The following is a 144,179-nucleotide window of genomic DNA, read 5'->3' on the forward strand; positions in this document are numbered from 1 at the left end:
TTCCACCTATGTTAATGGGGGGATATTGTTCTGTAGTTTTTTTTTTTCCCCTCATGATGGCCATGTCTGGCTTTGGTATTAGGGTAATCTGGTATCATATAATGAATTGAGAAGATTTCCTCCTCTTCTATTTTCGAAGATAGTTGTGTTTAATTGATACTATTTCTTTGTTCAAAGTTTGGTGGAATTCAACAGTAAAAATTTTTGGGCTTGGAGATTTCTTTGTGGAAAATTTTTAAAGTACAAATTAAATTTCTTTAATATATATTAGACTATCAGTTTATCTGTTTCTTCTTGAGCGAGCTTTAGTAATTTGTTTCTTTCAAGGAATCCATTTCATATAAATTATCAAATTTCTGGGTATAGAGCTGTTAATAATATACTCTTATAATCTTGTTAATATTTTAGGGGTCTATAATGATATCCCTTCTTTTGTCCCTGACATTGGTAATTTACATCTGTTCTCTTTTTTCCTTGGTCAGTTTGGCTAGAGGTTTATCAATTTTATCAGTCTTCTCAAAGAATCAGCTTTTGGTTTTATTAATGTTTCCCTATTGTTTTTCTGTTTTAATTTTACTGATTTCTGTTTTAATGTTTATTATTTTCTTTCCTTAGCTTATGTGTAACTTGAGTGTACTTTTCTTTTTCTAGTTTCTAAAGGTGGAGGCTTAGATAATTGTTTGGGAAACTTTTTTCTCTTCTAAGCATTTAATGCCTAAATTTCTCTCTCAGCACTACTTTAGCCGCATTGCACAAATTTTGATGTGTTGAATTTTTATTTTCTTTCAGTCAAAAATGTGCCTTAATTTCCCTTGAAACTTTCTCTTTAGGAGAGAGAGGGTTAGGAGATCATTAGATTCCTAACATTAGATCAGTGCAAAGCCCAATGCAGGACTCAAACCCATGAATTGTGAGATTGTGGCCTGAGCCAAAATCAGGAGTTGGATGCTCAACCAACTGAGCCACCCAGGCACCCCTTACTGAGAGATAATTGTGTATTTCTCCTTTTTGTTCTATTCCTTTTTGCCTCATGTCTATCGAAGCTCTGCTGTTAGTCGCATCCAAATTTGGTTGGTTATATTCTCTTAGAAAACTAAACCCTTTATCATTATGTATTATGCCTCTTTATCCTTAAAAAGTATCTTGTTTTGGGGCGCCTGGGTGGCTCAGTCAGTTAAGCATCTGACTTCGGCTCAGGTCATGATCTCGCGGTCCGTGGGTTCAGGCCCCGCGTCGGGCTCTGTGCTGATCGCTCAGAGCCTGGAGCCTGTTTCAGATTCTGTGTCTCCCTCTCTCTCTGACCCTCCCCCATTCATGCTCTGTCTCTCTCTGTCTCAAAAATAAATCAACGTTAAAAAAAAAAATTAAAAAAAAAAAGTATCTTGTTTTGAAGTGTACTTTGATAACCTAGCTACTCCAGTTTTTTTTTTCTTTCTTTTAGTGTTTGCATGGCATATTCTTTATCCTTTTATTTTTAACCATTCTGTCTTTATAAGTAAGGTGAGTTCACTTGTTCCATCTGTCTTTTGTTTCTTTTTTCTTTTCTTTTCCTGTGTTTTCTTGTGGTCATTGAGAATTTCTTACTGTTCCCTTTTATCTTCCCTATTGACTTATTATTCATCTGTCTTTTAAAAATATTTTTAGTAGTTTCTCTAGGGTTTACAAAACACATCTTTAATTAATCCGCGTCTGCCTTCAAATATCACACTTTTTCCTGTGTTGTATGAGGATCCAGCAACAGTGTATTCCCAGTTCCTCCCTTCCATCTTTGTGCTCTTGTTTTCAAATCTTTCACGTATACACTCACTATAAACACAGAGAGTACACTGCCACTATCCCTGTCTTCAACAGTGAAAAACTATCTTTTAGAGCAATTGTAAATAAGAAAAGAAATGAATTTTATTTATTTATTTATTATATTTATTATATTTACTTATTTATTTATTTATTTATTTATTTATTATATTTCCAAGGTCCTCATTTCTTTGTGTAGATCCAATTTTCCATCTGGTATCATATTCTTTCTGCATGAAAAACTTCCTTTAACATTTCTTATAGAGGGGATCCTCTGGTAAGAAATTCCCTCAGTTTTTGTCAGTCTGAAGAAGTCTTTTACTTCTTTTTCTTTTTGAATGATATTTTTTCTGGGTGTAGGATTCTGGGTTGGCAGGTTTTTTTCTCTTTCAGCACTTTAAAGGTATCATTTCACTGTCCTCTGGCTTACATTATTTCTGAGAAGTCTGTTCCCATTCTCCTTGTTCCATAGTAGGCAATTTCTTTATTCTCTGGCTGCCTTTAATGTTTTCTCTTTCTTATTGTTTTTCAGCTGATTTTGAATATGATGATATGCCTAGGAGTGTGTGTGTGTGTGTGTGTGTGTGTGTGTGTGTGTGTTATCATCCTACTTTGTGTTCTCCGAGCTCCTTGGATCTAACATTAAATTTAGGTAAGTCTTGGTCATTATTTCTTCAGATAATTCTTGTATTCCTCTCTTTATCTTCTAAGATTTTAATTATGTGTATGTTAGAATGTTTAATAATGTCCTGAAACTCTTGGGTGTTATGTTCTGTTTTTCCTCCCACTCTTTTTTTCCTTGGTATTTCAGTTTCGGTCATTTATATTGACCTACCTTCAAGTTCACTGATGCTCATCTTTCTAAGTCCATTGATGAAACTCTCGAAAGCATTCTTTGTCTCCATTATTGTGGTTTTCATTTCTAGCATTTTGATTTCTTTTTTTTAATAGATTTTTGTCTCTCTGTTGAAATTAGCCATATGATCTTACATATTGCCCACATTTTTTACGAGGGTCATTAACATATTAATCATACTTATTTAAAACTTCCTGTCAGGGGCACCTGGGTGGCTCAGTCCCTTAAGCAACATACTCTTGGTTTCAGCTCAGATCATGATCGTACGGTTTGTGGGTTCAAGCCCTGCGTTGGGCTCTGCACTCTTGGCACAGAACCTGCTCAGGATTCTCTCTCTCTCCCTTTCTCTCTCTTTGCCCCTCTGTCTCTCTTTCTCTCTCTCTCTCTCTCTCTCTCTCTGTCTCTCAAAATACATAAATAAACTTAAAAAAACTTCCTGTCAGTTCCAACATCTGTCTGTGTCTGGTTCTGATGATTACATGATCTCTTTGGAGTATATTTTATCTTGCCTTTTTATATGCCTTGTAATTTTCTGTTGAAAGCCAGTCATCTTGTATAGGCCAATAGAGACTGGAGTAAATAGTTTTTAGCCTTACTATGGAGTCACCTTTCCTTCTGCTAGGCCTTTAACGTAGTGGCATGAATTGATCTAGGTTTGAATTGCTATGCTTATCCTCAAGGCCTGAAATTACTACAGAGGTTATCTGATACCCTGCAAGATATATCTTGTGTTTTGGATGGATGGAAGTGAATTTACCAGAGCACTAGCTGTTTGATTCTGAATTTTAAGTCTTCTCTTTCCATTGTACCTCAGAGACTTTCTTTATGTGCTCTTGTTTCTCTTTCATCCCTCTCTTGGTGGTATTGTTATTTGTTATTCAAGGCTTATTAGCTTGACAGTGGGAGAGAAGTAGTGTGGGAGTTTATTCTTTGTGTTTTGAATTAGTCTCAGTTTTAGGCAGGTACTGTATCTCTGGATTAGGGAAAGGGTATGTCTCTCAGTTCTCTTGTCTCTACCCCAGCTGTATTGGGGTCCCAGTGTATAATCCTGTCCCTCCTTGATTTTTTTCCATTGGTTCCTTTCACCAGGTGCAGTGAGTTTTCACCAATGCCCTAGGGCAGTAGTGCTTGGTGGGCTCTCCCTCTACAGATTAGGCTTTTTTTTCCCTATTGGAGATGGGAGGGATGGATCCAGCTGGAGTTTCTTGCTCTCCCACAAAACTACTCTACCACTCTCCTAGGTCTGCAACATGATGGGCCCACCTAAGAGATCTTTCCAATCTCTTCTCTGAGCAATTGTTGGGGTTGTGGGAAAAGCCTGAAAGAAGTGCTGCCTCCCCAGACTATGGCCCCCAGGGGATTTCATACTTGCCTGTCATCCCACATTCGGTCTTCCACAATTTATCTGCTATTTTAGTCTAACTCTTCTTACTGGTGTCCAGTGGCATCCACCCTGAGTGAGTACTTTGTAGTCTCCTTTTCTCTGCAGACGTTATCTCTTCTTAGGTTTGGGACCGGTTGCTGGCTCTGCAACTCCAGCTCTCTGACAGTCTGTAACAGATTTAAAATGAATCCAGTTACTTGCCTTGTAAGATGAGAGTGATGCTCCTTCTAGCTCTCTACATCACAGAACCAAGCCCTTCCTTTCATTTGAATGGCCAAACTGCATTATATTGTATACTTTATTTAACTGATCTCAATCCTTTTTTATTTTCCTTTTAGGCAATTTTCCATTTTTTACTGTTATAAACAAGGTTGGATGATTCTTGCAGGTAAATCTATCTTTTATTATTTACTTTCTGAAAGTTTACAACCTAATTAAAAAGAATAGGCAGGTATGTCAGAAACAGTTAAGTGATAATGTGAGGTAGGAGATAATGAATGCCCCAAATAGCTTTGTAGGATGCAATCATAATAAAGAGGCATAATGGAATAATAATGGTACCTCACATCTGTGTAGAAATTAACAATATCTTCACACTTATTAAACCTTTTGATCTTAACCATAATTCTCCATGTCCGTATTAGGAAAATGAGAACTAGAGTACTTCTGTGGGTTAACCAAGGGTCACACAGCTATTAAGTGATGGAACTAGGACTTGACTCATTGTCCCAGGGAAAGTCTTCATAAAGGAGAAGATGGGCCTGAGTTGAACCTTGAACGATGGGTAGCTTTATGTCAGGCAAAGGCAAGAGAAGATGTTTCCTGATGGGCAGGCGCTGTAACTTGAGATACACCCATATAGAATTTACATACATGTGTGCAATCTACACAAGCACATGTTGAGACTGAAGAAGGCTTGGAGTAATGACTTCTGTCACAGATGTGCTTCTTGTTCTCATTTTAGAATGAATGACATCCATATCAGATTATCTAGGTGATTAGCACAATGGGACTGATTTGGAAAGGAGGAAGCCTTCAGCTCTGCTCTTCCCTGAAGCTGACTGATTAAGCCCACGGGCTCCACCCAGCCCAGGAAGGGAGCCAGCCTCTCCTTCACCCAACCGAGCAGTGTTCAGTGTTTGGGTGGAAAGGAAGATGCATTCCAGCTGTCCTCAAAAACAAAGACAAGCAGAAGATGGGTATTTTTCCTTTTCTTCGGTGAAATAAACCCGACCTTCTGGTAGGAGAGTCTGTCTTGAATCAGAAATGGTTTAACCGAATCACAACAGGAAACAACTCTGGTTACGGCCCAGCTTGCTCCAGGTCCTAATGGGTGAACAGAGCATCCCATCCCTACTTCCTACAGCTCTGGGTCTTGAAGATAGTTGCCCCAAGGAGCCCTGGCAAAAAGGGTAATGGACTTTGCCTTTGGGATTTCTGTTCTCCGAACAGCCTAGAGAAGAATGAATATTCGCGGAAGGAAGAAGCACTAATCCAGTAATCGGGAACCCTGTCTTTAAATGTAGTTAATTTTTATTTAATTGGCCAGTAACTACATTTAAAATAAACACCAGTTGGTAATCAAAAACAGGGGGATAACGGATGAGCAATTGTGTAAACAGGATTGAATTACTAGGCCAAAACAAAGTTGGGGGAAAGTGAGAGGCACGCTGCTTCAGGAGAGGAGGGATTGCCTGCAAGCAGCTGGTCCTTGCCGAGCTCATAAAAATTTATATCAGCCCTTCTTTGTGTTTGCTAGCCATCAATAAAACGATTTTTAATCACCAACTGGTCTTTCATTATAAAGTATTTATTCCTTTGTTAAATAAAAATTAAAAGCACATGTAAACAGTGATTTTAAAACTGTCAAACAGAGTAAGAGTTTGGCACGTCCTGGTACATCCTCAGCGACAGAGGTGCAGCTTGGACAGGCTTCCAGAAAACCCTTGGGCTCCCAAGGCACTTGGCGACCTCGGGGGCTGCTGGCAGTATGGGCTTGCAGGCACCTGGGGCTGCTACCCTGGGGGAAGAATGTGGAATCTGCAGGGCTGGGGCGAGGCACGTCGTCTGCCAACCCATCCCCTGTCTTTGTAATCCCTGCCTTTCTGCACCACCCAAGATGTACTAATGTGTCTTGTAAAGACTCATCCCTTGGCCTGTGCTATATTCCTCACTGGTAGTGGGGGGGGGGGGGGGGGAGGAGAGAAAGAGGGAGAGAGAGGAAATGAAGAAGGGGAAGGGAAAGGAGAGAGAAGAAATGAAAATGGCTTCAAACAAGAGCCCCAGGCTGTGAGCAAGCTTCAAAACGGCTTTTTCTTTTAGGCAGACATTTTCTAATTAAACTTTAAACCCAAACCCTTGTCCCATCTCTCTCCAAAATGCAGGCTATGTGTCTCCCTCCTCGTTACCAGGAAATTATTTCTTCTTTTTCCTTCATTAGAAACTGGAATTGATCTACTTTAAAGATAAAATTCACTTCCCTGCCTAATTTTCAATATGATTCATTTGGAACCGGTGCATATTCATCAGAGGGACTAAAAAGCCCTGTGAGAACCAGTTAAGAAGAAGCAACGTGCATGAGCCTCAAGATAAGTAGCACTTCTCATCAGACCTGCTGCCCGGGGATGTTAAAGTGCTTTTTAAAATGAGGACTAATAAGGCCACTCAGCATTTACTGCTTTCTAAGAGCCTTGGCTAAATTAATTAGGACAACAATAACCCTGTAAGGTAAAATAATAATAGCAATGATTCCTAGTATTTTGAAAGCAAATGCTGATCCACCAAGAGGGAGGTAACGTCCCACAGAACCAAGATTAAACTCCACTCCCTTCCTGTCATCAAAGGCCAGCTTGTTTGTATCCAGGCAGGGGCTTGGGAGAGCCAGGCACTCAGTGGAAGTGAGGAATGGGGGGCCACAGCACAACTGTAACAACTGTGGCTGTGGAAATGCAGGCACGGTGCGGGGTGCGGGGCGGGGGAGGGGGGTTGGGGGGGACTGTCGAAGTTTTGTTGACTAATTTTATATGCTCACCGTAAGTGGTCAGGCATCAGCAAGGGCCTCCTGCGCAGGGACTCAAACCCAGCCCGGCCTGCCCAGAAGGGGCTGGCTTTGCCCGGGGCCACCCACACACTGGCACGTCTGTGCGCCTGGAGGCCAGTTCCCTTTCTGCATTAGCTATGGCAGGGATTCCTAGTCACATCTGCACGATCAGAATGAAAGCCTGTAATTTCCATAGAATCCAGTCCTTTGAGTCAGGGCTGCAGATAGCTGCTTTATATTTCTTTTCAAGGTGATTACACATCGTTTGGTTGTGGGGAGAGCTGGGACTATCAGGAAAGGAAGAGGCTGGGTGAATTATTTGAAAAATGTGCAAGGAAGGCCTGTGAATCACTGCCGAGAAGCGGCTGCACGCCCCCCCCCCCTTCATCTGGGGGCCGAGAAAAAGCAAAGGGGACCCCAGGCTTCCTGGAAGGCAGTTTAATTCTGAAAATAAAGCACCACTTCACCTCCCGTGTGTTGGGTGGGGAATTGTAAACCGGGACACGGTCAAAACAGTCCTGAAGGCCAAGCCGAAGTCAGCCCAAAGCTAGGCGGGCGTCCCCAGGAGCCTGCTGGGAGGCGGCATTTGCATACATCAGCCTCCATTCTCCATTGTCTCCCCCCGGAAGGACTCGTTCCATTCCATTGAAGACGGGCTGAATATTTTATGGACTAAAAACTGGGGGATTGAGCTGGTTGGTAAACAAGTGTGGAGTGCTGTTTTTTAGCTGTGTTTATGTTTTATACATGGGATCGTTTTAAATACTTTTTTAATTCAAAACACTCCAGAAATTCTGCAACTTGATAGAACAACAGCTACAAAAGTTTCATAGCAACATTTGGACACTTGAAAGACTTTATTTCAGGGGCTTTAATGGTGATAAATGAGAGAAGGGGCGACTTTTATTAACGATAACGTTTTAGCAGCTGAAGACGGAGATCAAAACCAGGACTAGGCATTCCAAATTCATATTGTCAAGTGCCTGCAAAAACATTCTTCTGTCAGCTTTGAAATGCGGAGACTTCATCTTTTCATCTTATCAAGGAAAAATATGCTCAAATTCCCGAATAGGTACTCGGTTAGTAAAAAGGGGGAGGGGGATGTGTTCTCATTCCGCAAACACTCTGCAGATTTATCTGGTCAAAGATCCCCGTGGTCTAGGCCAGTGAGTGGAAGGGGTGCCCTCTGCCCGGCTGCAGCTTCGCAGGGATCAGCTTTCACAGATCCAAGCGGGAGAACAAAGGGCAGGCTTCATCCGCCTGCACCCCACAGGCCCCTGTGCAGGGGGGCTCCATTCCAATGCCCATCACATGGCCTCTGTGGCATAAAAGCCTTTTAATAATTCTGATTTTGAATATCAAATTGGAATGAAAAGTGCATTTAGGAAGGATGGGCTCTCTCCGCGCTGAAGAGCGTGCTCTATGCAAACAGGTTGGGCAGGCATTGGCTCTTGCAAGGTTGTGGTTCTCAAATTAGCTGCACATTGCATCACCTGCTCCAAAATGTACTGATGCCTGCCTCCCCCCCACCAGGAGAGTATGATTAATTGACCTGGGCATCAGGATTTTTTTAAAGTGCTGCAAGTGATTCTAATGTGCAAACTTGAGAACAGCTGCAGAGTGATTTAATACAGCATTCAAGGCCTCTCATAATCAAGCCCCAGCCAAGCCTTTTGACCTTTCCTTTCTTCATCCCCATCTCAGCCTGTACATGAGGCACAGAGACCTTTTCACTGTGCCCTGAATGTACTTGGCTCATTCATACTTCCATGCTTTCGTGCACATGTATTGTCTCACTCTGGGGACCAAAGAGAGCCCAGCTCAAATGTCCTCATCTGTGCAACTTTCCCTGTCACCCTACCTTCATCACCTTGCCCTTCAATCACAGTGATAGGGGGAAAAAAGGCAAGAAGGAAATTAAATTTCCTTATAACCTGCAGCCCATTGACAAATACTTGAGGCAAATACAGAGTATACCATTTCCCCAGGAACCCCCTACTGTCCTAATGTTAATGCCTGACTAGAGGGAAAACAACCTTAGCTTGACAATAGGTAGGACTCTGGTATCTCAGGAGTCCTCTTTAGCATATGAAAGTCCTTCTGGAGGCCTCTCTTTTGCCTTTACCTCCCCCAACTCCATAGTATATAACCAGCCACTCTTCACAACTCCAGAGCAACTCTTCCTGTCCACAGGTCCTGTCCCTGTGTTTCAGTAAAATCATCCTTTTGCGCCAGACATCTCAAGAATTCTTTCTCAGCTTCAGATCCCCACCGCCACCCCAAAACCCCATTAACAGGACACTTCGTGCCCAGTTTTATTAGAGCGTTTCTCACATTACATTAAAGACATCTGCCTATAGGTGCTCTCCCTCCCCAACAAAATATGGACTATAGTTTCAGCAATAAGCACAGGGCTTGGTAGGGTATAGGTTTCTGTAAATGCTTATTAAATGAGTAAATGAATGAATGAGGGAATGAATGCATGTCGATCTTGCACATAGGTGGGGTACCACATTGAACCCAATTCTCAAACCAGGGTCACCTGAGAGACCCCCTGAGTCAGTAATCTGGGGGTGGCAGATCTACATCTTTGTGTATCAAACTGAGGTTCATCAACCAGTAGCGGCTACATTATCTGAGAACTTGTTACAAATGTAGAATTTGCATTTTAACAAGATCCCAGGGCAATTCGTATGCATAGTACAGTTTGAACTGTATTTTTAAACAAGCTCCCAGGTGATTCCCATGTAACCAGTCTGCTGAGCAGCATTTGAGACCCAGAGCTCTAGACTTCCATTTACTGAATGTGGTAGATCTTGTGTGATTACCTAATGGTTCCTACTCTTAATCTCTTTTCCCTACCTAATAAAGCCCTGATTTTGTTCATGTATTAGTCCTTCACCGACGAAGCTTGTCCCTCAAGGGAGCTTGACCCCACTCCTCACCCCCCGCGCCAGAACTGGGCCTGATTGCCAGAGGAGCATACCATCTCCACTCTCCCCCTGTCCCCCACTCCCACCAGGAATTGGTTCAGGAATGGACATGTGACCAAACTCAGATCAATGAAATATGAAGGTAAGTATGTTGGGGAGCAATCTAGAAAGTTTTCTCTTTGCCAAGAGAAAGCCACAGGGCCAAAAAAAAAAAAACCCCTCTCCTGTTCAAGACATTGTTCTGCTTCCATGTCCTGCCTTGGAACCATTGCTGCCACCCCCTACCTGCCCAAAGAAGAAAACCAACACTGAGGGATCAGAACAGAGATGGGAAGGACCTGGGTCTTGTGACATTCTTGCGCTCTTCTGTCTCTGGATTTCTTCTTATATGTGAGAAAGAAGTCCACTGCCCCAATCAAAGGAGGGACATGGAGACTCAGAGCACAGTGAAGCGAGGCTTTAATCAATGTTCTTGCAGGAGCGGGTGTCTGATGGACAGGCACACTCCTGGTGGTTACAGCAGGCAATTTATCTCCTAGCGTGAAGTCCCTCCTGATTCCTCGTTGGCTGAGTACTAAGCAGTTACAGCCTTACTGGGAAGTCATCTATGCCCATGTAAGGCCAAAAAGTAATCTGATTAGAACAAATGTACATTCTTTGAGGTGATGCGGAGACCTAAGTTCTTTGCCACGTGCTCATTGCAAAGCCTGTGAAAAATAAGCCTGAGAAATGGAGAAGGGGGGCAAAAAGAACCAGGAAGTGAAGTGTCTAAGGGTTTGGGACTCCATTATGTTGGGGGGGGGGGTGGTTCATGCATATTTCCAATGGGTTGTAAACCTATTGTTCACTAGACAGCACAGCTTTTATTTGGTATTTCTGAAAATGAATCATCTCTCTTACTTCTCACATTATGGAAGTTAAGTTCGTTTGTTTACTGTTTAAGCCCTCTCTGTTCTTTGGAATATTGGAATACAGCAGAGTTTTTAAATGTATATTTCCCATTTCATCACCTAGAACATTAAAAGCACTCACTGATATACCGAACATCTTATTATATTCATTCAATATTTGAGTGCGTACTGTGAGGCACCATGCGAAGTACATTACAAGTGTTATTCTAATCCTCAAGCAATCTGTAAGTTCAGTATTATTATTCCCATTTTACAGATGCGAAAACTGAAACTTGGAGCAATCCAATGATTGGTTAAATCAAATAGCTAATAAATGGTAAAATCAGAATTTTAATCTGGGTCTGAATCCAAAGCACAGGTTCTATCCGCTCTACCATGTTTTCTAGTTTGAATGGCTTTTTTTATGTGAAGTTTCAGTACATCAACAGTTCTCAACTTTTTAGACTCAGAAGCCCTTTACATTCTTAAAAATGATTGAGGCCCATAAAGTGTTTTTATTTATTTAAATTATATCTATCAATATTTAACACATTAAAAATTAAAACAGAAATTTAAGGTGTCTAATTAATTTAAAACTAGCATTGATCAGCCCACGCTGACATAAATAATATATTCTCATGAAAAATAACTATATTTTCCCAAACAAAATAGTGAGAAGTGTGACATTGCTTTACATTTTTGCAAATCCCTTTAACATCTGGCCTAACAGAAGACAGTTGGATTCTATCTGTTTCTACATCCAATCTGTTGTGATGTGTTGTTTTGGTTGACGTACACAAAGAAAATCTGACTTGACACAGATATATCATTGGAAAAGAGAGAGGCATTTTATGAGCCTTTTCGTAATACTGTGCATATTCTTTGATACTATACCAAAAGTGCACAAGTAGTAGTTTATTAAAAGTTAGTACAATGTGGAACCTGAAACCAAATGAATAAAATTTTCATCTCAGTTGCATTGAAATCCGTTGATCTGTCTTACACTTTGAAGTGATCTTTACCCATGAGTAATTTTGTAATATCAGGCATTGGTCACTTGGAACATGTTGATTCACTGAGTTATGCAGACCTTCCTGATGTTGGGACATTAATATCCAGTATTAAAAATTGCATTTGTTAATATCACCACTGACATCACCAGTAAAGTCTTTAAGTATTGATAAAGCCGTGAAGCTCACGGTGGCTGAAAAGTTCTCATTTTTACTTGAAGTCTTCATTTCTACCGTTGGCAACAAATACTGGAAATCAGCTATTTTCTTTGAAGTGACAGGCTCACTTGCCAACTTTCAGGAAAATGTCTACCAAATATCGAAGTCTGAATAACTGCCATTTGTCTCTCAGCCATTCTTTCAGGTAGAAGTGGTGTTCCGTGAAAAGCAGCTAGTTGAGTCTGTAGCTCAAACAGTTGCACAAGTGTTTTTCCTTGAGACAAACATGATACTTTGGAATACAGATTTTTTTAAATGTGTATTTCCCATTGCATCACATAGAAAGTTAAAAACACAGGTACCTAAAGGCCGAGATTTAATAAAATGAGTATATTTTGTGGTTCGTCAAGGACATTCTTTAAGGTTTTTTTTAACATTTATTTAGTTTTGGGAGACAGAGACAGAGCGTGAGCAGGGAGGGGCAAGAGAGAGGGGGAGACACAGAATCAGAAGCAGGCTCCAAGCAATCAACACAGAGTCTGATGTGGGGCTCACACCCACAAACCTTGAGATCAAGACCTGAGCCAAAGTCCGATGCTCAACTGACTGAGCCACCCAGGCACCCCCACCAAGGACATTCTTTTTAAATTTCATTCATTCGTTCATTCATTCATTCATTCATTCCTTTTAGAGAGAGAGAGTAAGAGATCGGGGAGAGGGGCAGAGGGAAAGAGGGAGAAAATCTTTTTAAATTAAAAAATTTAACGTTTATTTATTTTTGAGAGAGAGACAGACAGACAGAGTGTGAGCCAAGAAGGGGCAGAAAGAGAGGGAGACACAGAATCCGACACAGGCTCCAGGCTCCAAGCTGAGATAGCACAGAGCCTGACGCAGGGCTTGAACCCATGAACCAGGAGATCCTGACCTGAGCAGAAGTCCAGCGTTTAACCAACTGAGCCACCCAGTCGTCCCCTGAGGACATTCTTAAATGAAACTAGCGGGGCTGTTTCGGGGTTGCAAGTGTGTGGCAGTGAAGAATGCAGCACCTACTGGAACACTTGGGTGCCATTGCCTTGATTAGTGCTAAGGCACTGGTGGTGCTTTTACATTACATTACCATTGCTTTTACATCATCAATGCAAATGTCAGTACAGTGAAAAAAGGTAAATAGCATCTTAATATGATCATGAAAATAGCTTTGACTAGCAGACCTCACTGGGAGAACTGCTACTGTAGGTGATTATGTGGCCACCGAAAGCTCTTCGGAGAAACTATGGATACGAAATGATTGTTGCAAGGCCCTGGCAGAGACTGAGTTCTGCGTCACACCATGGTCTGGCTCCTCCCACTGGGTCAAAGTCACTTTTGCCCGACTGACTGCCATGACAGGGGGTCTTTACAGAGGAGCCGTAGGAGAGAGAGTCCAGGTGCTGAGGTATTCATGAGGCCGGCGGGCATAGGAAGTTGGCTCACCCAGTCCATGTGCTGCCTGTTACAGACACACAACACTGCAAATCCACAACTAACCAGTTTCCTTATTTAGCCTGTTAGGCAGTTTAACTTGTACTTGGCTTAAAAATGCACTCTTTAACGTGATCTGATTTCTGCTTATAATTCTTAAAATACCCATATTAATGAAGTTATCTAAGCCTTTTTATTGGGATAAAATTTCTCTGATGCTGAGTAATTGTTAAATAATGAAGGTTTTGTGTCCTTCTCAGGGGCATCGAGACCCGTTCTCTCACGCAGCCTCTTTCTAAAGCTTGCCAGAACAGGCATCTTGGCAACACAGAGCACAACTCTGGGGGCATCTCACTGAGCCAGTCCCTGTTTGCAGGAAAGAAAACTCATGTCCTTGAGCCAGAACCAATGCTCTAAGGGCTGGGATTTTTCTTTGTCCTGCTAGAGAGGGAAGAATGACAATGGTTTGCTTGAATCCCCGTGGTGGGAAAAGCCATCCAGAAATTCCAGCCTGCCAGACATCTCCCTGCCAGAGATACTGTCCCTTGACTCGTGAATACACTGAGGAATTTGCCCGGGCACCATCTGAAGGGTTAAAAAAGGATCCTGTTCCTGATTAGAACTGATGCTTGGGGCTAACTCAAATCAGGGAAAAGGCCAGCCATGCTGCTGGCCTGCTATAGTTACCGAACAAATTTCTTAAAGCACAGAAGCAAGACAGACAACCCAAAAGATTGACCTGAATTTGTTCTGCAAATGGTAGTTTCTGCCTTGCTGCTGCGCTGCTGTGGAGAAAAAAAAAAAAAAAAAGTCACGATCTGAATATGGCAGGAAAGGAAGTTCCCAGATCATCAGAGGAATGGCTGAGTTTTAGCAAGTTTTTCCTCTTATTTGACCTAAAATGTTCTTTCCGCCATGGCCACACAAGCTTTTTTTGTTGTTGTTGTTGCCTTAAACACATGCAAAAAAACTACATCATACATTCCTACCTTCACTTCTGTGCTGGGAGCACAAGAGTTGTAATAATCTCCCTGGCCCCAGGTCTCTAAGGCTTCCCATTGAATTTACCTAACCTCATGCATCAGGACCAGCCCAAGCCTTGCAACGGAGGGCAGAGGAAGCGGAGGCTATAAACACACTCAGGGCAATGATTTCCCAGATCTGGATCAAATTAGTCTGATCTGTGTGACATTCCTGGCCTCTGTTTGCTTTCAAGTTTGCATACAAACAGTATTCCAAGTGATCTGCCTTGGACCTCCCCCTCCCCCACTGCCCCTTTTACTATTACCTTGAGCTTTTGCTTGGTAATTTAGCTCTTATTATGATGTCGGCAGAATACCTCCTCCACTCCTCCCCCAAGCACAGTTGTGGTACATTATTTCTGTGCTGCACTAGTAAGAAAAACTGGATTAATAATTCGGGGAAATGTATAGTCTAGTTCTGTCACTAAATAGTCACAGATGTTGGAAAAGTTACACACCTGTTCTGGGCTTCGCCTATAAACAGGGGATTGGAAGAGGGCTCAGTTTGCAGTGGTTCATAAACCTGGAGACCAGAAATACATTTTTTGCAAGTTCCCTCCCCTAGTTCCGCCGCTGCTATTAGTCACTTGAGACAGCGGTGTCTCCCTGTGCTGAGACAAGCTTTGGGGACTGCTGGGCTTGGTAGATTCTAGATTCTTTTCAACCCTAAAATTTGTGTTCTGTCTCTCCAAATGCCATGCTAGTGCACCACCAGCCTGCACTCAACTTGCCAAAGCTTCTGTGCCTTCTAGGTGGCCCACGTGGTTTCCGACCACTCCCTGTCTCTCCAGGCTGTAGCGTCTGGACCTTCCACAGCCTAAAACAGATGGGCAATTTGGTGATTTTTAAGACATCTCCTTTATTTACAAGAGTGAAATGGGGGCTCAGAGAAGTCAGGTGGTGGCAAGCACTCGCGGGTTGGGTCAAAGGACAGCAAACAGGCCAGACACCCACGTCCCTCAGATGACATGTCCCAGTAGCCACACAAAGAGGCTTCTGGAAAGAAAAGATTCCTACCAGTTTCTGAGGGAGCAGATGGCCTCGGAGTGCTGCCCAGAGTTGCCCCACACATAGGATCCAGGACTGACTTAGCTTCCTACTCCAGTAGGAAGCATGACAAGTTCCCACCTACACTGCTGGCCTGAACGTTGGAGAACCCAGAGCAGTCAGGAGCACCAAGGTTTACTCTCTGGAGGGGTTTTTTTGGTGCTGCTGTGACCAAGACAAAAATACAGTCTCCTGGGGCGCCTGGGTGGCTCAGTCGGTTAAGCGTCTGACTTTGGCTCAGGTCACGATCTCGCGGTCCATGAGTTCCAGCCCTGCGTCAGGCTCTGTGCTGATGGCTCAGAGCCTGGAGCCTGTTTCAGATTCTGTGTCTCCCTCTCTCTCTGCCCCTCCCCCGTTCATGCTCTCTCTCTGTTTCAAAAATAAATAAACGTTAAAAAAAAAAAATTAAAAAAAAAAATACAGTCTCCTGAATCCCCTGTTCCTACGATAGGGTACACACCACAGATTAAAGAAAAAGAAAAGAGCTGAGAAAAATAAACACGACAGAGCCAGTTGACTATGCATCTGTAGAAAAAGAGGGAAAAATCTAGGTGGCTTTAGGGAAAGCAGAGACAAGCAAACAGGAAAAGAATTTAAGAACATACAGACGAAGTGTTAATCATACAAGTGAAAACACAACATAAAAGAAAGTCCATTCCTATAGAAGATAAACATGGAGACAGGGATTCTGTGTGGTAAGTAACTTAAAATGTTTACTCCAGGAGGCTATTGGGGTCTCCCAGTTAAAACAGAAGCATTAGAAACATGATTTGCCAGTAAGATAAATGTTGAAACAAAACATTAAAAATTGAGGCAAAATTCCGACCACAATTTTGCTTACATATTTCCTTAAGTCACCATAAGAAAATCAAGATACTTCCGGTTAATGTACTTTTTAATTTAAACCTTCCCAAGAGAACTTAAAATAAAATAATAACATTGATCAAAGAGTTGACATCAAGAGCCACAGAAAAATATATCAGCGGGTCAGAAAGTCAACAGTGGTATAACTGCTTAAATATTTGGGAGAGCAAGATGACTTGAAATCTTCGGTTAGTCAGTGACTATCTAAACTTGGAGAAATTGTCCTAAGTTTCCATGCCTCAGTGTGATCGTACATAAAATGGGACAATACTGTTTTTGTGGTCCTGTTGTGAGAAAATGAACAATCTAAAATACCACCATAATTCTAATTAAAATGTAACCTTGAGTGCAGTGATGTGAAACTTGCTCATCTTCAAGAACCAATACAATTTGCAACAACGTGGATGGAACTGGAGGGTATTATGCTAAGAGAAATAAGTCAGTCAGGGAAAGACAAATATCATATGACTTCACTCATATGTGGAATTTAAGAGACAAAACAGATGAACATACGGGAAGGGAAGCAAAAATAATATAAAAACAGGGAGGGGGACAACACATAAGAGACTCTTAAGTACAGAGAACAAACTGAGGGTTGCTGGAGGGGTTGTAGGTGGGGGATGGGCTAAATGGGTAAGGGGCATTAAAGAAGACACTTGTTGGGGTGAGCAGTGGGTGTCATAGGGGATGAATCAGCTGAATCTACTCCTGAAATCATTATTGCACTATATGCTAACTTAGATGTAAATTAAAAATAAATAAATATTTTTTAAAGGAGAAAAAAAAAGAACCAGTACAGTATTTTTTTAGGAAGAAAGAAAGAAAGAAAGAAAGAAAGAAAGAAACTCTTCCAAAAGTTAGCCAAACAACAAGGGAAAAGCAATTCCGTTGAGAGGGAAAAAATGGCTGGCCAGGCTTTCAGCTCTATCTCCTCTTTCTAATAAAGAAACAGAGTAACCATGTTTTGTATCTTCTACTAAGAATTCATTTGGAATGTTTTCCCTATAGATGATAAATAACTTTCAGAATCCAGTGAGTTTAAAGAAACCACATTTCCTGGATAGGGTCTGTTGCTTATAGAGATCGTTCCTATTACCTATTGCTGCAGGAACGTTTGGCCTATTTAAAGGTCGCAGGTGTGTGAGAACAGATGGTATCGAGAGCAGGGACATATTCAGGCTGCAAAAAAGACTGCCAACAGTCAGCTTGAGGGCAATGCTTTAAGAGCAATGGTGTTTCTTCCTTTCTCTTACTCACGTGTGCGTGGGAGCAGGTACTCTATCAGAGCCATGTCCTGGAAATTTAATTTGTTTTGTTTGTTTGTTTGTTTGTTTGTTTGTTTTCCTCTTCTGTTCTTTAGGAGAGAAGTGCCAGATACTTCAAAATACAGGCTAGCTCTGAAAACCACCTTGGAATCAATGCAGTGAGCCTCCCTAAGAATGGTAGGTAGGAAGTGAGTTGTTCCTACTATTTTGAGTTTAAAAAAGAAAGGAAGGATAGAGAGAAAGAAATGGGAGGGGGAAAAGGCAGAGGAGCAGTTTCCTCCTGGGTGGGGTGGGGACAGGGTTCACTCTCCGGAACAGGATGGTGGTTTAGGTCAAGGGGAGGCAGAATGATGTCGGCACTGGTCCTGGGCCATCACCCCCCAGCCTCTAGGCCTCTGCAGAGTGTCTGTGTACAAGAACTGAGTGTGCAGGTCAGAAAGAAGGTCCACGGCTTGCTGTTCGGCCTGATAACATGGGCAGGCCGCTGGCAGACTGGCTGTGGTACCAGAGGAACATCCGCACCCAAAAAACAGTGTGAACTCACCAGCTCTGTCCAGCCTCCATAGCAGCAGCACCAGCAAAACACCCTGCTCCAGCCCTGCCCCCTAGACCTGTCCTTTAGACTTTGCTTCACCAAGGAGATTCAACCACCACTGGTTCCTAAGTCACCCTGCGACTGATCCCAGAGGATTAGATCATTTAGGCTGGGACATCCCCCACTGCCCACCTATGAGTCAACGGAGACTAGCAAAGAGCTTAGCCTTCCGTCCTGGGCCAGTAAGCTGGGGGCCCTCTGCCTGGCCTTGTAGGGGCTGAGCAGCCTCTGTCCAGCAAGAGGACACCAGAACAGAGGTGGCATTGCCCGAAAAGCCAGGAAGCTACTGCCCTCAGTGCTGGGCTCTCTGTCCAGCTTCTGAGAGTCGGCCACAACCCCCCAGGGCCAGCTCTGTCTACAGTCCTTCTGTTCACCTGGGACCACCAGGAAGTTCCATGCGATCCACACTTCCTGCTCAAGACAACCTAAAGCAAATAAAACAGAGAAGGGGGAGGGTAGAATAAGAGTTTCCCTGTTACTCTGGAACTGGCATTTAGAGTCTCAGCTGAAAAGAAGAGGTGCTAAATGCCTCACATTTAAGAGAGTTATTAGAAACCAGAAGCCAGATATGCTTCCTTCCCTGCCCTGCACTGCACCAGGTTTTCTAAAAGGCAGCATAGTAGGTTCCACAGTCAACCACAGCCACCCCATCACCTCATTGCCCCTTTTACAGGGGGGGGGGGGGGAAGCAGGAGGGGTCATCTAGGTGGACAACCTGGGGCAAGGTTCACAGTGAGAAGTGATTCCTTCCCTGTGCCCCACTGTCTACTCCTGCCCCGAGGCAAAGAAGTGGGGGGAAGAGGGGAGGGCTGCATCTCAGTCACCAGGGAGACATCTGCTTGGCCTCTGGACTTCCAGATTCTCCCCCTTGCCTACCGGAGCGGGAGGTGGTGGCAGTGGGTCTATACCGGGAGAAATAGCTGGGCTTGAGCGGTCTTGCCAGGATTCACCCAGAGGGTTGCCCACTGGCAAAGGCACCCGGCGCCAAGAGGCTGGTAGTATGTCACCAGAGCAGAACTGCGAGGCAGCAGTAGAGGCCTCACCAAGCTAGCTCGACCTCATCAGGGTACAGTGTGTCCCTTCTTCCCTGCCCCTTCCCACCCCAACAGCCTGGAGGATCTTAAACCTGAGCAAGAGAAGGAGGCTGACATAGAATTCTGAATTCAGTATGAGAATGAGGCTTTTAATTGCACTGAAAGTGACAAGAGAGTAATGGAATCTGCCCGAGATGTGCTGAGGGAGAAGCTTTTCATTCTTCATTTGTTAGTTTGTTTGTCCAGGAACAAGTCAGATTCGAAGGTAGTGATTAGAAAAATTAAAACCATTTCATGTTTTACCCCACGAAGTTGGGGCTGCTCAGTGAACGGCTATGTAATCATAAGCAGCGAGGGGCCTGTGGAAGCTTGGACTAGGTAAACTTCCAGATCCTCTCCCACCCTGAGATGCCAGATTTCACTGTTGCAGGGTATCCATTTGAAAGACGGCCACACCCATCGCTGGGATTCAGTTGTGCGTGGGCATGTCTGGAAGACGGTGGGATTAGTCAATCCTGGGCTCCTGTCTGAGTCCTCAGGGGAAGGTGGGAGGACGTACTGAAGGTAAAACTTGAAAGAGCCACTTCCATTAAAATTGGGTAAGACATTGGAGTTAAAGCATTGCTCTAAAGTCACATTTATCTTAGTGCAAGCTCTGTGCTCAAGATTAAAAGTTTATTGCTTGGCAACTGTTGCATCTAAAGCTGTGCTGTCCAATGTAGAAGCCACTAGTCATATGTGACTATTTAAATAAAATTAAAAATTCAATTCTTAGATCACACTAGCCACGTTTCAAGTGTGAAGTAAACACATGTAGCCAGAGGCTACTGTGTTGAATAGTGAACATATAGAACATTTCCATCATAGCAGAAAATTCTATTAGGCTGCTCTGCTTCAAAGACAAAGCTGTTTGTTCCAATTATGGAAGAGAAAATGGCCAAGCTGAACTTCTGAGCTATCTTCTGGTATGTTACAAATTCCAAACTTCAAGGGCAAGTCAAAAGTTAAAGTGACGTTAACAGAGAGAGGACAAGAAGCAGCCCCGTTACTGCAGAGGACACGATGAGCCCTGAACCCATAAGTGTCCCCGAAGCCTGAGTTCCACTTGAAGAATTTGAGGGAGGCCTTAGGGCCAGGGGACAGTCCAGTCACTTGGCAGAGGCACTGATGCCCAGGGAAGTGACAGTGGTACTCAGGGAAGGTGAGAGCACATGGTGGCAGGGATTCCACTATGACAATTACCTTCCTTCTGGGAACTCTCAAAACCTGAGTGAGATTTGAAAGACAAGAGCCTGGGATGTATGCATTACAGTATTTTGTTTTTCTCACCAGGAGATGAGAAGTAGTAGCAGAGGTCTGGTTGTTATCTAATGCTGTGTAGCTAAATACTCCAAAACTTACTGGCTTAAGACAACAATAATCATTTATTATCTCTCACAGTTTCCCACAATGAGCCAGGAATTTGGGATCAAAGTGGTAGGGTGATTCTAGCTTAGAGTCTCTCATGAGGTTGCAGTCAAAATACCAGCTTGGCCGTAGTCATCCGAAGGCTGGACTGGGGCGGGAGGTCCACTTCCAAGGGAGCTCACTTACACACTTGGCTAAATGGTGCTAGCTATTTATAGAAAGCCTTAGGGATCTCAGTGTGGACTTCTTCACATGAGCTTCCTGAGTGTTCCCACAACATGGCGGTTGGGTTCCCTCAGAATGAGAGATGAAAGTCTTTGAAGTCACGGACTATTACTTCTGCTGTATTCTGTAGTCACACAGACCAGCCCTAATTTGGTGTGGGAGGGAGTTCTACTCAAGGATACCTGAGTATCCTGTGGATACCAGGAAATAATAAGAGACAAAGTTCATTGGGGGCCATCTTGGAGGCTGGCTACCATGTGGTCACATAGAGCCACGTACTACAATTATCAGAATGTATGATCAGAAATCTGTCAGTTGCAAGTGACCAAAATCTACCTGAAATTGTCTCAAGAAAAATAAAAGACAATGTGTCTTCTACCACATATAACTGAAAAGTCTTGATATAGCTGTATAGAAGTGCTTAAATGATGTTCCCAGGGTTTTGTCTCATTCTCAGACCAGCTTTCCTCTTGTGGTAGCAAGATGGCTTGCACCCCCAGTTTAAAAGAAAGAGATTTCCTCTTTCCTGTTAACACTGACAAAAATCCAGTGGGCTTCTACTGGCTAGAATATATTTTTTAGTTTTTTAATGTTTATTTTTGAGAGACAGACACAGCAGGGGAGGAGCAGAGAGAGAGGGAGACAAGAATCCAAAACAGGCTCCAGGTTCCGAGCTGTCAGCCCAGAGCCCAATGTGGGGCTCAAACTCACGAACTGTGAGATCATGACCTGAACCGAAGTCAGACGCTTACCAGACTGAGCCACCCAGGGGCCCCAAGAATATTTATGCCTGAATCAATCACTGTGATCTCTTTTGAATATGGTACTGATTGGCCAGCCTTAAGTCACATGCTTATCCCTAGAGTAAGTGGCTATTATTAAAAAAAAAAAAAGGATTAATGATGCTGGCCTGGCAAAATTAACTGCAGTTCAGTACAGAAGCACATCCATACATGTCTGGTTTCATAATGGAAAATTATATCATGGGGTGCCTTGGTGGCTCAGTTGATTAAGCCTCTGACTCTTGGTTTCAGCTCAGGTCATGATCTCACCATTGGTGGGAGGGAGCCCCACCTCAGGCTCTGTGCTGTCAGTGCAGAGCTTGCTTGGGATTCTCTCTCTGCCCCCCTCCCCCACCCCACTCACATGTGCTCTCTCTCAAAATAAGTACATAAACATTAAAAAAGAAAAAGAAAATTATGTCACATTACTCTCATCCCCTTATGAAGACTGACGATGCCAAACTTCCAATCAAGAAACATATCACTGTTTTCCATTATCCTTCTCACCGAACCAGACGTGGACATCCCTCTACAATATCTATTTTGCACAGCCAAGGCTAGAGATTTCTCCTGGTTTAGTAAACCTCTGATGTGTCTCAATCTGGATGGGGCTTCAAGGAGCCATGGTCTTTGGTTTATATTGATCACAATACATCATTTTCAGTGTCCTCTAGTGTGTCCCTTCACCAGCAGGTGGACAGAGAGGAACTTCCCAGCAAGACCTTAAAGATGTGTGATTAAAACTACTTTATTAAGGAGAAATATGACCTTGTGTAAGTAGAGCATGGCAAATACAGTAACAGCTCACTTGTCTAGACTCTGGATGGCTGATTTACGATATATTCAACCTTTCAAAGTACAGACTGTGCTCCTGGGCGGGGAAAAGTTTCTACAGATCAGATAAAACACTGACACAGCTGTCCATTTAACTGCTTATTTGAGGGTGTATTGATTCTAACTGAGCATCTGACCATCTGGTTCTAGACGTGGTTGGTTTTTCTACTTCCCCAGTCCATGGTAGATAAGAAACAATAACCTAGGGTGTGGCGGGGAATCACTGTGTAGCCAGCAAAGAAGATATCTGATGGTTTGAGTTGCTAAGACTGCAGTGGGGTCCTGGTTCTTGCTGCTATTTATTTAATATTGACGGTGGGTGAAACACTTTGTCAGGTACTTTAGCACTTTACGTGTTATGTCTCATTCAATCCTGACAACCCTATAAGGTTGGGGCTATTGTTTTCCCATTTCATAGATGAGAAAACTGAAGTTTAAGGGTGATGTCAAGTTATTAAGGGAAGGTCGTTTGTTTGGTAACACCTATTTAATAAAACAGATTAGTAGATAGCGTCATTTAGAAATGCTTTTTTTTTTTTTTTTTTTTTTTAGAAATGCTTTTTTCAACAGTGACTTACTAGAGATTTCTTAGGGCATAAAAGGATAAGTGGAAATATTACTTTCAAGACCTCCCTTACCCCACGACCAGGCAAAATAAAGTGGCTCTGGGGTGTCTTTGAGGCCTGAGATCCTGTATTTTTGGAGGCCTTGGCTTCTAAGGTCAAAGAACTTTATAAACGGTTTCGAGGGGTTTGTCTGTTAGATCTGCCAGCGTTCCTACTGGATGCCTTCAGAGTTCCGTCAGGACCCAGAAGGGGGAAATCCGGGACAGCAGTTGACGATGCAGTCTCTTTTCAGAATGATTGCCAATAGCGGCCCCCGGCATCTCCATGGTGCATCTGACTCCTACAGCCGCATTTCTCTGGTCTCCTTGGCATCCTGGCTGGAAGGACACAAGGTCCACTCGTGCTCTGGGAACCCACAGGCCTCAGCTGCCCTCATCCCCTGTCCCAAGATTACACAGGACACAAAGAATTCTTTCTTTGAAGAAGGTCGTCGTCTTTGGACTTGAGAATTACCGAGTCTCCTGCTTTCATTTGCTCCCCTGCCCTTGGTTCAGCTGGTTGAGAGAAGAAGCCTTTGGCTTCAATGTTTTCTTAACCTTGACAAAGCAAACAAGAGGGGAAAAATCCACTGTGTGTTTTCTTCTCCCACAGGGCAAATTAAGAGGCCCTTCTGGATTCTTCTTAGTGGGGGTGGATTTGGTACTGGGAAGGGTAAACGTTTTTCAAGACTGTCAGGAGTCACTGAGATTATGTGGTTTTCGTGGATAGGGTGTGTGTGAGTGTGTGTGTGCGTTCCTTCCTGCAGATTTTCACAACCCAGTGAAGTCCCCAGAGGCCTAAAATGAAGCTGAACTCATCCATGCCTCTTTGAACGCCAGTATCTCCAAAGAGCTCGGGAATTTCACAGTTTCCTGGAACTCAGACCTATGATGTGAAACATTTCAGTTTCTGACCCTTGGCAATTCTAATATGCCCATTGTTCTTTCTGGCCTGGAACTGACCCTTGCATGCATTCAGAAACACTCATTGCACAGGACAAGGAGGAGGCATCGAGGAAGAAAATCCGAATATCCTAGTTCTCCTTTGAAAACTAGAATTGATTACTGGATTTTCAAACCCTCTGCAGTAACTAAGCACAATATACTCTTTCAAAGATATGTCTGTTACTTTTAGATTTTACAGTGCATAAAGATAAAATATATACCCGTAAGGCTGTTGGTGTTGGCTGGTGGGTAGATGAAATTATGAAGGAAAGGACGCTGAATTTCCCTACTTTCCTTTTTTATAAGCTTTAAGTGCCTCTTAATGACTCTCCTGCCCCAGATGTTCCTGCTGTTAGGACATTCTCTCCCCATAGGAAAAAAACAAGGTGATGTAACAAAACTAATTCAAAGAGAAAGAATTAGGAATGTGTTGTAATGTCTCATGCCACCATGAAACAATACTTTCAGAAACAATACATCTAAAGAGAGGGGCACTTTGTAGGAACAAATTCCTTTTTAGAGGCAGGGGAGAATGTCCTAAATTCTCTTCCTCATGAAAATCACCGGGGTGGAAGTGTGTGCATAAAACATGCCCTTCCCCAGGCTTACTCCTGACCTGGGGGCTCTAGGAGAAGAATCTAAAAAGTCTGGTCTTCTGGGCCATTTTTTGTGACTAGCTGAGGTTGGGAATCACTGCATTTTATACCCACACAAAGCTGAAGGGCTTGTGGAGTTGTAAAAAATTGTGCTTAGGGAAAGACAGATCTGTGTTCAATTTTTGACTCTGTTACTCGACAAGTGGCTTCAGCTAATCACTTAGCCTCCTTGAGTCTCTCCTGCAAATCGGATTAATTCTTCTGCTTTTGCTGTGTTGTGCGCGTGGAAATCATGCACATAAAGGCCTGGCACAAGATTCTCAGACCCAAGGCTAAGCGCTCGGTTACTGACTGTTCTCATTAGTGTTGAGTAAGAATTTGCACGTCAAATGTCTAAATGTCTTTGTATCACTTCAAAGGGGTGTTCAGAATCTTTTTAAAATTTTTACTTGAAAGCTTTCAAACATACATAAAAGTATAGAAAATAGTCTAACTTTTCCTGTACCTGTTACCTTGCCTTTATAAGGATCAGCATATGGCCCTGACCGCTTGCTGTTCTGTTCAATTTTTTAAGTGGTAAGAAATGTAATGGTCCTTATGGTAACCTAGGCTTGGTGTTTTTTAAACTTGCTGAGAACAGATGCTACAATGTGGGGGAAGGGGATAACATACACTAGAAAACATCAGCAGCCTGATGACAGATAAATTTTAGTGACTCTCCTCAGATACCAGTCCAACCACATGAAATTCATGATCACGATTCAGACCACTAGGTCCACAAGGTATATGCACAGAGGAGCGCATGTCCTGGACCACATTTAACGCTGTCAATCGTATTGTAGAGTTAACTCAAACGAAGACATAGATGTTTCCAAAAAGTGCCAAGTATCATAACTGAGAAAACCATAAAGTGGATTCATGTCCAGCCCATCCCTCCAGCCAGACTGCACGTTTTATGCAGAAAACTGTGTCAGAGCAGCTGCTCATCAGGGCGAAGAACCAAAGCACTGAGGAGGCTGGAATCCTGGGCCTGGTGTGCTGGGTAAAAGGTGTGCTATTCGAGAGTGTGAAGGACGTTGATGACTGCTTTCTTCTCGGCAACCTGTGACAGTCCTCACGTTTTCAAGGGGATGTGTAGCCCTTGTCATTCGTTTCTAAGGCTCATGGTCCTTGAACTCCTCAGCCTGATGTACTAACACACCCAGTGAGAACTCACAGCTCCTAATATTTATTTATTCACAAGTTAACTATTGGATGGGAAGCAGATCGGCCTAATAAACACGACTCTAAACCCAAACAAACCAAATATAAATAGGAAGGGGGAAAAAAATAGAGTAGCTCAGAACTCAGCTCTGGTAACTGTTCAGAGTAGAAATCAGAATTCATCATGGCCTAGTTCTTATTCTGTGAACCCAGGGCAGAAGAGGACTCCTCGGGGGGTCAGGCTGCAGGGAAGGATGCGTTGCAGCAGCTTCAAGGTGCCCACTAAAGCCACGGGAAGGGTGGGACGTGAGTTCCCTACACGTGCACTCAAAGTGTAGAAGCCATGTTTGGTCTGGTTATCTCATTCTTACACTGTTCACCTCAGGAATTCGCCAGGAGCCTCCAAGGAAATTTCACGCATGCAGTCAGACACCTGGTCCTAAGAAGGCTGTAAACCCCTGATCCCACCTCGTTCATCACCCATGCCTACCTAGTCTCTTAGAATTTCCATAGTGGGACTGTGGCTTATTGTGAACTTAACCCAGGGCGCCGTCTGTCACATAGTCACATTCCTGCCAGGTCACTTGCTTGCCTGCCCAGCTCCCTCCTGGACATTGATTATCTCCTGGCCCCCAACAATGCCCTGTGACTACAAAGTGATGAGACTTATCTCCCGAGCCAGATCTGGAACTCTGTCTTGTTACTTTTCAGTCACACCGGGCATGTGACGCACTTGGAACACCTCAGAGGACAGAGACGTCAAAAAGGTGTCATGGTTTACTTAAAGGAGTAAAACCTGTTAATTATGGCTAAGAGCAGGCAAGGGGGAAAGGGAAAGCAAAGAAAGGAAAGGGGGAAGGAAGGAAGGAAGGAAGGAAGGAAGGAAGGAAGGAAGGGTGGGCAGTTGGCCACAAGTTACAAATTATCAAGAAATCCAGCTCCTATTTTGTATTAGTTTAAACAGAAGTAATGTCCTCATCGGATAGGACAGTTTACTTTCCTTGGGATAAGCTTTTCGCTCATTCTGAGGTGAGGAGGAATAACAAGTTGGCTGAAAAAAGTTTTCCTTTAAATTGTGGGAAAGTCCTGGAGAGCGAATCCCTTAGCAAAGCTGTCTTGTTCTGACAATCTTTTAAGCTCTTCAACGTCTTAACTTCATACTGAGTTCACCTTTGCATTTTTTTGTTGCTGTAATGACAATAGGACTTCCTTTCATGTGTTCCATTTGAAAAAAAATTTTTTTAATGTCTATTTTTGAACGAGAGCGCGTGTGAGCGAGCATAAGTGGGGGAGGAGCAGAGAGAGGGAGACGCAATCAGAAGCAGGCTCCAGACTCTGACCTGACAGCACAGAGCCTGATGTGGGGCTCGAACCCACAAACTGGAGATCATGACCTGACCTAAAGTCGGACACTTAACAGAGCCACCCAGGTACCCCTCAGGTTGTTTTGGTCATTATAAACCATCTCATCATTCATTATAAATATTCTTACCCCCAAGTGAAGAAAAACACTGGACAAAACGGGGGATACAAATTTAACCCATAACTTCCACCCCTCCCACAACTCTGTCGGTGGCTACTGGACCAGCCCCACTCAGTGCATCTTCCATGCCCCACTCAGCACAGTGGCCATCACCTTATCAAAGAATTTGTTGGGGGTAAATCGGGTAATGGCAGCTTCCACCTGAAGTATCTGGACAAGCGCCCACAGCCACTGGCTGCCCAGGGCTTCTTGGAAAATAAACGCCTCTTAGGGGTAACCTTTTTTTCTCTTCTGTGTGAATGAAACTCACCAGTCCTGGAAACTGCTTGCCCACATTTGGTAGGTCATTCCTCCCTTGAAGGGATTTGAATAAGGAACCAGAGAAAAGGGCTCCTTATCTCCCAAAGTCTACCTGATTGTCTCTCTTGTGGGCCACCTGGCCTCCCTCAGCCTTGTGCCTTCGTGCAGCTGGTGGTGATGTCAGGTGAATCACACAGTCCTGCGTTTACACGTGGGTCTCCAGGAAGGCAGGTAGGACGTTAGCTGCGCAAAGCCAAGTTGCAAAGCTCATTGTGCATACTTGCCCTGATGCCTGAAAAGCAGTCTTTCTAAGGTGGGGGATTCACACACCTCCCTAGAACACAGGCAAGTGACATCACCTCCTCTTTGTCAATGAAGAAATGGGCAAAGGTAGTAGCTCCAAGGCTGAACTGCAAGCACGTGAGCCACAGAGCCACATAGGACCGGTGGGGCTAGGCACCTGTTCCTCTGCTCCCACTCGGGGCGGCTCCACCTCCTCTGAACTGCACGTATTCTTGGGTATCTCAGAATGTGGGCAGAGGGAGGAGTGCCTGGGTGGCTCAGCTGTTTAAGTGTCCAGCTTTGGCTCACGTCATGGTCTCACAGCTCATGGGTTCGAGCCCCCCATCCCTAGTTGGGCTCTGTGCTGACAGCTGGGTGCTTGGAGCCTGCTTTGATTCTGTGACTCCCCCACCGCCAGCTGCCTCTGCCCCTCCCCCGCTTGTGTGTGTTTTCTCTCTCTCTCTCTCTCTCTCTCTCGCAAAAATAAACATAGAAAAAAAAACTTGGACACATGGAAAAACACCAAACGGTGTACATTTAAAAAATGCTATACTGGGGGCACTTGGGTGGCTCAGTTGATTAAACGTCCAACTTCAGCTCAGGACATGATCTTGCGGACCATGAACTCGAGCCCCATGTCGGGCTCTGTGCTGACAGCTCAGAGCCTGGAGCCTGCTTCAGATTCTGTGTCTCCCTCTCTCTCTCTCTGCCCCTCTCCCACTCGTGCTCTGTCTCTCTCTCTCTCTCAAAAATAAATAAATATTAAAAAAAATTTTTTTAAATGCTACACTGGTTGAGTACTCACCTTAGCTTCCTAAAGCCTCTAGCTCTGTACCAGAATTATTGAGGGCCAGCCTTTTGGTGCAATATGTAAACGGAAAGTTCATGAGGGCCGGCAATGTTGATGTTTCCTTGGCTGCAGTATCCCGGACCTATGCCTGGCTCATGGTAGGGACTCAATAAATACTAGCTGAATGTTGGATGAATTTCAGCTGCATTCTGTTAGCCTTTAGTGCTAACAACTGGGTCTTACCTGGTTGGTGCCTTTGTGAGCCCTGCACTCCCTACCTACCCACCTCAGTGATGAAGACCATTTAAATAGGCTTTTAGTTGAGGTTCTCTGAAGAAGTCACGGAAGGTCACATCTAGAATGGCCTCTATGCTATGGATTGTCTTAGTCTATACAAGTATATAGAAATAAAATGGTTTGTTCAAGTTCCCTCTATGTTTAATTTTTTTTAATGTTTATTTATTTTTGAGACAGAAAGAGAGCGAGAGTGAGTGAGCCGAGGAGGGGCAGAGAGAGAGGGAGACACAGAATCCGAAGCAGGCTCCAGGCTTCAAGCTGTCAGCACAGAGCCCAACGCGGGGCTCGAACCCACAAACCATGAGATCATGACCTGAGCTGAAGTCGGACGCTTAACTGCTTAACTGACTGAGCCACCCAGGTGCCCCCAAGCTCCCTTCATTTTAATACCTGCCATAAACTGAAATGTGTCCCGTCCAAATTCATATATTGAAGCCCCTAACCCCCAACGTGATGGTATTTGGAGTGGGGCCTCTGGGTAGGGCCCTCACATTCTCTCTCCTCTCTCTCAAATCTCTCTCTCTCTGATGTGGTGATCAGATGGCCATCTGCAAACCAGGAAGAGGGTCCTCACCAGAGTCTGGGCATTTTGGCACCCCAATCTCAGACTTGCAGCCTCCAGAACAGTGAGAAAACACATTTCTGTTGTTTAAGCCACCCAAGCTATAGTAGTTTGTTATGACAGTCCAAGCTAAGACAATACCCCATCCTGGCTTCCTTCTTTCCTTCCTTCCTTCCTTCCTTCCTTCCTTCCTCCCTCCCTTCCTTCCTTCTTTAAGTTTATTTATTTTGAAAAAGAAAGAGCACACAAGTGAGGGAGGGGCGGAGAGAGAGGGAGAAAAAATCCTAAGCAGGCTCGATGCTATCAGCACAGAGCCTGACACGGGGCTCCGTCACACGAACCATGAGATCATGATCTGAGCCGAAATCAAGAGTCAGACGCTTAACCAACTGAGGCACCCAGGCGCCCCTCCACTGGCTTTTCTAATACAGCCTTGTCTCAGAGTTAGGCTATTGTCAACATCACGCTGGTCACCCTGTCCACAGGTCCTGGACAGGACAGTTACAGAGGATTTACAGAGAAAGCCATGTGCTCACTATTTTGCCCTCAGCTCTGTAAAACTGAATGGATACAGAGGTTCTTGTTAGGTATTCCTTTGAAGGGCAGACAGTGTAAAACTCTAAGCCAGCCTTGGCAAAATGAGCCTTTCTAAGGGTCAGCTCTCTTGATTAGAGGGCATTTTGTTTCAGGAACAATCTCAGTGGATCCTGTGAATGGGAATCATAACATCACTCCTCATTCCACCTGCAAGGAAGTATGTGTTTCTCTCCACCTTTCACTGCTAGGCAACTGAAGTTATTTGTGGGGAAACTCTTATTTCCTGGGCAGAAAATCTAAAGTAGGAAGATGGATGTTTGATAACCTATCAGGAAATACATTGGAGAGTCTTAAATGGGATGGAATTCTAGCATTACCTTTTTTAAAAATCTTGTACATTTTTTAAACACAAACATGTGGTTCATTTTTCTTTGAAGGGTATTTTACAGAGGTCTGGAAAATATATGCTATGGAAAAGAGGAGCATCTTGAGGCCTTCAGATCAATCTTGGTCATTACGTCTTAGAAATTATATGGCTCAGGGGCTCCTGGGTGGCTGGATCGGTTAAGTGTCCGACTTCGGCTCAGGTCATGATCTCACGGTCCGTGGGTTCGAGCCCCGCATCGGGCTCTGGGCTGACAGCTCAGAGCCTGGAGCCTGTTTCGGATTCTGTGTCTCCCTCTCTCTGTGACCCTCCCCCGTTCATGCTCTGTCTCTCTCTGTCTCAAAAATAAATAAACGTTAAAAAAAAAAATTAAAAAAAAAGAAATTATATGGCTCAAACTTTGAACGCCTCTAGTTCCCTCCAATTTGGCATTATACTTTCTTCCTGGCTTTAATGCCGAGTCTAGGGGAGGTCAGGGCTTTGCAGAGCCCATAGAGGGTCCCGTGTGACTACCAGGCCTTTTTGCTAGGTGTTACAGTACTTGGAGATTTGCACTTGTAGAGCCTGGGCCTGTAAAGAAACCACTTGGCTGACTTAGAAAAATTCTCCTCTGGTGCTGCTGGTTCTGCCTCACATGGGATGACCCAGTCCCACCACATTCTTCCACAGAGTCAGAAGTTCAGTAGGTCCCCGCGCCTGCTGAGATCAGAGCAGGGAATTCTATGAAAGGCTACCAAGAATGAATTCCCCGGAGGTGGTGTGTCTGACGAGGAGGGAACAGAGTGTGGACACATGAGGCTGTCTTCGGACAGACAGCCCTGGGGTGGCCACTTCTGGAATATCTACAGATCTGAAGGCCATGCCCAGGGGTGAATGGAGAATTCCTCGATGGGGGTGCTGACAGACAGCCATCTCGCTGGATGTGGGGGCCAGCTAGAAGACTTGTCTTTGAAATTGCACTTTCAGGGGTGCCTGGGTGGCTCAGTCGGTTAAGCGTCCGACTTCAGCTCAGGTCACGATCTCGCGGTCCGTGAGTTCGAGCCCCGCGTCAGGCTCTGGGCTGATGGCTCAGAGCCTGGAGCCTGCTTCCGATTCTGTGTCTCCCTCTCTCTCTGCCCCTCCCCCGTTCATGCTCTGTCTCTCTCTGTCTCAAAAATAAATAAACGTTAGAAAAAAAAAAAAAAGAAAGAAATTGCACTTTCATAGCACTTTAAGCTTGAAAAAACATTAATTGTTCACTTAAGGAATCGGAGATGGTGACTGGTATGGGGAGTAAGGGGCTCTAAACTTCCAGAGCCACCTGACCGGCATGGCGCTGATGCACCCAAGACGAGATTCAGTTTTATATAAGAAACTGAGTAGCAGACTTCTCTAAGAATCCTGAGAAATGCACATTCTTTGGCAATTAACATGAACCTACTTCATGCATTTAATTAATCAAGACTGAGAAATATTTTCCAGTGGGAAAATTCACATGCAATCCCTGTATCTCCCAGAATATATAACGTCTGGAAAGCTCAAATGACATTTTCATGCCTTCCTGGCACCCCTCCAGTGAGTGGGCTGCAAGAAATGTTTACACCAGCAGTCATTACTAAAGTTTTCCTCACGGCTGAATCTAATTAATTAGGCCTAGCCAAACCTGCCAGCCACACCCAGGACCCAGCAGAATAACCTTAGAGGATTTAGAAACACCCCTTTGACAAACATTCATTTATTACTCCCTGTGTTCAGTGAATCACCCTACAGCAGATATCACCTGGGAGAACTTCCTCCAGACAGAGGGCTTGATGAACCAGCAGTCAAAGCCCTCTGCTTTGTTATTCATTAGGGAATGTCTTTCTATTCTCTAATAGTCACAGCAAGAGTCCTTGACACTCTTCAAATACTTTACAAATGTTAATTTTTATCCCACTTCAACCCACAGTTTGCCCAGAACCAAGGACAATGTGATTAATTGCTTTCAGGCCCATATCAAAGGACTAGGTAGTTTCAACCAGGCCCACTGTTTTCCTTAAAATTGGTGTGGGCCTTATTTTTTTTTTTCTCCAAAGCCCGTGAAATACTCCAGAATGGGTAGAAACTCCTCTGAGCACCCTCCACCCCCTGCCTTTCTCAGAGGGCTCTGGAAAGCCGTTCCAGAGCAAACTCACGTCCCTCGGCAATAAGGGTACCTTTGGACCCAGTTTCTTTCAACACACACGTATGGAGTGCTGAGTCCATGCCAGGTAATGTTTAAAGTACTGGGTGAACAACAGAGACGATCACGTCTCCGGCTCTCCCAAGGTTCATCTGGTGGAGGGTGGCAGAGTAGGGGGGAAAAGATAAACACATAAACAGAGGAGTAATTTCGGATAGCGATAAGTGCTAGGAAGACAACACAAAGGCTTATGGAGAGTGATGGGCGATGTGTGTGCGGGGTGGCCCGGGAAGATTTGCTGAGCAAATAACAGTTTGGTTGAGACCCGAATGCTAATATTATGCTAATGGTGTCATGTTCGGTCAGATCTACTTCTCTATTTTTAAAGCAATTCCACAAAGACATATACTCAAAGAGAGCAAAGAGAGTAATTAGGAGAGCCCTGTCGTCTCATACTTTTTGTTTTCTGAGTGGGAGAAAATATGTGGGGAATGCTGGTGAATTGCTTGCCTCTAAGGACGTCAACATTGCAGTATCTAACCAAATGCACTGTCCTTTGACCCAACGACCACACTAGGAATTTCATCTATAGAAATAATGGCACATATGCAAGAAAAAAATACATGGATATGCGCCACGGCACAGCTTGTATTAGCAAAAGACTGCAAACCACCCAAAAGTTCATCACTAAAGGATTGGCAAAGTGAATTCTGATACAGCCATAGGAACGAATGCTTTGTAGTCATTAAAAAGATTGAGGTTGAGCTCCGAGATGAACTAAGGGAAGAAAAGCAACGTGCATGAACCACGTGTTCAATATGCTGTCATCTTTTAAAATATATACTCACCCCTACATATTATCTTTGGAAGGGGATATGAGAAACGGAGAGCGGTTTTTGCCTCAGCAGGGGTTAGAGGAGAATTAGGGAGACCCTCTATGTTCTTTTGCAACATTTGCATCTTTTATGTATTGCACGTCCTAGCAAATTAATAAACATGTTTTGACAATCAAAGCTTCACAGTATAAATAAGCACGTAGTTAATATTCATACATTATTTTCGTGTGTACTTCTGCATCACAGTTTCAGCCAGACTGAGTTTTGTTTATTTTTAAAAATGTTTAGGGGCGCCTGGGTGGCTCAGTCGGTTGGGCGTCCGACTTCAGCTCAGGTCACGATCTCGCGGTCCGCGAGTTCGAGCCCCGCGTCGGGCTCTGGCCTGATGGCTCAGAGCCTGGAGCCTGCTTCCGATTCTGTGCCTCCCTCTCTCTCTGCCCCTCCCCCGTTCATGCTCTGTCTCTCTCTGTCTCAAAAATAAATAAACGTTAAAAAAAAAAATTAAAAAAAAAAAATAAAAATGTTTATTTAGTTTGAGAGAGAGAGAGAGAGAGAGTAGGGAAGGTGAAGATAGAGAGGAAGGGAGGGAGAGACAAAGAGAGAATTCCAAGCAGGCTCCACGCTGTCAGCGCAGAGCCCCCCAGGTGGGGCTCGATCTCCCGAACCATAAGATCATGATCTGAGCCAAATCAAGAGTTGGACGCTTAACTGACTGAGCCACCCAGGTGTCCCAGAACAAATTTTAAATGCTAAAAGTACAAAAGCTCCTAAATTCAGTTGTGTCTTTGCCTTGTTGGCTGGCTCAACGACAGGGCATTTCACAGCCAGGGCTCAGGTAGAGTCTCTGTGAGAGTGAGTTGAAGAATTGTTTCAGGAAAGGCATTTTCCTTTACGATGAACATCCTTTTTGGGAGACAGTGCACTCATTTCGAATCCATTCAAATATCTGAACAACTAACCTGACCGGTGTTGAGAGAGAGAGCCAAAGAAAAAGATGATTTGTTTTAAAAAACATTTCCCAATGCATGTATGAGATTTTAATTTTCCTCCTTCTAAGTTAGAACAGGACTTGTTTTCTAAGAATGAACTTGTTCCAGCAAGAATGTTTTTCTTAGCTCTCACAGCTATTTCGTGTTCTGGTCCATTTATGATTATGGACTGATAAGAATCTTCAGCTACTAGTAAAATGTTAAGAAATACAGTGGAAATCAAATGTTTCTCAGATGTCTGCATTCTGAGCACAGTCTCTGTGGTTTCCTACAATGCTTTGCCAGGGAAATAACAGCAAGTAAGACGTATAACCTCTTCTCTGCTGGGGATAAAATCCACCCCATGTTAAATAAATCATCGATGCATATAAAAGTTTTCTTTAAAAAAAAATGTGCCATCAATAATCTGCAATAGCCATGGAAATGACATGCAGGATCTATTTTAAAAATGCATTAAATATGTATCTAGTAGAATCATGAGGAATTAACTTGCTTGTAGGCAAAATTTCCACCAGCTGCAAGGTGGATGTGAGAACCCATGCAGGGCCAGAGCCCGGGGAATTGGTAGAGTAGCCTGCGGTTTGAATCTCAGTGGGGCTGCAGGAAGGAGAAAGGGCTCATTAGAAAAAGCCCTGGGAACACCCCGGAGAACCGCTGCAGTGAGGCTGAGTCAGAGAGCACGACCTGGACCTGACCGAGGAGGGGCAAAGAGGACAGAACCTGCTCGCATCGACACGTGGACGGCAGCTTTGAAAGTTCCACTGAAACAGTGAATGTCATCAGTTCTTGGCAGAGTCTACCCACCCTCTGTGAAGTCAGGTCCAGATGAAAGGTGTTTCTGAGCACCGGCTCCCAGGCCGCCGGTCTGCACGGCAGCAGGAGCCCTGGGAGAGAAAGACAGACTCAGTATTGCAGGAGGCCTTTCCAGGCAGCAGCCCTGTTATCTGTGCTGGCAGAACCTGATTGCAGGGGAGGAAGTTATTAAAAAGTGGGTCACTGCAGAGGGCTGGCTAACTCCGGATCAGGGTCCCTCGTCCTCGTCCTCGTCCTCGGGATCAGGTTTCAGGGAAGGCTTTTGAGGCTCTTGAGGACACACATTCTCTGGTATTCTTGGAGGAGGGAGGGAAAGGGTTGTGGTGTGGGCACTGGCAAGTGGAGATGGAGAGAGAAACGCCAGAGAGAGAGAGAGAGAGAGAGAAAGAGGGAGAGAGAATAATTCAGACAGGACTCTAGACATGAACACTGAAAGGGGTTCTGTCCCAGGGAGGGGCTGCTCTATTATAGGCAGTCAATATGTCTGGCGATCAGAGTGACGAGTGTCAATAATCTTGGATTTCAACTTGGATTTCTCACCTTCCATTTTTGAGATGCTTCTATGGAGTCACTCAGCTTGGAATCTGATGATTTTCCTCGTGAAACATATTACATCTCTAAGGTCAAGGGATTAGTATTGGTGATTGAAGCTATACATTTATTATTTCTTAATTTGTCTTAGAATCATAGAGTTGGAAGGGGCAGTAGAGATCCAATCCACTCATGTTACAGATGAGGAAACTGAGGCCTAGAAGGGTTAAGTAGCTTGGATAAGGCTATCAGAAAAGGCGGGGCTAGAATTTGTTTTCTTTCTCTAAGCAGAGTTCTTTGCTACCGAAAAAGTAATGTTCTTCTTACACATTCTACTCACACCTCTATTCACTCTCTTTCAAACCGTGTGGTCCATTTCCCTGTCCCAAAGAGAAGTGACTATGTTGATTCAGCATAAAATTTCAGAAAGCTGAGCTGAGAGAGGAAGAGGGAGAAGAAGGGAAAGGGAGAGAGAAAGAGAGAGAGAGAGCAAGCAAACCTATACAAGGGCCTGCAAAGCTTAATGGTGACCAAAGGAATCTCAACTGACATATAATGTCCAGACTTAATGACACTTCAGACATAAACTGACACCAGCTCACATATATGAAATACAGAAGATAAGATTAACCTTTGTCTTCAGGGGAAGCCCTGCCTGTTTAAGACCATCACCTGGCTGATGGCTTGACCTGGTCTGGGATTCTGCACTTAATCATTGTGGCACTCATGCGGCACCAAGTGAGAAGGAATTTGGCATTTTCCAGTTGGGTGAGTCTAGAAAAACCACATAATTTGGCATGAGGTCGTTTGTGTTTTACCAGAATTTTTCCGTCCTGCAGTCTATATTGATCAAATCAACTAAATTATAGCCACCCTGTGAAAAGACCATTTAAAAACCTGCTGCGTCACCTTACATGTCCTCATGCGACACGTCTCCCGGAGATGGTGAAATATCCCATTCCGCTGAGTCACAGCAATGTCCTCCTTCCTGTTCTTGGGCTGGGTCTGTGATGCACAGTGACACTTTGGGAACATATTGTGCCTTATATTTTTACATGTCTGTCTTAGCTAATCTTAAATTAATCTTATTCCTTAAGAATGGGACCCAAATCTTGTGGTGCACGTCTGCATCCGCTCACTCACCAAACATTATTATTGATTGTCTATGACACCTGGTTTCTAAAAAAGGTACTGAAAATACAAAGATACACTCAAAGCACTCGAGTCTCGTCTACCTTTAAATAAATCATAACAATGTAGTGTGGTAAAGGCACGACAGACTTTGTCTGGATGGCGATCAGAAAGTCTCTCCAAAGGCCACAGGCCCTGTTCTGTTTCTTCTTCCCTTAGTCCAGTCTCTGGACTTCTTGACCTTCATCCTTGAAGGCAGCCTTCACATTGATGCCTTCCCCCATCTGAAAATTGGCTACTGTTGGAGCCAGGAAAGTTCCCACACGCCTTCTTCTTCATCGCATCTCCTGTTCTTATCCCAATGACCCGCTTTCACAAGTCGATGTGCAGAAGCTTTAACTCATCTCAAGAGTGGGATAACACAATGGTCAATTGAAATGAAGGACAAAAATATTGGAACACCTGTTTAAATTCATTTTGTCTAAATTTTTTTTTTACATTTTTTAATGTTTATTTATCTTGACACAGAGAGAGCAGGGGAGGGCCACAGAGAGAGGGAGGCACAGGATCCAAAGCAGGCTCCAGGCTCTGAGCTGTCAGCACAGAGCCCGACGTGGGGCTCAAACTCATGAACTGTGAGATCATGACCTGAGCCGAGGTGGGACACCCAACTGACTGAGCCACCCAGGCTTTTAAAAATTTTCTTAAAATTTTTAAGAAAAATCTTAAGTTTCTCTAACTTTTCACTTTTATAACATTGGCACCCCATGTAGGCCAGTCTGTTGGCTGGGCACGTATCATGTACAGTAGGCAAGGTACCCTCAGGAGAGAGTGAGGGGTTCCCTGAGCTGAGGGAGGCATCTGCTCCCTCTTCCCTTTCAGAGTATTGCAACCATCGCAGATTATCTGGGCTTGGTTGAGTGGGTTTAAAGATGATATCTTTATTGGTTAAGCGGCCGACTTGGGCTCAGGTCATGATCTCACGGTCCGTGAGTTCGAGCCCCGTGTCGGGCTCTGTGCTGACAGCTCAGAGCCTGGAGCCTGTTTCAGATTCTGTGTCTCCCTCTCTCTGATCCTCCCCCGTTCATGCTCTGTCTCAAAAATAAATAAACATTAAAAAAAAAAAAAAAAAAAGATGATATCACCCTAAATCTAGGGTTGGCAAACTATGGCCACAGCCAAATCCAGTCTGATGCCTCATTTTGTAAATACAATTTTATGTATACAGCCACGCTCATTGGCTTACAAATTGTCTCTTGCTGCTTTCAGATAACAAGGGAAGAGATGAGTAGTTGCAATAGACACTGCATGGCCTGCAAAACCTAAAATATCTGCTAGCAAGTGCTTTACAGAAAATATTTGCCAAAACCTGTCTGAAATAGTCCAACTTTGTTAAACTGTATAAGATGGGAGAGGTAGGGCTGTGGTCACAAAAATCGTTCTATCACAACTAGATTCACTAGCTATCTCATGACCACGTTCTTACAAGGTGAAATTAAAGATCAGTTATGCACTTTTATTTTACAAAAACACTAATGTTTCAAAGTTGCTGACCCTGTTTTCTGGTGACAAGTAGCTGATTCTAGTGACCTAGAAGATATTTTTGAAAAACAAACACAAAACCAACCCCTCCCCACATTTCAACTGTCTTTTCAAGTGAAATTGCCTTTCACTTTTAAAGGAGAGAGAAATGCTCACATATTTTACAAGAAACCTGCAGTAGACAGAGCATTTTGAAAAAGAATATTTTGATGTGTTTCCATTTTATATGCTTCTGCTTCTTTAAAAAGCTGTAAATATATCATAAAAATGTTCACATATGCTTTTTCAGAAACACAAGAAGCAGAATTTTCTTATTTAGATGCCATCAAAATGAAGTTTCAATGGAATTTGAAGCTGTATGTTAAAAAAATATAAAAATACAACATTTTTATATTAGTTTACAAGAATAACTGACGGACATCTGGAAATAGGAATATTTATTAGCTGAGTTCCAACAGGAGTCTTTGTCTAAGGGAGTTAAGAATACAAAAATGAGTATGAGTTAGTAAGCTTTGTCAGTAATGGACTTCAATTTGGATGTAAGTATCTTTGTGATATACTTTTTTCAAGCATGATTAGTAGTACTTTTTTAGGGAGAAAAAATATTTGTGTACATTTAATAAATATAAAACACATTTCTTGTTTTTACAATTTTTTGTCTTTTATTTTACATTATTTCCCTCATCTTTTTCTTGTTTTATTTCTATCTTCATGTGTGTTTAAAAAAAAAAAAAAATATATATATATATATAATTTATTAAAGTGGAGAAGAAGATATATATACTTTAGGAGTAAATAAATACACATACATTGGGATATGCCCCACCCCAAGATTTTATTTTATTTATTTATTTTTTTAATTTTTTTTAACGTTTATTTATTTTTGAGACAGAGACAGAGCATGAACGGGGGAGGGGCAGAGAGAGAGGGAGACACAGAATCGGAAGCAGGCTCCAGGCTCTGAGCCATCAGCCCAGAGCCCGACGCGGGGCTCGAACTCACGGACCGCGAGATCGTGACCTGAGCTGAAGTCGGACGCTTAACCGACTGAGCCACCCAGGCGGCCCAACCCCAAGATTTTAATGATAGGAATGTATCATCGCAATGTTTGGAGACCACTGATTTTGACTCTCAATTTGGAATTTAGCTGACAGGTTTAAATAGGGCTCTACCACTTACTGGCTACATTCTCTTCATCAAAATAATTTGTTACAGGCCTTATTTTCTCAACTGTAAATTGAGATAAGGCCCATCGGGCACTTAACAAAGAGCCTCGCAGATAGCAAATGTTCAACAATTATCAGTAAGTGTTCAATAAACATGAATAAATACTATTACTGTACCTCAGTATCTCCACGTTCTCCAGCCTTCTTTAATATCCCAGGAAAATAACTCAATTCCTCCCATGTCACTTACTTATGGGAAGGCCAGTACGTGCCCCCGACTTTCCAGAGAGGGGGCTTCAATTCTTTGGTAGTGACAACCAGTGGTGGTTGCCCAGTGTCTCTCTCCTGGCTCGGTTGTCGATCACTTGCAGGCTTCTGCCCTATTCCTTTTCTACGGGACTCAGAGAGCAGACGTGAGTTTCTTTTGAGTATTCCTTAAGACTCAAGGCTGTTGTAAGACTTTACTTAAGACTTGTGGAGAACACAAGGTAAATATAGTTCAGAACAGGAAACAACTTAAAATGTAAGTATCACACTACACCCTGCCTAAGTTCATGGACTGCTGCCCACTGCTGGGAATGTCTTACTGATTCTGTCCAGGCTTAGGCCTGGCCTATCTCTCTGTTGTTGGCACTATTCTTTCCTTTTCAAGAACTTTCTGGGGCACCTGGGTGGCTCAGTCAGTTGAGCGTCCAACTTTGGCCCAGGTCATGATCTCATGGTTCACGAGTTCGAGTTCTGCGTCAGGCTCTGTGCTGACAGCTCAGAGCCTGGAGCCTGCTTTGGATTCTGTGTCTCCCTCTCTCTCTGCCCCTCCCCTGTTCACATTCTGTCTCTCTCTATCTCTTAAGGATAAATAAACATAAAAAAAAAAAAGAAAAAAAAAAAAGAACTTTTTGCTTTCTTAGCTCTTCCTTGAATTTGGGGTCCAACCCCAGTTTCTCAGGCTGTTATGCCAAGGCCTAAGCATAGCTGCACTCTGGGCATTAAACTCCTCCAGGAGTACCAGTCACACTGATGAGTGAATGCTCCCTAGAGTTGTACAATAAGGCAGCCCTGATCCTTTCCATCAAGAGTGGAAGTAGATAAAAAACAAAAAAAAAACAAAAAAAAACAAAAAAAAAAACCAACAAAAAAAAAAAAACCCTTTATTTTCCAAATCAAGAAGCATTAACATATCTTTCTAAATAAAAAGTCATTCACCATATAGGTCTCTATCTTTTGCTAAACAATTCATAGAAGCTTGTGAGTTTACTGCTTTTCTTTCCTAACTCCAAATGATCAGACTGAGTTCTAAGGCAGGAATCAAGGTCAAAATTTGTATATTTCCCTTCTCCTATGAGTCTCTATAGTGGAGCTGTGCAATAGAAAATGTGTTACCCCCACTTTCTTTTCAGATCAGGTCCTAGAAGAGCAACAATATTATCATCACCATCACCACCATCCTGATCTACATGACCACCTTGACCATGAACATCACTATCCTCATTAGTACCATCACCATCACCATGTTCCTTCTCCATCACCACTGTATCACCATTGCTACCATCACCAACATCTCTTGCTTCCATACGGCCCAACTGCAGGCTCTGACATTGGCCTCTTCAGACTTGGGGCTGATCCTGAGTCTTATCAAACATATGGTTGTAGTTCTGTAATGTTATTCCTACCCTTTCCAACCTGTTGTCTTCCTGTGTCTCCGGAAAAACTCTCTGCTCTACTTCCTGGCCCTAGGGTGGGGGTGCTACCACAGTCCTGACACCTCTAACTTAAAAAAGAGAAATTATTAGTGACCCCTTGCCTTTAGGGGCTTCTTTAGGCCCTTGGTCATCCTAGGACAGAAAACCCTTAAGTCAGAAAAGTTTTCCATCCGCTTGGTGCCCCAGTCAGAGACTGACTATCTGCTACTCTAGGAGCCAGTTGGTTTCTTGTCTACTCTGCCCTCTGATGGGAAGTTTCTGTTAAACCAGAATAGCAAGGATGGGATGGCCTTTCAATTGGTGGGTGTATCAGTGCAATGGTGGAAGCCTTTTCATAGTGGCCTCATGATTTACCAATGCCCTTAGAGAAAATATAAGCCTTGCAGCATGCCTTCACAGATAATATCAACACAAAGGTATAGGCTTCCTAAAGGCTTTCAGTTTTCTTTTTGAGTTCAGTATAATCTAGTATAGGACAGGGAAGGAAAGGGCATCAGATTTTAAAAGGTAATAATAACGCTTTCCCTGTAGTTAGGAGCACAATTACAGTAGGAACTAGAAGCTAGTATTTGATACGGTACCTGGACATCCCAAGTAACAAATCAAATGAGCGAACTTTGGTTCAATTATTTAGATTGAATGAAAGTGCCATGTAGCATAGGTGGGTGGCAGGCTAGAAGTAAGGTTTTACTGGAATACAGCCATGCTTGTTCACTTATGCTAGGTCAGTCTATGGCTGCTTACGATGGCAGAGTTGAGTAGCTATGAGATTCTGTATGACCCACCAAGTCTACGATATTTACTGTCAGACTCTTTATACAAAAAGTTCATCAACGCTTGCTCTAAATAATGAATACTTTTCTTTTCCAGGAGCTGGCAGGAAAGTGAGTTGGACTGGTCTTTCTCTGCGCCATAGAAGCAAAACCTGATTAAAAGTAGGGAATAGTTGAGGCAGGGCTCCTACATACCCTGATGGATCTGAGAGCATTTAGTTCTAATTAGTAACAGACAAAGTAGCCTTCCAACCTTCAGTCTAGTGTACGATATTACAGATTGGAGCCAAGACCCCAAATAATGAGAAAGTTTATTTGCTTTGCTTCCTTTGGGCAAATACCTCCTCAGAGATGTTGTGGGAAGGTGAAGTGACTGCTCCAAGGCAGAACTGGGCATACCCAGAATTGGGTTTTCCCAGGTTTCTATCAGAATACCGCCTGGTGATGCCTTAATTCCATCAGATGTTTTTTTGCATTAGTGGAGGGAAGCTAGTTGAGTATGCTTGCTGGCAATGGTTTACATTTATCAGCTCCAAGTAGGCTACTCTCACCGTCACAACCTCAAGACCTGCGGTGTCCCAGCAAATCTGAAGGATGAGTCCATTTCTGATGCTGCCTGTTGTCAATTCCCCTCCCAAATTCTGAGAACCCCAGACTTTCACAGCAGTTCCAAAAACCTAGAGGGGGGGGGGGCGTGGCTTTGATGCTGAGAGAAGGTGGACAGTTAATTTATTATTTTCATTATATTCTGCTTACCTGTATTTTGTCTTTACATTTAAAAATATGTAAAAATGGTTTACATTAAAAAAATTTTTTTTTACTAGAAAGTAGGAGTTTTTGAGTCTAAAACTGAGGAAAATGGATGCTTTATCTTTGCAGGGGTTTATCCCTACTCCCAAATACAGATCTTCAATTTGGTCTCATTTGAGTCCTTGAACTTAAAAAGAAGTGAGCATTATTATTGCACTAAGTGTTCTACATGAAATCTCCTTTAATCTTTGTATAGACCATGAGGTTATTTATTATGAAGAAACGGAGTCTTAGAGATGCTAACCTGCTCAAGTCACCTCACATAGAGATAATGATTCGAGGATTCCAATCTAAGTAATCAGTTTTTGTTCTTGCCCCTCATGCTGCACAGGTCTTCTTAATGTCAGTCCATTAAGAAGGCCAAAGTTTCACATTAAAAATAGCTCCACTTAGAATCTGGAAGTTTCAAAGACCAACCAGTGGTAAATCCAGCTTTAAGTCAGTTTACAGGCTTTCTGAAACAATGTCTTTTCCTGCCATAACCATTGGGTCTTTAAGGAAATGGATACCTAGGGTCTTTGTGAAATAGATTGCACAACTTTCCTAAAGAGTGCCCTATAATGCAGTCCCTCAACTTAACCTGAAAAACAGTATGTGTGAAAGATACTTGTTGATTTTTCTCCCCAACAGCCATTTTCCTTTTTCCTAATAACATCTCAATCTTGCTCAGGTATGGGTGATAACTTGCTTAATGGATCCCTCTCCTGCCCTAAGGAGTGAATGTTGATTAGTCCAAATCATTCATAGTGATTCTGTCTTCTTTGCCAGGCATTGGGCTAGGCATGGACGCATGATACAACCTGGGACAGTAAGACAAAAATGGAAATCCACTGGGGTGCTTATGTAAGGTTTTTCTAACTTTTGAAATTAAAAAGAAAATAAAAAGGAACTACTTGAAGCTCATCCCTTCCTACTTTTGAATGTTGCAAATAAGATGCAGTCTTATCTGAGGCTAGAGTAGTCAGGAGTCATCTTGTAACCATGAGGGGAGAACCAAGGGAATTATACAGAATCCTCGGAAATGCTGCACTTTTTGAATTAATTAGTGTTGGAATAACCTGTTCTGGATTTGTTAGGATAAAGAATTCATTACATTCATTATGATTTAAGGCACCCTTATGCATTTTTACCAAAACAGTCTGATTACCCTGACCCTTCTGCAAGACTCTTTGGAAGAAGCTACTACAGAGAAAAGCAAAGCTAAGCAGATGTCCCTTCCTTCAAAGCAAAGCTCAATGCTGTCTTCTGGTAAGAAGCTCCTGAATATAGGGAAATAAGACAATTAGGAGTGGAGTTACACTTAATAAGATTTGAGACTTTAATGAGGTCTCTACAAAGACTGGCGTTTCTGATATTCCTTAACAGAAAGGGGCTGAGAAAAACCTCTGTACTTTGCTAGGGTAAAGGAAGCTACTTTATATTGTGGAGCACAGTGCCCTTTCAAGGAGGAATTCCCAGGGTTCTAGAAGCCAGTCAACAAATGTTTTCTAAATAGCTGTGCACTCTTTCCTATGTAAGAACAAAAGATCACCCAAAGGAGGTCTGGATCTGCAAAGTATACCCACTCTTAGACAATCTTGGTATAAAAACTTTCCATCCCAACATCTTTTCCACCAATTCACTAAAGTAGTTTGCTTTCTCCCTGTCTTTCACGAAGACTGGGCTATCAAACTATAGTGCTTGTCTTTATTCAGTATTTAAATACTCTCCAAGGGTGCCTGAGCGGCTCAGTCGGTTAAGTGTCTGACTTTGGTTCAGGTCATGATCTCACAGTTTGTGAATTCGAGCCCCACGTCGGGCTCCGTGCTGACAGCTCAGAACCTGGAGCCTGCTTTGGATTCTGTGTCTCCCTCCTCTCTGCTCCTCCCTGGCTAGTGCTCTGTCTTTCAGAAAAAAAAAAAAACAACATTAAAAAAAAGATAAATACCCCTTAAATGAAACCTTATTTTAAGTGAGGTTTGTCTTTAGCATGTATATAAGCATGTATATATTCCACTCTCGGAAAGCCACTGGTAGTTTGTCTTGGAATTTCACATAACATTTAAAAATTTCCAACAAGCATTAAAATACTTCTTATTTTAGTCCCCTTTTCAATTGCTAATTTATATTAGAAGAACTTCTTGATAATCCTTTAATATAATTTATATTACATTTATTACTTGTATTAGCTTCTTATTGCTGTTACAAATTACTGCCAGCTTCGTGGCTTAAAACAACACAAATTTATTACAAGTTCTGGAGGTCAGAAGTCCTAAAATCAAGATGTCAGCACAGCTGCAATACTTCTGGAGGCTCCAGGGGAGACCGTTTTCTTACCTTACCTTGCTTCTAGAGACCACCAGCATTTCTTGGCTTATGGTCTCATCCTCCATCTTCTAAGATGAGCAGCATAGCATCTTCCAATCTCATCTTCTGCTTCCCTCTTATGAGAACCTTTGTGATTATCTTGGGCCCCCTTTCTCAAAACCCTTGATTAAATCATGTCCACAAAGCCTCTTTTGCTATATGACAGAACATATTCACAGGTTCCTAGGGGTCATTATTTAGCCTACCATACTACCACTTCTGTTAGTACTCCAGTGGCTAAAATCTGATTGTATATCATGAGGTAGGCACAGGGCTAACTGCTTTACATTTTTTAAATCTCAATCCACAAGCCACACATTAAGATTGTATAACTTTCTCAGGCTTGCGACTAAGCCATTGCTTTCTGATAAATGAGAGTAATTCATCAGAAAATTGAGTAACAATGACTTACAAAATCTGCATTTCTACTCCTATCTAGCACTGACTTGTATATGCCTACAAGTTAACTATAAGTAAAACTACAAACTCGTATTTTTAGAAAAATGTAAGTCATGTAGGTAGAAATTTGCGTTTAGAAATAAGCTATATTTATGAGTTGCTGGAACTAAAGCTGTAGTTTCTGGGTTCAGTTAGCTTAGATCACTGAGACCAATGCTAGTTAGATTTATGGTTGCTCTACCTAAGTAGGGCATTTCACTGCACTCAGCTTAGAAATTACAACTCAAACTTTTGACCAAGATCCTAGGAAATGCAGACCTTTAACCACGGCCTTTATCAGAAAAGTGTGGGTGAGTCCCCAAAATCCATCCCTGCTGCTCAAAAACCAGTTTATAAAACGATGAGCATTGAAGAGTCCCTCATTATCACGTAGTTGAGTAGCATCTGTTTAGGGTCCGCTTGCCAGTCCTTAATGTACCGTGAAACACTACGTAGTGCAGCTGATGTATCTAAATGGAAGGCCCACCAAATGACAATCTGGCACCTAAAACTTGCTAGGTATTACAAGGGTTAGAGGCTCTTGCACACTAGTTTGAGCCCCTTAGCTGTCTGACTTAAGGCTTTTAAGATTGGACATAATTAAGGAGACACACAATTATAAAACTTGAATACAGAAATAGTTTAGCCCAGTGGCTTCCAGCCTGTTGGGTATAAACTCTGGCAGCATCTGGGAGTTATTGTAAGGAGCCCATTAATCCATTTGAGCACCAAATGTCTGTAGACTAAGTATATTCTACTTATCAAACACAGATATGGTTGTGATGAGTAATACGAATTTCCTTGAAAAGATCACTGAACTCATAGAAGTCTATAATCCTTTTCCTCTTATTAATCATTAGGTGCTTAAGGGCAATTAAGTCCACGAAATTCCGACATGCTCAGAGTAGTAGGGCACCGTTGCTTTCAGCTTAGAGAATTTAGCAAAGTGTCCACAAAACACTTCTAACACACAAACACTTCCATTCATGTAAGATTAAAGCTTTAAAAGAGCTCATCTGACAGGCTCCTAGAAGGTATGCTGAGGAATGAGTTGAACAATAACATATCAAGTAAGACCAACTAATAATGCTGATGAAAACTTTCAACAGCAAATTTTTCTTTCTACCGTATCTTATGAGAAAGGTTAGGAAAAGAAGGTAAAAAGCACTGTTTCATGTCTTTAACTTGCTTGCAAGAGTATCTAAATCAATAAACTGGATAGGGCAGATTTTGAAAACCAACACTATCCTCTTTAAAGATTATGTATCTGGCTTTTAATTTGTAAATAAACACTATCAGTTTGTATAGAACTTTACAAAAAATGTGTGCGTTGTAGGATTTCTTATTTGTAGTCTTTCAAAATCACAAACTTCTTTTTCAAAGGTGAGAAAACTAACCATATGAAAGGTTAAGTGATTTTTTTCCCAACATTATAGTATAGTTATAATGGAAGAGCTTAGGTTATTAAAAAGAATACACACAACAGCAGCAACATAAGTAATGTGGATTAGATTTTAGAAGGGTCATACAGAATTTTCTAAACACATTTTGATTATTTGGTCCCAATTAAGGAAAACCAGAAACATTTTGTGGTCATCTTACCTTCCTTAAATGGAGGAACAACCCCACTGATTTAAATGGACTGTATAGCACTGTTTGAGTGTTGAATATATTCATTAAACAAAACTTTTTAAATGTGTATTTTTGAGAGAGAGAGCTAGATACAGAGCATGAGTGGGGGCGGGGCACAGAGAGAGAATGAGACACAGAATCGGAAGCAGGCTCCAGGCTCTGAGCTGTCAGCACAGAACCCTACACGGGACTCAAACTTGTGAACCGTGAAAGCATGACCTGAGCCAAAGTCGGAGGCTTAACCAACTGAGCCACCCAGGCGTCCCAAGTATTGAATATATCCTTTTTCAGTCATTTTCAGACCTCGTATAATAAAAATTCCTCTTTAAAGATTAGTATTCCAGCTCTAATGATTTTCTTTATATCCAAACACTTACTAAAATAGGTTGGTAGCAAAAGGCAGAGTTGGGTTTTAGAATTTATAATTACAAAGGATCCAATATTGGGGTGCCTGGGTGGTTCAGTCGTTAAGTGTCCAACTTCGGCTCAGGTCATGATCTCGCGGTTCGCGAGTTCGAGCCCCATGTCGGGCTCTGTGCTGACAGCTCAGAGTCTGGAGCCTGCTTCAGACTCTGTGTCTCCTTCTCTCTCTCTGCCCCTCCCCTGCTCACGTTCTGTCTCTCTCAAAAACAAACATTAAAAAAATTTAAAAAACAAAAAACAAAGAATCCAATCTTTATAAACTTTGCATATAATAAAAAAACCCTTCCTGTCTATAGGATTGTGTGACATTGGAATATTTCAAGGAGCTTGCAGCTTTTCCTTGGAAATCTTAACCACAGTATAAATTAAGTTGGCTGAGGGGGCCCTGAGTGGCTCAGTCGGTTGACCATCTGACTCTTGGTTTTGTCTCAGGTCATGATCTCATGGTTTTTGAGTTTGAGCCCTGCTTCAGGCTCTGGGTGGACAGCCTCTGATAGTGCAAAGCCTGCTTGAGAGTCTCCCTGACTCTCCCCTGTGCCTGAGACATGTGTGCATGCTTTCTCAAAATAAATAAACTTAAAAAAATTTTTTTAATTAAGTTGGCTAAAAGCTAAGGTGCTTGACAGCTGACAAGATTTCTATATTCCTCTTCATATTATTTCCTTCAGCACCTGTTGATGGGGAACAACCTGCCCATATTTTTCACTACAGCTGTTTGCTGATATATAGCTGTTTCCCTTTTCCTCAAATATTTACCTGCAAAATAAAATATTCGCTCTTCTCTTGTCACTTACAGTTGACTCCTAGCTAACAGAGTTTCTGCTGATTCCTAGAGCACCAAAGTTTAAGTAGCAGGTTCTGGTTGGGTCTGTTCATTTAGTGAATCACACATTCATTCAACCAATCAACCAGCATTTACAGATCATCCACTATGTGCTGAATTCGGTCACCTTAAATGGAACCAAAACAACAACAAAAAGTTTTAAAGAATTACCAGAACTTTTATTTTTGCTTAGTTTTATTAAAAAAATAAATATGTCATAAAGCTTTATTTTCCTTTAAGGAGAAAAAAAGGAACAAGTTTCATAAAATCAAATAAGCAATGGTAAGGTGTCTTAACTTGAAAAAGATTGGGAATCACTGGTTTACAAGTTATAATTGAATGAAAGAACAACTTAACAGCCAGTTGGCTGTTTCATGCCAATGGCAGCAAACAACAAGATCAACTAGGGCAAAATAAATAATTGTGTGGAAGCCCTGATAAGTGCTTAAACAGACTGATTCACTGAGACATCAGTATAGATATATCTTGTTTTAAACAACACAGGAGTTCCTGAAAAGTTTTGTGTAAATGAAATAACCACAAACATACTAGGAGAGCTTGGTATCTGAAAGAATTCCATGGTGAATTCTTTTGTGAACAACCACTTCCACTTCTACCAATCCAGGTATTTGCTTTGCTAAAGGCAAAGTATACCTAGCTGCTAACTCTCTGAAGTGAGGCATTAGCATACACACCTAACATCGCTCCAGCTGGGCCAGTGGCACAATTTCCCAGTTTGTGTTTCTGTTAAGTAGTGTAAAGTACAGAGTCAGCCAGGGAACCCAGCTGCATCTGGCAGAGCAGGCACAGGGGTGGGATAACCACCTTTAACATCACTTCCAAGCCAATAAATACTTTTGAGAGTCTACTTTGTGCAAAGCACAGTCATAAACCTTATCAATTCAGTTATAGATGTAACTTCCTTTCTCTAAAATCTTCAGTCAGGGCCTAGGTCTGGAACTCTAAAATAAAGTAATACTAGTAATCCTCAAGACTGGCTTTAACCAAACTAGCTGCCCGATTCCTTCAGATTGGGGTAGATGATAATGGAAGAGACTGAGCTTTCTAAGGCTGAAGTTTAACAACACAATAATCATGTTTTATATAACCAGTTAGTGAAAAATTTTGCTGGTGACAAAAATTTTTCAAATGGTTTCTTTTTTTCACTTGATGGCAAACTCTGGAGAACAATTAAAGTCGTCGCTCTCTGGCCAGGTGATACATTTCAGTTCTGCTGATAGAAAATAAAAATTTCTTTCCACCCACCAGAATTTCGTGAACTTATCCTACACCACAAGTGATGCTTTGGACAGGGAAGAAGTATGGTAGTACCAGCTCCAGTCAGTTTTATCATTATAAATAAATAGAATCCTCACCTTGCTCACAGCCTCCATTTCATTTGGCCAAACTTCTACCAGGCTTAAGTCACATTTAATTAGTTAGGCTGTTCAGTTTCTTTCTTTTTTTTTTTTTTTAAATGCTCCTAATACCATTGCTGCCTATATGTACAAGTGTGAATAAAAAGAGAATGCAATCTTTAGTCTTTTCCACACTGAGTACACTAACAACAATTAGTAAATAATTAAAGAATAAGTGGTCATTTTAAAACTTGTGTTTTTCTTTAAAAAATTTTCACTTTCTAGCACTTAAAAAAAGGGGTCTTAAAAGTGCCCTATTAATGTCCAATGCTGTTCCCACTCTGTCCTACCCATCCAAAACCTGCTACAAACGCTGGATTGAGTTCAGATCAAATAACTTAGCCGTACCAAGATTTTTCAAATGGAAACAGTGTTACTGACTTCTTCATATTGGATAACAAAATAAGGGTAACTCTGATCATCATTAAAAATGACAAAAATCTGAGGCTCAAAGAAATTATCCACACAAGAGTCATACAGGTCGCTGGTGACACTGCCAGGATTGACAGGAGGGGGCCGTCTCATGCCATGACTGCCCATCGTGTATCTGCCAGTTAGCACTTTGGCCAGAAACATGAAATGGACTCCTTTGGACGACTTCTTAGAAAAGTTATGAGAGTAGCTTGCCTTCTTTGCAAAGTAACTGCCTTGTCCAAACATTGTAGCATGCTTTCCACAGACTCGAGGGTCAAAGTTGTGCTTGCAAATTCCATCTACCACATCCTGGGATGTTCCATGAAATAAATGTCTCTCATTTATTATTCTGTCACGGCCAAACATTTTCCTGTTCATATATTCCTTTTTCCTAATGCAAACAGTGGGCAGGGAATTCAGAAAAAGGAAGGTACATATCAATTTAATAGGCAAGACATAGTCATAAACTTCTCTTTATGGTTTCAATGGGGAGGAAGTGTTAAAGTAGTTTTCAAGGGCACAATGTCATCAACGATCATATTAAAAGTGTACACTTATCTTTTCCACTGCAGACAAGAAAAGCCCTTTCATTTTTTTTCCCAACACCTGTTCACTTAGTCTTCCATTTCAAATCTAGCTCAAAGACTTACCTTCTCAGGATGGCTTGTCTAATTCCACTAACCTGAGGGTCTCTTAATTCTGAGATTCCTCAAATCTGCATGTATTCTTTTTGTACCACATTTGTTATTTGAGAGGCAGCACAGTCAAGTGATTAAGAGCAAAGCCTCTGGTGTTAGACTGCCAGGGTTCAAACTCTAGCACATATCTTATTAGCTGTATAACATGTGGGAAGTTACTGAACTTTTATATGACTCAGTTTCCTCTCCGTAAAATGTACACTGCAACAATCCTACTTATAGGTCTGTTTGAAGAGTATATGTGAGTTAATATATGAAAAAATACGAACATATTAGGTTTTGTGAAAGTCTTTACTATTATGTTCTGCATTTGTCATTAGCTACATTAAGAAAAGTTCTCTTGAACTTTTCATACTGCTGACTCACCTTTTATATTTCTCCCAAAGAAACTGGTTTTGGACTCTCAATATTTGCAAAATTCTATATTTAAACTCAGGCACAGTCTTATGAAAAAGATTATAAATGATTCGATAACTTTTGTCCTCTGCAGAAACAGGCACTTGGATGAAGTCCTGAGATGGATGCATATAAACCCAAGTTTCAGGGTAAAAGTTTGCTGAGGTGACCCCATCTGGGCAGATAATCTGTGACGAGGAGGTTGCTTCAAGAGGTGGAGGAGCCTGTGTGGGAACACCACCAAGTGTCCTAGAAGGGAGCGGAAGGAATGTCAATGTAAAACATTCAGAGATAAGCACATCTCACATTATAGTGCTCTATAGCAATATCTAATATTATAATTTCTATAGCTTAAATGCTTATTCAAAAAACAACATAGAAAATGCTATGTATTAAAGAAAAAAAACTTAGAGTAACACTGCCTGTATACAGATAACCTATCCTCCTGGTGGAGAAAACTCTGGAATGTACTGCTACAAGGCAAGCAAGCAAGAGCCAATTTATAAATATCTTTACTTTCTGAATCTTGGACTCCTCTTTTGCTTACAGTTAAAGAAACTGTTTCAAGGGAACGACAATTTATATGCATTGTTCAAACTTTGCTGTACTAAGCAAAAAATTTGCCATTACTAAAGGCTATGTAGGTGGGGGGAGCAGAATAATGGGGAGACAAAGTAAGGCAGGCAGGGGAAGATGACACAAGATATTAAAAATAAAAAAGCTTATACTTTTTGTGTAGAAACAAACAAAAATCAATGGAGTAGGCACTGAAAGCTGACATTTGGCTTTTGCTTCATTTTTCAATATCACATAACAAGAAAACCATCAACTCTATTCAAATTTTATAGCTTTAGGTGTGCTTAAGATTGAGCTAATTAACTTTAAGCTCTAGACACCAGAATGCATATTCTTGAACCTTTAACAATTCAGGTCTTTACATTTTGAAAGATGTGTTTAGATAAGTAGCAGCTTGATGGTTACTTATTCCTGCCCAATTAAATGCTTAAATTTAAGTTATATTTTTTTGGCCATTTTCAAAACAGAGGAAAAGAGGAGAATCAGAGGGATAGGAAATCCTGGCCCTGAGACCCAGATTCAGGGTCAGGGTATTATAACACTCATCAGCACAGAGTGGTCACAAGGAAGCAGTGAGTGTGCCAAATGGATTAAGAAACTAAAATTTTCAAAAGAGCTTTGTGACACAGAGGTTACGACTCTGAATGAACATGCAAATAGTCTCCAAGAGCATATATTACCATCACCCTCCTCATAATCACAGCCACCTTACAGTAATAAGCACATCCTACGGACAGGCTTTTTACACACAGTATCACTACCCTGCAAGATGGCTTGGTTATCCATACTTTTCAAATAAAGATCCTGCTAGCATAATAGCAAAGAACAGAGACAGGATTTGAATCCAGGCCTATCTATCATAGTTTACAGATGCAGCATTCTCTACTTCTATAAACTTCACAATTCATATACATACATATATAGATATATAGATATAGATATAGATATATAGACACATAGATATAGATATAATTTCTCCCCTAAGGCTTGAAAGTGATGGATGTCTACCATGGTTGCAACTCAGGTTTGCCTGACTCCCACTCCCACCACCACCACCACACCACACAGTTTTTTGATTTTTAAGAGATGGCTTGTTAAAGAGCTAAAAGCTACAGAAGCACAACTGCCTCCTCTAACACCCGTCCCCTTCAAGTCACTGTACCTACAACTTATTATGCCTGAAAGTCCCTGTGAGACACAGAGAAGTTCTGGATAGAGCCAGGGCTTACAGAATCCCTCGGTGCTTTTAAGTTCGGGGGTCAACTTAAAGGGGCACTGGTTGTTCCAATCTTCATGGCAGAGGCACAACAGTTCTTGTCCTCTGGAGCATTTTCATAAATCCCTGACAGATTCCTCCAGAGCCTTCATTCACTGGCACATTCTTCTGAAGAGAGGCCCCACTGCTTTAATCAGATTCTGAAAGGTCTGTAACTCCTTAAAAAGCCATCACTACTCTGGAGAAATGGCAGGAAACATAGAGTATAAGCTCCTTATTTTTAGCTGTTCCCTCTATTCCTGCTCTACAAAGAGAGTAAGTTCCAGCCTACCAGGTTTTCCCGTATTATTAGGGATTGAAGTTACCAAAAGAGGTTTCTGAGTTGAGGAAGGAAAGGAAGATTCTCCCAAACCACTCTGCCCAAAATAGGTTTTAGGCTGCTGTCACAGCTGTACTGAAAACCTGGCACTGACCATAGAAGACTCACATACTTAAAGATGAGCCTGTGTAAATAAATCCTAGCCATCCTAAAACATTAAATTAGATTTTATCATCCATTCCTACCTACAGATGCTTACTTTTAACAAGCCAACATCCCAATTAGGTTGAAACATAAAAATGCAGATAGACAGTTGTCTGATGGGACTTCTATACTCCAGTTGCTATGGGTTAGAAATACATATTCCAAGCACAGTTACAAACGTGGCTTTATTTTCTAGGAATGCCGAGTTCATATTTAGCTCACGAGTATTCCAATGACATACTGCGTGCTTCACAGTGCGGTACCAGGCAAAGTTGAAGGGTATAGAATTTATACTTCAGGACCTCTGAAGAATGGATTTTCAGAATCCAAGGTCATCTTTTACACTCTCTTTCACTCCCCTTGCCACTTCAAAAGATGTTTCCTAACCCACTTTTAATGATGATGTAAAAATTAATTTATTTTATCCTTTTTGAGGAGTAGTCAAAGAAACTCTATCAGGCTTTCCCATGACCATGAGGTGACTGCACCGGATAGATGTCTTTTCAGCTGAAATGAACTCCTAAACCTCTAAATCTGAGATTTGTTTGCTTATGCTGCCTCGCTCAAGTATTCCAATAATATTAAAAGAATAAGCTCCTTCTTATCAGCCTCATTAAAAAGCAGCAAGCACAAGAAAAAAAATATGTTCTTTGTAACTATGAGGTGATGGATGTTAACTAAACCTGATTGTGGTAATCATTTTTGCAATATATATGTATGTTAAGTCATTATGCTATATACCTTAAACTTAAATGGACAGAGGTGTATGCCAGTTACAGCTCAATAAAACTGAAGGGAATAAAAAGCACCACCAGGGAAATTCTCATTTATAAAGAGCCAAATTTGCAGGAAATTCATAGATTAAGTCTTCTCTCCCCACCTCTCTTATTCTGGCATTCCCAATTCTTAGGCATCTCTGATTCACTGAGAACTGTAGCCTTTTTGACACCTATGTTTTGTTTTTTTTTTTTTAATTTTTTTTTTAACGTTTATTTATTTTTGAGACAGAGAGAAACAGAGCATGAACGGGGGAGGGGCAGAGAGAGAGGGAGACACAGAATCGGAAGCAGGCTCCAGGCTCTGAGCCATCAGCCCAGAGCCTGATGCGGGGCTCGAACTCACGGGCCGCGAGATCGTGACCTGAGCTGAAGTCGGACGCTTAACCGACTGAGCCACCCAGGCGCCCCTTGACACCTATGTTTTAATTTAACTGTCTGTATTTTACTTAAAAACAAAACTTTCTTCCTGGCTAATAAGATTAAAATTGTGGTCTCTCTGACATCTATTTTTGCAGTCTGCCTTTTTAAAAATTTTTTTATTTTAGAGAGAGAGAGAGAGTGGGGGAGCATGGCAGAGGGAGAGAGAGAGAATCACAAGCAGTTTTCACACACAGCACAGAGCCTGGCATGGGGCTGATTCCAAGGATCCTGGGATCGTGACCTGAGCCAAAAATCGAGAGTCGGAAGCTCAACTTACTGAACCACCCATGCATCCCTGCAGTCTGCTTTTTGAAACTAATCGGCCTCTATTTTCTTCCCATGAGGCCAGTCTAAGTGCCCCACAGCTCCAGACTCTAGGGCAGATAGGAACTGAAGGGCTGCATTTACCCATTCCACTCTGATGAACTTGCTGCTGCTTTGCTCTTTTCTCACTCAAGTGTCTACATAATCTCTTTGATTTGCTAAGCTCTTACTTTATACCTGATTATCACTGTTCCAGACAAGAAGACTAAAATAGGAAATTTTAAAAAGGAAAAAGAAGAAAAAATAGAGTGAATTTCTTTGTTCTCTTATTAAGCCTATGTTATAAATAGTAAGGTGCCAAATTTGTGACGTTTATAGTTCATACTTTTACAAAGTAAGCCTAAGTTTAAAAAGAAAGGGGGAGGGGTTATTCTACAATTACTTGTTTTAGGATTGAAACAAATCATGTTCAAATCATGTTCTGTAAAACCCCCCCAACAATGCAGTACTCGGGTGAGCATTCTTACTCTCACTCAGAAGCTACATCTTGCTTGATTGGCTCAGCATGCCAAGCTGCTGGTCCCACTAATGAGTTCTACCATCTCACTAGGAGGACAATATGTTCCTAACTACCGGACGCTGACACTATCTCCAGCTGTGCTAGTGAAATCACAGAAATGGCATTTTTATTAGATTCTAAAAAAAAAAAAAAAAAAAAAAGAAAAAAAAAAGAAACCTACAAGGTAAAATAATTCACACTTGGACTAGAAAGAAAGCACACATTTACCCCAAGCCAATATGCATTTCTAAAATCAGCATTACTAAAAATTGCTTTTGGATACTGAGCATTTCAGGGATTTTTATTCATTTGTATTTTTTTTTTTTTTTTGCATTTTGTTTTTAATGTTCCCTTTGCAATCTCATAATTAGAATCATTAAGATTCTGTCATAATCTGGGAAAAACAGTTTGAGACTGAAATTAAAAAAAAAAACTAGTAAGAATATAAAAACAGCATCTCTAAGATTGGTAGAAGAGAAAAACCAGTATTATGCTAGGCTTCCCCAGTCCATAAAACCAAGTAAACCTAGTATTTTAAAAATCGGGTTCTAAATATGGTATATCTGACGAGAGTACATAATGATTTCCCTAGAGTTACTAACTTTCAAAGATGGCTATGCTATTGGTAACATGCTCCACCTTTTTGGCATCTATGGAGATGTGCCAGTGGGCTATTTAGAGGTAGGGAAAAAGAAATGGCACTTGGGAAAATGGAAGAAGAGCTCACCTATAATTCAGAAGGATGAGTTCAGTCTCAACCTAGAAATAGGACAGGTAATTTTAGTGAGTGTTACAGGAAGGTGGGCCTTACCTAGCACATGAGAATGCAAATTATTTGAAAAGGATTCTTCCCAAGAAAATTCACTCAAGGAAGAATGGGAGAAAGCAACCTTGGAGGACTCTCCCTACTTGTCCTGGCAGTTTACCTGGACTAGGAAGTAGTCCCATTACATGGAAAGACATCATCAGGAAACTCAGTCTTCACAAATGCCAACTGCCTCATTCCAGATATAATTACTTTTAATTGTGTAAAAATGTTACTTCTATTTGCTTTTCAGTTCAAAAAACCAATTGGATAATCACTCTTTTAGTGAGGTTAATTGTAGCTTATCTGAATGCTACTCTTTAAAGACTTAAACCCATTGAATAACTCAAAATTTCACATTCTCGAAGTAATAACCACGTTAGTCTCTTAAAATCTTTTACTCTTTGGCATTCAGTTGTACATTTACATAAAATAAGAGTAAAGATTAGGCATTCCACTGGACACTTACTGTAAATATGGAAGCAGTATAAAACAGGAGCGGAAGAGGGGTCTCCTTTTTATTTCTCTCCTGAAGAATGAGTTGTGGAGGATGTAGTGGTTGTTCCACATCATAAATCTGACCTCTTTCAGACCCCTAGAGTTGGCTTCTTCAATCAATCGAATAACAGACTGGAGCAGAAAACAGAAGGTAAAGAAAAAAAAAGTTAGAAAAAAGCAATCACTATGAAATATGAAAAATGTTACTATAAAGGCAAAAACAGCTAACCTTGCTGTTAACATCAGTAAAGTTTCAATAAAGTACAGGCGGTCAAATTAATTCCCTTTACACACAGGATTTTTGGGGAGGGAATAGGGGGCAAAGATGCAGAATAGAAAGACGCTCCCTCTTCAGAAGATCAAGGTCCAACATAGGAAACATTGAGGTCCAGGGAACTACTCTATTCTAGTTTGAGGCCTTAACAATGTCCTAGAGATTTTTTTGTTTATATTTCTTACGGGAATTTTCAGAAGAGGATTAAAGATGATAGTGTATACAGTTCAAATAAACTAGTTAAGTTCTAAACCCAAGAAATCTTTCAGAGGAAAAACACAGGGACAGCCCAAGTATTCTGAGAATACATTTTAAAGAGCTTCTTATTCTCCATGGAAGGTATTAGATACTAGTGACTACTTAAGAGAGTCTCAGAAATTTTAATTCCATTGTGTATTATTAAGCAATTAACATATTAGGTAGTTTTCTTTTGTTATTGCCTTAAAAAATAAAACCTAAGGGTAAAGAAATCAGTTCTCCCTTTTTGTAATGCTGGAAATGAATTTAATCAAATTAAATAAGTCAGATCTTTGGAATGTGAAATTAATCTCTAAAGCCCATTTCATCATTTTTAAAACTGACTCAGAATTCTCATTCAGAGGCAAAGTAAAGCCACCATCATTTTGAAAACCTTCCTTTGTGATTGATGAGCTATTCTTACCATCTCAGACTAAGGATGCATATGCCAGAATTTTAAATGACTGATTTGCCTGACCACAGCTAAATAAACATTGTCAAGTATTTCTTACAGGGGCTTAAGAGTGCTGGTTTCCCGTCAGACTTCCGAAATGCTAAGTGTAACACATGATCCAATGACCACGAGCCCAGGAGCTAGAAATAGCCAGACTTACACCAGTGCTCATTTCATTAAAATTATTCCAAAGAGGCACTGAGTTTGAGTACTTACCAATATAACTACTTGGTCTATATAGTATAAGATATTGGGGAAAACATTTTACCTCTTTGATAATAGTGGTTTGTATTTACGTATTCCAGAAGATTAATGGAAAGAAATGCATCTTCAGAAAGGCAAGACAGAATAATGTTACTTGTATCAATAACACTCAATTTTACATCAATAAGCTCTTTGATTTGTTGTTCTGTCTAGTCACTGTTGTAAAGGAAGAAAGAAAGGACACTGAAAGGCAAAAAATTTTTTAATGTACTTTTTGGAAAAAGAACCTATAAATACCTCAGGATACTCTCTCCATCCAAAGTGGTCCCTACAGAAGAACTTCCAGACTGTGTGATAAATAGAGTTTACATTGCTAGAGGGTGGTGTGGACAGCCTTCGTAGTTGGTCAAATTCAGTTGTTTCATACACATTCATGGCATTCAAATCTGCCCAAAATTCTTGTCCTCTAAAAAGAACCCCCCCAAAAAGAACTGTTAATACATTGGCAAAAAAGAAATGTCTAAACATCTCATCAAACATTAAAAATATGTAGTAGAGCATGTTGTAGAATTTTCAAAACTTGTCTTATTTGGAGTAAAAGGACATTATTGGTTTCCTCATTTTCTACATGCTTTCTCTTAACAAGACCAAAAGTTCCAGGCCATGGAGTTATGGTAGGACTGATGCTATCCCACAGTCACTGACCTAAACCAATCAACATAATCCCACCCTCCCTACAGTGGGATGAACTAAACCCTGGTCTCAGACAATCAGGGGGTCAGTTTTAAGATGAAGCTGACATAAAAAGCCGGAAGTGAAACAAAAGAAACTTCTGTTGAAGACTGCCCTTTTTTCAGAGGCATCACTTTACCTAAGCCAATACAGGAATATATCATATTGCCTGATGAAAGACAGGAAAGGGGTACCTGGGTGGCTCAGTTGATTAAGCATCCAACTCTTGATTTTGGCTCAAGTCATGATCTCACAGTTTGGGCTGACAGCACAGAGCCTGCTTTAGATTCTCTCTCTCTCTCTCTCTCTCTCTCTCTCTCTCTCTCTCTCTCTCTCTCTCCCTCTCTGCCCCTACCCCACTTGCTCTCTCTTTCTCAAAATAAACAAATAAAACTTAAAAAAAAAGACAGGAAAAAAAGGAAAAAATAACAAGACCCCAGATGAGACCAGCATTGCTATTCTACCCAATATCAATACTATCTTTTATCCTGAAGGGAAAAAGAAAAAGTTGGTATAACATGAAGAGAAAAACAGTTTGGATTTAGTTATAAGAATATTTTTGTCATTTTGTTATCTGGTCTGCTGCTGCTGAATCAGCACTTGATAAATATCTCAGTACTGTCAGGAGAAAATCTCACTGTATGAATCAAGATCATTTAAGAATTATAATGGATGGTCCCATTAAAACATTTGTCCTTTTTAAAAAAATTTTTTTTTGACTTTTTTATTTATTTTTGAGACAGAGAGAGACAGAGCATGAACGGGGGAGGGGCAGAGAGAGAGGGAGACACAGAATCGGAAGCAGGCTCCAGGCTCTGAGCCATCAGCCCAGAGCCCGACGCGGGGCTCGAACTGACAGACTGAGATCGTGACCTGAGCCGAAGTCGGACGCTTAACCGACTGAGCCACCCAGGCGCCCCAAACATTTGTCCTTTTTTAATGAAACTTCCTCTAGTGTTTGAAGCATTTGAACAATTATTTTAAGGAACCAGAAAAATATTCATTGTATTGTTCTCTCTTTTTGTATGTTTCAAATTGTTCCTAAGAAAACATGAAAAATAAAATATATCCTAAAGTAACATCATAGGTATCAGCAGAGTGACCAAGTTTCTAAACACATTCCTTCATTTTTCTACCCTTTCCACAACAGATTTCTAAATGGATGCCTCTAACTCACAGGATACTCCAGATCCAGTAGCACTCACAATGACTGGTTCGTGTGAAATCCAGGTGTCTGAACAAATATTCCCATTAATTAACTAATTTCCTTGCCATAAATTAGGATTTTGAAAACTATTAATTTTGACCTATGAGTTTTGTTGATTAGTACAACACTTTCCAAATTCTGCTCTTGGAACACTTGCTTCAAGGACTGTGAATGGGTAATCCCCGTAAAAAGCATTCTGTGGTCAAATGTTGGGAAAAAAACTTGGTTACACAAGGCTAAACAATTTACTTACTACAACCATTCCTCAGTCCCTTTTGTATGCTAAGGTAAATACTCAAGTACCATGATGAGGGCTATAAAGTATCCTTCCAAACCTATGACAGTGCTCTAGCTTTTTTTTTCATTAATACCTAATAACATATCTCGATAACACCCCTGGCAAACGTCAGGGCAAGAAAATCTATTTCCCACCCTTCATCCTAGTGTTCATAATTTTTGAAACAGGTTCTATTTGAAAACAAAACAAAACAAAAACTAAGTCATCTATCCAACTAATGGTGCCACGAAGCACATAACTTGTAAAAAGCAGTATGTTTCTTTAGAAAGAGGAAAAGACAGAAAGAAAGAAACAGGTGAAAGAAAGAAAGAAAGACCTAAATAGTGGGATATGATCTTAAAAGGAACATTTATATTTAAAAGTTTTATTTATTTTGAGAGAGAGGAGAGGAACTTATTCTTTTAATTAAGTGTAAAATGGGAATAAAACAATAAAATGTAGTTTAAAATTACATTTGGACATTTCTTTGTTTAAAATTATTTATGTTAAATAAGGATATTTAAGTCAAAAGGAAAAGTTGTTTCTGGAAAATTCTTAAAAAAAAAAAGAAACATTGAAAACTGCAACTCCTATACCTAAATTAAACTTCACATCGAATTGCTTTAAACAATTTTCACTTAATTTTAGGAGAGTCTGATTTCATTGAGCAGAGAAATAATAACCTGTTTCTCCCTCTTAACATAGTTTCCAGTATATAAACAGATTTTCTCCACTTTATCTCCCAGTAACTGTTTCCAATTATGAGTTAAATCCTCAGTATTTTAAGGAATTCTTAGAACAGGCCACCTGGATAGCTCAGCTGGTTAAGCATCTGACTCTTGATTTCCGCTCAGGTCATGATCTCACGGCTGTGAGACAGAGCTCCACGTCTGGCTCTGCACTGAGCGCAGAGCCTACTTAGGATTCTCTCTCCCTCTTTGTCTGCCCCTTCCAGGCTTACACTCTCTCTCTCAAAATAAATAAATTAAAAAAAAAAAAAAAGGAATTCTTAGAACAGCAGTTATTATGTTAATATGCATTATAAACAGCCAATGCTTTTTGCTGTTCAAGTACCAGATTTTATTCTGGACATCACTCTAGCAATTTCTGTTTAAGCTTGTATTATTAAGACTTCATAGATAATGATTTGCATGAGAAAGACATCTAAAACTGCAGCTTTTGCCACATCCTCTGTGCATTTCAGTCCATTGGGCATTATGAAATTTCTATGACAAATCCTAATTTACTACAATCAACTGTTCTTTGGATTGATGTATCAAAGTACTGTTTTAGCTCTATTTGATTTTCAATATGCTTTTCTAGACTTTGCAGAGACAAAACAACAAATTTGAAAAACATTAAATTATCTTTTTATAAGATTAATTTTAACACCTGCTCTCCCTTAAACAGGGAATGCTTCAAAAATCCAAAGCCAAGAGTTTCTTTTCTCCTCCATCTGCATCAGTAGAAAATGCATGCAGTACAGATGCCAAATTTTCAACATACACCACTTTTCCTTATCAAACCATTGTTTCCTATTATGAGAAAGCAGTTATGAGTCATGTATGTGTGATAATAGTGATGGTGGGCTGTATTAGGCAATACACAAAGAATTAAACAGATGTAGTTCCTGGCTTCTAGGGGCTTCAAGAGAGAAATAACTAACAAAAACATAAAGCCAAAGAGTCGGTACATCTGCCTATCCAAACTTATCAGTGGCAAATACATCCTGGGAATGAGAGGACAAAGAGTAGGCATGCAGCATGATGGGAGAGGAGGTAACTGGTGTCCAGGAATGGCAGCATTCATTATGGGACATAAGGTGGTTACTGGTGCTCAGGAATGGAAAAAGGTCAGGAAAAATTAAGAGGCTCTACTGCACCAATCCAAGATAGCTTTCTCGAAGAGAAAGAATTTTAGGAACAGTTAAATAATAGGAAATAATGCCAGTAAGAAAAAGGTTGTGTGGAAGAACAAGAAAAGAGTTCTTCAAGCACTGTGCTTTCTGCAAGAGTGCAGACAGGGAAGGACAGGAGCAGTGCAAATAGGTGGAAATGGAAATCTTTCAAACAGGGGTACATAACAGATGAGGGAATGTGAACCAGGATATAATAGGCAATGTGAGAGATGTCAGGCCATGAACTGAGGAAGCCCAGAGTCTCAGAGCCTCAAATAAGAGTGCAAATTTAGAGTATTGAGCAGATGGTGATAAAGGGTCAAAGCAGTAAATACAGGATGTGAGAAGACTGAGCAAGAGAGACAATGCTAGAGATTCAGAGGTAGAGAGAGGCTTTGTAAAAGCAGAGTGCAAAAATCCTGGCAGCTGAAAACCCTATCTGGCCTAAGGGCATCCCCACTGAGGGACAGCCAGAAAAGATTGAGTATGGGAGATAGCCACCGTGCAGGATTTAAATTTGGCTAAATACATCATGTGGGTAAATCAATCAGTACTGACTTACCCAAGATATAACCCTATCTGATGAAATTGGGAACAAAAATCTTGTAAAAAGATTGATGATTTTTCTACAAAGGGAAGAATGAACTTGAACTACTGAAGTATTCACAATTCTGTTTCCACGTGCTTCACCAATAAACACAACACCACACATACCATTGTAAGAATCCAGATACAAAACTAATTTAAAATTTTGACAAGAACACCCATTCTCATAATTTAGATGCTTTATAAAATCGTTTTCCTCCTACTCAACAAATATCTCAACATACCAATTAGATAACAAATATTGGAGAATGTTGTCTTATGTATAGAGCACCAACACCCACACTAAGTCAGAAAGAATGCCCCACAGTGTATAGTCTTCTATGTATACTGCAAATACAAAAAAAAAAAAAAAAATAGTAAACAGGGCCTATGATGTAAATGATAATAAACAGAGCTATAATGAAAACAAAACTATTTTTTAAAACGTTCCTGAACAAAATAGAAATTAGTAAGAACATGACGTTTGTTAGATAAATAGTTCTTGGGATTATGCATTTGGAAGCTCAGTAAAGAATATAACTGTTACAGATAATTTCTCTGTATTTACAAATTGTTTGAAACCAAGAAAAGAAATGCGACAAAAACAAAAGCATCTTCAGTAGACATATTAACCACTGGGCTCTGTGCTGGGGATAAGATGAAGAAAGGTTAGTGTCAGTTAAGAAGAGAGAAGCAAACCCAGTGGTACAGTGTGAAGTGTGGCACAATGGTGCTCTGAATACCAGAGGCAGAGGGCCTACCTCTGCTGGAAAAAGGGTCAGGAAAGGGGATCATGGGGGTATTCTAGAATAGATGAAATGGGAGCCAAGTCTGGCTGGTCATCAAGCAAGACAATGGGAGGCAAGACATCACATGCAGAGTGACTGACATGTGTAGAAGCCAACCAAACAAGGCACGAGAGACCCAAGGGCGTGCAGTACATACAGTTCATGTGGGAGGTCAGGGTTTATGTGCGTGTGAGAGGGATGATAAGAGATAAGACTGGACTGGACAGTTTGGCTGGGCTAGATAATGAAGAGCTTTGTATACTGGGTTAAGAGGTCAGGACTTGATTCTGTGGGCAATAGGACTCACTGGTGGATTTTTAACAAAGTTCAGACTTGCCTTTTAAAAAGCCACTGCAACAGTGGTGGTATGAAGGACTGATTTGTTTATCTTTGGTAGGGGAGGGTGGGGAAGGGTGAGGGGGAAGGGTGGAGACAGGCACTTACTTGCTAAATACTTATTAGCATGTTTATTATTAATATTTATTATTCTATGCTTAACCATCTGTAACTACTAGAACTGCACATGAGACAAGCGATGACTGAGAACTAAGGAGGCAACAATAGGGGTGATTTGAGAGGTATTTAAGAGTTAGACTCTAACTACATAAAATAAGATTACATGTGAGGCTGAAGGGAACGTAGAGTCTAGGATGTGTCCCAAGTTTCTGATCTAGACGACTGGATAAGGTGCCATTACATGAGACAGGAATTGCAGGAGGTAGAACACATTTAAGTGGGAAGATGATGCAAATAAAATATAGAACTCAGATTTTAGTAAAGGTCAATTAAAAATGAGTTTTCTGGGCCTACTCAGTACAGTTTTAATCACATGGGTTAGATTTCCAAAATTTGGCTTCTATCCTCTAAGCATTAACTGGTTTCTACAAGGATAAACCTATGATCCCAAACTAACACTTGCCCTAATCAGTTAACTAGACACACTTAATAGGTCCTCTAATAATTGTATTACTATGATGTAGTCTTCTGCTACAGACTTGAGACAGGCATGATAGATGCGACATGTTTGTTGCTGCTGAAGAAATTTCACAGACACACAAAATATAGCTGGCTTTTGATACCTGGCTTTGATGTTTCCAGGACTCATTTAGCAATGCTGGAATATTTAGAAGCTTGCATATCCCTTCAAATGTTACAAGGTGATGAGAATCAAAGCCATGGCATATATAATACCAACATATTATGTGATAGTGGTGTAGTTATTAAACTTCAGAGGACTATGCATTCTAACTTTATGCTTCGGAAACATAGTAAACCATCATTTATTCTGTTACTAATTAAGATTTTTGCTAACACTGACTCAAATAAATAATACAGAGTTACTGAGGCAATAAAAATTATCTATAAATTCTTACATACGTACCAACATCTTTCAATATTTACCAGAGGTTAGAATTCTATACTTAACTTCTACACTATAACATGGGTCTTGGTAACAACTGGATTTTCCCCCTTTATATCCAGGAGTAGCTACAGGCACAGACATATCTACAAATCAAAATTGGAAGTTTATATTATGATGCATACGACCCTCAGTAGTTATGGGCAGGCTAAGAATCAAATGTTGACAATTCAATCTATCCACTTCCAAGGAGACCCTCACCTCATCAAGACAGTATTGCTGAGGCTTAGCTCACTCCGTAGAACAATTAACATCAAACTTGGGTCATGGATTTATCTTATGGTTCTAAGTACTTCAAATGATTTTTGGGTAAAAATATCCTCACTTTAAGATGATTCACAATGAGTTTCTGGGAATCAATTTTTAAAAAGGTGATCATTGTAAAGCAAAATCCTGACTGTATGTGCTGCTCCCTTGTTACCTCCTGAGATATCTTGGAAGCAGGTGAATGAGATGGCACAAAATTAGTGAATGGATGCTGTCTAGAATCACTCTGATCTGTGTGCTTAAACCCCATGTCTGATTTACAAATTGTTACACATCTACCTATGGTCTTAAAGTCATTCTAGAATGAACACACTGAAATAAAAATGAGAGGATAAATAAGAGGAGAAAAAAGGAAGGCAGGTAGATTTCCTACATGAAAGAATACTATTTTTAAGCTTTTGGAATTCTGTATTCTCCAAAAGTAGGTGGGTAACTAAACAAACACATAACACAGTTTATTCTCAAAAACCTTCATACTAAGACACATTTGAGTACACCTAAGTGTTTCCTAAACCTTTAAAAAGTACCATACACCCCTGTGCCCTATGCAACCACTAAAAGCAAATTACAATATTCACTTGAGGAAAAGACCTTACTAAATTAAGTTTTTTGCTTGTTTTTATTACAAAACTACTAGATCAAAGGAAAGAACACAAAAGAACTTTCTAATAAGACGTGGATAAGCCTAAAATCTTTCATAAATAAAATTACACTTATGAGATCAGAAGATCTCACTGCTATCTATTTACAGAGGCATGGGATTAAATTTTGCACTCTGAAGACATCAGAAATGTCATACAGCCTTAACTTTTATCCAAGTTCAGTCACATGTCCTGAGGCTCCTAGAAGGTAACTTAAGTGAGACATACTTGTCAACCATGGGCTGAAGAGGAAATGAAACTTAATTTCTATAAGAACAGCTGGGATAGACAGCATATAACAGCCTTTTTTTTTTAATGTGTATCATATCTTACACTGCCTTAAATTATGAAGTTACGGCTTTTAATGAAGAGGAGTAAGTATCCCATTTGTTAAGTGAAATATTTTTAAAACTGTGAAGTTTCTATCTTACCTCAAAGTAGACAATAAAAATTGTTTGCCATGTACTCAAGGCACAATACTGATTAATTTTATGGATATAGAATTTGACAGCATTGAAAGAGGGCTGAAATATATTTGTTTATATAACTTTTCTACTTAATTACAAAATCAACTGTATGTAAGTGCTAAAATTGCTTTAAAAATTACTTTCAAATAACCTCAAACAATTCAGAACTCATTTACACGTAAATGAAATAATTATAAAAATTATAAAATATATCCTCTAATAACCACCAGTAAGATACAATCTATTAGCTTAATTTATTTATAGATTGACTTTTAAAATTACAAATTCCTTTAAAAAAGGTTTTTATTCAGAATTTTCTCAATTTAGCCTTGCCTTTTTGCCTGGTTAGTGCAGATTAACTGATAAATGAGCAAATTAAAAATATACACTTTGATGGCTTATTATGAGAGGTCTCAAGACTATAGAGATTTGAATGTACGCAAACTAACCATATAGAGAATTCATCACTTCCTGAGTTTTTTAAAGCAAATTTCTCAAAGGGGGGAAAACAAAAGACTCCCTACAGAAAACATATTAAGAGATACTTTTTTAATTATCTAAGTTTCATAAACTATGATCACAAAACCTTTCAAAAGGATCTTTAATCAGTAACTCTTTCGAGGGGAGAGGGATTCTACAAAACCAAGCTTCTCTGATAGATTCAATTTTATCAATAGACAGCCTAAATTATTTTCTGATGTGTGGCAGCATTTGGACAATCGAAACATCAGAAAGTAAGCAAACAAAGTTGCTTCTGTTTCACATATTCTACCCCCATTCAAGGAGGTCTTTCTTTTATTACCTCAGAAAGCAAATCTAGTATTTCTGCTGCATTTATTTTTATTCTCTCAATGCCTGGAAGTGAAAGAGCGAAGCCAGGTGACAGTCAGAAACCAAAAACCAACCGCAACAGGAAATATTTAGAGTATTTTGTACCATTTGCCCTCTCCACGCCCTGATCAGCTGCAGGAGCTGTGAAGATCACAGGGTGCAGGCAAGATTCTGAAAGCACACACACTACTACAAGCAAAATCACCCTTGGGCCCCTACCGCTGCCGTTCTTGCCCTGACTATTCAGTGCTGGTAAAAATTTCAAGCCAAGAAGGTCACCTAAACTCTATGGCTATATGTCAAATGAGAAGAGGCAGTTTAAAAATCTCTTAATCCAAAAAGGAAAGAAGGTAACGTAACAAAGAGAAATTCCTGTAAGTATGGCCCAAACATATTTTCCAGTCATAAGAGAAGTGCTATGTTCAAGTAAGACTATTCACAAACCCTTCCTTTTGCCCAGAAGCAATAGTGCCCAAATAAAGGACATCCATTTGCATAAAGAATACAAATTTCCTGAACTCTTTCTCAAATAACTTAGTCATGGGAGATTCTAATACACTCCTGACACATTTTGTGGCACACATACTGGCAAATCACTGGTTTCTGTAGAATGTGAAAGGGAACAGTCATTAGCATTCTCACTGTCATAAGAGCTTACCCTTTCATCGTGATGACCATGCAAAGGTTCTTTACTGGCCAAGTGGGTGTTGCCAGTAAGTAAACAGCACATAGGAGAGAGAAAGATCAAGGAGACAGACACATTTCGTTGTGTGGACACAGCAAATAGGAATGCTTAGTTAACTCCCTTCTACGCTTGTCTTAGCAACAGGTTAGGTCAGCAATAGGTTAGGTCAGCAAGGAAAATTTTAAGTTTCACAATTAAAAGTATTAATATCATCAACTTCTAAAATTTAACTTAGTGATCACAGAATTGGTTATAGTTAGCACAAGACTGCTATATTGTAATTCTGCACAAATCAAATATAAACCTTATTTATAAACTACCAAGTTGAATGGAATTTATTTTACATAAAATCCTTTTTTTTCCCCCTGCCAGACTTCAGGATGTATTTCAGAACTTACCCATTGCCATTTTAAATTCTCCTATTAACAAGGAATTTATATTAGAATTTCAAGGCTTTTAGTTCATGTATCAGGGACTGGGCTGGATGAGGTTTAACACTTGCAGGGATATTTTTTTAATGTTTAATTTTGAGAGACAGACAGAGAAAGAGAGAGACAGAGCACGAGCAGGGGAGTAGCAGAGAGAGAGAGAGGGACACACAGAACCCAAAACAGGCTCCAGGCTCTGAGCTGCCATCACAGAGCCCAATGCGAGGCTCGAACTCATGAACTGTGAGATCATGACCTGAGCCTAAGTCAGCAGCAGTCAGTGGCTTAACAGACTGAGCCACCCAGGTGACCCCTTTTTTTTCTTAATTTTTTTTTTTAACTTACAGGGATTTTAAATAGAGGCAAGTCTGTGCATAATAATTCCTAGACTCTAGAAAGCAATACCATAGATAACCTATAAATATAATACATCAGATTTTGTTAAAAAAGTTCCTCATACCTAAAAGGTACTTGTTTGCTCCTAGAAATGGTGAACTTCAGAACTTAAGTATTTTATTCCTTTATACAGTTTGTGTTTATGGTGTCACAAAGTTCAGTTCAACCCAAGATCTTAAGCTATTACCTAAAAATTTCAAACCCAGAATGAAACAGAACATGGCTCAACCCTCAGCACTCTTGTGTCTTCCAAAGATACAAAATCACTCATGTTCACTTCACTTTAGTTTAAAACTCCCAGATATATTTTAAAAGAGAAATCCAGCTGCTTTTATGAAGGGAATTTCTTGCAAAACTTAACAGTATCCAATTACCAGAACCAGCCTTATAAAGTTGTGCCAGAATAATCAAAAATCATCTTATAGCTCCAAGTATGTTTTTTCCTTTGTAAAAATATACACACGTACTTAAGTTTTCCTTCCACAAAAAAGGCAAGTGCAACTCTCAAACAGGACACCAGTAATTATTAAGGGTTGCTGATCTAGATCAAGAGGACATCAGGTACTAACTTAAGTGTGATCAAAATTATTACAATCAGATAAAGTATGCGGAATCTGGTGGTCTCAAATCAAAGGATAAGAAATAAAAGAGGTCATAGGAAAACAGTCATAATGTCAAATGGCTGGATTTTAGTAGCATCTCTTGCGTAGCCAAGTTTTGTACGGGCTCCATACTGTTTCACCCTTTAGAAAGAGCCCCCAAGCCTAATATAAAACTAAGGGTCACTTAGAACAGAGATGCACAGACAAAATTTATGAATTTACTTGCTTCATAGTAGAATGCAAATCCAGAATCCAGAAATTCTAGTGTAAAAGTAAGAAAGAGATACAGGAACATAGCAGACTTCATCAAATTGCAGCTTTTTCATGTCCACATATGCAGAATGAAGTCTTAAATGTTGAATGCACCATTATTTTTTCCCACTTATTTATAATAAAAAAATAAAAGCTTTAGAGTCAATGTAAGAAAATGCATACTGTATCATGCCAGATAACCTTATAAGCTATTTTCTTCAACTGTCTGATTTAAAAGTTATACATCTTTGGCTTTAGCAAGGTTCATTTTCATTACCATAAATACTTCAGGAACAGACTGACCCCAACCTGCAGCCAGGTGACAGCTGCTTCAAAAAGTCTAATCTGCTTATTGACAAAAAAACAGAAAGGAAATAAATGGATGATTGCTATTGATTCCCATGATAGCTCTACACAGACCCAGTAACTCCTCTGGATTAGTATAGACAGAAGCCAATTAGTTTTATTTCATATGTAAATAGAGCATAAAGAGGTACAAAAAATAATTCATTGGATTGCTTTATCCTAAAGCAGAAGGCACACATTTTGAAAGTCACTTCAAACACAGTTCTTGCTTATGGAGCTCTCTCTTTCTCTTAGGCAGGAATTTTTAAAATAAATTCAAACTCATCCAGCTGTGTATATTCAAGAAATACCAAAAAGTCACAAGGCATAGTAAGTTTCAGCTGTTCTCCTCTCTCCAGTGTTATCAATAACACATAATGAGTTAGTTCCTATATCATCACAGCTGTGCAGGCCAGAGCTAACTTGGCTAAATTAACTATTCTAGTATAGTTCAGTCAGGAGCTTGCTCTACTTTAGATAACGCACTCTTCAAGTCAAATAAAAAATAGGAGCATATGCTCTCGATTATCATTAATATGCAGTCCTCTCTGTCTTCTTTCACAGAGTTCCTGTGAAATCATCTAATGGTATTGTCCCTTGGCCAGATTAAAGAAAAACACAAAAAACTCCTAAGAGCAATCACAATCACTCAAAACTAAGGCTATAACAACACTCTATGCTTAAACCATAACTAGTAAAACTCCCTCTCATATCAATAAGCCTTAATTCCAAAAGAGGAGAAAACAACATTGGCCTCTGAGAAAAATTAACCATGGAGTCAGGGTTTGCAATTTTCTTCTTCACCCTCCCCCTTTCAGGAAATTCAGAATTCGAAATAATCACTGGTCATATTTTCACGTACAGATTACCTCCAAAATATATTCTGCAGAGTGCCTTTTCTTTATGGGTGATAATAACTGGAAGACTATTCTGTATTCTGGCACACTTTAAAATGAATGTAAAATGAAAAACAATGGTGATCTCAGTTGCTAAAGGGAGATTTGCACATCCTCCACAATTTCAATTATCCACAACAGTATTCCACACAGTTTGTAAAGCTCTTTCAAAATTGCTTAGTCCTGCCATTTAGTATCATTTTCTACTAAGGATGAGTGCCTAAGCTGTCAGAGACTATATTTTCTTAATCTAAAACACAACATTCAATGTTGTTTTCTTAACTGTGTATTTGGAATCTGGAAATTCTCCAAAGCCCATCCCGTGTACAAAAGAAGCCTTGGCATCTAAATATGGGGAGTTCATACATACAACTACTTTCAGTTGATGTCAGCAATAAACATCTAGAGATATATAAAAGCAGAGTGAAAAAGCGAAGTGGGATTGTATCATAATTTGGGATAAAGACAAAACTCGAAAAGAATAATTAAAATAATTTCACTATAATAAACCAAGTAAGCATTTACTATTGAAATCCTCTTTTTAAAACATTTTTAGCATCTAGACATCTTGACTAAAGAGTTGGAAGAGACCTGTGAACTTATCTGGCTCAACTTCCTTTCCAATTTCATTCTTGAGAATAAAATAAATACTGTACATCTAATTTGGATTAAATTAGATGTTAAATCCAATCCATTTGCAAAACAAAGAATTTCATCTGCAGTTTTGAGACTACGAACTTTTGTCTCTGCTAGAGACCCAGAACTATGAACTCTTCCCAAGTTCCATACATACAATGAAGTATCTCACGGATATAGCATATAATAATGATCTACCAAGTCGTATAAACTGCTGAAAATAAGTGGGAAAAACAACTGCCATTCATTGTTTCTGCATCCGAAGACTGCTAGGCCAGACTTGGACATATACACAGCTGAACACACACTTCCTGGTTATGTGCAATCTGTACAGATAGACCAGCTTTACAGGCCTGACCACAGAGATTAATAGCTTTAGCCAAATAATGTGGTAACCATGTGAACCTGGGCTGCTCCAGCTTGTTTGTGAATCTCTCAGCAAGGCTCAACATGCCGTTATCTGCATCTTGTTGCCAGGAAACACAACATCGCTTCGGAATACAAGGAAAACCAGGTTGCAATGACCACAGGTCAACTTCCCAAAAGCCTAATTTTTGACACTTAGCTATCTACAATCTTATATTTCTTACTGTTGTCTATGGAGAACTTCACTTTACTAGTAATTAACTGTTAATACTTTTTTGCTATTTTTATCAGAGCAGGACCACTTACTACCATTAACAATGTAGCAGCAGAATTAGTAATTACAATAATTCACGGACACTTTTGCTCTTAAGTGTCAAATAAATATTAGTTTACTTCATTAAAAAAGACTTGGAAATCAAGCACTCACTGCAACTACTTTGTAAATTATCCAACACTGTATGCCTATAGGCCTATAGCTTTATCTAATTTTTCAGCCAAGTAATTTTACCAGAGAATAAAATACCTGATCTAAGAGAGTTCTTGGATTTTCTGAGATCAAAATACCTGTCTTGCTTTGCTCATGGTAACAGAATGTAATGCGTTGGACAATAGTCCTGCTAGTTTCTTCCTGACCAATTCAAACAGATAGAAACTTAATGTACCAAGATGCTGAAGTACTCAGCAGACTGGAAATTTGCTTCATAAGAGTGAAGTGGGAGGCCACTGTTCTGCAGTTTTGCAATCTGGAGATGGAAGGATTACAGTGGCTTTGAGAATATGTAAAATTAATTACCCTTGACATACCAATTAGAATTGCTAGCTCACGGGCAACAGAGATTTTGGACAATACTTTATTAAAAAAAGATTTTTAAGATAAAATGGAAAACATTTTTCTCTCTTCCAATGCTGGCTTAAAAAAAAAAAAAAAGAAAGTTAAATGTACTTAGCTTTATTGCAGGATCTAAGAATTTTGCTACCCAAGCAAGATAGAATCTTGAAAACCTAGTATTAATAAATGTATTGTCTTGATAACATCTTGATTTTCCTGATCAGGAAAGCTACATTCTTAGTATTATCTTACTTTTATCCCAAGGGGCTTCTATATAACAATGCCTTAAACTTGGGCCTTATATTGTTTCTCATTTTATCCCATGCATCCCTTTTGAAACAAATGATGCAAAGTTCTAGTCTCATGATAATTAAGTTGCTAAAAAAGACACACAGATCTGTGTACTATACAACTTACATAATGCAATATCAAAAGAAAACCACTTACCTAATACTAAAAGGGAACAAATTAAAAAACAAAACAAAACAAAACAAAAAACCTGGTTTCTACAATACCAACAATGCCCTGGCACTATGTTAGAACACAGAAAGTTAACATCAAGACTAACAAAATTAGACAACTTGGAAACGTTTACTGACACTATTTGATTGCTGGCTCTCCAGACACTTGGGTTAGTGTAACCCAACTTATCTGTGAACAAAGATGACTCTTAAGAAAGTTTTCTCTCAGACTTGTGGGTTAGGATTCTCAGCATATTTTTCCTTTCTATGGGTCATGCCTCTCAGTACTGTATCAGGCCATTCATTATCTGTGAAGCTGTCAGGTTGCCCTCATTGTCTCCCAAGTCAGGTAGCATGGACAGATGTGTTCTTCTCCCCTCATAGAATTTTAATCCTTTCTCTTGGTCATAGACAAATAGCTAGTAACATCACATACTTTAACTCCTAGACTACAGGAGAAACAAATTTGAAATGTAAAGATTAATGCTTACTACACAGCCATTTTTACACTAGCAACTTCACACATGGCAACTACCATTTCTTTCAATTTATACTCAATTAAGTAAGAATTCAGATGTGGAAATTTCAGGTCCCTATCGGTGAATTTGCACTAAAAGAACTGAATTATTTACATACATGTCTTGCATACAAAACTTGAGGATAACTGTTTTTTATGTAAATGATAAATCAACATATCTATTAACATAAAATTTCCCTGTAAATCAACATATCTATTTACATAAAATTTCCCTTCAACTCACTGCTCAGGTCTAAGAAAACAGCCTGAATTGTAGAACAATTTTCTCTACAAGGTAAACAGAATAATAAACTTAAAGGTAGAAAGACTTAAGGAAACTTAAAAAAGAAAAAAAAAATTAATGTTTGGGCATGATTCAGAAGTTTGGGAAGAAGCTCACAGAAAAACCATACCATTCAAAATGGAAAGAGGGACACAGATATCTCCAAATGATAGTATTTTCCTTTAAAAAACTAGCAGCTACTCAACATGCAAAACTTTAAAATTAAATAAATTTGGTATTCATTATTTGTGCTACAGTAAGATTAACCTTGGATTTTCTTTCAAAACAGTATTGTGTGATTAAAACAGTATCTGATTTACAACATTCAATGTATATGCAACTTCTCTGGCACACACATACTGTACAGAGTGACATATGGATTGTTCAAGTCATAAAACTTCATAATCTGGTTAGGTGAATACTCTGCATTAAACCAACATGAAAAACCAGGTTAGCATACAGCCGAAAGAGTAACAGTAAAGAAAAGAATAAAACCTGTTAGGTTACTACTGAAAGAAACTACCCTACTAATAAGCATTTAGCCTCCTGACCTTCTCTATAGGATTTAACAATAGTTTTAAAGTAGTTATAAATACATACCCATACTTCATTCTCATTCTATCATTCTCTGGGTTACAGTAAAATCTTTCCAAGTGTTCCTGGGAATCAGTGGATACACTCTGCCACTTTTGAGTAGTTGTCCTCTTGATCTGCCAATGATATGGCAAGACCGTGTGGTGCTTCAAACAATCCCTGCCATAAATACAAGTGCCTTGCAAAAAGTCCATGCAAATTTCAATTCCATTCTCTTGGTGAGTGTGGTACTGTAGCTGGTTCACCAGCTCAAACACAAGGTCAAGGGAAGCCTCTTCACTTTTGTCCTGAAAAAGCTCGGTACTCAACTTATCACTGGTGTCCAAAATGTACTGGATTGTAAAATTGTTGTCTTGGAAAACCCCTGGAATGTAATCCATGACTTTGTCTATGCAGTCAGGACTAGTAGGAACATCACTTGAAACGGGGTGCAAAAGGTCAGTCTGGAAGTGCCCTGCTGTAGAATCTGCCACCGTCCCACTGATAGCTTCCGGTGGAAAGCTGTGATCCTGGATTGGAACCACTTGTTCTGGAGTATCAGTGGAAGGATGAGCTTCTGGTATTTGGCCCCCAACATTTGTGCCATCAGGAATCAGGACAGACATACTGTTTTCCGCTGGTGCACATGATGGATTGATTTCCAGGGGTTTTTTCACAATAGGTTCATGTAAGCTGCTCTCATCTGCACTCTGGTTTCTAGATCTAAAAACGCCATCAAGTGAGCCAGATTCTAGCAAAGTATTTAAAATTGGCCTCAAAGACCTCAGGGTTCCGGTTCCCAATCTCTTCTGTTCCTTTTTCTTAAAACAAGTCTTCAATGGAGTGATCTTCTCAGAGAGTCTCATTTGGCATGAAAAGTCATCAGGAGGAGAGGGAGGCTGCACTACACAGTCTGGCTCAGGTTCGGTGGTTTCCATTTCCATGATGTGGATGAGCTCCAATTGCTCCTCAGAGTCTAAAAATCCTACCAGGAAAGGAAAGAAGATGATCATTTGCAAGCTGACAACAACTGGATCCCATTCATTCATCAAAATGTTTTGTTTTAGTCTGTGACTAAGTCCCTGAAGTCACTCCTCTTATACCATATTTCATCTTTATGGGTCAATTTTAAATTTTAATGAGAAATTAAGGTTCCAAAGCAGCCAAGGCTATTCAAAAGCCCATAGCAGGTAAAGGTAAAGAGATAGTATCTTCCAATAGACTCTTGACATTTATTTGTGGACAATATATGATTGGTAATTCTGCTGGAGTATCAGTTTTTACTGTAAGTCTAGGGTGGGGTTGGGGGGTGAGGTGTAGAAATAAGTGTGGCTAACTGATGACAGCAGGGAAACCACAACTTCTCTGGTTTGTGGTTCTCTTCACAGTTGTTTATCACCTATCTCACGAGGTGACAAAACGGTTTCTTTGTAAAAGAAAAAGAAAAAAGGAAAAAAAAAGTTCACCAAATTAAAGATTAACTTCAAAGTTAAATAGTGAGTGAATTTAAAGCATGAGGATCTACCCAGGAAACAGGGGCTCTCAATGGAAATATTATGTGGGAGAAAGCCAGGAGCATGTTGAAGCACTTCTAAGTTCGAATATATTCCTGAAGAATGTTAAAGGTCTACTTTTACAATCCCCAAAACATTACCACTATTGGAGAAGGAATACCAGTTGCTTGTTTAGCAACAGAAGCTACATTAGCAGCAACCACTATAGGCTGTTTTAGAGACCAAACACAACTTCTTAATTGCAAAAGGGCTTCCTTGTCCTTGTCTTCAGAAATGACACATATATGACTTTATCTATTAAAGCAAATGAAGCCATATTATAGAAAAATAATGCAAGAATATAAAACACACACACCAAATATCAGCTTCCTAATGAGCTACTCAAACCAAAAAGGTGCTCTCTTCAAAGAATCAGACCCCTTGAAAAAAACTAGAACTTAAAGTCAAAAGCAAAGAAAACTCTGTAAAATGACAAATATCATCGTCTCCTCCTTAGCACTGTAGGAGGTAGAAAAAAGCTGGTTATAAGCAATTAATCTCTCTCTCTCTCAGCCAACAGACTAAAAGAAAAAGAGATCATTGATGCAAGGGTCCGTGGCTTCATCAAATAGTCATCCCAGGTGACCAGTACTATGCCTAGCACAATGCACACAGGTGCTCCATAATATGTTTTAACTGAAGAAAAAAGCACCTGTTAAAAATCTAGTTCTGTTAGCCTTTATAGGTCAACAATAACAAAATTATAAAACTGAGTCCCCAGAAAAATGAATATTAAAGATCTAACTGGAAACATTCATAAATCTATGTATGAAAAGTTCATAATGATCAAACTCAAAGAAAGCACAGTACAGCTAACCCTTGAACAAGGTGGGTGGGAGGAAGAGGCTGTTCATGGAACCCACCCCTGGAAAAATCCATCCATAACTTTTTGAGTCCCGAACTTAACTACTAGCAGCCTACCGTTAACCAATAATAAACAGCCGATTAACACAAATTTTGTTACATGTGGTATTGTACTGTATTCTCACAACAAAGTAAGCTACAGGAAAGGTGGAGAAAATCACAAAGAAGAGAAAACACATTTACAGTAGCACACAAAATCCACATATAGGTGGACCCGGAAAGTTCCAACCTGTTTTTTAGCGTTCAACTGTATAGAGCCAGGTGTTAGGGCACACGGTAAGTACAAAAGGAAAAGGCAGAAAAAGAGTTCGGTGTGAGCTGGCATTGTTAGGGAAGGAGGGACTTGACATAAGACATAAATCAACTGGAAAGCCGCCAAGCCAGGCGTTATTATTCATCACTCGGTGCTCTTGCCTCAAGGCACAATTGGCACAGATTGTGGTATTCCCTCTCCACCCCACTAAACCCGCCTGTGCCTTCCCCTCGCGTGCGTGCGCGCGCACACAGACACGCGCGCGCGCGTGCACACACACACACACACACACACACACACACACACACACACACACACGCCACTCCTACCACATCCACCCAAGGCAAAACAGACACTGAACCAATTTTATTTATAGAGGTGTACACACACACGGTAACTTTTCCTGTTATTGCCCTCCGTCAAACTGGGAAATAAGACTGAGGAAGAGGCGGAGAACTGAAGTGGCTGGAGTGGGGAAGTCACTAGAACCCAGTTCCTCAATTAGTTTGCATAACAGAAAAATAAAGATTGGAAGGACACTTCCTCCGGTCCCCCCGCTGCAGGCGACCTACCGCTCCACCCCTCACCTCGTGATCTCACTCCCGGCCCCCGGCGCAGGGCACCGAAACAGCCCGCTGCAAACTCAGGACTCTTCCCCCGCGCAGCCCCTGCGCGACACCCGGACGCCGAGCCCGGGTCCGAGAGACGCCTCCTGCCGGCCACGGCGGTTTCCGCAGCGCCGCCCCAGGGGCCGCGCCAACTCCGCGCAGCGCGACCGAGGCGCCGCCCGGCCCGGCCAATTCCCGGCGTTCCGGAGCATCGCACCCTCGCCTTCCCCGCGGCAGGCTCCGGAGCGCCCCCCAAACCTCCCCGCAGCCTCGTCCCAACCAGCGACCCCCGCCCAGGCTTCCCCCCATCCCAGAAGCCCCTCAGGGCGCCGTCCACACTTAATTGCTTGCTCGCCTCCTCAACCGACCTTCCTGCGAGGATCGTCCTGCGAGTCTCAGAGGCTCGCAGAAATGAGCCGAGAAGCGGGGGTGGGGGGAAGGCGGTCGGCGCTACTCGAGGTGGCGGGGAGGAAGGCGAGGACTCCTGTGCCTTCAAAGTTGATCTGAAAACTGCCTGCAAACTTCTGGGCTGCCGCCGGAACGCGGGTCTGCCGAAAGGCTCCCCACAGCTGCCGTGCCCTGCCCCTCAATCTGCGAAGTGCTTCTCCTCACTTCGCCTCAGAGCGCTCGGGGTCCGCCCGGCGGGGGAGGCCGCATAGACGTGCCCCCGCGCCCACCCAGACCAAGTGGGACTGGGGAGACGCCGGCGACCCTGACTAAACCCTTCAATGTCTTCCTCAGATTTATACACCTGCCCGAGGCCGTAAGTGATTAAGAAGTGTACACCAATCCCATCCCGGTACTGACGGGATCCGAGTGAATTTGGTAGAAAAAGGCACAGTCTAAACATCAATCACCCCTAGATCCGTGAGAGGCTGCGAAGCCGGAGACCCCCGTCCTCGCCCACCATCCCAGCTAAGGTTTCTCGTCGGCTCCTCAGAGCCCACCCGGAGCCCTTTACCTGATCGCGCTGCCTGAGAGAACGGACCGCAGGAGCCGAGTCGCCTCACCGCCGGCTCGCCGGCAGCGTCCGCGCGGGAGGATCGGCGCGCAGGGCAGGCTTAGGCGTCTAAGGGTCGCAGGCCGGAGACGCGACAAGCAGCGCACTGGCCATTCCGCCACCGGGAGTGCAGAAAGCCGCAACCGCACTCCCGATCCAGCTCGCTCGCCTGTCACCCCGAGCTCTGCTTTAAAGTGGCTTCCGGTCGCCTCCTCTCTGCTGCCCCGTCGCGGAGGCGGAGCCTGGGCAGCGGGGGAGAGGGGTGGGGTGAGAGGGCCGGGCGCTCAGTGGGTGCCGGGAAGGAGGCCCGCCCCGCGTGCGCGTGCGCGCTCTCTGGCAGGGAGGCGCGCGAGGGGTGCCTGCGGCGGCCGCGTGCTCCCGCGAGGGGGCGTGTCCTTCCGCGGCCAGCTGGGTCCCCGAGGGTCCAGATCCACGCGCGGGCTGGGGAGCGCGCACGGCTGTGAAGAGGGTAAGTGTGCGCCCCGTGAGACAGGCTCTACCTGACTGCAGACACGTGAAAGGTCACGGTGTTCCGAGGAAACCCGAGCACCCGAGAGGATGTGAAACGGAACGAGCGGTTTCTGTACAGTAGGCTTTATTTGCCTCGTAAGACGCCTCCTGCCCTTGACGCCGCTGGACCCCAAGAGGAGACAAACGGCTGCTACTGCCACTGTGGCCAGACGGGGTCGCCCTCCGCATACTTGACGGCCCGGCCCAGCAGCGCACCCCGGCCAGTAGCCTACCCGACGCGGTCGGTCGTGGGCACTCCTCCGTTTCACGAGAAACGTAGTCAGCGTAACAGAAGGGAAACCTACCTTTGGGCTTTTGACAGTAAGAGCGAGTGTATGTGCTTGAAAGCCCTTAAACACCGTAGTGAATAATTGATTCATTCAGCAAATGTTTGCTCAGTGTCTATTGTGTGTGTAACTAGGATTAGGCTACATACAGCCTTGATCAGCTCAGACGCCATGCCTGTCTTCGTGGAACTTGCAGAGTACCATACACTCATCTTTAGTATATACATTGCATGTGACTTTGCTATAGTTTCTGGACCGTAAAATGGCTTGGATGGTAAGCCTCTTCCTATATCGAACAGCCTTTCAGTGGTAGAGGAAGAAACACTACGTTCAATTCATGTAATCCCTACATATTGGAGGAGAAAGGCCCTTTTCTTTTCCTGAAAGTTAATTATGGCTATATCCCCAACAGCTGGCAGAGGGAAGGGACCACAGCTTGCAAAGCTGTGCTCTCTGCCTCAGATCTAAACTGACTGAATTCCATAATTCGGAGACTTTCTGGGTTGAAAAAGAAGTCAACTATGACCTTACAAAACATGAAAGCCTATGAAAACAGGAGCTAAGCAGCAGTAGTAATAGAAGTAACTGTTTCAAGCTTTCTTAAACTATTCTATACCAGACTGGGTGACACACCAGCAAAGAATGGATTAAGGGTAGTACCTCCCCTGCAGGCGTATTTCACATTGCATCAAGTCATGGCCATTCAACTAAGGTAGGATTGATATGGACAGAATTCAGAGGCTAATAGGTGAAATAGAATGCAAGTCTTTGCATCATGCTTACTAATGTGTGATTGGCCAAAGCAAGTCATATGACCAAACTCAGACTCTGTGTAGGAGGGGCCCATAAGAGGCCAGGAATATGAGAAGGTGTGGTTCATTTGGGGGGGGGGGTCACTTAGATTAAGGACAGACCACCTTAATCCAGGGATTAATAGTTAAACATTACTTCCAGAGTGTAGCCCTTTGGAATACCAATTTGAAGTCTTTCTTCCTCAGGCCCTGAACTCAAATCTTTCACCTTCCATTCCCTACCCACTTCCCCTGAGGCAGTTGAAAATTCTAGCTAGTTCTCAGCCTCTACTACTTTCAGAACATCAATCGCCCCAGAGAGAAAAATGGCACCAGGTTCTTGACTCACCACTCTTGGATCTAGGTTCCTCAGACTGTTAAAGGTTTACTACTCCAGAAGAGGTATTTTCCACAAGGTCCACCCCAAACGTGATCCCTGGAAGATAATGGGATAAAGAAGGTCCTCCTACAGAACAAAATCAGGAACTGACAGATTAAATGACCAAGGGCATAGATTTCTTGCTAGTTACCTAACAAGATATGTGATGTTCTGTGTACCAGTGTTCACTGTGTGTTTCCCATTTTCCCCACCATCCTGTACCTTGTCTATCCACCGTTACTTATTAGGAGTACGAGGCAAATAACTTTTCTTTAAAAGTTGGTTCCCAGAGCATGAAGAGCCACACAATGGAATGGGAGTATTCCATATCATTGGAACTTCTGGATCCTGGACTGTGAGCTCATTACAGTAACTGGATGAAACTTTGAGATTGTTTCTCTTAGGGAGGGGATAAGTATATTCCTTATATGAGAAGAGGGTTAGCAGATACTAATGATTGCCCCTTCCTTATCAGAAAGAGCCTGATACTTTTTAGAGGAAGGGGGAGGGCTAGCAATGTGGCTAGCCAAAAAACTCATTTTCCTAGATTTCATACTCTTATGAGTGGCCATGGCATATAATTCTAGACACATGGTGAAGATTTCTAGAAAACCACTTCTTCCTTAACATATATAGACACCCCTTCCATTTCTTCTTTTCTTCTTTCTCCTATAACACAATGTAAGGATGGAGATGGAGCCTCATGACAAAAATGAAAGTGAACATGATGTGGGAAATATAAAGAAGAGATCCCCAAGATAAGGATTCTGGAGCAGAAAGGTAGGAATCTGAGTCATTCATGATATCTTGAAGCTGCAGCAGCAGTCCTAGACTGGCTACCCCTGAACTCATTGTAACCCCAATTTGGTTAGACTGTTTTCTGTTGTGTGCAGCTAAACATGTTCTTAGCTAATACATAAACTATGATAAGTTACCTTCTAACTAGTCTTCTTGCTTGGAAGCTCTATCAATTAGATAGCAACATGACCTTATGTCAGAAATATAAGCTGTCACAAAGTAGTACATCAACTCCTATAACATTCCCTGCCAGTTTCACAGGTATACCGAATTGTATAATTAAGAAATAGGTTTATTAAAGAAAAAATAGAAAGTAGAGAGGAGACAAGAATACTCATAGTTGAACCTTCTAAAGTCCTATTTTAACATCTTGCTGTGGTCTGTTTTATTCAAGGTTTTTTTTTTTCTATCATTATTATTGTATTTTCGTATTTTTAACACTATAAATAGCTTTCCATGTTAACACAATCTTTTGAACAAATAGCCATTTAATAGTCTGTAACTATAACAAGTTTTACTTTACTGGGTCCTTGTCATAGAACTTGTCAATTCACTTTTTTTAAAAAAATCATTTATTCACTGAGTATCTACCACATTCAAGTCACTGGATTAAATATCGTAAGTAAACATACATGAATAAGTGGCTCCTCTCAAATATTCTTCAAAACTACAAAAGAAACCTATACATGCAACATATAGGGTATAGGTAGGTGTACACTTTTTATTTACATATGGCCCTATATATGGCCCTAAGACATTTAATTCTTTTTAAATGTATTTATAGGATTGAAACGTTCTAATTCCTTTCTGTGTATTCCTTTTGTCGCTAATTTCTGTTACCCGTGTCCACTGGATTTGCCTTGGCATGGCTGATCAATTCAGTAGAGCACTTCCAATGAACAACTTATTCATGTAAAAGCCAAGACTACTTACTGGAAATTTCAGGTGACCCAAGACCTCCCATTTTCTCCCTCCCATTTTTATTAACATAAGACATGCTATAAAGTATAAGTAACAGTATCTGTTGCTTTCTGTTTTCACAATTATTAGTAATAGTTAATTCCCCAACATCCTTATGGTAGAAAGATAATCATTTCTGGTTACCACACCGAGAAGGAAACAGTGACTAATGTGACTCAGCACAGTGAAAGACTCGAGATTTGAAAACAGAGGTCTTAGCTCTTAGCAATGCTATACTGAGATTACATGAACACAACCAACTTGCATAAATGGCAGACTGACAATTCCTTATCTGTGAGTGCTAAGTCCAGACTATAATGTTTTCTGACTATGTATATAAAGACAACTTATTATTTAACTTAAATGAAATTCATATGTGAATGTATCTAATATAGTCAAAGTGAAAGAAAAGTCAAACTTCTTATCTAGACAAAAGAATTACTATTTTTAAACATACAATCTATTATTGAAAATTGTGTTTTGATGTTGTTATTAATGGGTCAGCCCCTGGAACTTACCTAACTTCCCTTTGAGGGGGTGCTGCACGCTTGGCATTCTAGAACAAGAAAAGTTTTGGGCTGAAATTTATTTACGTCAAGTGGGTTTAAAAAAAATTTTTTTTAACGTTTATTTATTTTTGAGACAGAGAATGAATGAGGGAGAGTCAGAGTGAGGGAGACACAGAATCCGAAACAGGCTCCAGGCTCTGAGCGGTCAGCACAGAGCCCGACGCGGGGCTCGAACTCACGGGCCGCGAGATCATGACCTGAGCCGAAGTCGGACACTCAACCGACTGAGCCACCCAGGCGCCCCTCAGGTGGGTTTTAAATATGGTGTTGATGCAGAAAGATTGGAAAATGCTGCTAGAGGATATGTCAGAGAAACTAAAGGTGTAGGGAATTTAATCAGCATGAAATAAGGGTGAATTAATTCAAAGCTCAGAGGTAGGTTGGTTTAGAGCCAGACATGAACATGCTTTGATAAATGTGAACTTAAGATTCATATTTTCATAAAGTGATAAAATATTAACCTTAAGGACTATTTCCAAATTTTAAAAATATTTCTCCTTTGTAATCTCTTTCTTGAGACTCACTTTTCTCTACCTCTGCTGAGGCAGTAAGGTACCTCTGTCTGGGAAAGGTGAAGATACAAGGCCTAGAGAAAATTAAGCATAAAATAGGAATAGCCTGAGTTCTATAATGTTTATGCCAGATCACAAACTATTCTGTTTATCTAAGATTTGCATTTGTCAACTGCCTAATCATCTGCTCGACTGTTCTTCTCACAGGATGCATGACGATCAAGTGTGCTCTTCAATCCCCTTCAAGTTTTGGACCTGTTGTGTAATTCCTCAGCACATAATCAAAGTGCTATTTGATCTAACTGGTTTGGGGTCTATATACAATGATCTCCTTGGAGGAGTCCCCAGATGTTTTCCAGATCATTCGTTCCGTTGATTCAGTACAATTTATTGGGTGTGTGTGTGCCAGGTACTAGTTATGCAATGATGACTAAGATAGTCCCTATTCTCTGTCAGTTTCTTATAAGTCTGTGAACTGACCACACAGATGACCTGCAGAAGTCTGCTGCAGATTCTCCTGCCCTATTCCAGACCTCCTGAACCCAAATCTCAGAGGCAAGGGATTCTGCGCTTTGAAGATGTTCCCTAGGTACTGTTGCTTTAGGAGTTCATAATCTTTTAAAACACTTGAGATAGTGGGAGATCGGGAGGGGACAGAGACTTGGGGGGAGGGGGAAGGTATGGCCAAATAGGAAAACAAACAAATACACTACGGTGTGGTAAGTGCTAAAATAGAGATATACAGGCAAAGCGCTGAGAATATATGAGGAGGAGTTAAGCCTAACTGCATAATGTCAGAGGAGAGAATTGCCAACAGGAGATTTCTTAAAGTACCTAGAATTATTATTCTTTAGCATGTTAAGAAACTCACTTGTCTACTTGGAGTACAACTAAAAAAACGCAATTACTTTTTGAAAATGAATTCCCAATTAAAGATGATCTTGAAAATCATGTTCAGAGATCCATCTGAGTTAACAGCATTTCTACTTGTAGGAGTTTATCTTAAGGATATAATTAGGGTGGGGCATCTGGGAGGCTCAGTTGGTTAAGTGTCCAACTCTTGATTTCTGCTTAGGTCATGATCTCACAGTTCATGAGATTGAGCCCTATGTCAGGCTCCATGCTGACAGTGCAAAGCCTGCTTGGGATTCTCTCTCTCTCTCTCTCTCTCTCTCTCTCTGCTCCTCCCCCATGTGCACTCTCTGCTCCTCCCCCACGTGCGTGCTCAGAAAATAAATAAACTTTAGGGGGAAGAAAAAGGCTATAATTAGGGTATAAGCACAGGCTTGGTTACAAAGCTGTTCCCTGCAAATAAATCGTGCCCAAGTGCTCATTTACATCAAGTCCCAGAATCAGTTCTCTGTGGGACAACTTTCCTGTCCCCACTCATACTATTGTGAGGCCATGATAGTTTCCTTTTCTGCTCTTCAGACTCTACAAAGCCAATACGCAAGATTTTGTTTAGTGACAAAAATGGAATTTAGGAATTTAATTCATCAGGAGCCCTGGCTAGCCACATTGGGCAGTATCGTGTACACAGTATCAGTTTTCGCGTTGATGTCTAAACTTCAAAAATGGTGATTTGGCACACTGGCACACTAGCCATTCATTGAGGAAAGATGGTTTTCATGCCTACCTGCCTTTTGTTTGGACTCCTCCACTAGGCAGATGTCTCCTGGACCATAGGTTTTCAGTTTGGCCTATACATGAGAATTACTTGAGCCACTTTAAAAATAAACATCACTAGTCTCTACACAAGACCAGTCAAATCAGAATCTCTCAGGTGGGGCTTGTGCTTGTGAACAGGAACTATATTTATTTATTTTTTTCCTAATTCCCAGGAAAACACTTGACATAATCAGATAGTTATGACCCCTACTCATTCATTCGTTTGTTTATTCATTGTCGAACACTTGAGCATGTGTTCTAGGCACTTTTAAGTGCTAGGGACAGAGCAGAGAATAAAATGGTCAACTCTCATCAACATTCTAATGGGAAGAAATAGACAAGTAGTATCAGGTGATGATGAAAGCTCTAAAAATAAGACATGGTAAGGGTATACAACCACATAATTTATCAAATAAAAACACTTTGAGAATAATTATTTATAATTATGCCAAGATAATGCAGATGAAACCAGGACTGCCCTGGATAAACTGAGATACATAGTCATTCTGGCTAAGGTATTAAAAAGCTATAAGGGAATGAGGTGCTTTTTAAAAATGATGTGCTGTGCAGGGAAGGCATTTCATAAATGAAAACATTTAAGCAGAAGCCTGAGGGAGATACAGGAGCTGGCCATGAAAATATTAGAGTAAGAGCATTCCAGGTAAACAGAACAGCACATGCAGAGGCTCTGAGGTAGAGGTAAGCTTGGCATGCCAGAGGAAAATTACAGAAGCCAGTTTGATTGGAATGAACAAAATAGAGTTCTGTTGAAGAAGTCAAAGGAGTGGCCAGATTTCATACCTTTTAGGCCTATGGTAAGGACTTTGGATTCTACATTGACACAGAAAGCTATATAATTTACTACATAATTTACATTTTAAAAGGATAACTCTGGTTGCTGTCTGTAGAAGAACCTTGTAAGATGGCAGGAGTGAAAGCAGGAAGATCAGTTAATAGTCTAGAGAAGAGATTATTGTGGTTCAACAAGTGTGGTAACCATGATAGTGATAAGATGTGATTAGATTCTGGATATGTGTTGAGGGTAGAGCTGAGAGGGTTTGCTATTAATTAGGTATGGGTTATGGGGGAAACTGAAGACACAGGAATGACCCCTCACTCTGTAGCTTGAGCAGTTAGAAGAATGTAGTTGTCAATCATTGAGATGGTGCAGACTGTGGGAAGCAGACTTTTGAGAGCAAGGGGAAACAGTGTAGTTTTGGACATGTTAATATTGAGACATAATAGGGGTGCTTGGGTGACTCAGTTGGTTAAGCGTCCGACTCTTGGTTTCAGCTCAGGTCATGATCTCACAGTTTGTGAGGTTGAGCCCTCCATTGGGCTCCATGCTGACAGAGCAGAACCTGCTTGGGATTCTCTCTCTCCCTCTCTCTCTACCCCTCCCCTCCTCTCTCTTTAAGTGAATAAATAAACAAACAAACATTAAAACAAAGATTGAGATACAATAGATATCGAAGTAGAGATGGTTACGAGGCAGTTGGATAATGAAGACTAGCGCTTAGGGGAGAAGCTAGCATTGCTTGCTACCATGTCTAAGAATATCCGCATTTCTAAACCTACAGAGCAAACACACTGATTCCTTCATTTGACAAGGTTAATTAGGAGGGCTTAAAAATGTATCTTTTTAAGTAAGTACTGGGCTGTATTTTGCATTTGCAGAGGAAGGAGATTGATTTTCACAAAGCCTGGAAGTGAGGTGTTGTCCAGTGGTGATGTGTCCACTCGTTTCTCCAACAAAGGTAAATTCTAATTCCTATAAACCTAAGCTAACTTATAGTTCCTATTACCCCACTTTGTCAGTGAAGATCCCACACAGGGAAGCTGACTGAATAAGAAATTACTTTGAGGCTAAAGAAGTGAAACAGTTGACATTTACTTATATGTTCTATGGGTTTAGAGGGAAAAAATAGCCAACTCCAAATCAAGCATATTAAAATATGAAAATTAAAAAGTCAGTGAAGGCTCATACAAGTTTCTAGTAATGTAAGCATAAATCTCATTCTGAAGCAAAATCTTATATTATCAATTAGAGTTCCCATTATTTATTGACTACTTGCCTACAGATTCTAAAGAAGCAATTGTCTTTCTTTTTCAAATGTAAAACAGATGGAAATTTGCTGTATCAGGAAAATCTATATTAAGCAAAAGAAAATATTTCCAATATTATTTCCTATATTATTTTGATTTCATCTCCTGCCTGAAACTCTTATTTTTCACTTTCTGAGGAGTTAGCTAAATTAGAAGTCAAGAATCTGAATGACTTGTTCTCAGTAATAAGCATGTTTACACTGAAGCCAAAGTAACCTCTTGGTTTTAAAGTTTTGCCAAGTCACCAAAACACAATGTTTCTTTGGTTAAAAATAAAGCTCTTTTGATGTGAAATCAATAAGACCATAAGAAAAAAGAAAACTGACTTTTTTTTTTTTTAATCAGGCTTCAAAGTTAAAAACCAGGAAAGTTTAGCTGCATCACCAAAACTCTGGGTGCAGTCCTATTGTTGGGCTATTTGCATAGATAAATGGCCCAGAAAAGGATTTGTTGATTGATGATCATTTTTATTCATTTATGGAATACCTGCTGTAAGTAGTTACTGGGCATGCAATGGTTAGCAAAACAGACAAAATCCCTGCCTTCATTTAGCATATGGAAGAAGACAAATTTTACTCAAATAGTTACTCAGATCAACATATAATTACAAACTTCAGTAAATGCTTTGAAGAAGAACAGGATGCCATGACAGAGACCAACTTAGGCTAGGGGAGCCAGGAAGGGCATCTCTGGTGAAGAAAGATTTGGCTGAGTTCTTTCTTAATTTTTTTTTTTTTTTAACATTTATTCATTTTTTGAGAGAGAGAGAGAGCACAAGCAGAGGAGGGGCAGAGAGAGGGGGAGACACAGAATCCGAAGCAGGCTCCAGGCTCTGTCTGAGCTGTCAGCACAGAGCTTGATGCCGGGCTGGAACTCATGAAATGCAAGATCATGACCTGAGCCAAAGTTGGGCGCTTAACCAACTGAGCCACCCAGGCGCCCCACATTTGGCTGAGTTCTGATGATTCAGCATTAACTAGATCAGAGGGAGATGGGCAGGGGCAGTTAACAATGATCAGGGGATGGGAACAGCAAATCCAAAGCCAGAATTGTGAAGGTGTGGCATGCAGAAGAGAGCTCCTGGGTCTGGAAAGTAGAAAGTGAGAAGGAGAGTGGTTGGAGATAATCTAGAGATGTAGACTTTCAGGCCTAATTAAGGATTCTAAAGAAAAATAGGGGTGCCTGACTGGCTCAGTTGGTACAGCATACAACTCTTGATCTCGGGGTTGTGAGTTCAAGACCCACACTGGGTATAGAGATTACTTAAAATCTTCAGGGGCATCTGGATGGCTTAGTCAGTTAAGCATCCAACTTTGGCTCAGGTCATGATCTCACAGTTCATGAGTTTGAGCCCCATGTTGGACTCTGTGCTGACAGCTTAGAGCCTGGAGCCTGCTTTGGATTCTTTGTCTGCCTCTTCTCTGCCCATCCCCCACTTACGCTCTGTCTCTCTCTCAAAAAAAAAAAATAAAGATTAAAAAAATTTTTTAAATAAAGTATTTATAAAAAGAAGACAAAAATAGGCAGTCATTGAAATGTTTTAATTAGGAAAATGACATGACCATATTTTTATTTTTAAAAGTCAACTCTGGGGGTGCACCTGGGTGGCTCAGCCAGTTAAGCATTTGACTTCAGCTCAGGTCATGATCTTGCAATCTGTGAGTTCAAGGCCCTCATCAAGCTCTGTGCTGACAGCTCAGAGCCTGGAGCCTGCTTCAGATTCTGTGTCTGTCTCTGTGATTCTCTCTTTCTGCCCCCCCCCCCCCCCCCGCTCATTCTTGCTCTCTCTCTCTCTCTTTCTCACTCAGTCTCAAAAATAAATAAACATTTTAAGAAAAAAGTTTAAAAGTCAACTCTGGGGTAAAGTGAACTTTCACTTCCAGTAATAGATTTGGTAATTCAGGCTAATATTCTTACTGAGGAAATCCACGTAAGTTGGACAAAATATTTTAAAAATCATTCTAGGAGCTAACATGAAGAATGAACGTAACAAGATCTGAGAGAAAGAAACCCAGAGAGGTGAGAATATTTAGAGCCACTTTTCCCAAAGAGGTGGCGGAGAAGCTGAACCAAACTTTTGACAGATTAACAGGGGAAGGGGTATAAAAGTTGAAGTCTGAGGAAGGTCAAGGGGCGTGACAACACGCAATAAGTTGGGAACCAAAGGACTACATTGGCAGTAATGGTAAACTAGAAATAGACTATCCCTTCTAGCTTCAAATCCTCTCAGGTCCCTCAATTGGATTAAGGTGATCTAGGATTGCTAGTGACCTTAATCTTTTGCCAGAAGCAAATATAAACCCTCCTTGGCCAAAGATATTATTTTAGACCTCAAACTATTTTTACAGTTATCTAAATGCAATATCTGACATTCACTTAAAAATAATCAGATAAGCATTCACAAAATGATGGGATATGTCAAAGGACACAGAAGAATCCATGAGTTGATAAAAATACTCAAACAAAGGGCAAAGAGAGGAGGGAAAACTCTTCTTTACAGAGGAATGCCAGTTAATAATGTAGATGGATTGATAGCATTAAAAAATAATTTTGTAACCACCAGAATAGTAAGTGATAAGGAAATGCTTATTAATGGATGTTAACACCACTGGGTAAACAATTGGAAAATAGGATATCCACATAGTCTCCAGTATCTTCTTATGTATTATTAATAACAAAAGGAAAGAGGTATTTTGACAGTAGAGAAGTCTGATACACACCACCTTAACGAAATGATCACACTTAAAACGACCATTAACTGACATTATATGCCTTCTGATATGGTGAACAGAGGAGGACAAACCATCATCAATGTATTATTGTTATAAAGTATATATACATAAATATGTTTTTTAATTTGGCAAGCGTATACTGAAGTCTAATTGCAGAAAATTAGACTTGTTTTAGGAGCTGTGGAGAATAAGACCTAAGATAGTATAGTAATGTCTTCTTTAAATTCAAGTTTATAAGCTAGTTGGTAAGATAAGCCATCCAATGTAATTATATTACAAGAATTATTTTATTTGCCAAGATTTCAAAGATTTTTTTCAAATGCCTACCTGGTCATCCAAGACTCTAGCACTCTCCTGTATAAACTGTTGTCAATTGTCAATAGAAACAGTTATAACTCTGAAAGTAGTGCTTTCATTAGGACAATTTGATTTGGAAATCTTTAATTTTGCCCACTGAGCTATATATAGGTCAATTTACTTCAACAAAATGTCAGAGTCTGTTATGCCTTGGGAACTTTATGGGCACTGGGCATACATCTTCATAGTACTTTGCTAAAAGGCAAATCATCCCCTGGGAGATGTATCTTTTTAAACTGCTGGTAGTCATTTCAATTTTAGTTTAAGGACTTTCCATCTTGAGAGTAGATTTTGACTGGGATAGAGAACATGAGGGCATTTGAGCACCCAAGGCATAAAAAGAGAGGTTTTCTTTGAAACAATCAAGTGAAGAAAATGGATGATGATTTTCTGTTATTGTTAAGAAAGTATGGGAGAGTTGAGGGATTTAGTTGTGGAGTTATTTCATGTTTTTTTTTTTTTTTTTTTGCAGAGAAGAAGATTGGTTGGTTACATGTTGGTTGGTTAAGGAGAGAGGTTAAAGAGTAAAAGGGAGAGAAGAACATTACAGAAATTTAACCATACCTTGCCATAGCTACCTAGAACCTGTCTGGGGAGTAGGAGTAGGGCAGGTGGAAGAAACCAGTTCTAGAACATCAATATTTACTCTAAGCAAGAGAAAACAATCATACAAATCCAAATAATGGAACATTTTAAAGAACTCCTTAAAAATAATGTCATAAGAGGAAAAGAAAAAAAAAAGCAGCACAACTATTCTAGATTAAAGGAAACCAAAGGTTATGCTTGATCTTTATGTGTATACTGGATATTCAGAAAATGCTATAAAGGATATCATTCAATTAGGGAAATCTGAATATGTGCTGAATATTAGATAAATATATTATGGTATCAATATTTAATTTTTTGAGAGTGATGAGAGGTACTGTGATTATGTAGAAAAGTATCTCTGTTCTTAAGATAAAGATACACGTTGAACTATTCAGAGGGTGAAGCACCATGATATCTGTAGAGTCCTTTCAAATGGTTCAGGAAAAAAATATACATATATGCAGTACTCACTTTGCATAGTAGTGTAGCACTCAAGTGACCATGTGAAGTGAAATTATGCTAAGTAATTTTAATTATCAGTGGAAAAAATTACCAGTGTTCCATGAACTTTAAACATTTTTGTCAAAACATTATGATGGCCAGTTATAAATGTAAGAAAGTAAGAAAATAGTAAAACTAATTTTTAATTGGCACACTAGCATTTAAAACAATAGAAACATTGAGGATTGAAGTATTGCATTTCTTTGTGAAAAACAAGTATAATTTGAACAGTTCTTCTGATCATATAGCTATTTGGATCAAGCATCTTCTCTGTGCCTTTGCAAATGGTCATACTTCAGAGTTTGGATCAGCTTGCACCAGTTTATCATTTGCACTTATAATGCTGTGAAATATCTTCAGAAGTTCTTTTGATGTGAAGTTTTTGCCAATGTCACTTCCTCCAAGACATTTTCAACCTTTTCATCGTAACCACTTTCCTCCTTAATCTCAGTAACTTTGCATCTACTGAGTTCCTCTGGCTGTATATCTAGAGTGTTACTAATGGTGACAGTGTCAATATTCCCAGTTGTCTCTTTTGTACCTCCATTTGTGCTTGATTCAGATTTCACTTTCAGTGTTATCACTTTTAACTTCTTTCCTGCACTTTCATCTTTTTGGCCAATTTCCTCTTTCAAATATCATTTTTGTAAAGGGTCATGTGAGTTTATCATGGGGAGAAAAGGAAGCAACACAATTGCATGCTTTGCTGTCTGTGTTTGAACTGAATAACAGATGTGCAGGGAGGGACCAATCATTGACAAATTTTGAAAGAAGTGTCTTGATTGGGTACTACGACTGATTGTAATGGGAATCTGATAATTATAGAGTGATTTGAAGATTGAAGCTCTGGCAGTGAAGTTGTCCTTTATGCAAATATAGTTAGTATACTATGGTAACAGAAATATGAATCATGCCATGTGTAACTGCCTGTATGTGTGTTTGTATACCTAGATATGTGTGTGGATCTCAATAAAGGATATAGAGGTGCCCATTGTTCTATTCTTGTAGCTTTTCTGTAAGTTTTAAACTTACCATAATAAAAGTTGGAGGAAGGAAGGAAGTAGGTCATGAGGAGACAAGACAATGCAATAGAAAACCTAGAGAAACAATAGACAATAAAAACAGACCAACAGGATATCCAGAGAATAGAAAAGGCTGTGGAATCAAATTGCCTGGGTTTGAAACCCACTTTATCCATCAGCTCTGTGATCTTGGGCAAGTTATATAATCTGTCTGAATCTGTTTCCTCTTAAAAATAATGGAGATAAAAATATTACCTATTATATGGGACAATATAATGATTGAATAATCTGCATATGTGAAATACTTAGAACAATAGTGGTATATAGTAACTATAGTGTAAGCTGTTACAGGCTTGTTAAGATAGGGGAGACTAGTGTGTTTAGACATTAATAAGAATCCAGAAGAGGGAGGTTGAAGTTGCAAGAAGGGACAATTAATGGATATAGTTCCAAAAAAGGTGGGAGGAGATGGGGTCCAAAGCAACAGAGGAGTTGGTCTTGGACTAAAGAATATCTCTATTTTAACAGGAGGGGAAGAGAATAGGATGGCTAAAGGTATAGGTTGGGTAATAAATTTGCTAGGGAGAAGGTATTATAAGGCAATGACTTCTGATTTCTCCAGGAAATAAAAGGGGAGTTATTTTTGGAGAGTGAACACTAAGGGGATTAGAGGTTAAAAAGAGTAGGAGAACACTTGAAATGGCCCTTCTAGAGAGCAAGAGAGCAGTTGACCAAAGAAGTATAACAGAATTGTTAGCAGTGTTGAGGACCAAGAGCTAGTCACCTGAAAATTATAGTCATATCAGCTTGCCCTTTTGTGTTTCTCAGTTGTGGTGCACAGTTGCCTGGGTGCAGGCATGGAAGATATGGGCCATTGAGTTCATCCAAGCTTGAAGTTTTTCCAGATTGATGTTATGAAACAATAAAGAGACAAAGGAACTTAGGGTATTGGCAAGAGGAATACTGAAAGTACGGACCATGAAATCTAACCTGGGAGTAAGAGAAGCAGGAGAAGGCTAGTGATGAGAGAAAGTAAAGGAGACCATGAATCAGAGAAGGCTCCCCTTGAGGTCAAGTAATGGTCCTAATGAGAATTGTTTAACAAGCAAACTAGCCATTTTCTAAATTAGGTTAATCCATCAACCACCTGGAGTCTGTGTAAGCACTGGAGTTGAAAAGTTGAGAGACAAGTTTTCTTTGGAGAACTGTTGGAGTACCCTGGTTTTTTCTTTTTCTTCCCTTCTATCCTAGGTGAAGGGAGTGGTGCTCCTCTTATACCAGGTGAGAGAGAGATTTTAAGGAAACCATTGAAGAGCTTCAAATGTGCCTCCTTGAGTTTGAAGAGTGTAAGGGCTGGTAAGAGAAGCTCTTACCAAATTAGGTATGTGTGGTGGCAGGATGGGATTGAGGGGAGGGCAGTATGTAAAGCTGTGTTGGGAGCAGGCTACACACATCCACCAGCAGCTGGGCAAGGGGAAAGTGAGTATTTCTCCTGGGTCAGATGCAGGGCTATGGGAGGAGCCAGTCTGGAGCTATCTCAGGTTGCATGACTAGCTTGAGGGAGTGGCCACAAGATGGCCAGGGGCTGAGGAAGAAATTGTAGGTCAGTGGGAGGTGAGAGACATTGCCTCCATCATGGCAGCTTACTGGAGTGATCCAAGTGGGAAATATCTCTTCAAAACTCACAAAAAATAGCCAAAGGAAAGAGTCAACAATGGGATTCTGCCATCCCAAAGGCTGCAATGATGGATTGTGTCTGTGCCAATCAAGTGAAACCACAACCTCTCCTCTCTCCTCTTGATCCAATCCGGGAGGATACAGAGGCAGTTGAACTGGAATAGGATGGAGAGGAAAGAGAAGCTCTCTCCCTCCACAGGCTTTTCATCGAGCAGCAGGAACAAGATGAGGGAGGAGAGGAGCTTTAGCTTTGAAGATGGTTCAAATTCTATTGAACATTTTAATGATTGCACTGAGACTTTTCTTGTGACTGAGAGTTCCAAGAAGAATTTTTATAACCTGAAAGCCAGAAAAGTTAGTGGTCTGCTCTAGTAACAAGGAAAACAAAACAAAAACTAGCTTAGAGAGGGAGTTGAAAGGGCAATTGGGAGCAAAAAGGAACTCACCTTATAATTCTGCCCTCTAGAGTTGCAGCTCATTCACTGTAATACTGATTACCCCAGATTAGTGAGATAATGCTGGCAAGGTCCAGAGTGTGGCTGTGGGTGGGGCAGGCTGTGAAGGAGTGGAATAGAAGGTCATTGAGGGTGAAGAGGCCAAGAAATGAGAGGTCTGGTGATGGATGAGTCATCTTTATGAATGCCAAATGTTGGGGTAGAAAGACTACAAGCTTTGTGCAAGTGGTTCTTAAACTTAGGAGTGCATTAGAATCACCTTGAGGGCCATTGAAAGAGACAGTCTTGTTGAAGTAAGATACGGCCAGGGTTTCTATCTATTTTTACTAAGTTCCCAGGTGATGTGGAATAGACAACAAAGTTTGAGAACCACCACCCAATATTCAGTGGAGAGAAGTAACTGGTTAGTATATAACAGTATCTACCAGAAGAAAGGAAGAGAGGGTAGTTTAGCCAAATAGCAGGGGCCCCTAGGATGCAATTTTTTGTTGCCCTTTTATGGGTAAGAAAGTGGTGGTCTGGAAACAGTAATGGAGACAATAGCCTCCTAACTCATTATCCATAGTTACCATTTTCCTCCCTCCCTCTTTCCTTCCCTTCAGCTCTCTTGTGAAAATTTGTGAGTGTTAGGTGTTGACTTGTGTCTCCTCAAAAAAAAAAGATATGTTGCAGTCCTAATCTCTAGTACCTTAGGATGTAAACTTATTTGGAAATAGCACCACAAAAATTTAGAAATAGATGTAGTTAAGATAAAGTAATACTAGAGTAGGGTACGCCCCTAATCCAACATAAGTGGTGTCCTTAAAAAAAAAAAAAAAAAAAGATGGCCATGTGAAGACACAGAATGCCATGTGATGATGAAAGCAGATATTGGTGTTACACAGCTGTAAACTACAGAATATCAAAGGTTTCTGGCCAACTACCAGGAGCTAGAAAGAGGAAAAGAAGGATCCTCTTACAAGTTTCAAAAGAAGCAAGGCCATGGTGACACCTTGATTTTGGGGTCCTGACCTCCAGAACTGGGAGACCATACATTTCTGTTGTTTTAAGCCACCCATTTATGACACTATCGTGGCAGCCGTAGGAAACTAACGCAATGAGATATTCCTTTTTTGATGTGCTATAAATCATCTCTTACATTCTGCCCATGATGTGTCCCTGCCCCTTTCTACTGAACTTACAGTTTCAGGACACAGAGAAACCATATATAAGTCAATGGATGTCACTAGAACAAGAAAAAGTTCACTGCTTCTCCACCTACTTAAGCTGAAATACAATATACTTTGTGTTCTTGTTGGAGTTTTGAGCCCCCACACTGGCTTCTACAATTATTATTGACAAATGAATCAGTTCATACAAGACGGTAACTTATTAGAGTAGGTGTATGTGAAAGTTATTTTGAAAAAAAGGAAAAGAAGCCTATAAAATATACTCATGCGCTGCTCTCACATGAAAGCATTCCCATGAGGAATCTTAAACAGTCTTCATTAAAGGGCTGAAAAACTTCTTGGCAGTTGTATGTAATGGCTTCCATTTCCAAAAGCCCTCCCATCCTCTGATTCTCATAGTTCTTCTCTTTTTCCCAATATTGAAAGAAAATCTTGGGCCATTCCATGGCCCAAGAGCTCACACTAACTGACTCCAGGAAAGACAAAGTTCCATTCACAGCATATCTCATTAAGCTATCTAAAGCCTGCCACAGTCCCTAAGAGGGTGGTTCAACCAAGAGGTTGGTTCAAGATATACCTTGCAGCCTAGAAATGCTCCCTCTAGAAATTTAGTTTACAGAAAAACCCCAAAGGGCCAAGTAAAGGACTAAGGTGGCTTGCAGATTCTAGAGAGAGGATAGAATAGTTACTAGGTGAGCTGAGTAGTCCAAGATGAACGTTCAAAAGAGGGATTATGTGCTAAATCTTTTACATCAGACCTTAAACATGAGCAGGGTTCATTAAAAAGGCATCTGGGCCAGAGATTCTTGCCCAGCTTTGCACATACATGGTTTCAAACTCTCTCCAGTCATAATCCTGCCTTCTACTAGACATTTTCACTTGGATGCTCTGCAGCTACGTGAAACTCACCATACCTAAAACCTTAGTGCATCTCAGCCCCGTTTGCCTCCCCCATATCTGTCTCCTCTTGAATTTCCTTTTAAGTGTTTATTTATTTTTGAGAGAGAGAGCACAAGCAGGGGAGGGGCAGAAAGGGTGGGGGGACAGAAGATCCGGAGTGGGCTCTGCACTGATAGCAACGAGCCTGATGCGGGGCTCATGCTCACGAACCTTGAGATCACGACATGAGCCAAAGTTGGACGTTCAACCAACTGAGCCACCTAGGCACCCCAAATTCCCTTTTTATATGCTCTCTGAAACTGCCAAAGAGTTATGTGCTTGTACTTTCTCAAATGCAACTGTTCCATCTCACCTGCTCTCCAGTCTGTCTTCAGTATCCTTCACATTCCTGAAACTGCCTGCTTAAGACCTCCATGACCCTTGTGGCATCCAGTCTAATAGTCACTTTACTCTCCTCATGCTCCCAGCTCAGTAGTATCAAGCTGCATACTTCTCACCTGACCATTCTCCTTTCATGACCTCTGGTATATTACACATTGTGGTTTCTTTTCCACTTCCTTTCCCTGTTCCTCTCTGTCTCCTTACATTTTCCTCTTCAATCTCTAAAATATGGAGTTCCTCTAACATATCTTTAAATACCATCAGTCTATGTTGATCAACCATATATCAAATAGGCTCCAGACTTGTAAATAGTAATTACTAATTTGACATCTCTCTCAATGACTCTCGGCATTCCAGACATACTATAGCCCCAACCAAACTCTTAATTCCCTTTCAACTCCTCCCAGCTCAACCTGTTCTTCCCCAGTCTTCCCAATTCAATAAATGATATTCTATTTCATGCAATTGCCCAAGCCAGAAACTTCTTTGTTTCCCTCATCTCCTACAGCTGATCCATCCATAAACCTAATGATTCATACCTTCACAATAAATGTCAAATGTACTTCTCTTTATCTCCCTTAGACTACTTTGGTCTAAGCCAACACCTGGTCCCCAAACTGATTTCTCTGATACACTTCTTACCACCTTTACCTCAACGCCAGTCTCTTCATCCAGAACAGTCAGAGAGTAAACTCTTAAGAGCTTCCAAATATAGCCTACAAGGCCATGCATGCTTTGGCTTTTGCTAGCCTCTCCAAGCTCATCTCATTCTGTGCTCTCCTGCACCCACAGAACTTAAATCTGCTGTTCTTTCTGTTCCCCAGACCAGCCTAGCTCTTTCCTGCCTGAGGACTTTGCATAAACTGTTCCCTTTCCTGAACACTCTGCCTACTTCTTTAATGTGTATTCCCTTCACCTAATTACACTCGATATTAGGTACAGGGATTGACATAGAGTAGGCTTTCAGTAAGTATTTCCTGAAATAGGGCAACAAATGGATCTGACCTGAAAATTCCTCCAACAGCCCATTGGTTAGTGAGTGGGACAAGGTGAAACCACTTACTCTGTGCCATAAAATGCCTGTTAGAAAAACAGAATGAAGTTCAGGGATGCCTCGGTGACTCAGTCGGTTAAGCATCCAAGTTCAGCTCAGGTCATGATATCACGGTTTGTGAGTTCAAGCCCCACGTCAGGCTTTGTGCTGACAGCTCAGAGCCTGGAACCTGCTTTAGATTCTTTGTCTCCCTCTCTCTCTGCCCTCTTCTGCTTGCACTCTGTCTCTCTCTCTCTCCCTCTCTCAAAAATAAACAAACATTAAAAAAAGAAAAAAAGAAAAACAGAATGAAGTTCAGAGAGACATCCAAGTTGGTTCTCCTTTTCCTTAGGGATTCTACCATCCCCTCATTGGGCAGTTAAGAAAGTAACCAAAATATTGAAAGACTATTTAGCCAGCATGGGACAATTTAAATGCTTTCAGAAAAAGTTAGGGTATAAATCACAAATAATAAATACCCACTTACACAGCAGCAGTAAAGAAAGAGGACTACTTACCAAATGGTTAGTATAGACTCCTGATTCCCATCATTTTCATCATAAGGATTTGATTCATTATACTCTTCCTATAAGGACCTCATATTTTTAAAAACATCTGTCTAGTAAACAAACTACATTCATCATGTAATAATTTACTTTTCCACTTCTAGTTAGACATATATAACCCCTATTTAGAGCATTTAACCAGCATGCTATGAAAATTGGAAGCCAAAGTAGGGCCAGGTAGCTTTGTTTTAGTATTATTAAAATTTTTACTGGGGTTTTTGAAATATTTAAAATATCTTGCAAACTCCCACCTGGTATTCTATTCAAAGCTTTAGCCTATGTAAAGAAAATAATACACATGGTTCATTTATCTTTTCTTCAGAAAAATCTCCCTGTGGCTCTTTGCTGATTATTAACTGTAAAGTGAATTGGATTCTTTGGGGGAGAGAAACTCATCATCGTGGTATTTTGATAATAAGGTAATGGAAGTTTAGGTAGTCTACTGGAGCCAAAATACAATAGACGCCAGAACACTGCTCTACATCAGGGCAGATGCCACCGTGGAATCTCACATGCCTTTCTCCAATGGTTGCCATGCAGCAGTAGAGAAGGAAATGGAAAGGGAGTAAAGGAGTAAAACTTTCCTCTAGAGTAAACTATTGGGTATCTTTTTATTCTGTTCTTAGGATAGAAAGTAATAGTATGTATTCATCAAAACTAATTTAACCACTAAACCTCTTTTTCCTCTGTACTTGTTAGGTTATTTTAATCATTTTTAGACACTATTAGTTCTTAAGCAATTTCCACTAAGGGAAGGAGAAACATGTAAATGTTTTATATCCATAAAATGAACACTTATTCAAGTGCTGTAAGTATCTGAAATAAACTAATGATACTTGTCAACTTGTCACTTTGAGAACATTTCTTAAAAACTGACCATATCAACAAAATTGGTATTTTTAGGGAACTATTCAAGATAAGCAAGCAAATCATGTTACATAAGTTCTAAAGAAGAAGAGGAATGCTAATCATATAGTTATACTGAACAATTTAACACCGGAACTCAAGATGTTTCAATTCATAATTTTACTAACAGGTGCTGAATCTCCTATATTTTTATAGCTTTAGTGTGGGAAGTAAGCTATAGTTCAGTTGGTGGAAATTTTATCTGACTAGACAAATGCTTGATAGATCAAGCTTTTTTGATTATTAATGCACCACACAAGGAATACAGATTTTTACTTTTTCTGTCAAGATGTTCCACAAACATCCCCATCTTAAGACTGTAAAGGACACTAAAAATGAACATCTTCCTCTACATTTTAGCCACAGACAAAAGAACTGTAGTGACTCTTCTGAGATTATATATAGCCTCTGCAGAGCTGAAATCCAAAGCTGTAGGTTCTTTTTCATTAGGAGTATGTATAAATTTTATCTCCTATTATCATTAAAATGATATGTTTTAACCATATAAGTCAGTGGCATTTACTGCCTTCACAATGTTGTGCAACCATCATCAAAACCTTTCTATCACTCCAAACAGTATCACTGTATATTTTATGCAGCATGTTCAATAAGTGTTTATTCATGAAACAGTTCATCCACTAAATACATATATATACATATATATACACACATATATATATATATATGTGTGTGTGTGTATATATATGTATATATACATGTATATATATATATGTGTGTGTATATATATATATATATACATGTATATATACATGACCTTCGGCTCAGGTCATGATCTTGCGGTCCGTGAGTTTGAGCCCCGCGTCGGGCTCTGTGCTGACAGCTCAGAGCCTGGAGCCTGTTTCAGATTCTGTGTCTGCCTCTCTCTGACCCTCCCCCGTTCATGCTCTCTCTCTGTCTCAAAAATAAATAAACGTTAAAAAAAAAAAAAAAAGAAAAAGAAAAAGAGTGAGAGAGCAAGCAGGGGAGAGGGGCAGAGGGAGAGAGAGAATTGTAAGCAGCCTCCAAGCTCATCACAGAGCCCAACACGGGGCTCAGTCCCATGACCCCAGGATAATAACAGCCGAAAGCAAGAGCTGGATGTTCAAACAACTGAGCCACCCAGGCACCCCTACCTGTAACTTTTTACAAGATAAATTTTATTGGTGTATAATTCCCATAAAATGCACCTAAGTAATGGTTTAATGAATTTTAACAAGCAAATACAACCATGCTTACACCCACAGTCAAGAAACCACAAATTTTCATCACGATAAGATGTTCCCTTGTACTTGTTTTCAGTCCAGACTCCCTCACCCCCAACTCCTTAGTCAACCACTAATGTGCTTTCTGTAACTATAGATTTTGCCTTATTAGAATTTCATAGGGGCACCTGGGTGGCTTAATTGGTTAAGTGACCAACTTCGGCTCAGGTCATGATCTCATGGTTTGTGAGTTGGAGCTCCACGTCGGGCTCTGCAGAGCCTGGAGCCTGCTTCAGATTCTGTGTCTCTCTCTCTCTCTCTGCCCCTCCACTGCTCACGCTCTGTGTCTCTCTGTCTCTCAGTAATAAATAAACGTTAAAAAAAAAAAAAGAATTTCATAAAGATAGAATCGTATATATGCACTCTTTTATGTCTACTTTCTTTTGCTCTGATACTGTTTGAGACGACTGATAGTGTTGCATGTGTTAGTTCCTTTTAATAGCTGAGTAATATTCTTTTGTGTGGATATAACTTATCAGTTCATCTGTTGCTAGATACTTGGGTTTGCAGCTTTGAATACTATGAATAAAGCTGCTGCAAACATTCATGTACAGATGTATACTGATACATGTTTTCATTTGTCTTGGGTAAATAACTGTGAATGGGATTCATGGGTTGTATGGTAAGTGAATGTTTAACTTTTTAAGAAACCACCCAATTATTTTTCAAAGCATTTATAGCATTTTATGTTCCCACTAGCAATGTATGGCAGCTCTAATTGCTCCATGCCCTTGCCAACTGTTGGTATTTCAGTCTTTCTAATTTTAGCCTAATGGGTGTATAGTGGTGACCCACTGTGGTTTTACTTTGCACTTCCCTGGAGGCTAATCATATGGAGCATCTTTTCATGTGTTTACTGTCCATTTATGGATCTTCATTTGTCAAGTATCTGTTCAAATCATTTGCTCCTTATTTCATTGGATTCTTTTACCTACATACTATTGAGTTTTAGGAGTTCTTTACATATTTTGGATGCCTGTCTTTTGTGAAATGTGCATTTTGCAAATATTTTCTTCCAGTTTGGGGCTTATCTATTTCTTTAATATTGTCTCCGAGCAGAGTTTTTTTTATTTCAGTGAAGTTCAGTTTTTTCATTTTTTATGATTTTCTCTTATTAAGAAATTTTTGCCTATCCCAGGTTTAAAGTTTTTCTCCCATGTTTTCTCATGCAGTCAACTGTAGACTTTTGTAGATGTCCTTACTCAGCTTTAGTAACTTCCCTGCTCCTGATTTGCTAACAGATTTTATTATAAGTGAAACATTTATCAAATGCTTTCTCTACCTATTGAGATGATCATATTGTATTGCCCTTTATTCTGTTAATATGGTGAATTACATTTATCAGTTTTTGAACTTCAAATCAACCTCCTTTTCCAAGGATAAACCTTACTAGATCATGATATAGTATAATTTTTAACACTGCTGGATTCAATTTGCTAATATTTTGCTAAGGATGTTTGCATGTGCATTCATGAGTGATACTGGTCAGTGTTTTTCTTATATCTTTAACAAGTTTTGATATTAGTAATGCTGGCTTTGTAAAATCAGTTAAGACATATTCCTTCCTGCCTTCTATTTTTTGAAGGGGTTTATATTGTTTATATTTTTCCTGAAATGTTTGAGGAAATTCACTAGTAGATCTATCTGTGTCTAGACTTGGGCTCAGATTAGGACTTAAAGTTTTATTTTTATTTACTTGTTTATTTAAGTTTTTTTTTTTTAATGTTTGTTTTTGAGAGAGAGAGAGCATGAGAAGGGGAGGGGCAAGAAAGAGAGGGAAACACAGAATAAAAAGCAGGCTCCAGGCTCTGAGCCCTCAGCACAGAGACTGACGCAGGGCTCAAACCCACAAACTGTAAGACCATGACCTGAGCCGAAGTCAGATGCTCAACCAACTGAGCCACCCAGGTGCCCCAAGACTTCAATTTTTAAAATAGATATTAGGAATTCAACTTCTTTAACAGATATGAAGTTAAACAGGTTTTCTATTTCTTCTTGAATCAACATTGATTGTGTCTTAAGGAATTTGTTCATTTAAGTTGTCAAATATATTGATAAAGTTGTTCATATTACTTTATTATGCTTTTACTATTTATAGAATCTGTAGTGATGTTCCTTCTTTGATTTCTAATATCTGTGTCTTCTTGTCTATTGATTTCATTGATCTTTTCAAAGAACCAGATTTTGGTTTCATTGATTTTCCCTTTTGTTTGTGTTCTATTTTATTATTTCTCTTAATATTATTTATTTTCCTTCTGCTTACTTTGGTTTAAATTCTCTTCTTACAGCTTAAGTTGAAAGCTTTGATTCTTGATTTTAGACCTTTCTTCTTTTGTAATATAAAATTTTAAGGTATAGATCTCCTTCCAAGCACTGCTTTTGCTGCACCCACAAATTTCTCTGTGTTCTGGTTTCATTTTCATACTGTTCAAGATGTTTTCTAATCCTCCTGTGTTTGTTGATATATAGGCTTAGAAGTGTGTAATTTCCAAATATTTAGGGATTTTCCAGATATATTTCTTTTACTGATTTCTAATTCCTTTGTAGTCAGAGAATATACTGAATGATTTTAATTAAGTCTTGTTAAATGGCCTAGAATATAGTTTATCTTGATAATTGTTCCGTGTGCACTTGAAAAGAATGTGTATTTTGCCATTGTTGGATGGAATAGTCTGTAAATTCCAAGTGGATCAAGTTGGTTGTTGTTCAAGTTGGTTGTTATTCTATGCCCTTATTGATTTTCTGTTTGTTCAACCGATTGAGATAGAAGTATTGAAATATCTGACTGTAATTGTGGATTTCCCTATTTTTCCTTGAAGTTCTATTAGTTCTTACTTTGTGTATTTTGAAGCTGTTATTATGTGTGATCAAGGACACTCCATTCTGGCTGGTCAGAACCCAAATGTCCTTTAGGCTTGTCTGAGCACTGGACATTGGCTAACAGCTCACCAGTCATTATATAAGCTCTTACAATATGCCATATACTATATTTATCAATCGATATAGGCTAGGTTAGGCTGTGATAACAAGCAACCTCCAAAGGCCAGTGGTTTGAAACTTGTCACAAAGATTTTTTTCTTGCTCATGTTACATGCCCACTGCATGTTGACTGTGACTATTCTGTGTCCTGTTTGAGACTTTAGAGGGATAGAACAGTTTCTGTCTGGAGGACTGCTGGTCATTATGGCAGAGAGAAAACATGGCAAACTGTGTACTGGCTCTTAAATTTTCTGCCTCAAAGTGTCATATGTCACCTCTATTCATACTTCATTTACTTCATTTCACTATTTTATTTGTGAATAAAATAGTCTACCACACTGTGTTAAGCATTCAAACACTTTCTCTTTTAATCTTCATTAACAACTTTCCAGAAATAAGTACTATTATTGTTTCCATTTTACTGAAGAGGAAACTGAGGATCAGAGAGTAATGTGGCAAAAGCCAAGTAATAATCAAATGGCAGGGCCTGGATCCAGCTTTGCTGACCCCATTGTAATTGTGCTATCCTGCCATAAGAAAAGGAAAAGGAAGGAGTGATCGAGTTTGGGAAGGAATATAGCAAGGAGAAAGGAAATGAAGGGAGACCCTAAAAATATTTGTAAATGACTACTTCCTATGGAAATCTGATCTGGCGATCAGCAAGAGGTTGGATATGGAAAGGAGAGAAATTCCTCTTAACTCGGTTCTTCCCAGTCCACACCTCATCTGTCCATCCCATATCACATGACCTTATCTCATGTCATCCCAAGAAAGCCCAGCTCCTGTCTCTCTACATTCCAAAGGCCCCAACCCTGTTACCTATATTGAGGTTCCCTCAAGTCCCAGTCTGTATTGATTATTCTGTTTATATGGTCCAAGAAAAAAGAGTTTACTACATTTAGCAGTGACCACAGATATTTCCATCATTTAATCCTGGCATGTCATAAAAATCCAACACTTGACAATTTATTATTATTTCCTCTGGAAACCTGTATGCCAGTGATTTATAAAAACCAAATTGCCCTTTGAACCAAAATCTATATTCAAAGCTTTCTGAAACAATGCTATGAAATTAGAGGTGAGTATAGCTTATTAACACAATATTAGAATTCTATCAAAAAGAAAAAATAAACTGGAAAATATTAGCATATATTTAAAAGGCTTAAAATCTGTGTTTTATAAAATGCTCATACAAAAAATATTAGATTCTTGCAAGTAAATGAGCTGGGGAAAGAAATAGATGTTTCATTCAAGAGGATATAACTAGTAAACAAGTACATGAAAACTAGTTCAATCTCACTAATGTAAAAGATAAATACAAATTAAAACAATGAGAACCATTTTACATTGTTTAAAGGGGCATACAACTTTCTAAATGTCATTACTTGGTCACTTTTCATTCTTTCAGTGAAATTGTTATAATCTGATAGTACTGGTATTACTTTTTGTCGAGAATCACGTGGTGGCAACATATAGCAAGCTCATGGGGTGAAAGGTCAGAATGCTTAAGCCTATATATTTCTGAAAGAACTCTGAGCTTGTCCGGCATTCTGGTGGGGCGGGGGGGACTGCAGCCACTTGATAAACCTCTGATGGAGAGTTGTCTGTCTCTGATGGGAAAGGTGGGAGACCATGGGTGGGGCGCTCAGAGCCTGTTGGTTCCTGGGTGAAATAAAAAACCCCTCACATCTAGGCTTTTGACCTTTACTTAATCCTACCTCTGAAGAAATAATCCCTAAGGGAAAAAGCTAAATAAACAAGGATTAGCCACAGTGTTAATTGTTATGGAAAAGATTACAAAATAAGTGCCCAATAGCAGGGGAATAATTAAAAATATGGTGTAGGTATTAAAATTCAAATTACAAGGACTACACAGCAACATAGAACATGCTTCTGAGATAGTTTTAATTGAAAATGGGAAAATGCACTCATTGCAATTATTCACCAGAGCTAGAAGGGAACAGGGTCAATGCACAGTTAGCTCTGCTGAGGTGACAACATTTTGATCACAAATTCTCCCTCACTTATTTAGATTTATTGTATAATACAGATAGAATATTTATGTAAAAGGAATTCTATTTTTAGAGAAAAGGAGAAATAGGACACTATGACCCTTTTCTACTCAGCTTCTCGTTGGAGGCTTCAGAATTTCATTAAAATGCAAAATTCACAATCATCTTTATTTTTGGTATATCCTGATAAATATATTATAAGCTTACTCTGAATCTGAATTGGTCATCCTCATGGGAGGATTTACATGTAGATAAATAGCTCTTATGTTAATCCATTTAGCTCCAAAGACTGTAAGGGGAATGTGTACTAATCATATGGTCCGCTTGTTAAGTTTTTTAAATCACAGGGAAATATGCGAGGTGTTTGTCATGTCAGAAAGCACAGGAGAAACTTACATTTCTGTTTTCAGCTACAGCTACATTTCAGGTGAGGAATCTCTCCATTTACAACAGAGGGCTTAACTGTTAATCTAAACAAGTACAATAAATACACAATTTTATCTCGGTTTCCAGATTTTTGGATACTCTGTTTTTATTGCACTTTTCAGATTAACAGTTGGACCCACTGCATTACATTTAGAGATGCTTCACCTGAGGAGGGGTTTGGAGGTTGAAGAAAAACATTTAGCATATTATTTGAAAAGTAACTAAAATACTGTTTACAAACAAATGTATCTGACTTTTTTTAAATTTTTTTAAATGTTTATTTATTTTTGACAGAGAGAGAGACAGAGCATGAGCAGGGGAGGGGCAGAGAGAGAGGGAGACACAGAATCGAAAGCAGGCTCCAGGCTCTGAGCTGGCAGCACAGAGCCCGATGCGGGGCTCGAACTCACAGACCGTGAGATCATGACCTGAGCCGAAGTCGGATGCTCAACCGACTGAGCCACCCAGGTGCCCCTGCATCTGACTTTTTGAACATCCTGTGGTGTCTTACTGTTAGCTTTAAATTTCGTCAATGGCAAAAAATAGAAAAGCCAGAGAGTCTCCCAAACTAGGGGGATGGGAGAGTAGAGCAAAGGGTAGGAGAGGGAGGAGGAGGAAAAGGAGCTGGAAGTTTTTGTGCTGTCTTGACTGAAGAAAGTTAGGTTGAAATAGAAACCTTGAAATGAGTTGTGGGCTCACTGATCGATTAGGAGAAGGTAGTGAACAGGGGAGGGGAAAGAAAAATATTCCTTCCAGCACTTCTGGGAATAGCCTCAATATTCACACAGTGAGGCTGAGAACAAATTGTGAGGTAGATGAAGCTCTAGAAACACTTCTCTCTTCTTAGTAGCTCTCCTAGCCTTCAAAGATAACAGCAGAAACTGTGTGTGTGTGTGTGTGTGTGTGTGTGTGTGTGTGTGTGTGTGTGTGGTGGGGGTGGCAGCAGAGGCAGTGGTATGAGGAAGGAGAGAAAAATCTCAGAGAAGATAATGAGGCTGTGGAGTGTGGGAGCCCAGAGCAGAAAATATTCTGGTGCTTGAGAGAACAGGAAGGCGTATATATAAATGTGTGTGTATCTCTTTTTAGATCCTTTCATTCAGGAGGCATCTCCCTGGAGACGGAGGAAATGGTAGGAGTCCCCTGGGGTGCTGTCAGCTCCACTTGCTGAACTTCTGGAGAAAGAGTGAAATACTAGGTAAAGGAAATGCCTCCAGCCTGCTCCTAGGGAGAGGCAGGACTGGGAGGAGTGGGGAGGTGAGAGGGACCCTTGACCTGAATAAGTTGGAGACGTTTCCAAGTGTGGCTCCCTTCCCACTCTCAACCTCACAGCACTAGTGCCCCTGACAGGAAGGAAAACTGCCTTGTCCTGTGGCCCCTTTCAGTTCTAGTACAGCTAGACGGATGTTCCCCACATTTGTGCTCTTACCTTCTTTACTTCTAGGCAAACCCCAAAGCCCCCAGCCTCAAAGAAGGGCCATTCCTGGGGCAGTGCTGACAAGTCCAGGTTAGAGGGACTTGGGAAGTCTCAGATCAGAGGCTGGCACTCTTATCAACCACCCTACCCAACCCTTGTGTCCATGCTCCTCCTTGAAGGCCTGCCTATCAGAGGTTTATTTCTGACCAGGGCCACTAGGACAGAGGAAGTTTGTGGGGTTGGACCACCACACCATACATCTGCACCAGCCTTCTTTGCTACTCTTTTCACTGCAAATGTAAAATAATCCATTGGCAGTATCACTTCTGTGGTCCCACTTATATCATTGTTTCTGGGACTGTGTTGAAAACAAAATCCTGACAAACAAATGTTTAGAACACAGACTCTTTGAAGAATGGTGTCTTATACCCATTTACTACAACAAGCATTTCTTATGTATCTTACACCAGTCTGGGAAATGCTCTGTCTGTGCTTTCATAAATTCGGCCGTTGCTGCTGGTGCTCCAGGATGGTTTTAGGTTGTACACTAACAGGGCAGCAAATGCCATTGACTTATCATGAAAATATTACCACCATTCTAATTATCCTTCTGATTATACCAAAGACAAGGTCCTGGTTTGGAACTAGATCTTTAACACTGTTCTAACACTTGCTTATTGCTATTATTACTGTTTAATAAGTATAGGTCAAGAGCTTTGGGCTGGTTTAGGTGATACAGAGGCTGAATTCCAAACTGGTGGCTCTGTGACTGAATCCAGCCTGCAGATACGATTTTTACTATGCCATATTTATATTTATATATATTTTGGGCCAACATTTAGAAACTCCAGAAATTTTGCCTAAAACCCCAGATTCCAAGCTTCTGTTAAATAATCAAAATATGCTCAAATTCCTTCATGGCAGAATCTGACTCTATTCTCTAAACAGGACACATGCTCTGGGGCCCTGGGCGGCTCAGTTGATTAAGCGTCTGACTTTGGCTCAGGTCATGATCTTGCACTGGTGAGTTTGAGCCCCGTGTCAGGCTCTGTGCTGATAGCTCAGAGCGCAGATCCTGCTTTGGATTCTGTGACTCCCTGTCTCTCTGCCCCTCCCCTGCTCGCACTCTGTCTCTCTCGCTCTCAACAATAAACGGACATTAAAACAATTTTTTTAAACAGGACATGTGCTCTCCACTTTGCCACAGTCTCTACCACTCCTTATCATGTTATACAGGACCCATATATTATTCACTTTCATTGCCTTCCCAGCCCCTCTACGCATTTGCATCTTAGGTCTATTTTAGGAATTCTGTGGCTAAAAAGGTAGACCACAATCAAGCTTGACTTTCAGGCTAAGGAATTTGGTCTTCATTCTATAGGAAATAGAGAGCCATTAATTTTTTAGTAGGGTAGCCAAGGCTTAAAGCAACTCTTTCAAAAATGATTCTGACTTTTATTTGAAACTAAGGATGAGGAGGGGAGAATGGAGGCAGGGGGCTGGTGAAGGGGTAACCTTAAATTTCATTGTCTCAGGAAATGGAAGCTGGGCCTAGGCTGTGAAATGAGTGGGTCTGGCCTACATGGCCTCCAGACATGCAGTTAAGAACAGGATCGGGAGCCTTGGGCAGTGCAAGGACAAGTAGAAAGCCAAACCTGGACTGAAAATGCATGGTCATCAGTGAGGTGAAGCTAACTGGCCCAGAGCCTAGAGGGACTTTTTGAAGCAGAGACACAAGGCCCTTAAATAAGGGCCTACAAGCAGGAAGGGAACCATCAGAGCTGGTTCTGGCCAGGCAGGCAAAGGTAATGCCAAGGTGGTGGTTGTGGGAATGGAAATAGCTGGAGAGATGTAAAAGCCATTTAGAAGGAAGATCCAGTGATACTGGTAGCTACTAGGAAAGGGAGTCTTAAGGAGGAATAAAAAAAATGATTCTAAGACTCCTAACTTGGGAGCCAAAGAAGATAGTGGTGAGGAGGAAGAAGACATTTTTGAGTATATGAAATATGAGGTGCCATCAGGATGCCCAGTAGGCACTGGAAGGACTGACGTTTAGAGAGGTGTAGGCTGAAAGTAATACTAGGGTATCATCTTGCACAAAGATGAGAGATGAAGATAGAGAAAAGGAAGAGGGAGGGAGAGAAAGAGAGTAAAGAGTAAATCTTAGGGCAAATTTAAATTTAGGATGTCCATGAAAGTATCACAAATGGTCTGATATGGAGGAAGAGAAACATTTAGCTCCATGCTGGTTAAGGGGCAAGGGGCAAGGCCATAGTGTTGTCACAACCTTCAAAGACCACAGCAAATGAGGACCAAGAAACAGAAGCAGAGCCAAAGTAGTATTTTCTAGAAAGAGGATCTCCACATTCATTCATTCAACAAGTATTTATTGAGAACCTAGCTTTTATCCAGGCCCTGAACAAACGGAGGTGGGCCAAACAGAGACCCTATGCTGATCGAACTTACATCCTGCTGGAGAAGACAGACATTACACAAAGACTGATCGTGGTCAATGTTACCAAGAGAAACAAAGCAGGGTAAGTGGACAGATAGTGACAAGGTGGTCCAAATAGGCCTCTTTGAGGAGGTGGCATTAACATAACCCTAAAGTGAGGGAGTGGGCCATAATAATATCTGAAGAACAACATTCTAGGCAGAGGGGAAAGTAAGGGCCAAGACAGTCTGGCACATGCTTGGTAGGTATTAGAACAAAAAGGAGGCCAGAGTAGCTACAGAACAAGGGAAAGGGGGAGCCAGGGGCGAGGTCATGAAGAACCACATAGGCCAAGCTAAGGATTTTGGATGTTAGCCTGTGGGGGCGTGCTCTTTGGAGGGTTGAAACAAGACAGTTACATGGTGTTACTTCACTCTGAACAGGATCACTCTAGAGGTCTGGCTATGGCTTAAAGGGTGGGGCCACGAAAGGTACAAGGGCACAAGCAGACAGTGAGGAGATTCTTATGTGGTAGCAGTGAGAGATGGTGGTTTGGAGCAGGAGGAATGTAGGGAGCAGGAGCAAGATGGATATTGGAGGGATGGAGCCATTCAAGAGGGAGACCTCCCAGACGGTGTAAGAAGCAGGGAAGAACAGAACCGAGAGCACAGGGGCAGGAGCAAGGAAACTGTAACATGGAAGAATATAATCATCCACACTCAGGGGCGGTTTAGAAGCTTTGAGGCAGAAGAAGGCAGGCTACCCTGGCCTTCAGCTCAACCACTTTTGTTTTTTTTGTTTTTTTCTTACAGATCCCTGTGGAATAGCTGTTGATTTTAGAGGAGGGTGAATTTGTCAATGTTGAAAGAAGACCCACTTGGGAAGAAAACTTGATTTTGTGTTTCCAGTGTATGACAGGAAAATGTTGACCTCTCCAGACCTCAAGGATATATGTAAAACAGAGAGCTTTTTACCTCATACTATCTAGAGTCTTAAGAATAACACCTCGAGGGGAGCTTGGGTTGTTCAGTTAAGCTCTTGGTTTTGGCTTAGGTCATGATCTCATGTTTGTGAGATCCAGCCCCACATCGGGCTCTGCGTTAGTGCAGAGTCTGCTTGGGATTCTCTCTCTTTCTCTCTCACTGTCCCTCCCCCCGCCGCCCCCACCAAATAAATAAATAAACAGTAAAAAACAAAAGTAGCAGAAGAATACCTTAAGACGCCTCCTGCTTAGCCTGACTCCATGGTTTCCTGGACTCTGTGTACCAACATGTGGTGGCCCCTGTGGCCTGTCCTGAGGGCCACCACTCATTATCTCCACACTAGGTAGCCTGGTCCATCTGGCTCTCCAGTCTACACACTGGAACTACGTTAGCATTCTTGAAGTCCTCATCTGTGGCCTTTTCTCAGAAACCTTCAGGGGCCCTTATTGCTGAGCAAATTGAAGTAAGTGCTTCCTCTGAATGGCCCAAATCTGCGTCTGTGTCCTCTTGGTCTTCTACTCATCCCAGGGCCGGGACAAAATGGCACTGCTTGCCATTCTCCAAACATGCGCCACCTTTTCCTGCCTTTACTACTGCTCCTCCCTAAATATTTATCCCATCCTTCTCTACCTCTAGAAAACTTACCATTCAAGACCCATCTCTAATGCACTTTCTCCATCAACTCTTTGTGATGTGAAACGTGGCCTTAAAAAGGAAATGTGGCCTCTTTTCCTCAAAATAGTTTCACAACTCACTATTCTTGTGGCATTTGCCAGGTTCTTTGTGTGTTGGTGTTACCTGTGTGCTTGTCTTACTCTCCATTCCCTCTGCACGATATGCTGGGGCTTTAGGGAAAAACCTCCCTTTGCCTTTTGTACCGTCTGAGGTCAGTAGCACAAGGTCTTGAACCTAAGAGGCAGTCAACAAATCCTGAATTGGATTACTCTTCACAGGAGACAAACAAGAATTTTGAAAGAAGTCTGAATGTGGGAAAAGTGACTTGGAAGCAAATATGTACAAATGTTGGAATGTGCTGCAAAGAAAAGCAGAGAGGCAGCCAATGAGATGGGCACAGGCACAGCGGGCAGCCAATCTCCTGGGCCTAGCCGTGAAGGAGGCACAGGCCTACAGCCAGGACTACAAGGTCACCCTCCCACATGTGGCCCTGCTGTCTGGACCAATCACCCCAAAGTTCCCCTAGAGTGCAGAAATTATAGGCGCTGCCCTCACCTGGGCAGTTGTTCTCCTGCTATCAGCTCTCCCAGGTAGCTTAGGAGAGCCCCCTTACCAGTCATTTTACATAACAGCTGCGTGAGCGGAACAGCTGACCCCCTCTACTCTCTTAATCTGCGGGCCTACCCCTCAATAAAGGCCTTGATTCACCAGAGCAGTTCAGACTTCCTCCTCCTCCTCATTTATTATGGTTCTCTTTAACTAGTTATCACCATGAAATAACCCTAAAACTGTGACCCGCACCTAACTGTCAAAACAACTTGGCACAATAGACTCCTAATCCTCCGACAGCCATTTCACTGTTAGAGCATGAGAGAACCACTACCATTATTTAATTCAGCTGTCCCCCAACTGAGCTGCAGTGCAGAATCAGCTGCATAAGTTTCCTGGGTTGTTCTCCCACAGCCTTGGGAATGCTGATGTGCTCTCCCTCTCATCCTATAACTGAGGACTCTGACGTCAGAGCACTTGGCCACCTGGTCCAAGGTCGTGCTGCTGGTGTCAATAACACTTCTCTAACACACAAGGAACCTTATTTCATATGATCTTCCAGTAACTTGAGGCTGGTGTTATTATAGGATCATCCCCACTTTATAGAGAAAAAAAAGAAGCTGGAGAGCAAGCAACTTATCTAAAGTCTCCTTGTAATGAACAGACCAAACTTGCACCCAGATTTCTGGAGCCCCAGTCCTGCCATCTTTTCACTGTACAATAAAGGTCCTGAGCCCAGGCAAGGGGTTGATGGGACTGGGTAGAAAGGATGTTCCCAATCAGATTCCACACAGCTCTAGCTCCCCATTTCTTGATGTCAGTTCAAACAAGTGGGTAGTGTGCAAAGGCATACATAAACTTATTGTAAGATTTATAAGGTTTATAATGATCAATGTAACCTTTCAAACAGATTTAACTGTGAAAATGTTAATACACAAAATTAGAAAGAATCAGAAAAATTAGAAAGAATAGCATAATAAACTGCCATTTACCCAATATTGTGATTCAACACAGTTTTGCCACCTTTCACGTAGCCCTTTGAATCCCTTTTTTCTTTGAAGTTCTTATAGTTAAATATTTTTAAGTTTATTTATTTATTTTGAGAGAGGGAGGGAGGAGGGTGTGTGGGGAAATGAATGAATACAAACAGGGGAGGGGCAGAGAGAGAGGGAGAGAGAGAATCCCAAGCAGGCTCCACACTGAGCCCTTCTCAGGACTTGATCTCGCAACCATGAGATCATGACCTGAGCTGAAATCAAGAATCAAACACTTAACTGATTGAGCCACCCAGATGTCCCTAAATATTCTTAAAGCAAATCCCAGACATGTAATTTCTTCCCTTCATGCCTCAGAATGCATCTCACAAAAACACCCAGACTTTGTGTTGGAAGGAGTGTGAATCTGCAGGCAGAGCCACCTAGGACCTCCCTGTACCAGGAGCACAGATTCCAGCAAGCAGCACGTATCTGTCCAAGTGCACTGGCTGGTCTGTGTTGCACTCTGGTACCAGGTGTGTGTTCTCAATCATCCTGGCTGACAAACACATTTTGGACTCCCTCCAAACCCGCTGATCCAGTCCTGGTTTGCCAGTTGCTGCTGAGTGCCACCTTACCTGCATAAGGACGGTCAGAAAAGGAAGTAGGGAAGCAGCCTTAAGACAACAGTTACTCAGTTCTTGGTTCACAGGACCACAGCCAGTCCCCTCCCCATAGTAAGGTACAGGACACAGAGTCCCGCTGCCATAAATCTGAGCTAATCACAGAGTGAGAAGGAGTCAGTCAGAGTGCCTAGTGCACATCAGGCAGGAAAGAGGAGTCATTATTTTTAGCAACTTCTTGTTAAATATTTGCCTCATCGATGCTGGAGTGCCCACCAGCCACACTAAAATGAGAAGTGCTCTAATAATGCCTCTGCGGCAAGAGGGAGGGTGTGACAAGAGGGCCCTTTTATAGTTCACTTGGTGGAGGCTGCCCTCCTGCTACTAGCCACCAGCTACTTCCATCAGTCCTGCATCTATAAAAGCAAAAGCTAGAGACCTGAAATGTGGAGTGAAGCAGGTAAATCTAAAGCTTTAGTCCGAGTCTTTCTCCCTGCCTCAACGTGCAGGCTTCCCTTAGCCTGCCCAACCAGCACCCTTACTTCCCTCCCAGCCCTAACAAGGCATGCTCAGGAAGCTCCAGAACGTCAGCCCACTGAGATTCTTCACCATTCATTCTGCTGACGCACCATCCAACACAGGCTGGACACAGGAACCACAACTTTGGGTTAAGTTACCCACACTTCTATTTCTGGGAGACTGCTGCATCTGTGTGTCCTAAAATGCTTTTGGGAAACAGGAATAGCCAAGCTCGACACATTTTTACAAACACCTACTAGTTTCCACTTTTAATTCGAGTAACAGATACTTGAGTACTTAGTAGTTACAGGAGGATCTTAGTCCTGGATTCTGCCACCACCATGCTATCTGACACCCATTGACTCACCTAATTAAATTCTTTTCTCACAGGATCACATTCCTGTTTTCATGTGGGTGAACAGGGACTGAGACAATCAGTGCTGTAGTTATTTTTTAACTCAGGGGGATATTGATGTCATCTGATACCAAGATGCATACCCCAAATTGAAGTGAAACTGTATGTGGCATCATTTTTAGGTAAATGTGTTTGGCTTTATGATGCTTGGAACCAGTCACTGAAAAATTAAACATTTCAGTTGATCTAATGGATTGTTTTGTATAAAGGATTATTTGACTTGAGTTCCCTCTGTAATGAGAGGTACCACCTGTTAAATTTTATCTGAATCAGAGTGGAGGCTAGGGTGAGGCTAGATGAGGTACCTAGGGCACAAAATGTAAGGAGGCATTTACTTTCAGGGTCATGCAACTGCCAGCCCTACACTTGCACAACCCTAAGATTGAATACCTCTTTCAATTTTGCACCTTAGGCTCTTCACTTACCTTACCCTAGCCTTAGCCATGCTGTAGACTCGGGCCAGCTGGAGGCAAAAATAGTCACCTTGTTAAGTTACAGAGTCTCCCAGTCCAAATCTGGGAGATTCCAACTCAGTACACCTAGGGTGAGGTTCACGAATCATTTTAAAGAAGCTCCTTCATGTAAATCTTGGTATACAGCCACACTGGGATCCACAGATGTAGTACTTAGAGTACCACAATTGGAAGGTGACACTCCCTTAAATATAGCATGATCAGCTTTAAGTATAAATATTCTATTCAATTTTGAGTTTTCTCCATGACAAAGCATTTGAAGATCTGATTCTCTATCAGTTAAGATTGTGTTGTGCTACAATCAACGTAAAACCTTACTAGCAATGGCTTAAACAAGTAGGGGTTTATTTTTCCCATAACTGGAGTCTGGAGGTAGGTTACTGCTGGTATTGGTCAGCAATAACTAACATGTGGATGTGCGAACATCAGAGTCAGCATCTCTGTGATTCTCTTGGGCTTTAGTTGGGTCTGTTTGCCTCATGCCCCCCAAATGACAGCTGTAGTTCCAGGGATCACCTACCTTCAAGATGCAAGGGAGGTAGAAGCAGAGGCACACTGCCAGTCTCGTCTGTTCCCTTGTGTCAAGAAAGTAAAAGCATTCTCAGAAACCACCTCTTCCTAGACCTCTGTTAGGTCTCATTGGCTGGAACTGGGTCACATGGCCACCTGTGGCTGAAAGGGAGGCTGGGAAATCAGGACACCAACTCATCAAAATAGGCTTAGACTAGTGCTTCTCAAACTTTAGTAGGCATTGGAATCACCTGGAAGGCTTGTTAAAACAGATTGCTGGGAGCTCCACCTCCACGAAGATTCTGATTCAGTGGGCCTGGGTTAGGATTTATATTACTTCAAATTCCCAACTGACGCTGATGCTGCTGATTTTAGGAAAACACTTTAGAACAGTCTTCCCACCAATGGCTTCCAGCCCTAGTGGTGGATTAAAAATATTAATTAAATATAAATTTAAAAAGCACTTTTTTATTTTCTTAAATTTATTTAACTTACATCCAAGTTAGTTAACATATAGTGTAATAATGACTTCAGGAGAATCCAGTGGTTCATCCCCTACATATAACACCCAGTGCTCATCCCAAGTGCCCCCCTTAATGCCCCTTGCCCAGTTAGCCCATCCCCCAGCCCACACCCCTCCAGCAACCCTCAACTTGTTCTCTGTATTTAAGAGTCTCTTGTGGTTTGTCCCCCTCCCTGTTTCTATATCATTTTTGCTTCCCTTATGTTCATCTGCAGTCTCTTCATCAAATGGTGTTGGGAAAACTGGACAGCGACATGCAGAAGGAAAAAATAAACTCAAAATGGATGAAAGACTTAAACGTAAGACAGAAAGCCATCAAAATCCTAGGGGAGAAAGGCAAAAACCTCTTTGACCTCGGCCGCAGCAACCTCTTACTCAACACGTCTCCATAAGCAAGGAAAACAAAAGGAAAAATGAACTATTGGGACCTCATCAAGATAAAAAGTATCTGCACGGTGAAGGAAACAATCAGCAAAACTAAAAGGCAACCAATGGAATGGGAGGAAATATTTGCAAATGACATATCAGATAAACGGTTAGTATCTAAAATCTATAAAGAACTTACCAACTCAACACCCAAAAAGCAACCTAATGAAGAAATGGGAAGAAGACATGAATAGACACTTTTCCAAAAAAGACATCCAGATGGCTAACAGACACATGAAAATAATGCTCAATATCACTCATCATCAGGGAAATACAAATACAAACCACAATGAGGTACCACCTCGCACCTGTCAGAGTGGCTAACGTTAACAACCCAGGCAGCCACAGATGTTGGCAAGGATGCAGAGAAAGAGGAACCCTTTTGCACTGCTGGTGGGAATGCAAACTGGTGCAACCAGTTAAAAAATAGAACTACCCTCTGACCCAGCAATTGCAGTACTAGGTATTTATCTAAAGGCTATAGGAGTGATATTTTGAAGGGGCACATGCACCCCAATGTTTATAGGAGCACTATTGACAACAGCCAAATTATGGAAAGAGCCCAAATGTCCATCAACAGATGAATGGATAAAGAAGGCATGGTATATAGATATATAATGGAGTATTACTTGGCAATCAAGAAGAATGAAATCTTGCCATTTGCAACAATATGGATGGAACTAGAGTGTATTATGCTAAGCAAATTAGAGAAAGACAAATATATGTGGAATTTAAGATAAGAAGAGCAATTTTTAGAGACACTTTTCCCTGAGTCCCACCCCTGGATATTCTGATTTAATTTGTTAGTGGAGTCCAGGCATTCCTATTGTCAGAGCCGTACAAGTGATTCTAATGTAGTCATATCTGGGAACCACTGTTTTAGGCCAATCATGATCCTTTATCTGGGACTGTTATGGAAGTTCTATAAGCAAGGAGGAAAGAAGGAGGGTAATAGGGTAGGTTCAGACAGTGGCTCTGCAATTTTGAATTATTTGGGAATCTTCTAAAAATTCCCAAGTTCAGGACCTACTCCAGACAATTGAATCACATATGTGGGGGTGGGACACAGGTATCAGTAGATGCCAAAACTCCTCAGGTGATTTTAAATGTAGACAGTTTGGAGAACCCCACTGTTAAGATTGCCATGAAATTGATCGCACCTGAAAACTGGAAGAGACAGTTATTTAGACTAGAAAAGAGAAACCTGGAGACCTATTTAATTATAGTTTCCAAGTGTGTGAAAAAATTTCCAAAGAATGCTATTGTCCATCTGAATTGGAAAACTAGCAAGGAGGAAATGGGATTAACTTGGCCAGAGCTTGATGCAAAGAGTTTTATGCAAAGAATTTCCTAGCTGCAAATTGTTACAATGAAATGTAGTGCAGTGAGAACAGGGTTGTGCAATCCTGTCATTTAAGAGCTATAAAAATAGTATAGATTCTCATCTATTTACAATGTTTTAATGTCATTCTTTCTGAAGGTGAAGAGGTGGATGAAATGACCTGGCTAGATTTCTCCTTTGAAAATTTTCTATTTTATTCCTCTTCTCATTTCACATCTCAACTTAAAAGACAGACCTCGCATTAACAATTTAAGGAAAACATAACCTTTGCCCACTTATCTGCTTGAATGGATAAAATATCTGACAGCTAGTAATAGTTTGAGATTATAGCTCACACAGTTTGGATCTCTAAAAGGCTATTTTGAGCTTTTAGATGACAAGCATACTGCCAAATAGAGAGGGCCCTCCGAATTCGAACTGAATAGGTTCTTGTGTTTGAAATGTAAATGTTGTGCTCAAGGATGATTCACCGTCATGTCTGAGCCCTGCCACGCACACACAACCAGGATACCTATTTTCATGCCACACAGAAATAATGCATGTGTTTAAATATAGATACAATTAAAACATGTTCTTCTCTGTACATGAAAATGTCACTGGCTATTGTCAGAAGGACTTGCCCTCTGAATTGTCTTTTGCAGGGCTGACAATAGATTTACGCTGATCATACTTAACCTTAATACCAGGAACATACACCAGTCCAACTGCTGGGATTTTAATTCAGAGAAAGGCCATCAATGGAGAAAATCCACACTCAATGGATCTTAGGTGGAAGATCCCCCAAACTTAGGGAGGGTTGTTCCCAAACATTGCTGCACATTAGAATCGCCATGGGAGGTTTTAAATACCTGATGCCCAGGTTCCATTCCGTATCAATTAAATCAGAATGATTGGGTGTGGAAGCCAGGCATCAGTAGTTTTTAAGATCCCCGGGTGATTCCCATGTGCTGCAACATTTGATAGCCACTGCCATAATCACCTTCATTATGGGATCTAAAATCTCTCATAGAAAGAATTACTCTTAGGTCTCATGTCAAAAGTAGAGATAGGAATTAGGTAAATTTGTCCTCTTTCCTGGGTGTGACAGAGATTAATTGTCCCAAGTATTCACCCCTCCTAATTCCTCCAGCAAGAGAGACCTCCAATATTGCGCTGACTACATAGCCGCTCAGAATAAAGACTACTTTTCCCAGCCTCTCTTGCAGCAGGGCACAGCCTCATGTCCTAATTCTTGCCAGTGGAATTAAGAGGAAATGGTGCATGCATATTCCTGGACAACGTTTAAAAGGAAAATGTGTATTTTTTCCCCCTTCCACCTCCTTGCCTGCTAGAATGCAGATGTAATAGATGAAGCTCCAACAGCCAATTGGACAATGAGATGATTTGGGGAAAATGAAGCCACACAAAGCAAGGAACAAGGTAGAAGGAGCCTGAGTCCCAACACCACAGAGCTAGATATCAACCCTAGAGTGACCAACTATCTCTGGGCTCCTTAGTGGGTAAGAAGAATACATTTCTCTCGTTTATGGCACCATTTCTGTTAATTGCAGCTGAACTTAATTCTAACAGACTCAGTGGTTCTCCAGGTTTGGAATATGTCAGACACACCTACAAAGCTAATGAAGCATATTAAAGTAGATGATTCTGATACCTAAATTTGAGAACAAGTATACAAATATCCTGAGAGCTAGAAACAATATGTGGTGAGGGTAAAACTTGGAAAGTAGTGATTGATTAGACTCACTTTGGAAAAGTAAGTCTACTGAATAAAATATTTAGCGGTACAGTGTAGCAGTTAAAGACTTCAGTTCAGGATACACATAGACCTAGACTTAAATCCTGGACTTACCACTTACCAGCCACTAGGAACTTAACTTCTCTAAGCCAGTCTCATTTATAAAATTGGCCAGTAACAGTACTTGTTGATGGAAGTATCATGAGAGTTAAATGAGATAATCTAAGACAATGCTTAGTATAGTAACCACCACATAGTAAAAGCTCAGTAAGTTTTGGCTTGGGAAAAAAAAATTAATGGTAGAATTTATGATCTGCCTTTGAATTCCATTTTAGTTACTTACTATTTAGTTCTATTCTGTCCAATGTGGAGGCCACTGACCACATATGTTACCACTTCACACTTACTAGGATGGCTATAATTTTAAAAAGATAAGAATTATTGGCTAGAATGTGGAGAAATTGGAACCTGTAGACATCGCTCTAAACATTGCATGGTTTATCACATGATACAGCAATTCTCCTAGTTTATAGCAAGAGAAATGAAAACATATATCCACACAAAACTTGTACACAAGTTTCATGGCATTATTATTCACAGTAGTCGAGAAGTGGGAAAAACTCAAATGTTCATCCACTGATGAACAGGTAGCCAAATATGCTATACAATGGGACATGATTTGGCAATGAAAAGGAAAGAAGTAGTGATACGTGCTACAACATGGATAAATCTTAAAAACAATATTCTAAGTGAAAGAAGCCAGTCACCAAAAAACAGCCTACTGTATAATTCCATGTATATGAAAACGCCCAGAGTAGACAAATCCACAGAGATAGAAAGTAGATTAGTGGCTGTCTAGGGCTGGGGGTGGGAGGAATGGGAATGACTGCTAATAGGTACAGGGTTTCCTTTCGGGGTGATAAAGTGTTCTAAAATTAGATAGTGGCTGTGATTGCACAACTCTGGATATACAACTCTAAAAGGTTGAATATTGTGGAATGTGAATTAAAAACAAAACGTGGGGGCGCCTGGGTGGCTTGGTGGGTTAAGCGTCCGACTTCGGCTCAGGTCACGATCTCGCGGTCCGTGAGTTCGAGCCCCGCGTCGGGCTATGTGCCGGAAGCTCAGAGCCTGGAGCCTGTTTCAGATTCTGTGTCTCCCTCTCTCTGTGACCCTCCCCCGTTCATGCTCTGTCTCTCTGTCTCAAAAATGAATAAACGTTAAAAAAAAATTTAAAAAACAAAACAAAACGTGATGCATTCCCCCCACCAAAAAAAAAAAAACAACATTTAAGAAAACTAGCTTTGCAGGAAAATATAAAAGGCAACATCATATAATGTGAAGAACATTGGCTGAGACTCAACACCTAGATTCTAGTCCTGCAGTCACTACTTACTACTAAGAGCAAGGCCTAGGGAAAATCTCTTTATTTCTGTCTTCGGCCTCTTTATTTGTTAAAGGACAAGGGTTCCATTTCTAATATTTGGTGGCAATGGTATTTTCCTGTTGACCCAATAGAGCAGCTGTTGTATCAGATTCTCAAGGGGCTTCATGATCCAACACATGTAAGAGCAGCTGTTTCTGACTCCAGCTCTGTATTTTCCTTATGGGAGAACATCTGATGAAAGACCTGCAGGATATCCCCAGACTACCAGGCCAGTGAAACCCCCCTTTCTCAACAGGAACTGTGTAGTATATTCCCCAAGTAATCGTGCAAAAAGAGAGGGGATCATGTTCCAACGCAGTTTTGGTTCAGGCTATATCCTTCCCTTGCAGACCAAGAGGAGTGTGAGGGAGAGAAATAAAGCACTCTTTAAGTTGCCTCTACTCAAAATTATTTTCCTTACACCATATCAAGAATAAAACAAAGAAAACAAGAAATGTTGCCAAGTACAGACTCATCACACAAAAAAATAATACAAATATGGAAGGGGATGGAACATTTGTTTCAATGATCTAGTCTTACTGATGTGGAAATCAACAACTGGAGGTTTAAATGACTTGCTCACAGTTGCATTACCTGTAGAACTGGGAGTAGAACACCCACCTGTGGATTCTAATTCTGATGCCTTTTTCTTTGACCTCGTCTAATGCATCTCAGTTGAATTTCAGAATGAGAGAGGGAAAATTAAGCCTTATGTACACTTTAGTTTCATTTAATTTAACGATCAAAATGATAAATTACAAGTGAATGCTGGGGCATCTGAGTAGCCCAGTCAATTGAGCATCTGATTCTTGATTTCAGCTCAGGTCATGATCCCAGGGTCATAGGATCAAGCCCTGTGACAGGCTCCAAGCTGAGTGTGGAGCCTGCTTGAGATTTTCTCTCTCCCTCTTCCCCTCTCCCCTGCTCGTGCACTCTCTCTCTCTCTCTAAAATAAAAAATCTTACAAGTGAATGCTAAAGGAATTAAATCTCAGCCTTTATATGAAAGAATTATTTTAATGAAATATAAGGTCAATGTTTCCAAACTCTTGTTGAAAGGTTGATATGCCTCCTGCCTCAGAACTTGGCCCTCTTCCCTTCTCTAGGCTCACTTTCTAGAAGTGATGGCTTCTAGCCATGGTGATCCCATGCTTTCTCCTCTCTTTTCTTCATAACTTATATCCAATCCATCTGGAAATCCTGTTGAGTTGATCTTCAAAATATATCAAGAATCCAAACTCTTCTCCATTATCATTGTTGCCATACTGGGCCAAGTCATCTTTCTCCCCTGGATTACTGCCATGGCCTCCCAACCATTCCCTTACTTCTGCTCTTGCTCTTTTAAACCTGATACCAATATACCAAGCAAAACAATGCTTTGAAATGTAAGTCATACCATGTCAAAATTTAATGCAAAACTCCAATGGCTTTCCTTAAAAGCCAAAGTCATTGGAGTGGCCTCCAATGCCCAAAAGCCTATCTCCGTTCATTCTACTCCTGCCATGGTGATCTCCTTTCTATTCCCTGAGCAAGGCAGGTATGCTTACCTGAGACCCTTTGCTCTAACTGGTTCTTCTGCTGGGAATACTTTGCCACAGGGATATGTATGCAAGTTTGTGAAACTTCACTAAGAAATCACAAATGCAAAATTAGATGCAGGTTCTTGAAGGGGCCCCTGCAAGTTAGGGATATTGAAATTTAAGCTATGCTAGCTTCATAATAAATCTACTTTTCTTTTCTCAGACGTCTGCTTGCTTGACTTCCTTGCTCCCTTCAGAATTTTTTCTAATCTTATCTTTTCAATAAGGCCTGCCATCACTTCTTTGTGTAATACTGAAACTTGTTACTCCACTCTTCTACTTTTTTTTTTTTACCCCCATAGCACTTATTATCTTTTAACATACTATATAATTAACTTATTTGTTATACTTACTCTTCCTCCCCCACCACCCTCCTACAAATTTAAGCTCTAGGATCCCAAGTCCCTAGAACAGTCATGACACAGAGTTGATGTTCAATAAATATATGAAGAAGGAATGAATTTCTATTTTTTCAATGCCATTTTCAAAGCAATTGGAGACTCAACCAAAAAACCATTAAAACCAATAAATGAATTCAGTAAGGTTGCAGAATACAAAATTAATATACAGAAAACTGTTTCATTTCTATACACTAACAATGAAAAAGAAATTAAGAAAACAATCCCATTTAAAACTGCATCAAAAAGAATAAAATACCCAAGAATAAATTATACCAAGCAGGTGAAAGCCCTGTATGCTGAAAACTATAAGACATTGTGAAATTGAAGAGAACACAAACAAATGGAACGATATTACCACTTTCATGAAGTAGGAGAATTAATATTGTTAAAATGTCCATTCTACCTAAGGCAATTTATAGATTTGATGCAATCCCCATTAAAATACCCACAACATTTTTCACAAAATCAGAACAAATTATCCTAAAATTTGTGTGGAATCACAAAAGCAATTAACAAATTGCTAAATAACAAAAGCAATCTGGAGAACGAAAAAAACTGAAGATATCACAATCCCAGATTTCAAGGTATACTACAAAGCTATGGTAATCAAAATAGTATGATACTGACACAAAACTGGACACAAAGATCAATGGAACAGAACAGAAACCTCAGAATAAACACACAAGTAAATGGTCAATTAATCTATGGGGAAAAGACAGTTTCATTAATAAATGGTGTTGGGAAAACTAGCAGCTACATGCAAAAAAAAAAAAAAGAAAGAAAAAACTAAACCACTTTTTTTATACCACACACAAGAATAAACTCAAAATGTACTAACGATCTAAATGTGAGACATGAAACCATAAAACTCCTAAAAGAAAACATAGGCAATAACTGTTAGACATTGACCTTAGTCACATTTTTCTGGATATGTCTCCGTAGGCAAGGAAAACAAAACCAAAAACTAGACTATTGGGAATACATCAAACCTTTGCATGGCAAAGGAAACCATCAACAAATCACAAAGACAACCTATTGAATGCAAAAGATATTTACAAATGAAATATCTGATAAGGGGTTGTTATCTAAAATATATAGAGAACATATTCAACTCAACACCAAAGAAACAAATAATCTGATTTAAAAATGGGCAGAGGACTTGAATAGATATTTTTCCAAAGAAAACATATAGCTGGCCAAAAGACCCATGAAAAGAGGCTCAACATCACAAATCATCATAGATATGCAAATTAAAACCACAATGAGCTATCACTTCACACTAGTCAGAATGGTTAGCATCAAAAAGACAGGAAATAGGGGTGTCTGGGTGTCTCAGCTGGTTAAGCATCTTGGTTTTGGCTTAGGTCATGATCTCATGGTTCATGGGTTCAAGCCCCGCGTCAGGCTCCACATTGAGAGTGTGAGGCCTGCTTGGAATTCTCTCTCTCTTTCTTTCTGCCCCCCACCCCATCCCCCCTTTCAAAATAAATAAACATTTTTTAAAAAGATAAGAAATAACAAGTGTTGTTGAAGATATGGAGAAAAAGGAACCCGCATGCACTATTAATGGAAATATAAATTGGTTCATCTATTGTGGAAAACAGTATGGAGTTTCCTCAAAAGATTAAAAATGGAGGGGCGCCTGGGTGGCTCTGTCTGTTGAGCATCTGACTTCGGCTCAGGTCATGATTTCACCGTTGACGAGTTTGAGCCCCGTGACAGACTGTGTGCTGACAGCTCAGAGCCTAGAGCTGTTTCGGATTCTGTGTCTCTCTGTCTCTGCCCCTCCTCCGCTCAGAGCATGACAGACTCTCTCTGTCTCAAAAATAAAATAAACATTAAAAAAATGTTTTTTTATTAAAAATGGAAATACATACAATCCAGTAATTCCACTGGATTATTCATCCAAGAATATCTTGCTGGATATTTACCCAAGAAAACACTGATTCAAAAAGATTTACTCATGGGGCACCTGGATGGCTCAGTCAGTTAAGCATCTGACTCTTGATTTCAGCTCAGGTCATGATCTCATGGTTTGTGAGATCGTGTATCAAGCCCTGCATCAGGCTCTGCTCTGACAGCATGGAGCCTACATGGGATTCTCTCTCTCCCTCTCTCTCTGGCCCTCCCCTGCTTTCTCCCTCAAAATAAATAAACTTTAAACAAAACAAAAAATATATATATTCATGCCTATATTGCCACATTAAGATATGGAAACAACCCAGTGTCCTTTGATGAATGAATAATGAAGATATGGTATGTATATAATGGAATATTATTCAGCCATGAAAAAGAATGAAAATTTGCCATTTGTGACAACATAGATGGACCCAAAGTGTATTACGCTAAGTGAAATAAGCCAGACAAGGAAAAACAAATATCATATGATTTCACTTATACATGGAATCTAAAAAAAAAAATCAACAAAAACAGAAACAGACTCTTAAATACAGAGAACAAACTGGGAGGGGGGGAAATGGGTGAAATAGGGGAAGGGGATTAAGAGGTACAAACTTTCAGTTACAAAATAAGTAAGTCACAGTGATGAGAAGCACAGCTTAGGCAATATAGTCAATAATATTGTAATAACGTTGTAAGGTGACAGATGGTAACTACATTTATTGGGATGAGCATTATGTAATGTACAGAATTGTTGAATCACTCTGTTGTACACTTGAAACTAATATAACATTGTATATCCACTAAACTTCAATTTAAAAAAATAATTAAAAAAAATAAAAGCAATTGGAACTCCTAGACCTGGCATATGCTAGATGCTCAGTCATCGTGTTAAAAGTTAAACTAATTTTAAGAAGCGATCATTACTACTATTCATCCAGTATTAAGCATGTGCCAAGCTCTTTTTCACATTCTCTTGACAATCTCACTAGGTAGGTACTATTATTCTTCCCACTGTAGAGATGAGAGAACCAAGTTTAAATACATTGCCCGTTGGTACATAGCTCAGAAATAACCAAAATGGAATCAAACCCAGGTATGTCTGATTCCAAAGACTGTGATCCTTCCATTCTGCTGGTAGCAAGTGACATTAATTGACCCAGTTTCTTTCTGGCACGGCTGATGGAAAGAGTAGGAAAAAAAACTGCATCAATTTTAGATTAATGCACAGCTTCAATAAGTACTTGCCGTGGGACCCTGAGTTTCCATTTTGTCATCTGTAAAATGAGCCTCACAGAGCCTACTTTGAAGGATAAGAGAGGTAAAAAAAAAAAAAGAAAAAAGAAAAAAGAAAGATAGTGTTTAAGAAACAGGCTTTAATAAGCATTTAATAAATATTCCCTTCAAAGGATTTGAAAGGGTTTATAATTAAACACACATTCATAAATAGAATCTGGAGGAGCTTGCAAGCCAGTTGCTATGGGGAAGTCAGTGGCAGGGCTTTTGTGGAGCCAAGCACACAGAGGCTGAGCTCAAGAGAACAATGTAAGAGTGGGGCAGAGAAGACCTGCAAACAGCAAGGGAATGAAAGAGACACTTTCCTGAAGTTACATTTTGTCCTTGCCTCCTACAAGTTGGCTTGCTCATGTCTTTCAGTAAGACCCTGGAGTGGGTCTTTTTTCAATGCTTCACTGAACAAGTGTCACAGGATACCTGAAGTTTCCTGGAATTGAGTCATCTTATACAATTTCAAATATTTGAAGTACTAAATGAAAAAGAGAACTCCAACTTCTTGTGATATTTCTGCCAAGCTTCTTTGGGAACAATAGATGAGGAAAGCCAATCTGGCAGTGCATAGTGTAGGAGAGGTTGAGCCAAAGGCTGGGAGGGTCCATAAGTGACAGGCTAGTACCCATGAGACTCCAGTGAACTTGGCTGAGGGCCTCTTCTGCTGATCCTGGCATGGGGCAAGCAGCATTGATTCACGTTATTTTATTTTCACAATAAATGCTACCTGGGGACATTTTGGATATTCTTTAAATAATTTAATCTTATTGATAAGATAAATTGGCATCTGTAAAATATTATAAAAGAAAAATTTTAATACCCATAAACCTATGACCTTAATATGGCAACAACTAAAAAGTATCTTGTAAATTCTGTGTTCATGTATCTAATATATGTGGCTTTCTTGATTATCTAGCTCTTAATGCAGAACTCTGATAGTGAGGAATGTGGGACACTAAGATACATAGGACGCCTGTCAGGATTAAGTTCAGCTGTGAGTAATAGAGCCATGGAAAATAGCAGCTTAAACAAGGTAGAATTTTATCTTCCTTTCACTTAAAAGAAACCTATAGGTGAGTACAGAAGTAGCATGGTGTTCCATGATCATCAGGGACTAGAACTCCTGCCAGCTTTCTCTGTTTGCCATCCTTGGGCTGTGGCACCCGGTAACTGCTGGAGCTCCCCCTCCTGAAGCAGTTGGAAGATGAACTGGAAGTTGAAGGCTGAACCTCTTCCTTTTAAGGAAGAATTCCTGTAATTTCCACAGTTGCATCTTTTTTCCTGCTTACATTTGATGGGCCAGAACTTAGTTGCATGGCCATATCCAGCTGCACAGGAGGCTGGGAAATGTAGTCTATCAAGGTTTTGTTACTGGGAAAGAAGGACCAATATTTACAATCTGCCTCAACTTGCTTTTGAGCTCTAAGAAACTCTGATGAACAACTGATTACCTCTGCTGTTCTGAATACTAGGTAAGAATATTTATTTATCATATTTAATTTTCATAAAGTCAATAAAATGAGTGAGAGTCAATAGGTATGAGAGTCAATAGGTATACAAAATTGTGAAACAAAATGGGATGCGATAAAAGCTCAAGATATGGGTTCAAAATCTGATTCATTTTTCAACTGAGTCATCTCAGCTGACCTATGATGGCAGGTGAGTAAAATCCCAGAAAACTATTTAAAATTTGTATACTTTGAGGTAGTAATATCTGTGTGCAAATGGTTTAGTGGCAAGTTTTTTTCCTTTAATGTTTATTTATTTATTTATTTTGAGAGACAGAGAGAGAGAATGAGTGGAGAGGGGCAGAGAGGGAGGGAGGGAATCCCAAGCCGGCTTCACACTCTCAGCTCCAAGCCCAACGCAGGGCTGGATCTCACAAACCATGAAATCATGACCTGAGCCAAAATTGAGAGTCGGATGTTTAGCCAACTGAGCCACCCAGGCGTCCCTAATGGTAGGTTTTTAAAAAAAATAATTGTCATATATGTATATGATTTTTCAAAGATATTTATATGCTTAAGAAAATGTGACTAAATTCTTATGTCTGATCTATTAGAAAATTGTTTAAACTCTCAAAGATTTTGTCTGTGAGATTTATAAGTCTGCATTATTAAGTGAGAGAATCAGATGCAGTAAACTCATTAATTATGGTTTGAAATGTCTAAAGAAAATCTGATTAATTGTGTACGAAGTATTTACTGTTTAAAAAATTCTCATTCATTAAATTTGTGAATGAATTGAACATCAATCAAAGAATGAGTGAAAGGTGCTCCATTTGATTTATAAAAACATATGATCTGACATACAGTAGCGTAAAAATACAACATAAAAATAATATCTTTGTGGGGCACCTGAGTGGCTCAGTCTGTTAAGCATCTGACTTTGGCTCAGGTCATGATCTCATGGTTTACAGGTTCAAGCCCCACATTGGGTTCTGTGCTGACAGCTCAGAGCCTGGAACCTGCTTTGGCTTCTGTGCCTCCCTCTCTCTCTCTGCCCCTCCCCCGCTCACACTCTGACTCACTCTCTCTCTCAAAAATAAACATTAAAAAAATTTTAAAAAAAATCTTTGTATTATGTTTCATGGCCTAAAAGACATGAGCTTTACAAATGAAAACCTTTAACATAATAGATATTAATTAAAAAACAAGTAATTGGGAGTGCTCCTTTCAACACAGAAGCTCTCTCGGTCATTAAAAACTCACCAACAGGGGTGGCTCCTGGATGGCTCAGTCCATTAAGTGTCTGACTCTTGATTTTGGCTCAGGTCATGATCTCACAGTTTGTGAGTTTGAGTCCTGAGTTGGGCTCTGCGCTGAGAGAGCAGAGCCTGTTTGGGATTCTCTCTCTGCCACTTCCCTGCTCATGTGCATATTCTCTCTCAAACTAAATTAATAAATTTAAAAATAATAATAATAATAAATAAAAAATAAATAAAAAGCCACCAACAGGCATTATTTCCCCAATTTCACAGATGAAGAAATTAAGCCCCAGAGTAGTTATTTTCCTTGTGTCCCACAGTGAGTCACAGAGCTGGGATTCCCACTGAACTTTCCCCACCATTCCTCAGGTAAGCCTAAATTCTGTTGCTAGAAGGGAGCTCTGGGCCCTTCTGGCTCAGCAGCAGCTAGGAAGCTGAGGTTCAGGTAAACTGTATTTCGTCCTGGTTACCACTGAGACACCCTGGCTAAACACCTCTGCAGTGAGAGCTTCAAGGGCCCCTTGCATGAGTGATAAAAACAAAAGCTATAATTGTGTTTTCAATTAATTTGTTTTAATTGAAAATTAAATATATACACATAATAAAAAGGTCCAGTAAAAAATTCTAAGTACAAAACAGCATGTTAAAAGTTGTTTTTTATTCTTAATTTTTTAAAACACTTATTTATTTTTGAGAGACAGAGAAAGACAAAACACAAGAAGGGGAAGGACAGAGAGAGGGAGACACAGAATCTGAAGCAGGCTCCAGGCTCTGAGCTGTCAGCACAGAACCCAATGCGGGACTCAAACCCACAAACTGCGAGATGATGACCTGAGCCAAAGTCAGATGCTTGACCAACTGAGCCACCCAGGCACTCTGTAAGTTGTTCTACTTTTCCTTACTTCAGAACCCTTTAGATCCCTAGAGATAAGCACTGTTAGTCATTTCTTGTGCATCTTTCCAGAAATCTTCCATGTATATGCTAGTATATTTGTAGTGAGGTGTACATACATCTCCTCCTTAAACTTTTAACTGAATGCTTTCACCATACTGCTCGAATTTTTTTTAGCCAGGTATATGTTACTTTCTCAAAACCAAATAGGTAATTTTGCTCAGTTTATTCAGTTGGGTAGGAAAGCAGTGTTCAAACTCTTTCTTAGATCACAAGACTTGTGCACTATTTTTGGAGATTCTCTCAGCACACCTGGAATCACATCACTGCTAACTGAAGTGCTTGTTGACAAGACCATTCCCAGAATGACAAGTGCTGTGACTGAGGCACTTGTGCTTGAATGTGCCTTTGAGACAGTTTATCTGTGATTTTTCATCCTTCTCTCCCTGGTTCCCAGTTCTCAGCACGCAGTTGAATTACTGCTGAAGGTTGGGATGTCTCAGCATCACCATCAATTAGCCTCATCCACAATGGGCTCCTCCATGTTTCCCCAATATGTCAAGCTCATTGCCATCATTTCAAAGTCTTTGCCTTTTCAGGTAACTCTGCCTGAAATGCTCTTCTTCTAGATATCTCCTTGTTCCACAACCTTAATACACTCAGGTCTCAGATATCTTTTCCTCAGAGAGATTGGTCTGACCAACCTACTCAAAATGGTGCTTGCTCATCATTAAATGCTCCTTACCCTGCTTTCCTTTCCTTCTTTGCTTTTATCAGCACCCACAATATTATACAATTATTAATTTCTTTAATTATGATCTAGCTCCCCTGACAAGAATGTAATCTCTAAGAGTTTGGGGCCCTTATTTGTTAGTTGACAGTTGTATTCCCAGAACCTAGAATAGTGCCTGACACATACTAAAATACTTAAAAAGTAATTGTCAAATGGATGGGCAGATAAATGAAACAGATTTGATTGCCTGGGAATAGACCCTCTTATTTAATAAGGGAGGCTTCACAAATAAATGGGATGAATGGATTAGTCGATAAAGGTTATAGAGAAAGCTGCCTAGCCTTTCTCTTTTAGTGAATAAATATACTGCCATCATATAACTAACTAATGTGTCCAGGTGGATTTAAAATGTGGATAATTTAGAGCAAATCCTTAAAAAAAAAAGAACCCTAAAAATATGGCTGATTTTTTTCCCCCTGATTTCTCATTGGGAAAGAACTTTCCACCCAGTGAAAAAATAACAAATAAAAAGATCAATACATTTGAATTCACAAACACTCTTAATTTCTTTAGAAAAGTTACAGCACTAAGTATTTTTGTTTTGTCACTTCTCAGAGAAATGCAAATTAATACCACAATAAATCACCACTACACATCGACTATAATGACTAAAAAAACAAATTAACAAAAGCAGAACTGGCAAAACCCAGGAGCAGCAAAGATGTGGAGCAATTGGGGCTCCTGAGTGGCTTGGTCGGTTAAGCATCCAACTCCTGATTTCAGCTCATGTCATAATTTCACGGTTCGTGGGTTCGAGCCCTGCATTGGGCTCTGTGCTGACAGCTCAGAGCCTGCTTCAGATCCTCGGTCTCCCTCTCTCTCTGCCCCTTCCCCACTCTCTCTCTCTCTCTTTCTCTCTCTCAGAAATAAACATTTTAAAAAATAATTTAAAAATAAAAATAAGTTTTTAAAAAGCTGTGAAACAACTGAAATTTTCTTATGGTCTTGGCAGGGATACAAAATGGTAGAGCCATTTTAGAAAATAATTTGGCAGTTTCTTATGAAGTTAAATATATACTTGTGATAGAATCCAGAGATTCTACTTTGAGGTATTTGCCGAAGAGAGATTGAAATTTATGTTCAAAAACTTGTATGTAAATGTTTAGTGGCTTTATTCATTATTGAGAAAACTGGAAATAACCCAAATGTGCTTCAAGTAGTATATAGATAAACAAAATGTGGGATTCCATATACAATAGAATACTACTCAGTAATAAAAAAAGGAACAAAGTTCCGACAAACACAATAACATGGTTGAATTTCTCAAATGCTTTATGCTAGTTGGAAGAAGCAAGACTCAAAAGGCTATATTCTGTATCATGTCATTTATATGACCTTGTGGAAAAGCAAAACTATAGGCACAGAAAAAAGATGGGTGGTTGCCAGATGATGGAGAAGGGAGAAGAGTTAACTACAGAAAGACAAGGGGAGGGCCGCCTGGGTGGCTCAGTCGGTTAAGCATCCGACTTCAGCTCAGGTCACAATCTCACAGTCCATGAGTTCGAGCCCCGCGTCTGGCTCTGGGCTGATGGCTCAGAGCCTGGAGCCTGCTTCGGATTCTGTGTCTCCCTCTCTCTCTGCCCCTCCCCCGTTCATGCTCTGTCTCTCTCTGTCTCAAAAATAAATAAACGTTAAAAAAAAAAATTAAAAAAAAAGAAAAGACAAGGGGGAACCTTTTAGAAGCGGTGGAAATATTCTATATTTGATTTCAATGCTGGTTACCTGACTGTATGTGTTTATGGAAATTCATAGAACTTCATGCTAAAAAGGGCAGATTTTACTATACATAAAATACACCACAATAAACTTGACTTTAAAAAAAGAATAAAATTAAAAGATACGCAAGCTGAAAAATATTTTTTAAAGCATGATAAAGTATTTATATTGTTAATACATTAATAGTACATGACATTGACGAGAGAAACGCTAATTGCTACGGAGCAAAGGAAATAATGTTTGTTCTAACTAATAATCAAAATTAAAGGTCATTGAGATAGCATTTCTCACGCTTATTCTCCCTCCATTGCCTGTTTTGAAAGGTTAATACAGAATGTTGGTAACAGTGTGAAGGGCTATAGATGCTCAATCAATTTTGGGAAGAGTGTAAATTGGTTCAAGTCTTCCTGGGAAGCAGTCTGGCAAATCTATATCAAGAGATCAAGAAGTGTTCCTACTTTTTGTTCCAGTAATTTTACCTCTGGGAATTTATCCTCGGGAAATAAACCAAGCTGTGAGAGTCGTTTGATGTGTAAAGATGGTTGGTACAAATTATTTACAGTGGTAAAAGTTGGGAACAACCCACGTGGCTACATTAGGATAATAGTAAAAAAAAATTTGTTTTATTCATAATGAAGAAATAGTATAAGGCAGCCATTGAGAATGATGTTTCCGAAGATGTTTTAATAGTAGAAAAGGTTATGAAATGACATTAAGAATACAGAATAGTGTAAAAAGTATGATCTCAACTGTATAAAAGTAGCCATATATAAAAAAAGTTCAAGAGGACATTTAGCTAACATGTTGATCATAATTATCTGTCGTGGCTTGTTTTATTATTGGCTTCTGTGTTTTCTTGAAAATACTCCAAGGAATGTTATTGTGAAAGAAGTATTTTAAGGCTAAGAGGCCTCAGCAGATGTCCCTGATTTGGGGTTCCGGGCCACTGGTGTTACTGTTCCACAGAAACATACCATCGTGAAAAACTATATTTGCGGGGGTTTTCTCCAAAAACCAGAGCCATAACATTCTGAAATAAAATACAATACTGTAATGCTTGGAATATACTAAAGGTTTTCTCAGAAATTAAATTGTGGCTTAGTTTATACTTCTATAGTTAAAGTTCACAGTTAAAAAAATTTGTTTAATGTTTATTTATTTTTGAGAGAGAGAGAGAGAGAGAAAACGAGCGAGTGGGGGAGGGGCAGAGAGCAAGGGAGACACAGAATCCGAAGCAGGCTCCAGGTTCTGAGCTGTCAGCACAGAGCCTGACGCCGGGGCTCCAACTCGTAAACCACGAGATCGTGACCTGAGCCGAAGTCCAACGCTTAAACAGCTGAGCCACCCAGGTGCCCCCAAAGTTCACTCTTTAAATCTGAGGTTCGAGATCTAAAATCTCACTGTCCAATATAGGAGCCACTAGTCACATGTGGCTATTGAGCACTGTAACTGTGGGCAGTCCTAACTGAGAGGTGCTGCAGGTGTAAAATAGACACCAGATTTTGAAGACTTTAAATGAAAAGAATATAAAATACGCTGTTAATAATTTTTATATTGGTTACATGTTGAAATGGTATGTCGTGTATATATAGGTTAAATGTGTTAAAATTAATTTTAGCTGTTTTTTGGGGGGGGGTGCGGGGAGGTGTAATTGATCTTGTTACTATTACTTGTTTCTTTTTAATTTCTTACAGTAGCCACCAGGAAATTTTAGGTTATATATATGGCCCATATTATATTTCTATTGGGTAGGCTGCTTTAAAATTTGTTCTTAGGGCACCCAGGTGGCTCAGTCAGTTTAGCATCCAACTCTTGATTTCACCTCAGGTCATGAGGAGTGGTGGAATCGAGCCCCATGTCAGGCTCTGCACTGAGCATGGAACCTGCTTGAGATTCTCTCTCTCTCTCTCTCTCTCTCTCTCTCTCTCCACCCCCCTTCTCTCCTGCTCATGCTCTTTCTTTCTCTAAAATAAAATAAAATAAAATAAAATAAATTTGTTCTCAAGCTAGCATTTAAGCCTCATGTTTTCACATGAATAAACAAACATGAATGAACCCTGCCTCATTCTCATTATAAAATAAATGCTATTTTCTGCTGCACTTTTCTGCCACTGTTTCCTCAGCCTGCAGTAACTTTCTCTACTTTAACTCATATTTAAGTCCTATTCATCCTTAGGCCCAACTAAAACACTGCCTATCAGTGAAGCTCTCTTCATTTATCAGGGACCCTATTCAGCTGCATGCAGTAGAAAGCACAACCTGATACCTCAGGTAAGTGCCCCTCTCTCCCATTTATCTAGAGGAGGCCAGTCCCCCACTGGGGCAGCAGTGCCCTGACATCAGCAACCTCCAGGCTCTTCCTGCCTGTTTCACCATCCTTGGTGTGGGGATCCCCTATTCACAGTCACTTCGTAGTCACAAGGTGGCCAATTCACCTCCAGCTGTAAACTGCATTCCAGATAGGGAGAAGAAAAAGAAAGTAATAAGAAGGAAAGGAGACATCTATGATGGGAACGCAGACTTTTCCAGAAATCCAGCAAACTTTCACTTGAATCTCATTGACCAGTATTGTGTCAAATAGCACAGTTTGTAAGAGACAGAGGGAAATGTAGTTCTTTTTGATTTTGCTGTTGGTGGTGGTGGTTTTGGTTCTGGTTTTCTTTTTTGTCGTACATCATGCTATGAGGATATATTAGTAAGGAAAAGGGAACTAGTAAAGCCTGCCCACATCTTTGATTTTACTGCTCAAATTTATTTCCCTGGATCGCACCACATACACATTGAACATTTATGCCATTTTTCTCCCCCCCCTTCCTAGCTTTCAGGGGGACTCTAGTCCTATAAACATAGTTTTTCTTTAGGCAAAGAACACAAAAGCTTACCACACTTTGGTATTTTCTTAATTACCATCATATCCCATATTGTTTCCGGGGTGTTTTCATTCATTAAGCACAATGCCTAGAGTCTAAGAGCATTTTACCACCTCCGCCCCACCCCCACCCCGGGGCCTGAATATTTGAAACCCGAAAAGATTGTATTGGTTTCTAAATGCACAAAAAAATGGTGATGTCCAAATTCATGAAATATTTAGGTGAATGCCTATAAAACATATAGCCATATCAAATACATTAATTTTTATGTTTAGTATTCATTAAAATGTTATTATGTTTGAAATATATTTGCAGATTATGGTCTTACTTTCCTGTGCATGCATCCCGATTATACAGAAATCATAGACAACCAGAAACTAAATTATTTTCTCCTAACTTGGATGGACATTACAATCTCCTCCCCATATCCTTTCCAGCTAGCTTATAGCTCCAAGCCTTTCATAGTACCTATAATTCTAGGTGACTGTTGGAGTTAGGAATGGAGAGGTCTAAGCCATTCAGGACAATGAAATATGAGTATGTGTGTGCCAGGGAAGCTCAGTGTTCTCGTTAGTGCCAACCTCATTAGAAATAAATAGCCTATTTAAGGTTTCAGAATTGTGCAGACTTCATACTCTCACTCCCTAGTTTCTTTGAAGAACACTGAGGCTCATGGATTTAAGTAATGTATTCAAAGTTTGCTGCATTGGTTTGCTAGGGCTGCCATAGTAAAATACCACAGCCTGGGCAGTTTAAGCAACAGAAACTTCTCTTTAGACAGTTCTGGAAGCTGGAAGTCCAAAATCAAAGTCCAATCAACAAGCTTGGTCTCTTCTGAGATCTGTCTTCTTGGCTTTCAGATGGCTTCCTTCTTTCGGGGAACTCACATGGCCTTTCTTCTGTGCTTATGCCCCTCTGATATGTCTCTCTGCATCGAGATTTCCTCTTATAAGGACACCGTTACAATTGGATTAAGGCCCACCCTGATGGCTTCATTTTAACTTACTCACCTGTTTAAAGGCCCTGTATCCAAACACAGTCACATTTTCAGGTATTAGGCTTTAGTGTTTCAGCATATGAATTTGGGGGAGGGGGACACAGTTTGTCCATAATAGTTGCACTGTACTTTCTTATCACAATGCTAGAGATCAGACTAAGACACCACATTTCCTGACTCCCAACTGCGCTTTCTTACTACACTGAATTGAATTTCTGTGTAATATCAGTGTGGATTATGATGAAAATCTTTAGAAGAAATTAAGGTAGTATTTAGAAGGAGGTGGAGGCGAAGGTTCATCAGTAGTAAAGCTGGAAGAAATTTGGAAGAAATTCCAAAAAGCCTGTCTGAACTATCAGTTCTAGAACCCAATTCTATAGGTAGGGCATTGATCCAGAAAACTGGAACTTATCTACACTATCCAATAATAGATGGGTAAATTATGGTGTATCTATCCATTTGGAAGAATATGTAGCCTTAAAAATTATGTAATATATATATATATATATATATATATATATATGCATTTCTTAACTTGAAAATACAAGCATGACAAAATTTTAAACATTAAAAAATAGATTATATAACTATATAATCTGGTTTCAAAACTTGCATATATGTATATATGCAATTGTTAGCATATATAATAGCTAAAATTTTAGCATACTTTATAGCATAAAACTATTAGTACTGAATACTTGGATTATGAAAAATACCTTTTTCCTCTTTGGTTATGGTTTTCCTAAAAATTTTTAAATGAATCTGGAAAGTTTGTATATTGGATACTGACAAAGGTCTCCATATCAAGTGATTGAATGTGGAGATTTTGTTTTCTTTGCCTGATCAAGCCAGCAGCAATAAGCAGCAAAGTAGGCGAACTTTGGGCACAAAAACTGCAAACCAGCTGTTGCCCTGATGGTTCCCCCTCCATTCAATGCAGAATTCTTATTTCAGGAGGTATCTTTCCTGCTTTTCCTTAGGGGCTTGGCATCCTGCCTGACCCCCACCTCTATGTCAAAGAAGTTATTAAACTTATTTTATTTTGCACTTCCTTCCACCTTTTCCGGCCACTGTAGGGAGCAAAGCCCATCCTTCCTTTGCCCATTTTGAAGGCAAAGGCTATGAGCAGCATAAGCCTGGAGAACCTGCCTTTGGAACTTGACCATGAGTGGTGAACAGCCAAGACATCTATCTGCACACGGAGCCCACGGAACTACTAAGCACATGCAGGCCAGCCCAGCTGGGCTCCCTCCTCACACCTAGTGAAATGATTAGTCCCAGGAGCGAGCCCGTTTCCTTGCTTACTCCCAACCCTGAGCACATATACTTTCTTCTGGCGATAGTCTTTTAGTTGTCACGTGATCAGCAAGAAACATAGTACAGACCAAGTGTTCCATGCTTACCATCCATTCTGGGAGAAGGAGCATTAGAGAGGCTGGATATTGCCTAATTTCAGGCACCGGCTGCACATTTAGAGAAGGGCCCTGCACTTGGCTTATGTTCTGAAGCTTGCTGGAATTGTTTAGTGACCACTCTCTGCTAACTTTTGCCTCCTGGAATTTTCCTCTTGGATAGCTGAGGCTAGAAAACAAGTCATTACATCCCCTGTGTGATGGAAGAGTGATACTGGAATGGATCTATTTATCAATTTATCAATTTATCAATTCTCCTGATTTCCTCTTCCCTCTCAAAGCCTTAGTCTCTAAGTCACCAGCACTAAGCAGAAGGGAGAAGTGGCAGGGCACTGGGAGGAAAGGTGGCCCCCGTAGGAATGATTGTAATTTGGAAACTGGACAGGGGAATTGCCAGCTATTACACATTTAAAAAAAAAATTTTTTTTTAACGTTTATTTATTTTTGAGACAGAGAGAGACAGAGCATGAATGGGGGAGGGTCAGAGAGAGGGAGACACAGAATTCGAAACAGGCTCCAGGCTCTGAGCTGCCAGCACAGAGCCCGACACGGGACTCGAACTCACAGACCGCGAGATTGTGACCTGAGCTGAAGTCGGCCGCTCAACCGACTGAGCCACCCAGGGGCCCCTATTATACATTTTTTACCTACGGTTTTAGAATAAGCAAAGTAAAAGTTTAAAAAAAAAGTGACTATTTTTTTTCTCGAACTTTGGGAAACCAAGTGATAAAATAGCAGAGTAATGCCAATGAAACTTTCTCTGAAGCACTGATAAGCTTAATGCTAATTGCAGATTCCAGGAAGATTCTATTTGATTTTTAGTGCCTTCACTGTTGCCAATTTTGCTTATCAAGAAGTGAGATAAATGGAGGCAATGAAACAGATTAAGTAAATTCTTGTGTGGGAAAAGTCTGAGTTCTCATATGCTTTCAGTTAGTTTAGTCTCTTGATTATATTGACTGATACTAGCATCTTGTTTTCATAAGTGGACAGTGTTACAAAATATTTCTATCAGCAATTAGGAATTACAATGTAAATGCCAGATCAGTAGTATAGAAATTAAGTACAGAATTGCCCTAAGGCAACTTTACTTTTATTGGTTGACAGCATGGTGAGTAGTAAAAAAAAAGATTGCTTGAAATATAATTATGTGAATGGAAGCCATTGATATGTGATTCAAATAGATCCTTTGTAGGAAAATAAATCTATTGTCATCTATTTATTTAATTTTCAGTCTCCTATGGGGGCCGGGGTTGGGGGGGGTCTAGGAACTTCACAGAATGAAGATTATACAATCAATATAAATTTATCCTTCTGTGTGGGATACTGTTCTGGTCACCCCCTATTAACCTCATTGTTGAAGGAGGGATTCCACACCCTAATGGATGAGATTGACAACAGTTATTAGTCATATTCATTCACAGCCTGTAGGAGGATATCACACACCATGCAGGGTCACAAGGGGACTGTACTTGGGAGCTGACTAAACCAGCAGGAGCTGTGGGAGGCAGGCTAAGAAGAGGGTGGGGTGCTTTCTGGTTCCCATGAGAGAATGTGATTGGCTTGTTTGAACAATTTCATAGGCTGACAGAAAGTAAGATACATTAGATTGAGGCCCAGGTGGAGTGTAGCTGGTCCAGCTGTTAGGGGAACCAGCCAAGTGGGGAGCCTTTCCTCCCTGGTGGGGGTCATACCTGTCCAAAGCAGAATTCATGGCTAAGCCTCTGGGGCCCCAGGAGACTCCAATGTCCAGGCCACATGTGAAATTGAGGCCTTATACTATGGGTACAAAAGAAGAATAGGACATGGTTCCCGACTGCAAAGAGCTCGAATTTTCCAGGCAGAGGTAGAAGTGGGGGTGGAGGTGTGGGAGTGTTAAGCTATTCTAAATGGTTCTGACCAAGCCCAAGCCCAGGAGGACCTCTGAGCATATAGAGGGAACTGGGTACAATAATTAGAACAGACTTTGTAAAAACATGGTGCTTAGCTAGAACTACAAAGGTAGATAGGATGCATGGTTAGGGGGAACCAAGTAGGGAACTTATCAGAAAAAGAACGATGTGGTGAACTTCTTTGTTATGTTTAAAGAACACCCAGTTCCTTTATTCAGCATATACTTTTGGAGGCCTACTCAGGGCACAGACTACCCAGGGTAGAGGGTAAAAAAGAAGCTAGCTCTAAGGACAGCATGGGCCTTTGCCTGTTGGGCTGTCTTGTCTGAGTTGGGGGGCGAACTATCGGGCAGAGGCATCCCAGGAAGGCATTTGGCTGAGGCCACATTCACTGAGGGCCGCAAGTATGGATTTTGGACACAATCTCCAATGTGGTAAAATAACCACAGAAATACACCAAAGGGAGGAAAAAGCGATTTCGTCTGTAATTTTATGTGTTGTAAACATTTATGTTTTACTACATCAGAACCATTAGAAAAATGGAAGTGGTCCAGGTGTCCCTTGCCTCCAGGGAGGCCCTGCTAGCCAGATTGCTCCCTGTGGCCCCCATCCCCCCACAGTCTGTTAGCTCTTCAGGGCTCGCCTCTGGAGTCCCTCCCCTTCAGTCCATGCAGAGCATTCCCGTCTCAGCACCCCTGGAGTAATCTGGGCTCATTCTCTCCTGCGGAGCAGTTGGTACTTAATGCTCCAGCCAGCTGAGCTACTCAGCAAGTACAGGCAGGCTCGAACAGAGAAAGAAGCCTCTCAATTGCTGAAGGGAGCGCTCTGTTCTTTCCAGAACAGGGCAGTCATTTTCGGGTTGTCCAGTACGAGTGTGTACCTCCTAAGATATTTATCGGGGACTTACCTCACGTCTTGTGCTTGGCAACCACAGCACATAGATGCATACCAACACGTCCTCAGGTTTGTTCTAATTTTATACCCCAAATGCCCTCTGAGGGAAAAGATGCAGGGGTGTTCTTTGGCTCTGGGAAATTTATTATGACTTACCTTTCTCTTCCTTAAAGAATGATGAAAACGCTATGTATCCTTTGTTTATGATACACCAAATAGGTTAGCTGGTAAGATACGAAGAGAAAGAAACCTCACCATCTTTTCAGGAATCAGCAATGACAACAGCATAAAACTTTAAAAAGAGAGAAGGAAAAAACCTTTCATGGATACAATCACCCCAGTTGGCAGCAACAAAATCCAAAAGCTGTCATACCAACTGGCTAAAATTCTCATGACCAGAAATGAATTCGTCTCAAAAGAAATGGATGTACAGATGAGCCCAAAATTAATGGTTTGTTTTTTGTTGGGGGGGGGTGGGTAGATGTGTGCAAACATCACAAGAGCCCTTCTGAGAACTGTTTGCAGATTTTAAAGACCACTATGACCACTTTCGCAATGACTCCATGGGTGATGATGTTCTCAGATCTGGACATCAGGAAATCCTTAAGTATGTATTAAATCGGTTAGAAGGAAGCCATGCTGACTCTCAATGCAAGTATGAGTTCAGATGACACCTTAGTAGGAAAACAAAACATCCAAAGTCTGTTAAAGAGTCACTCAAGCATATAATGTCCTGGAACAGGGAATCATTGTACTGTACATTCTTGCAGGAGGTGTAACATTTCAGATATGTTCTTTCAGACTGGAGGTTATTTGGAAAATGAGTGTATGAGAGTCATAAGACTGAGACAAATCACCACTCACATCCTGAAGAAATTCTGATTTCATCTTTGGCCTGTGGTTTTCTTTGGACCCCTGAGTTGCTTTTGAACCATAATGCATACTTTAAAACAACCAAAGGGGCTCTCCCATGAAGCTTGGGGAGGTATAAATGTGAGGTTACAGGATATTAGACACTGAAGTAATGTGGGCATTGCTAAAACACTAGTTTCCGCCCTGGACCGATTAGCGCCATTGCTTTGCTCCCGATGGGCTCCGTGAGCTTTTGATCAGGAAGGTTCTTGCACCCTGGCACACTCTACAAGGCCTGGGAGGTACGATAGTTTCTCTGTTCACTTTCACCCATAAAAATGTACTGTCTGGAATCCAAGGTAGCTAAGTGATAAAGTAATTACATGAACAAACGCAAACATAACTTCATCTTGGTTTACACTCGAGCTGCCTCATCATCTAACTTAGCCTCTGTACAGTTTTCCAGGTCCACCTCAGGGCCAGGACTAAGGTGAGGTAAGTGAGGCACTTCCTCTGGGCACAAACTTTAAAAGGATGATGCCAGAGGGGTGCCTGAGTGGCTCAGTCGGTGGAGCGTCCGACTTCGGCTCAGGTCATGATCTCGCGGTTCGTGAGTTCGAGCCCCATGTCGGGCTCTGTGCTGACAGCTCGGGGTCTGGAGCCTGCTTGGATTCTGTGTCTCCTTCTCTCTCCACCCCGCCCCTGCTTGTGCTCTGTCTCTCTCTGTCTTTCAAAAATGAATAAACATTAAAAAAAAAAAAAAGGATGATGCCAGAAAAATTGAGCAATCAAGATAAATGATACTTTAATGCAATGTTTTAAAAACCAACTGACAAACCATAGCTCACAGGCCAGCTGCCTATTTTTGTAAATAAAGTTTTATCGGAACCAGGGCCAGGATCAGGGCAAAATGAGGGAGGTGGGATAATGCAAATGCAGCATCAGATCCTGTCTATATTTCAATTTTTATTGCTTATCATGGATTTTGTTTTTGCATTAATCCTGTTTTCTAAAAATTTTGCTATATATCTAAATTCCAACCTATCTCCCCTCCTGTCGGTCCTGGCAGTGATCAAGTTATGCTGGATTAAGAGCATCAGCTGGTGCCTATGCGCAAAACTGACCACACCTCACTGGTGTTTTCTTTCTTCTTTCTCTAGGGATGTGATCAATCTTGTACCTTGTTCTATTGTCCTGTCTTTCCCAGCTAGCAATTGGGTTAATACGGCCACCGAGGGTCATTTTCTTATTCATACATATGTAGTTATTTTTCAGTATCCCTTTCTTCCTCTCTTCAAATTATCAGGGTGAATTTTGACTTAAAATATTTTAAAAACAACTCACCTGGAAGTGAAAGAAAGCAAAGTAAAAAACCTGAGGGCGTGCAGGGGGAACAACCCTTCATCAACAGGGTGACCTTGGGCAAGTTCCTTGGCTTTGACGGAGCTTGCTGTCTCCATTGGCAAAGTAGGTGGGCTCCACTGACTGATCTTTAGCTTTTCTTCTAGCTGTACAAATTTTGGATCAGGGGTTATGCTATCTGAACTGCTAAAGGTCTTGAGAGTACCCGAAGGTTTAGGTAATCCATTTGCAAACTAAGTACTTGTATGTCGCATGCAAGTGCACATACATACGCAAATTCATTTTTTAAATTAGAGTATTACATTGTTGAAATATATGTTTGAAATCTAAATATCTGACTTATTTAACGGCCATACATGGCTACTTTAGCATGTCTGATGAAAAATTCAGAAGCGTACCTGAAGAAGCTTACATCAGAAGATAACCCAGATTACTGACATAACGCTATCACGTGTATATGTATTTTTTTAAATGTTTTATTGATTTATTTTGAGAGAGGGAGAGCACACGTGCGCACATGAGCAGGGGAGGAGCGGAGAGAGAGAAAGAGAGAATCCTGAGCAGGCTCCGCACTGCCAGCGCAGAACCTGATGTGGGGCTCGATCCCCCGACCCTGGGACCGTGACCTAAGCCAAAATCAAGAGTCGGTCACTCAACCGACTGAGCCATCCAGGGACCCCTTTATTAAAAATGTTTATTGAGGCGTGCCTGGGTGGCTCAGTCAGTTGAGCGTCTGACTCTTGATTTTGGCTCAGGTCATGATCCCAGGGCTGCATCTGGCTCCGCACCGAGCATAGAGCCTACTTAAGATTCTCTCTCTCTCTCTCTCTCTCTCTCTCTCTCTCTCTCCCTCTGCCCTCCTCTGCACACGCGTGAGTGCTCGCTCTCTATCTCTCTCAAAAATGTTTATTGAATACGTAGGAACAGCTCGACACAAATATTAAAAATTAAAAGACTTGCAGCTATGATGCAGACACATTAAATAT

General features: G+C 40.7%; 1 protein-coding gene and 2 long non-coding RNA genes across 4 annotated transcripts; 2 read left to right on the forward strand and 1 right to left on the reverse strand.

The window, feature by feature from the left end:
* Positions 1–48,323: 48,323 nt before the first annotated feature.
* LOC102952262 (TCDD inducible poly(ADP-ribose) polymerase) lies at positions 48,324–79,341 on the reverse strand. Its single transcript, XM_007086271.2, has 6 exons — positions 79,035–79,341; positions 74,823–75,780; positions 58,712–58,880; positions 57,217–57,377; positions 51,576–51,854; positions 48,324–50,902 (listed from the first exon to the last, which is right to left on the reverse strand). Exons 2-6 carry the CDS (start codon positions 75,737–75,739, stop codon positions 50,455–50,457), a joined length of 1,974 nt encoding a protein of 657 aa, XP_007086333.1. The 5' UTR covers positions 75,740–75,780; positions 79,035–79,341; the 3' UTR covers positions 48,324–50,454.
* Positions 79,342–79,406: 65 nt separating this feature from the next.
* Positions 79,407–83,483, forward strand: LOC102952545. Its single transcript, XR_001510775.2, has 3 exons — positions 79,407–79,542; positions 81,727–81,820; positions 83,445–83,483. It is a non-coding gene; the product is annotated as an uncharacterized LOC102952545 (long non-coding RNA).
* A 93-nt stretch (positions 83,484–83,576) lies between these two features.
* On the forward strand, positions 83,577–111,559 carry LOC122241965. Of its 2 annotated transcripts, none has more exons than XR_006222069.1 (7): positions 83,577–83,615; positions 84,087–84,468; positions 87,225–87,304; positions 107,706–107,814; positions 108,982–109,056; positions 110,446–110,570; positions 111,280–111,559. It is a non-coding gene; the product is annotated as an uncharacterized LOC122241965 (long non-coding RNA). The 2 variants fall into 2 exon arrangements; XR_006222070.1 differs by having other exon boundaries at positions 84,336–84,468.
* The last annotated feature ends 32,620 nt before the right edge of the window (positions 111,560–144,179 follow it).

The sequence above is a fragment of the Panthera tigris genome, chromosome C2 (assembly GCF_018350195.1).
Source record: "Panthera tigris isolate Pti1 chromosome C2, P.tigris_Pti1_mat1.1, whole genome shotgun sequence".
NCBI lineage: Eukaryota > Metazoa > Chordata > Mammalia > Carnivora > Felidae > Panthera > Panthera tigris.

What these genes read in the sequence shown, in the direction of transcription:
- LOC102952262 (XM_007086271.2), bottom strand. Translation starts at nt 75,739, where the DNA reads ATGGAAATGGAAACCACCGAACCTGAGCCAGACTGTGTAGTGCAGCCT. An exon ending in AGAATGAGAATGAAGTATGG is followed by an intron (nt 58,881 to 74,822) that starts GTATGTATTTAT and finishes GGTTCTTTTTAG; the next exon opens with AGGACAAGAATTTTGGGCAG. An exon ending in CTTTGGGAGAAATATAAAAG is followed by an intron (nt 50,903 to 51,575) that starts GTGAGTCAGCAG and finishes TGTTTGCATTAG; the next exon opens with GAAAAAGGAATATATGAACA.